Source organism: Scyliorhinus torazame, chromosome 24, assembly GCF_047496885.1.
Source record: "Scyliorhinus torazame isolate Kashiwa2021f chromosome 24, sScyTor2.1, whole genome shotgun sequence".
NCBI classification, from domain to species: domain Eukaryota; kingdom Metazoa; phylum Chordata; class Chondrichthyes; order Carcharhiniformes; family Scyliorhinidae; genus Scyliorhinus; species Scyliorhinus torazame.
In genome coordinates, this window is record NC_092730.1 from 37,698,899 (window position 1) to 37,841,353 (window position 142,455).

The window sequence follows — 142,455 nt, forward strand, 5'->3', positions numbered from 1 at the left end:
TCTTTAGAATAATTCATGCTTTTGACAGCATCCAATGCTATCCTAGTTCCAATTCTTCTATTGCCCAGCTATCTGCCGCCTGTTGTAGTTTAGTGCTGTTAGTCTCCCTCTAACTAAAATCAACTACCAAAGTCCAGCATTTGTTCCTTGTCAGTTGGCATCTGTTATCTCAAGCCATGTCAAATTATTTTTCATACATACATAACAATTCTTAATAAGATGCACGACATTTCTTTTTAATAACTATCATAATGCCTCAAGGGAACTTCGTTTAATACATTGGTTGTAAATTTCCCACCGCAACATCAAGCTCAAACAAACAAAAATGTCTTAATACTATTGTCTCGTAAACTGTGGGGGTTCCTCGTCAGTCGCTGCTGTCTGTCGCGGCCCTTAAAAAATCCATCATGTAGTACACGTCCCGTGGAGAACTCAGATCATCCATCAGCTGGTGTCCAGGCCACATGTCCTGTCAGAGATGTGGGACCGAAGGTTTCACTGCTCAGTAATCATTTGATACTTCGGTTTATTCCGAACTCGAAAAGATTTCTTCCTGGCTTTGGCATTTACGTTCCTCAAATATGTAACCAATTGTATCATTTTTCTCTCTTTCCGTTGAGCAATTTTATTTCAACATTTGCAACATAGGTTTTGACATAATTTAAAATTTCCCAATTTCCACAGCACTGCTGCGGCAATTACCCCTCCCGCAATTGATAGAAACAAGTACCAATTGTTTTGAACAAAGGCTAACATAGTCCAAAACCATTTAAATGGACTTGCTATAATTTTAATTGCTGTTTTAAATGTTTCTTTAATTTTTAAGCCCACGTCTATGAAATCGTTTCCCAAATTATTCCTACTTGTGGTTTTGTTTTGCAACGCATTACTTATCTTAACTTGCCCTTTCTCGGGGTCCCCGTTAGTATCATTAGTTTTCCCGAATACTGTCTAAAAATCTTTAACAGATCTGATAATTTTAGTACGTATTCCAGGCTGCTTGTAAGTGCTCCCAACATTCTACTGAACATTTTGTTACTGACACTGTTGCTTGATTCTAACATACTGCTGTTGAGCCCTATCTCCTGGATGTCTTGGAAATTAATGATTTCTTCTGTTATATTTAAACATTTGCTTATTCTTATTTTTATTCTGTGTTTTATCTGATTGAAGCTAGTATCTATTTTTCCATGTCCCATTACTTCACCTGATTTCCCTAATGCAATTAGAATACTAATATTCCGAAACTAATCACGGCAATCCCCATTAACATTGTTGCCCCCATTTTAAGCAATCTAGCTTACTCCTAGTCCTAGCTTCTTCCATTCCTTCTTTGAACCTGATCCTTATTTCCCTCTTGATTGTAGTCCTATTTCTCCTTCCAAACAAATCTGTCTGTATCATTCTATCCATCTGAAAAATCAAACGAACAGGCCAAGGTTGGAGAGGGCCCTATTTGTTCATTTGTATCTTCTATTCTTGTTCGGATACTCCAGATGTGCCCTCTCCAGGACTTTCGGATGTCCTTTGCTACCATAAGTTTCTTTTTGGTTTTTTTGCTGGCTGGGTTTTTGATCATATATGTACATCATACAATTAAGGCCGGTTAAGCCTTCTCCTTATATCATTGCATCCCTGAGTGAGATTCGAAGAATCTCAAACTCCTCCTCTTTTGCTCGCTCACTGGTCCAATCTGGTTGAAACTTACCCTGATACATTTCGGATATTGCTACTGACTTAACTCCAATTTCTTTATTTCTGATTATGACAGGAGTTTTATGAAAGGTAAGTTCTGAACATGACATTTTAACTTCATCATCTGTCCTATCAATGCTGCTAACAGGTTCACTGTCATCCCCACTCTACTTCATCACATAATACTAGTGAGTGCAGTAATTCCCTGACACTCATAACCAAACATTCCTTTCCTCTAAAGCCTGTCCATTGTCTGGGGTTTTCAATTTATCCACAGAACTCCCTTCACTGTATCGGGAAAGTTTTGGTTCATATTTTTTCCAAATCCATAGCCCGGGTCAATCATTAATTTCGTACAACATTCCTTTTTTCCTTGTCCAACCGGTTTGGGGGGTATGGTCTGCCTACTGACATGGCACCATTGCGGTGATACAGTCTCTGAACACTGTTAGGCTAATTTTATGTCCCCGGGTCATCCCAACATCTTTTGAACTATATAATCCCTCACTAATTGGGACAATCAGTTTGTCACTTCTCCACAATCCTGCACATCCTTTCAGAATTACATCATCGTTAGCTAGGTTTTCTCTGCAGTAATGCCATTTTGTCATTATCATACCATCCCACATACAATCCTTGCTGATTACGTTTCTTCGTTCCTGCCGAAAGGTTGCCTATGGATTATCATAATCCCTTGGTTATTATTTAGCTGGGTCAGATGTTTTGGTTCTGATACAATTCTTTTTGCTCCAGACGCCATGCTTCTCTAATTCAACTATATGTTCACCCAAATTCTGAACGATCTTTTCTTTACCTTTTACCTGGTTTTAGTTGGTAGCTTCACCCAAACTGCCTCTGTGCTATCGATTGGTATTTAATATCGCAATTTTTCCTGCATCGAATTTTATTAAATATTTCCCTGCCATCAGATTCTCATTTCCTGATACTGAAAGTAATTCTCCTAATCTAACTTCTGGTCTAACATCTTTATTCCCTAAAGCTCCTTCTACCATGTATTTAACCTTCTAAACATAATTTTTCCTGCTCCTGACTATCTTTTGAGTCTTCGGGCACTAGGAATCTGCTGGAGCTGTGCCGTGTCAATTTCAACCGGTTAGTTTCAAAGTACTTTCCTGCACAGAGCTCTATCTGCTCCCGAGTAAAACTTCTTTTGTGTTTATGCTGTGACCAATTTAGTTCTGAACATACTGATTTACTACCTCATAATATTGGTCACATTTCTACCTGCCGTTTATAACTTCTAATTGATGTGAAACTCGGTTTTGCAAAATACAACATTTAAAAAACTTGAAACACCAAATGGAAATTCACAAATCCTTATTAAACACACACACACACTCATTTATCCACCGAGACCTTGGATGTCTATTCAATCGGGTTTTAGGTACTCTAACAAAAATTGAGACCCCTCCGTTCTGATAAGCCTCTCTTATCCAGGAGGTTTTTTTTGCCTATTTTAATCTCTTCCACTCTCGCCCCGTACTCTCGCCCCGTTGCAAGAGGATTACCCTAATTGCCATTTTCTGGACTTCTAAATTTCTGTTCCTGGTTGTCCCTTTCAGGTGCACTCCGACATTCAGGATATGCACCCTATCTGGGACCTAGCCAGGGGTACTGAGGCACGATCTTCTTGTTTTAGTTAAAGGTCGATTGATCTTGGTCTCTAAAGTTTTCTCGGCGTCCCTATTTCTCTCGGCTTTCCCTCACAATCTGCTTGACTCCAAGGAAGATTTATTTTTGTCCTCCTTCTACCAGTAATGGATGCAAGAATCCCAGTACCTTTACTAAGATGTCTTGCAGACTTTTACTCAGGGTCAGTATCTTCTAGTCTTCTGACGCTCGCACCCAACTGAGTTTTATGTGTCCGCCCCCCCCCCCCCCCCCCCCGATGCACAGAATATCCTTCCAAAAGTCAATCACACATGACTTCCGCATTAAACTCGGCAGGTAAAGTTCGCCTCACACATAGACTAGAAACTTCTAATATTCTAGCCTTCGTGCCGGTTAGAAACTTTTAATATTCTAACAATTATTTGGGAACTAGAAACGTCTAATATTCCATTCCCTTTTAGGTTAGAAACTTCTAATATTCAAACCTCCACCTGCTTAACTAGAAACTTCTAATATTCTAGCCTCGCTTTACCCAGAAACTTCTAATATTCTAGGCCTCCAAGTTGCGCGCCATGAAGTTAAAACCTCACCACTATTCTTAGAATTCCCCCTGTACCAGAAAAGGGTCAAGATATTCTAAATGATGAACAGGGATTCTCACTCCCTGACTCCTATGCAGACTTAGGTGGGCGCTATTCGGGTCAAACCAGTGTTTCATGTTATCCCACGGCATAACCCATGTCTTCAGAGAAGATTCTGTTTACTTTCCACTCAGGTGCTTCACTCACGGGTCCGGCTTTTCTAAGTAGAGTGAAGTAAACTTTCTAATAAACACTCTTTCAGGTTATCAATTTAAGTTAGTTTTAATTTCAAATTAAAAGATGTAATCACTGTTTTTACAGAAAAATAATAAGATCTTTTCTTTGCATCTTCCTGGTCAGTTGTTAGACCTTCAAGTCTGCCTTGACAATTTTCTCCTGTAACTTTTGGTTTTTTCCTGATGGATTCGCTGTTCTGCTCGGCTTCCGTGTTCAGTCCTACCCATGACCGAGGGCAGCTATGAGAGCTGGCTGCTGAATTATTAGGTATTATATAGCCCTTTGCGCAGCCTTAGTTTCTACATGGCATTTATTGAAATGTAACTGTTGCTTGCCGACTGTAGCTAATGCAAGCTCCCTGTCGTTGAACGAGCTGATTCTGCTTGGCATGTAATACTTTTGTTTGGCAGGTAATACATTTATTTTTTGCTTCGTCAGCAACTTTTCTGATATCTGTCTTTAGTGATGTTTTTTCTCAGTCTAAATACTGGATATGAACTCGTGTTCAACGAAGCAGTTCGCCTCGGCACTTGCACTGGTCAGCTGGTGTCAACGGCAGGTCGCCCCTTATATGTCGAACCTTATCTGGCTTGGACCTATACCCTATGACCTAATTATTTGCTAAAAGATTTTTAACATCAAAAATGTGTAAATTATGGGATTAACGTGCACCTCATGTGTTTCTTAGCTGGAAAGCAGTTGTCTCATAGTTAAGTGGCGTCAGCAGGGTTTCCCGCTTAACCTTCTCCCCCAATTTAAACCTAAGATCCTGGTTGTTCCTTTATTAATTGCTCAGTCAAATAATGCACTTCTCAGGAAGTGTGAAATACTGTTCCCGTTTATATAACTTAAGATTTTAAATTGATTGCATGTCTTTTTAAGTTTAAAAACAGGTTCAGTTGTCCATATCTGTGTTCTTTAACGGCTGCGAAGCTATCTGTATTTTAAACAAGCTGCGGCTGTTAACCCTTTGTGGGACCTTTCCCTTTCATTTAAAATCTCTGTCTTTTCCAGGTTCACATTCATGGTTCAAATGACATATTTTTTCATTATAACCTGTTCCACGAAGGTATTGAGAGACGAAGATCTGAGCGACGTGAAGTATCCAATAGGAGAGATGCATCCTGGCGACTGGAATCCCTCTCCACAGCTGCTTCCGGTGCTGCTTTCACAGCCGAGGAACCCCTCCAGTGTCCAAACAGGTGAAAGTTCATCCAGTCGAGGCGGCAGAAGAGTGTTCTGGGAGAAATCAACTTCGTGACCTCGACTGTACTGTGGTTAGCTGAAGAACAGGTGTGAAAGAGCGGATCAGACTGAAAGCAAAACTTTGATGCTAATAAAGAAAAAGGCCGATGTGCTGCTGACAAATAGCAACTTGTTTCCGTTTCGTGTGAGAATACGAATAGCAGAGAATGGTTTCAATCCATCGACCTCTAGGTTATAGGTACAGAACACTCCCGCTTGGCCACACGGCTCGGGACTCATTCAGTCTGTGGTCGGACTTGAGGCAAAGTTTGAAGAAATCTCTAACAGCGTGATCAATGTTCCCAGAGAGGCGAATCTGCCGCCCCGAACTTCATTTTATGAAGAAGATTCCAGTCACTCCCCACTTTCCCATCAGAACAACGTCACAGAAGAAATCACATCACCTTCCACAGAACAACCATTCCGCACGAAAGTAAATGATCTGAACGATGCTGACCAGTATCAGTGTGCTCAAACGTGTGTTCTTGTTGAAAGAAAAAAATGAGGAAGTGAATAATTGTGTGGCTACCGCAGTGCAGTAATGTTGTAGCTCCTGGTTTAAAGAGCAGAGTACGCAGCGGAAGCGTGCTGGGCCATTCGCCCGAGGTCGAGGAATCGAGGGTATTCTCTGCTATTTACATTCTCCCTCACACCAAAAGTAAACATAACACACGTTCCTGTTTGCTTTGCAGCAAATACCTATCAGAAACATTCTTGCAGTCTCATCCCGACATTAGTCCCAAGAATGAAAGAGACAGCATGGCACATTACAACATTGTAAAGCTCACACATAGGGAAACACAGAGAAAATGCTTTAAGGTCTCAGCAGATCTGACAGCATCTGGAGGGAGAGAAATGAGCTAAGGTTTCGTGTCCAGGTGACCCTTAGTCAAAGCTGCTCGGGAAACGTTATCCAGTAGTACCCCACTGAGGGGCAATATAGATATATAACGATATCCAGTAATAACTCACAGGGGGCCAATAAGGAAATAAAGCTTTATCGAGCAATGAATCACAATAGAAACCGAGTCCCCAACTTCCCCTCTTGGACGGATGTGAACAATCCAACATGCCAGACTATTTACAAGAGAAGACGAATTTTACCCTTCTCTTGGGATCAATATTAATTCCTCAACCAGAGTCACTGAAGCAGATTATCGAGTCATGAACTGGGCTTTTGCCGGTAGGGTCTTGCTGTGCATATTTAAGCTGGAATCTCATGTCTTGATACCAAAGCTTTTCCATTGAAAGGGAGGTATTGGATCTTCCTGAGGTTGAAAATCTTGCTGGAGAAATTTAATCTCGTGGAGGAAAAGATAACACCCGGAGTGGGATTCGAACCCACGCCTCCAGGAGAGACTGCGACCTGAACGCAGCGCCTTAGACCGCTCGGCCATCCTGATGCGTAGGCGCAGAAACGAAGATCCGTGCACAAATCGACTTAAAGTCTGTCTTCATCTTTATTACATTTCAAACAAGACATGCTTTCCCTACTTTTGAACCCCAGCCAGAGTCCTGCATCTGAGTGCCATCCTTGTCCAAACCGCTGGTGTTTAAGGAGCTTCTCATTGCTGCATTGAGCAGTTTGCTCTAATCAACAAGGTCCGATTTCCCGCTCTACCTGTTCCTCAGACGAAGGTATTGAAAGTCTAAGGTCTGAGGACGTGAAGTATCCAATTGGAGAGTTGCATTCTGGCGACTGCAATCTCTCTCCACAGCTGCTTCCGGTGCTCCTTTCACAGACAAGTAGCCGAAGAACCCCTCCAGTGTCCAATCAGGTGAACGTTCATCCAGTAGAGGCGGCAGAAGAGTGTTCTGGGAGAAATCAACTAGTCACCTCGACTGTACTGTGGTTAGCTGAAGAACAAGGAGCGGATCAGACAGAAAGCAAAACTTTGCTACTAATAATGAAGAAGGCAGGTGTGCTGCTGACAAATAGCGACTTGTTTCCGTTTGGTGTGAGTGAGAATATAAATAGGCTTGCAACTTGCTGGCGAGGCCGTCGCCGGTGATGATGACGTGGCGTGGACTCGCTGAACCAGGTTCAGGATCTCGAGCACGGAGCAGGGACGCTCTGTCAGACCCGACGATTTCAAACCACAGTATTGCCTTGATCGCCTTGTTGGACACCCCTAGTTGACAGGAACCACTGGCAGCTATGGCATTGCCATTGCAGTCAAGGAACTGGCAGGCCGGTGGAAGAATGCTTGGTCTGGCGCGCATGGTGTCGAGGCCGGATTTTGAGGTGAGGTTCGCTGATGCGCCGGTGTGAAGTTTGAATCGGATGCAAGCCTTGTCTCATTTCATTTCATTTCGTTTTCATTTCATTAATTGTGTGGACAGCACACCACTCGTCGATCCACACTGAGGATCGGGAGGCGTTTCGCGTTGTGGTGGAAGGCAGCGCATGTGTAGTTATGATGCCCACCCGGTATGGGGACCTGACGCACTCAGCATCAGGGTCTGTTGGGCTGTCGGGATCGGAATCTGGCATGCCTTGTTGTATTGAGCGGACACTTCTGCGCCGCAGCTGGGATCGCTGGCTGCTGAGCGGTGGAGCAGATCTGCAAAGGGCTGCATAGTGGCCAAGCTTGCCACACTGTAGAGACCGGCGTCCTTTTGCCGGACATTTCCGCTTTAATTCGGCCTCGTCGTCCACTCGGTCATGGCGCACATGCACAGGGACCCGGGAAAAGTGCACAAAGTGACCACTCTCCTCGATGCTCAGGCCCTGCATTTGAACAATGGCCTGCACCAGTTCCGCCTCGTGGGAGGCAGGTTTTGCAGTTTCTGCCGCCCTGATGTGGGAGTAACAATTCTTAGCATGCTCATGGACAACGCATGTCTCGATAGCAACTGAGAGGGTCAACTGTTTGACTTTCAGGAGCTGCTGCCGAAGGGAATTGGAGTGGACCCCGAAAACGATCTGATCCCGGATCATGGAATCTGCCATCGAGTCATAGTTTCATGACTGCGCTAGGATGCGGAGATGGGTCACGAAGGACTGAAAAGGATCATTCTTACCCTGAAGCCTCTGCTGGAAAAAGTACAATTCAAAGCTCACATTCACCTCAGTGTCGCAGTGGCTGTCAAACTTCAGCAGGACTGTTTTGAATTTTGTTTTGTCTTCGCCGGCAGCGAACGTAAGGGAGTTGTAGATGTGGATGACATGGTCCCCCACGGTGGAGACAAATAATGTGATCTTCCTGGCATCCGATGCTGCTTCGAGGTCGGAGGCCTCGATGTACAGGAGGAACTTTTGCTTGAAGATTTTCCAATTGGCGCCAAGGTTGCCGGAGATGCGGAGCTGCGGAGGAGGCTGGTGTTTTCCATTTCACCGGATGGCTGCTTCCTGGTCAATGCTGATTCACTCGAGGTAGGTCCGTCAAGATCAGTATCACTCTGGTACCATGATGTGTTAGGCAGGTAGGCTCGATGTGGACTGCACTCGATGCAGGGAAGCTAAAAACAGACGTCGAACACTGGAGAAAATCCAACACTGTTTTATTCAACGATAGAACTGATACACATATTCAGCTGTGGGTCGACACTATACTGAACTGACTGGAGACCTTGTAGTAGCCTGATCAGACTTACTAGCTACCGCATGGTGTTTGCACTTGCTAGCTCGTGTACTCCGACTGTCTCAGTGGCTGTGTCCAGAGAGAGCGGGAAACCTAGTGCCCTCTGGCTTTATAGTGGTAGTGTCCTGTTTGGTGATTGGCTGCACTGTGTTGTGCTTACTGGTCATCCTGTGTGTCCATCACTGACTGTCTGCATCTCATTAGATACATGAGTGGATATTATGACAGACTCCAAATCCAATGGTCTTTTTCCGCGGAGATTCTATCCCTTCTCACAGACAGACTGGGAGACTCGTCATCGCATGAAAGCAATAACTTCCTGGAGTGATTCCAGGTTGGGTTTATATCGCATAAATTGTCAATGAATGTCTTGTTAAACGTAGTTCAGTTAGCTGAGTGGCTGTGGCTTGGTACTTGCAATCAACTGGGGTTCCCCCGCACAGATTCGAAACCTACCTGCACTGTAGGCAGCACGGTAGCACAGTGGTTAGCACAGTTGTTTCACACCTCCAGGGAGCTGCCTGTGCGGAGTCTGCGCGTTCACCCGGTTTCTGCGTGGGTTTCCTCCGGGTGCCTCCGGTTACTTTCGGACGTTCGGTGCAGACTCACGAGGCCGAATGTCCTGCAGGGATTCTCTGGATAACAAATTAGAATCGTCAGAACTCCGACATTGACGGGATGTTTAAGGCGTCTGACTGATCTTCATCATGATGCGATCAAATGTTTGTATCTTTCAGACTTTCCGCGGTGTTTTATTTACAATGTGTAGAAACATGTTTAACATGGTGCTGAAGTGTTTCCCATCAGTCCATTCAGAACAATCCTTCAGCTGACATGATGGAAATGTAATTTGCTGACAGAAACTACATTTCCAACACTTCACATCTGGCTGCACATCTGGACCAATGCACAAAGACGACCTTCTTCCGTTAGTTATTGTGGATATTAAACATCCATGAGGTGGTTTGGTGATGTCAGGTCCTATGGCGAGTTGGCCGAGGGGTGATGGCGATGCGCTGCTAATCCATTGTGCTTTGCATCTGCGGGTGTGAATCCATCCTCGTCGATGATCCATTTCCTGCGTCTCCGCGTTGGGCCACTTATTGAGGGTGACCTGATGATTCATTCAGTGTATCCGGAACTAGGATGGAGTTTAGATTCGGAGTTCAACAGGCCTGAGGAGTGAATCTTCTTGCACCAATCTCTATACCGATATTCCTAATCCTCTGTCTGATAATCGATTTAAATCACGACACCAGCTTTGGGCAGGGGTTTGGCACCATGGAAACATGCGGCTTCAGAAGATCCAAAACAGACGCCAGCTTCATCTGGGGCACTGCTGGCAGATTTTGTCTTTCCAGGACCGGCCGCACAGCCGTGAAAACAAGTCCATCAGGTGACCTCATTACACTGTAAGACGGAGGAGCAGAAGTAGGCCATTCGGTCAATCGTGTCTGCTCCACCATTCAAAGAGATTATGACTGATCTGATATAATCCTCAAATCCACTTCCCCGCCACATCCCCATAATCCTTGTTTTCTTTACTGATTAAATCTTGAACATATTAACTGACCCACCCTCGACAATCCTATTCGCTTAGAAACGATATTTCCACAGATACACTATCTCCTTAGAGAAGAAATTACTCAGCATTTCTGTCTGAACTGGACGGTCCCTCACCCTGAGATTAATCCCTCAGGTCCCAGACTCTCCCACGTGGAGAAACAACCTCTCAGCATCCACCCTGTCAACCCCCCTGGAAAGCTATTAAATCTGTGAATTTGAATGGTGGGAATTATTCCCTGTCCCAAAGATTAGTTCAGGCCTCTGGATTCCCAATCCTGTGACATAATCTTTCATCCCTCTGAACAACAGTTGATTCGGCTCATTATTAAACATCTTGGGCCAGTGGGCCGATGAATGGCAGATGGAGTTTAATTTGGATAAATGTGAGGTGAGGCATTTTGGTGGCTCAAATCAGTGATTGACCTATTCAGTTAATGGTAGGGAGTTGGGGAGAATTACAGAACAAACAGATCGAGGAGAACAGGTTCACACATCCTTGAAGGTGATGTCGCAGGTGGACAGGGTGGTGAAGAAGGCATTCAGCATGCTAGATTTTAAGGTCAAAATATTGAATCCAAGAGTTGTGATGTCTTGTTCAAGTTGTACAAGACATGCTGGTAAGACCACACGGGAAATACTGTGTTCAATTGTGGTCACCCTATTTTCGGAAGGATATTGCTAAACTAGAAAGGGTGCAGAAGTGATTTACAAGGATGGTACCAGGACTTGATGGTGTGAGTGAAAAGTAGGGGCTGGATAGGCTGGGACTTTTTTTTCCTGGAGCGTAGGAGGCTTATGGGTGATGTCATAAAGGTCTATGAAATAAAGAGGAACATAAATAAGGTAATGAGGAGCATCTGAACGGGCTGCCAGAGGCAGTGGTAGTGGCGGGTATCATTTTGATTTTAAAAATCAGTTAGACAGTTACATGGGCAGGGTGGGTGTAGATGGATATGGGCCAAATGCGGGCAAGTGGGACTAGCTTAGTGATAGAAACTGGGCGGCATTGACAAGCTGGGACGAAGGGTGTTTCCATGCTGCCAACATCCACTACTCCTTGACTCTGTCTGTCTTCCTGATGATATTAGAATTTCCTCCACAGAATTGTATTGAACCGATTGATACATAATATTTTATTCTATATTTTATCCAAGTCAAACAGGTACTGTGGATTCATCAGGGGATAAACAAAATACTAGGACGAGAGCGAATTGAATGAACAATGTTCCCAAAAATTATATTCCAAAAAGAGCCCTGCAACGTTTGGATGGAAAGGTGAAACTTTGAGCGGAGGAAGAAAAACTCGGCTGATAGCAAGCTCCACCGGATTTCTATATCAAACGATGTCGGTGGGACTCGAGCTTCCAATCTTCTGATATCTTCATTTATGTTCACCGAAATCAGACGCCTTAGCCATTAGGCCACGCGACGACCGCATGGGACATACGAACCGATGTTTATCGCATGTGAATAAATACTGTGATTCTCTCTGTTTCCCTCGAAACCAGTACAATGCAGAAGGAGGCCATTCGGCCCATCGACTCTGACCCGGCCCTCCAATCCTGCACCCCACTCATGCTTTAATTTGGATCTAGACTGGGACGTTCGGTGCTGTTCCATGTAAAGCAAAAATGAACTTCGAGGATATTTCCAATGTAACTGTTTTTCTTCCGCAAACAATTGAATCAGTGAAATTGTGCGTTTCGGGAGCTGGGATTTTCGAGTCTCTCAAGGCTTCTCTCCAAATCCATTGGTCATTTTAAGGTAGATTCAACCGCTCCTCACATAAACACCGGGGCACCGTTCATCGCAGGAATGCAAGAACTTCCTGGAGTGATTCCAGGCCGATTTTATAGTGTTTAATGAATGACCTATTGAACTGGGCTGCGATGGTCGAGTGGTTAAGGTGTTGGACTTTCCCCGGCAGGTTCGAGCCCTGCTCCCAACGACTGTGACTGAAGAATTAATCGATTTTTAGTCAACGGTTTGACACAACGTTCGCTACTTAGCAAATTCTAATATCCTCAGGAAGAGGGTTAATGGTATTTTGGACATCAGCCCGGCTAGTTTAGTCGGTAGAGCATCATAGATTATCATAGAATTGCATCGAGTCTGTACCGGCTCTTGGAAAGAGCACCCTACCCAAGGTCAACACCTCCACCCTATTCCCATAACCCAGTAACCCCACCCAACACTAAGGGCAATTTTGGAGACTAAGGGCAATTTACCATGGCCAATCCACCTAACCTGCACATCTTTGGACTGTGGGCGGAAACCGGAGCACCCGGAGGAAACCCACGCACACACGGGGAGGATGTGCAAACTCTGCACAGACAGTGACCAAGCCGGAATCGAACCTGGGACCCTGGAGCTGTGAAGCAATTGTGCTAGCCACAATGGTACCGTGCTGCCCTCATGCATGGGACTCTTAATCCCAGGGTCGTGGGTTCCAGACCCACGTTGGGCGCTTCCATATTGTAATCTGAAAGTGTTGAGCTGAACGAACTGATTTGATAACAGGAACACAAGGTTATGTTCCTGGACTGGGAATCCAGAGGCCTGAACTAATCTTTCGTGACAAGATTTAATTAATCTGGAATTGAAATTTCATCTCAGTAATGGCGCAGGAAGGTTCTGCTGCAGACGGATCATATTTCCACAACTGGGAACACATTTACACAACAGGGAATGATTAGCACAACCACAGTGAAGAACTGTCACCGGCAGAGTCACGGTTCCAACAGAGAGAACAGTTACACAGCAGACAGCAGAGAGCTCAGTTACACAGCAGACAGCAGAGAGCTCAGTTACACAGCAGAGAGCACAGTTACACAGCAGGGAGCAGAGAGAACAGTTACACAGCAGAGAGCACAGTTACACAGCAGACAGCAGAGAGAACAGTTACACAGCAGAGAGCTCAGTTACACAGCAGAAAGCAGAGAGCACAGTTACACAGCAGAGAGCTCAGTTACACAGCAGAGAGCTCAGTTACACAGCAGAGAGCTCAGTTACACAGCAGAGAGCTCAGTTACACAGCAGGAAAACATTTAATTGCCTATCTTTGTGGAACAGAAAATCCCTTTTTGCTAAATAACCAGTTTTTCCATCTCAGTATCTTGCTGGTTTGCTCGGCACCTTTTCTGTGTGTCATTGTGTGTGTGTCCTGATAGTCTCTTCCTGCTTTACTGTGTGTCTTTCTCTGTCTGTCACAGCCGTGCTGATGTTCCGTGTTATTGTCCAGCCAAGGTGAGCTTCACAACACGTGGTTCTCGTTTAAGAAAAAAATAGTTATGTGGCTGCCGCAGAACAGCAATTGCGAACACGGCGGATCTCAAAAGCAGAGTGGCGCAGCGGAGGCGTGCTGGGCCCATAACCCAGGGGTCGATAGATCGAAACCATCCTCTGCTATTTATATTCTCAGTCGCCCCAAAATTAAACATGACGCTGTCACCCTGCGGCACATCCGCCTTTTCTTTTCAGTAGATTAGTATCAAAGTGTTGCATCCAGTGTGATCCGGACATTTGCCCAGGAATGAAGCAGACAGCATTACATCACTGTGAAGCTCAAAGTAACAAAATAGGGAAGCTCTTCAATTGACTCTCTCTGAGGAAAGCAGACAACATCTGCTGTGGTGTGTGAGTATTATTGGTGCCAATATCACATCTCCACTGACTGGAATGAGTTCTGTTTTATGAACACAGTCGTCATTTGGTAAAGATCGAACCGGGAGTTTTTCAGTGTTTTCAAATCCTTTAACAGCGAGAACGTGAAAAGTTTATATAATAACTTCCAGGAATACCCCACAGAGGGGTAATAAGCATATATAACAATATCCAATAATAAACCACTACAGAAACCGAGATCACAGTTTCGCCACTCGGACGGATGTGAACAATCCAACCAGACTATTTAGAACAAGCGAAGATTCCTGCCTCCAGCCACCTCACTTTCTCCAGCTCTCTTCCTCAGCTCGAAACACACGAAATCACGCAAACGCCTCCAATCAAATTATTATTGCGATGGCCGGGAATCGTACCCGGATCAACTGCTTGGGAGGCAGCGATGCTCACCAGTATCCCCCCATCACTTACTGCTGAATGTTGAGTCCTTTTGATGCTTTGCATTAGTTTGATAAATTGTTTCGTAAACAACGTCTTACTATGTTTATGTTATTTCACTCCAATTTAAAATGCTCCTGAATGAAAGTGTCCGTGTCGCACGGCTCCCGGTCAGCCAGGAGATGGCACCAGTCCACAATAAAAGTATTTATTTCTGATGTTCTGTGTGTCATTACATAGGACTCTTGCTCTGGCCTGAGACCTCACCTTGTCCTTGTGGCCTGATGCTGCCGTTTGCACCCTGGTTAAGTAATCATAGAATGCCTCCAGTGCAGAAGGAGACCATTCGGCCCATCCAGTCTGCACCGACTCTCGGAAAGAGCACCCCAACACGACCCAATAATCTCCGAACCGTTTGGATACATCAGGTGTCAGTCTCCTCTGGAGACCAGGGTTCAATCCCACTCCTGACATTGACATTGATTCTCAGCTGCGATAAAATGCCAGAGGTCCCGGGTTCAAAAATCTGGACGAGACCAAATGGTGTCACTGACTGAAATCGGGAGGAGGTTTGAGCTCCAGGGAAGTTATTGCAGTGAATATATCAGTGCAGAACACGTGAAGAAACGGACAGGGTATTTAAAGGTCGTTTGATCATGGTGTGGGATTCTGAATTTCTCCTCAAGTAAAAGCAGACGCACGCTTGTGCATCAGCGCAGCTGGCTGAATACATTGGTTATTTGTACCTGATAAACCTTTGATTTGACAAACGCCCTTGCAGGATGAGGTGGCCGAGTGGTTAAGGGGACGGATTGCTAATCTATTGTGCTCTGCATGCGTGGGTTCGAAACCCATCATTGTCGATTTTACATTCTGCTTTCTCCCAGTGAGACTCATTTTTCCAAAGTATCTGCAATCACTGATGTGACAATCCAGTCCAAGTTGTGAGGCCGGATTGCATCGAGTTGTGTTGGAAGAACGAGTCTTGAAAATTCAGTCTTGTTCCGATTGAGATGCATTGATCGGGTAGTGAGGTCGGAACCATTCTGTCTATTGGGTAGTGTCAAAGCCAAGCGACATTTCATTGTTCGAGAGAATGAGGAGTTCAGGGAATCAGGATATTTACCCGGCAAAAATCTGCTGGAGGATGGAATGACGGGATTCCAAAAATGTATTCAGAACCTTAATGTAGCGGCGGCAATGGAGCTTCACCAGAATGATACAGACATAGAAGGTTTCAATTACGAGGACAGCTGAGAATTATAGAATCATAGAATGGTTCCAGCACAGGGTGCGGCCATTCCGCCCACCGTGTCCATGTTAGTCGCCCAGAGCTGGAAAATCTTCGCAGACCTGGCAGCATCTGTGGAGCGGTAACCAGAGAATGGGAAGCAGGGTCAGACTGGACTGGAAACTGTAACTCTGTTTCTCTCTCCACAGATGCTGCCAGACCAGCCGAGTTATCCAACATTGTCTATTTCTGTTGCAGCATTTTATGAAGAATCTCCATAGCGGCCTTGCCTTTGTGCTCGGCGTTTCTATTTATTTATTTCGTTCTGTATTAGTTTAGAGTACCCAAATATTTTTTTTTCCAATTAAGGGCCAATTTTGCGTGGCCAATCCACATACCTTGCACATCTTTGGGTTGCGGGGCTGAAACCCACGCACACATGGGAAGAATGAGCAAACTCCAGATGGGCAGTGACCCAGGGCCGGGATGACGCTTCTATTTATAAAGACTGGTCCCGTATGGGCACTAAGGGCAATTTATCCAATCCACCCAATGCACGTCTTTGCACTGTGGGAGGAATCCGGAGCACCCGGAGGAAACCCACGCAGACACGGGCAGAAGGTGCAGACTCCGCACAGGCAGTGAATCGAACCTGGGAGCCTGGCGCTGTGAAGCCACAGTGCTAGCCACTTGTGCTAACGTGCTTTGTGCCCAGAGAAGTTATTGCAGCGAATATATCAGTGGAGAACAAGTAAAGAAATGAAAACGACATTTTTTAAAAACCGCACGCTTGTGCACCCAGGTAACTGGCTGAATGCAATGGTTGTATGCAACCCCGATAAACCTTTGATTTATTTGCTGAACAAGAATTTCCCCATCTCCGCCTTAAAAATAATCAATGTCCCAATTCCGCGGCCTTCTGAGGCAGAGTTCCAAAGTCGCGCAACTCTCTGAGAGGGAGAAATCTCCTCATCTCCGCCCGAAAAAGAGCGACATCCTTGTTTTTAACTGCCCAGTTGTTCTGGTGTTATCCACGAGCAGTGAGATTGAACCAACTGTTTGGACAGCACGGTAGCACAATGGTCAGCACAGTTGGTTCAATATTCTCAGACAATAATCTGGACGCGGCCAACTGGGAGGTAGAGTCCCATGTTCTACTGACTGAGCTATCCGAGTCTCCGCATGTTTAATTAAACTGCTCAAAAATATAAACTGAGCGGGTCAATCTGAAATATCCGCAAACATTTACCAGCATTGCGGCTTTGAACAGAGTCATTTCGGGAACATTCCCACAGAGAGAAATTCCTGGAACCAGCGGCAGAAAAACATGCTGAGCATGACGTGATTTGAACACGCAACCTTCTGATCTGGAGTCAGACGCGCTACCGTTGCGCCACAAGCCCAAGTGCGGATTTTTGCGGGTTTCTCCTCATAGATTTATGTTTTATTTATACCCAACTGTGCGAAAGAAACGCAAAGAAGTTCGATTGAGGGACATTAAAGGGCCCTGAAGTAAAGCAGCTGTACCACGTGGTTAAGGAGATGCACAATAATCCATTGTGCTCTGTACACGTGGCTTCAAATCCAATCCTGGTCTGTAACGTGTCTGTTGTGTCTCTGTTTGGTCTCCTCATGGGGGTTGTGGTGATCCACTGTAATAGGAGATGTAAGGTCGGGCCTGCACTACAGGTTCGCCGGTAGCTCCTGCCTGCTGGCTCCGCCCAGGGAGAACTGTATATATCTGCATGACCTCCAGTGCCCTGCCACTTCGCCAGCTGCAGCAGGAAGCCTTGCATCTGACTGTAATAAAGCCACAGTTGCACACAACTTCAGTCTTTGTGCAATTGATCGTGCATTAACTTATTACAGTCAGATTTCCCACAGAATGGATAGCCGAATTAACCCCGATCGCCTGCAGCTGGATCCTCACTCGCCCGATGGTAGGAAAGACTTTACTCACTGGCTACCATGTTTCGAGGCTTACATCAATGCAGCGGACCCCGTGCCGACGGAGGCTCAGAAGATAAACGTCCTGTACTCCAGACTGAGCTCCTGCATGTTCCCGTTGATCCAAGATGCCATGACTTACACAAAAGCACTGGAACTCTTCACGGAACACTACACACAGAAGGCAAACATGCTCTTCGCCAGGCATGTACTTGCCACCCGCTTGCAAATACCTGGTGAGTCCATCGAAGACTTCTGGCGGGCCCTAATTCCACTTGTCCGGGACTGTGACTGTCAGGCCGTCACGGCCGCTGAATACGCGAATCTCCTCATGTGCGATGCCTTCATGACGGGGATTGCGTTGGACCGCATCCAAGAATGATTGCTGGAAGGGGCCATGCTCGAACTTACGGAGATGAAAACCTTGGCGCTCTCCATGACGGTCGCATCCCGTAACGTACAATCGTACCTCTCCCGCCATGCTGCCCACGCTTCTACCCCTTCCTCCCCCTCCTGGACCCCGCCGACAACCTCCTTAGCCGGGGCCCTGCCTTTGCAATACGCCTGCACCGCACATCGATCCACGCACCCCGGAGGTCCCCGCTGCTACTTCTGTGGTCAGCAGAAGCACGCCCACCAACACTGCCCGACCCACATTGCAGTTTGTAAAGCCTGCAGTAAAAAGCGCCACTTCGCGGCTGTGTGCCAGCCCGGCGCAGTCGCTGCGATCGCGCCCGCTATCGCCCTCTCCCCATCGCCAGACGCACAATGGGAGCCGCCATCCTCTCCCGCATCCATGTGCAACCAATGGGCGCTGCCATCTTGTCCCGATGTGCACACCATTGGCGCCGCCATCTTGTTCCCCACAGGGTCCCCGGATATCTCGACATCGGAACCGCACCCGCTCGCCACCCGACGCATCCAATGGCTACCCGCAGCTCGCTTCGGTGATGCTGGACCAATCTTGCCTGCACAACCTGGCCACCGTGTCGACGACAGTTAAAATCAACGGCCACGCGACCTCGTGCCTGATGGACTCCGGGAGCACCAAAAGCTTTGTTCACCCAGATACGGTAAGACGCTGCTCCCTCGCATTCCAGCCGGCCAATCAAAGGATCTCCCTAGCCTCCAGATCCCACTTTGTCCCAATCCGAGGCTTCTATACAGTCACCCTCACGGTCCATTGTGTAGAATTTAGTAACTTCTGCCTCTATGTCCTTCCTAATCTCTGCGCTGCACTCATGTTGGGCCTGGACTTCCAGTGCAACCTCCAGAGCCTCACCCTCAAATTCGGCGGGCCCTTACACCCCCTTATCATTTGCGGCCTCGCGACCCTCAAGTATCCCCCCTCCGTTTTTGCAAATCTAACTGCAGATTGCAAGCCCGTTGCCACTAAGAGCAGACGGTAAAGCACCCAGGACAAGACCTTCATCAGGTCCGAAGTCCAGCGGCTGCTTAAGGAGGGTATTATCGAGGCCAGCAACAGCCCCTGGAGAGCCCCAGTGGTAGTGGTTAAAACTGGGGAGAAACACAGGATGGTCGTGGACTACAGCCAGACCATCAATCGGTACATGCAGATCGACGCGTACACCCTCCCACGCATATCTGATATGGTCAATCAGATTGCGCAGTACCGGGGCTTCTCAACAATTGACCTGAAATCCGCCTACCACCAGCTCCCCATCTGGAAGTCGGACCGGCCATACACTGCCCTCGAGGGAGACAGTCGCCTCGACCACTTCCTTAGTGTCCCTTTCGGTGTCACAAATGTGATCTCGGTCTTCCAAAAAGAGATGGACCGAGTGGTCGACCAGTATGGTTTGCGGGCCACCTTTCCGTACTTAGATAATGTCACCATCTGCGGCCATGACCAGCAGGACCACGATGCCAACCTCGATAAATTCCTCCGCACTGCCACCCTTCTGAACCTGACCTACAACAAAGAGAAGTGTGTGTTCAACACGACCCGGTTAGCCATTCTCGGCTATGTAGTCCAAAATGGTCTTCTCGGGCCCGACCCCGAGCGCATGCGCCCCCTCATGGAACTTCCCCTCCCCCACTGCCCCCAGGCCCTCAAACGCTGCCAGGGGTTCTTTTCCTACCACGCTCAGTGGGTCCCAAACTATGCGGACAAGGCCCGCCCACTCATTCAGTCCATCCAATTCCCCGTTGCGGCCGAGACACAACATGCTTTCATCCGCATCAGAGCAGACATCGCCAAGGCTTGGATGCACGCAGTGGATGAGTCACTGCTTTTCCAAGTAGAAAGCGACGCACCCTTCATGCCTCTGAAATTCGACACTCATCCGTCGAGAAGGAGGCTCAAGCTATCGTTGAAGCTGTTTGAAGCGGCATTGGAGGCATTAACTGGCTGGTAAGAGATTCACTCTCCTTACGGACCAACGGTCGGTAGCCTTCATGTTCAATAACACACAGCGGGGCAAGATCAAAAATGATAAAATCTTGCGGTGGAGAATCGAGCTCTCCACCTATAATTACGAGATCTTGTATCGCCCCGGTAAACTCAACGAGCCTCCAGACGCCCTCTCCCGAGGTACATGTGCCAGCGCACAAGTGGACCAACTCTGGGCCCTACACAACAGCCTTTGTCACCCGGAGGTCACCCGATTGTACCATCTGGTCAAAGCTCGTAATCTGCCCTACTCCGTCGAGGAAGTAAGGACAGTCACCAGGGTCTGCCAGGTCAGTGCGGAGTGCAAGCCGCACTTCTACCGGCCAGACCGTGCACGCCTGGTGAAGGCTTCCCACTCCTTTGAACGCCTCAGGGTGGATTTCAAAGGGCCCCTCCCCTCCACCGACCATAACACCATATTCTCAGTGTGGTCGATGAGTACGCCAGATTCCCCTTCACCATCCCATGCCCCGATATGACGTCTGTCACCGTCATCAAGGCCCTCAGCACCATCTTCGCTCTGTTCGGTTTCCCTGCCGACATCCACAGTGACAGGGGATCCTCATTCATGAGCGATGAGCTGCGTCAGGGCCTGCTCAGCAGGGGTATAGCCTCTGGTAGGACGACCAGCTACAACCCCCGGGGAAATGGGCAAGTAGAATGGGAGAACGGGACAGTTTGGAGGGCCGTCCTGCTGGCCCTATGGTCCAGGAACCTCCCAGCCTCTCGCTGGCAGGAGGTCCTCTTTGACGCTCCGCACTCCATCCGGTCACTATTGTGCACAACCACTAGTAACACACCCCATGAACGTGTTTTTATCTTCCCCAAGAAGTCCACATCCGGTGTGTCGCACCCTACTTGGCTCGCTGCTCCAGGACCGGTCCTTCTCCGTAGGCACCTCCGACTCCACAAGGACGACCCCTTGGTAGACAGGGTTCACCTGCTTCACGCCAACCCTCAATATGCCGACGTTGAGTTTCCCGACGGCCGCCAAGATACTGTCTCACTCAGGGACCTGGCACCATCAAGTTCCACCCCAACACCCCCGCCCCCCATCAATGCGCCTCCCCACCCCCCCACCTCCCACCACGCCGCCAATATTGACCCACCAGACCCCCTCACCTTTTCCGCACAAGAGGACGAAGAGGACTTCTGCACGCTCCCGGTGTTCCCCGATGACTGGTCAGCATCAGCACCGCCACCACCGCCATCGGCGCCACCTCCACCTCCGCCAGCACCGACTTCGTCGCCACCATTACGCCGATCCCAACGAAGCACCAAAGCACCGGACCGGCTGAACCTTTGATGGACTCCGGACCGTCAACATGGACTTTCTTTCCCTACCACTGTACATAATTCCACTAATTGTATATACTTTCATGTCACCCCCGCCAGACTCATTTTTAACAGAGGGTGAATGTGGTGATCCACTGTAATAGGAGATGTAAGGTAGGGCCTGCACTACAGGTTCGCCGGTAGCTCCTGCCGGCTGGCTCCGCCCAGTGAGAACTGTATAAATATGCATGCCGTCCAGTGCCCTGCCATTTCGCCAGCTGCATCAGGAGGCCTCGCACCTGACTGTAATAAAGCCACTGTTGTCCACAACTTTAGTATTTGTGCAATTGATCGTCCATCAAAGGTGAAGTAAAAATGCTGTTATTTTTAGCTTTTGTTTGAGGGCTGGCGCGGGGGGGGGGGGGGGGGGGGACAGTCGAACATTGTCCACATTGAAAACACGTTAAAAAACGATAAGTACTTAATGCATTCCCCGCTGTATTTGCGTATAAATTCAGAGTGAGAAACTTTCTCTTCCTCAGTTTGAAACTCAGCAAGAGGCGCAAAAATTCCCAATTTATTATTGCGATGGCCGGGAATCTAACCCGGGTCAACTGCTAGGAAGGCAGCTATGCTCACCACTATACCACCATCGCTCACTGATTGGAGACGTGTCCTTTTGGTTCTTTAGATCAGTTTGATTAACTGTTTCGTATCAAGTACTTACTTTGCGTAAGTTATTTCACTCCAATTTAAAATGCTCCTGAATGAAAGTGTCCGTGTCGCACGGCTCCCGTTCAGCCAGGAGATGGCACCAGTCCACAATAAATGTACATTCTATGTGTCATTACATAGGACACTTACTCTGGCCTGAGACCTTAACTCGTCCCTGTGTCCTGATGCTGCCATTTTCACCCTATTTCAGTAATCATAGAATGCCTCCAGTGCAGAAGGAGGCCATTCGGCCCATAGAACCGGTACCGACCCTCGGAAAGAGCACCAGATTTCGGCCGAAACGCACCTAACCTTTCGAATACGTCAGGATGGCCGAGCGCAGGTCGCAGTCTCCTCTGGAGGTCAGGGCTCGAATCCCACTCCTGAAATTGACTTTTCCTCCGCGAGGCACCATCCAAACCTGGAACCCCTCCCTAACAGCGCTGTGTGTGTACATACACCATATGGACTTGCAGCGGTTCCAGAATCCCCTCACCGCCCATTCTCACGGTCAATTAATGATAGATTATAAATGTTTGGCCGAATCAGCGACAATCACAGCCAGAGAGACCTGCAATAACCCTCAGGGCAGGAAAGGCAACTCATTGTCCTTTGACCCAAAAGCAAAATACTGTGGATGCTGCAAATCTGAAACAAAGACAGAAAATGCTGGAAATATTCAGTTGATCCGGCAGCATCTGTGGAGAGAGAAACAGGTCGTTCCAATGAAAGGTCAGGTTGTGAAATGTTAACTATTTCTCTTTTCACAGATACTACAGATCCGTACCGTATTTCCAGCATTCCCTTGTGATTAGCTGAACATCCTCAGACTCTGTAGCTTCGTCCGGTAAAGTGTTTGTTCACTGAAGAAAAATCTGGACTCAAATCCCAGCCCAGCCTTATTCCGTTTGACCACCTGTGCGATTGAGAACTTCCTCCACAACAGGGGGAAATGTGTTGGATTTCTAGTCGGAAAATATGCCTTTTGCAGGGTTAAATTCAGTAGAATATCTACAGAGATTGTAACGCAGGGACTGATTTCAGCTGCCATCATTCAGTTGTTAAATCTTTCCACTAGAAATCCACTGGATTTTCCCCTTTGACTTGAGTCCTACTCCCAGAGGATCAGTTCAGTATTTTCAGTAATATTATATTTTGAATTCTATGTCCAGAGAATTGTGACGCTGAAATTGCTCACACTTCTCTCCATTGTTATCTACTCTGCAGGTGTCGACTGCACCATCTAATGGAGACATGCTCACAGGGCTGTGAGAGAGGCTTTCTTTCAGGCATGAGACCTCTTTTGCTCCATCAACAGCAACCGGATGTACGCAGAGGAACTCGGAATAGGGAGCCCCTCTTCCCAGGATGGACTTAATCAGGGACAAGGTGTTGTTTGAAGAGAGAATCAAAGGTCTGAAGAATTGGTCTGAGATTCCTGGCGTTTTGTGAAGAGACCAAGGTGGTGGAGCAATGTGACAATAGCAGGATACGAGTTTGGGATATTATCCAGTCTGTGCTGGGGGGCTGCGGGAAGGACGTTGTCTTGTCTGCCCACCCAAGCTGAATGTTGGGATTGAGCTGGTGTTCAGATTCCGAGAGGAGGGTGAAATCCTTTCACTGAGTTTCAAGCTCACAGTCCGGTTGAGTGTCTTGAGTTACAGGAAGATACAGACGGGATGGTCAAATGGGCAGAAAAGTGGCTGATGGAATTTAACGCTGAAAAATTAGATGTGATCCATTTGGTAGGGGGTTTTCACAGTAACTTCATTGTAGTGTTAATATAAGCCTATTTGTGACAATAAAGAATATTATATTATTATTATTATTGGATTAATGTGAATGGCCTGACACTGGGAAGTCCTGAGGAACAAACGGACCTTGGAGTGTTTGTCCAGAGATCTCTGAAGGCAGAAGGGCAGGTTAATAGGGTGGTGGAAAAGACATTTGAGATACTTGTCTTTATCATTCGGGGCATGGATTACAAAAGCAGAGAGGTCATGGTGGAGTTGTATAGAATGTTGGGGAGGTCACAGCTGGAGTACGGTGTGCAATTCTGGTCACCACATTCTAGGAAATATGTGACTGCACTGGATGGGGTGCAGAGGTGATTCAGCACGATGTTGCTTGGGATGGAGCATTTAGGATATGAAGAGAGGTGGATAGGCTTGTTTTCTCTCTCTCGCGGGAACAGAGATGATTGAGGGGTGATCTCATCGAGGTGTACAAGATTATGTTAGATATAGACAGGGCGGATAGGGAGCACCTGTTCCCCTCAGTCACAAGGGGACACTGTATTATTCTGTGATTCTGTTACAGATCAGATCTTGGAGGTATCGCTGCTGTATTCCCAGGAGGCGGTGGTGTGATCCGGAGAGCAAAAGCTTCCGTCGAGGACGGGGTTCTCAATAAGAACAAACTGGAGGTGTGGGATGTTAGAATCTGCTCAGCACTGATTCATTTTTATTCATTGTTGTGTCCTAGAATAAACACGTGGATTGTAGCGGTCCATTAAAAACAAAAATAGAATTCGGAAGTTTAGGACAGTAACTTCACCATGTCCACGTTACATCACTCAGCATCCTCAGCTGCATCACATCTGGTCCACGTTTCCACAGCAGAGAGCAGTTTCACAGCAGAGAGTACATTTCCACTGGAGAGATCGCAGTTTCTCAGCAGAGCGCACAGTTCACGGCAGAGAACACAGTCCCACAGCAGAGAACACAGTAACACAGCAGAGAGCACAGTTTCACAGCAGAGAACACAGTCCCACAGCAGAGAACACAGTAACACAGCAGAGAGCACAGTTTCACAGCAGATAACACAGTAACACAGCAGAGAGCACATTTCCACAGGAGAGGTCGCCGTTCCCCAGCAGAGCACTGTTCACAGCAGAGATCATATTCCACAGCAGAGAGCAGTTACACAGTAGAGATCTCGGTTCCACAGTAGAAATCACAGTTCAGCGGGAGAGAATATACTTAAATATCGGAAAGCAGTTTAATTAACATCAGGGAAGACCTTTCAATAACAGAGTGAAGATGCAGATAACACAGTTACACAAGAGGAAAGAGGGGAGATTTTAGAACAAAGAACAAAGACAAAGAAAAGTACAGCAGAGGAACAGGCCCTTCGGCCCTCCAAGCCTGTGCCGACCATGCTGTCCATCTGAGCTAAAATCTTCTAGTCTTCCTGGGTCCGTATCCCTATATTCCCATCCTATTCATGTATTTGTCAAGATGCCCTTAAATGTCACTATCGCCCCTGCTTCCACCACCTCATCTGGCAGCGAGTTCCAGGCACCCACTACCCTCTGTGTAAAAAACCTGCCTCGTACATCTCCTGTAAACCTTGCCCCTCACACCTTAAACCTATGCCCCCCAGTAATTGACCCCTCTACGCTAGGAAAAAGCCTCTGACTATCCACTCTGTCTATGCCACTCATAATTTTGTAGACCTCTTTCAGGTCACCCCTCAACCTCCGTCGTTCCAGTGAGAACAAACCAAATATATTTAACTGCTCCTCATAGCTAATGCCCTCCATACCAGGCAACATCCTGGCAACTTTCTTCTTCTGCACCCTCTCTAAAGCCTCCGCATCCTTCTGGTAGTGTGGCAACCAGAATTGAACACTATACTCCAAGTGTGGCCTAACTAAGGTCCTATACAGCTGCAACATGACTTGCCAATTCTTATAGTCAATGCCCCGGCCAATGAAGGCAAGCATGCCGTATGCCTTCTTGACTACCTTCTCCACCTGTGTTGCCCCTTTCAATGACCTGTGGATTAAACTCCATCTGCCATCTCTCCACCCAAGTCTCCAAACAATCTAAATCCTGCTGTATCCTCTGACAGTCCTCATCGCTATCCGCAATTCCACCAACCTTTTTGTCGTCTGCAAACTTACTAATCAGACCCGTTACATTTTCTTCCAAATCATTTATATATGCGACGAACAGCAAAGGTCCCAGCACCGAACCCTGCGGAACACCACTAGTCACACCGCTCCAATTAGAAAAGCACCCTTCCATTGCTACTCTCTGCCTTCTATGACCTAGCCAGGTCTGTATCCATCTTGCCAGCTCACCCCTGATCCCATGTGACTTCACCTTTTGTACCAGTCTGCCATGAGGGACCTTGTCAAATGCTTTACTGAAGTCCATATAGACAACATCCACTGCCCTCCCTGCATCAATCATCTTCCAAAAACTCTATCAAGTTAGCGCGACATGACCTCCCCCTCACAAAACCGTGCTGCCTCTCTCTAATACGTCCATTTGCTTCCAAATGGGAGTAGATCCTGTCTCGAAGAATTCTCTCCAGTAATTTCCCGACCACTGACGTAAGGCTCACCGGCGCGTAGGTACCTGCATTATCCTTGCTCCCATTCTTAAACAAAGGAACAACATTGGCTATTCTCCAGTCCTCCGGGGCGTCACCTGAAGACAGAGAACACTGGAACTTAATGGGAACACTTTCTATATATGATCAGTCAGTCGAAGCTTGTGTGTTATCTTGTGTAAGGTGACAGTGTCCAGCTGCTGCGTGTGTTCAATTGTTGGTGAGTTACACAGTGGAATTGTGCCGCCAGGGTGCGCTGTCGAGCACATGTGGTCCTGATGAACAACACTGCCGAAGTGAGGAATTGTGTCGCTTCAACGCACTAATAACAATAAGAGCAGAGTGGCGCAGCGGAAGCGTGCTGGGCCCATAACCCAGAGGTCGATGGATCGAAACCATTCTCTGCTAGTTGTTTTTTTTTATACTTTCCGTTACAGTAAAAAGAAACATTTAGCTTCTCGCCACAAGTATATCTGACATTTCTTTCCAGGAAACGGGTTTTTACTCGGCTGGAAGGGGGTTCCAGCAAACACTTAATTTGTGCAACCAATGTCTGAAATGGCATTTACTCCCACAGGGACACACGCTGTAAATGCTGCAAACACACACAGGCTTTCCATGATTGCAGAATGTTCAGCACCATTCACAACTCCTCTGTTAATGAAACAGTCCATGTCCAAAGGCAGCAATCCTGGACAATGTCCAGGCTTGGGCTGAAACGTTCCAAGCAAAGACCATCTCTAATAAGTGAGAATCTAACCATCGCCCCTTGACATTCACCGGAATTCCCATCACTGAAACCCCACTGCCAACATCTGACTGATTGTCATTGGGCAGAAACTGAACTGTTCATATAAATACTGTGGCTAGAAGGCAAGCCAAAGACTCGGACTCCTGTGGCGAGGCACTCACTCCCTGACTCCCCAAACCCTGTCGACACAGCATAAATCAGGAATGTATTGGAATAATTTCCATTTCCTTTAATAGTTGCAATTTCAACAACACTGAATAGGTTTGACACCATCTAGGACAAGGCATCCTGCTTGATCGGCACCCCATCCATAAACACTCACTCGCTCCAGCACTGATGCAGAGTGGCAGCGTGTATACCAGCTACAGGATTCACTGCAGGAAGTCACCAAGGCTCCTTTGGCAACACCTTCCAAACCCACATCCACCACCATCTAGAGTGAACAAAGAACAAAGAAATGTACAGCACAGGAACAGGCCCTTCGGCCCTCCAAGCCCGTGCCGACCATGCTGCCCGACTAAACTACAATCGTCTACACTGTCCGGATCCCTCTATTCCCATCCTATTCATGTATTTGTCAAGATGCCCTTAAATATCACTATCATCCCTGCTTCCACCACCTCCCCTGGTAGCGAGTTCCAGGCACCCACTACCCTCTGCGTAAAACACTTGCCTCGGACATCTACTCTAAACCTTGCCGCTCTCACCATAAACCTATGCCCCCTAGTAATTGACCCCTCGACCCTGGGGAAAAGCCTCTGACTATCCACTCTGTCTATGCCCCTCATAATTTTTTAGACTTCTATCAGGTCTCCCCTCAACCTCCTTCGTTCCAGTGAGAACAAACCGAGTTTATTCAACCGCTCCTCATAGCTAATGCCCTCCATACCAGGCAACATTCTGGTAAATCTCTTCTGCACCCTCTCTGAAGCCTCCACATCCTTCTGGTAGTGTGGCGACCAGAATTGAACATTATGCTCCAAGTGTGGCCTAACTAAGGTTCTATACAGCTGCAACATGACTTGCCAATTCTTATACTCAAAGCCCCGGCCAATGAAGGCAAACATGCCGTATGCCTTCTTGACTACCTTCTCCATCTGTGGTGCCCCTTTCAATGACCTGTGGACCTGTACTCCTAGATCTCTTTGACTTTCAATACACTTGAGTGTTCTACCATTCACTGTATATTCCCTACCTGCATTAGACCTTCCAAAATGCATTACCTCACATTTGTCCGGATTAAACTCCATCTGCCATCACTCCGCCCAAGTCTCCAAACAATCTAAACCCTGCTGTATCCTCTGACAGTCCTCATCGCTATCCGCAATTCCACCAACCTTTGTGTCGTCTGCAAACTTACTAATCAGACCAGTTACATGTTCCTCCAAATCATTTATATATACTACAAGGGCGGCCAACACATAGCGACACCGCGACCTGGAGGCTCTACTCCAGCCACTCACCATCCTGTATTAAAACTATATCTCTGTTACTTCACTGTAGCTGGATTAATTTTATTTCTCTGATGTAATGTATCTGTCTCTGTGTATATCTCCGTCTGTACATGCGTGTTTCTATATATGTGTGTGTATCTGAGAATATGTGTGAATGTTTATGTGCCTGTGTCTGTATACCTGTGTTTGTGGGTGTGTACAACTGTGTGTGTATAATGCGTGTGACTCTGTGTACTGTGTGTGTACACGTGTATATACCTGTGTGTGTATGTTTGTGTATCTGTGTGTGTGCAACTCTGTGTATAATGTGTGTGGGCCTGTACACTGTGTGTATACGTGTGATTGTATGTCATTATTGTTTCCTCTCTGAGAGTCTTTTAACCATTTCTAAATCTCTCAGAGGTACAATTGTTGAGTCTGATTGCTTTTTGTGATTGCTATTTATGAGTGAGTACAGTGTCTTTCAGCATCTTACTCTGAACAACCGTTTGAGAATAATCCTGAATCTGTCATGCTCCAGGACTCAGTGTCATGATGGATCTTAGTCTGAACACGTGTTTGAGGATTATCCTGTACCTGTCAGGCTCTGTGACTCAGTGGGAGGATGCGGTTCAGGATGTGACCTTTCAATCTCTGGGACAGTTTATAAGTTTGCATTCATTCCACGTAAATTTCCAGCACAGAAAGAAACCATTGCTGTGGGAGGTTTGAAGCAAACAATGTGTGATAGTTTTGGACCAGCATTTAATATCAGAACACAATTGTGAAAGATAATGTAACCTTCAACCTGATACTGGATTGCTCTGGAAGTTTAACTCAGGCTGTACACATTGATTTGATCTGTGAGACTCAGTCTGATTCTGAGTCAGAATTTTGACATGAATGTAAAATGGACCACAGTCTGGAATTGCTGCAGTATCTTCCATCCGGAACAGAGTGAGTGAGGATTTTGCAATAGTTTGCAAGTTACAGCTCAGTTCATAGTCAGCGAAATTATATTGCATCTTTTATTTTCATAAATTAGGTGAGTTTTAAACGAGAATCAGAGTTTGTATCTTTGTCGCTTTCAGCATATCTCAATCTGAGAATGCACCTGATATTTGTGTTTGCAGCTAATGTATTTGTGAGGACACAGTCTGAGGATTAGTACAGCCACCCCTGATGTGAGTGGTGTGGCTGGTATTTCACTCGAATCTCAGAGTACATTATTCCGGTTAATTGTGTAATTCTAAACCGGAATCCATGTGTCAGTTGTCTCTGATGTTGATTATTTCACTAAGCTGCTCCATTGATACAGTGATGATGAGAATGGGTGAGAATTTGCACTGGGATTTATGGGGCCTCCTGTCAGTGGAACTGAGTTAGGGTGACATGGACACAGCGTCTGTCTCTCCTGCTGTTTGATTGATGGGTTGAAAATGTGTCTCTGGAACTGTTTCTGCTGCCTGAGACTGTGGAACTGACGATCTGTCTGTGTCTCTTTGCTCTGTCAGTGACAATGTACGGATTGTGTGTGGGAAGGAGCTGGCGACACTCTTCCCTGTAACTTGTGTGGAGGAAACATCACATTTATTCATCTTCAGAATATTCTGGTTTTTGTCTGTGGAAACAAATTATATTTTAAAACTCAAGTACAGTCAACAATTAACCAATCACAGGCCAGGGAGAAGAATGTGGAGGTTTTGATTGGCTGACATTTTCAAATTCTAAACTCCCGCCAATTTCAGTGCAGGAAAATCCCAAATAACGGAACGGCTCCATGTTCAGGAAACTATTTGAATCTCACACTTGGTGATCTGTTTATTGATTTTTCCATCCCAGAATCCGGGCGCTATTTTCGGAACAGTTTTAATTTGTCAATCTCTTATCTGTAACCGGCGGTAATAAGACCCCGTTCAGCAATTTAAAACGGAGCAAATCTCAGCTCACTGCAAAAGCAGAAACAGAGATTACCAACCAACTCCTTCACACAGGCTTCACAGGGACAGAGGGAAAGGGCTGATTTCTGAGCCTCTCCTGAAAGCGGCCGGGAATGTTACACTGGGAAGTGTGGAGAGAATCCCCGACTCTATCCAGCCGGTGGAACAGGCAGCTTTGTGTCCGGAGAATAGGGAGGGCCGGGGAGAGGCAGATCTTAAAGCGCTGCAATGGACTCAGGTCCTGTGTGTGCTCAAATCTCGATGATTCCGTCCCTGGGAAAACTGCGGAATAAACAGATCAGCGCGAAAATAACCTCTTCATTCCCGCCTTTACTGTGTCCCGAGAGCGGGAAACACATCACCCGAGAGAAAAAATAGTAATTTCCTTATGAGTTTAACTCACCAGTTGTTAAACTCTGAATATAGTTATCATTAAATTGAAATAATTCCCTCCTGAAATTGTGTTTCTCCTCATTGTCCGTCACAAATGCCAGACTGCGTTTAAAATCGGCTCTCAATTCAGTTTGATTCTCTTCTGTGTGAAAGTGTCTGTGACGGGCGGGTATGAAGCCACATTCACAACATTCTGGAACGGGACAAATCTCTCTCCTCCACAAAGAGATTTCTCATCAAGTCAATGCGGGAAAAGATGGTGCAGCTTTTTCACAGAGATTGTGGGTGGCTCTTAAAAGAGCCGTTGTGTTTGGGGTGGTTTTCAGTCCATTGTGGAGTTTTACTTGGAGCTGGTGTACTTGGTCACCGCCTTTGTCCCTTCCGACACGGCGTGCTTGGCCAGTTCCCCGGGCAGCAGCAGGCGCACGGCGGTCTGGATCTCCCGGGAGCTGATGGTTCTGCGCTTGTTGTAATGGGCCAGGCGGGAAGCCTCACCCGCGATGCGCTCGAAAATATCGCTGACGAACGAATTCATGATGCTCATGGCCTTGGAGGAGATGCCGGTGTCGGGGTGAACCTGCTTCATCACTTTGTAGATGTAGATGGAGTAACTCTCCTTCCTCGACCTTCGCCGCTTCTTGCCGCCCTTTACTGCCGGTTTCTTAATGACTTTCTTGGCTCCCTTCTTGGAAGCTGGTTTCGATGTTGGTTTCTTCTCGTCAGCCATCTTCAATTTCACCCAGAAATAAAGCAAACCCCTTCCGAGCGCTGATTAAATAGACAGAGCCTCACATCTATGCTAATGAGGAATGGGGAAAGGAATGATTGTGATTGGACATTGTGAGAATGAGGACAGCCAGTTATGTTCTGTTCATTTGATTGGATATAACAACAGTCCAATCGGATTTAGGATTTTCCACCAATCAGAAACCAGCTTACTACAAACAGGAAATACATTTCAGAAAGAATGTCTCCAGTCCCAGTTTGTCAGTGTGTAAAGATCCACCGGGGAAAGTGACCTGGCTGTCGGTGAGAGGGACCCTTCACCACAGAGGGACTTACAACACCAGGTTAAAGTCCAACAGGTTTGTTTCGATGTCACTAGCTGCACCTTCCTCAGGTGAATGTAGAGGTATGTTCCAGAAACATATATATAGACAAATTCAAAGATGCCAGACAATGCCTGGAATGTGAGCATTAGCAGATGATCCCGTACCAGCCTCCCCGAACAGGCGCCGGAATGTGGCGACTAGGGGTTTTTCACAATAACTTCATTGAAGCCTACTTGCGACAATAAGCGATTTTCATTTCATTTTTTTTCATTTCATTAAATCTTTACAGGTCGAGAGATGGGGTAACCCCAGGTTAAAGAGGTGTGAATTGTGTCAAGTGAATTGTGACACAATTCAAACCCTTTAACCTGGGCTTACCCCATCTCTGGATCTGTAAAGATTGTCTGGCATCTTTGAATCTGTCTGTATATATGTTTCTGGAACATACCTGATTATGTATGTAATATTATTCATGTACAGGGGGGGGGGGGGAGGGGGATATGGAGGGTTGTTTTTCTGGACTGTGTTTTGTACTTTACCCTGGTGGGTTTCTTTTTCATTTTGTTATTGATATTTTATGAAAACCTTCAATAAAAATGTTTTAAAATAAAATAAAATAATTGTGGGAGGGTTCATGATGATGTGATTAGGCAAGAATTAGGAAGCATAAGATGGGAACAGAAACTGTCAGGGAAAAGCACAAATGAAAAGTGGAGCTTGGTCAAGGAACAAATACTGCGTGTCCTTGATAGGTATGTCCCTGTCTGGCAGGGAGCAAATGGCCGTGAGAGGGGACCATGGTTCACAAAAGAGGTTGAATGTCTTGTCAAGAGGAAAAAGGAAGCGTATGTAAGGATGAGAAAACAAGGTTCAGTAGGGTTGCTTGAGGGTTAGAAGGTAGCAAGGAACTAGCTTAAAAAAGAGCTTAGGAGAGCTAGGAGGGGGCATGAGAAGTCCTTGGCGGGTCGGATCAAGGAAAACGCCAAGGCTTTTTACTCTTATGTGAGAAATAAAAGAATGACCAGGGTGAGGTTAGGGCCGGTCAAGGACAGTAGTGGAAATTTCTGTGTGGCATCAGAAGAGACAGGAGAGGCGTTGAATGAATACTTTTCTTCAGTATTCACCGAAGAGAGGGGCTATGCTATTTGTGATTTTAATAAATGACTTGGAGGAGGGGGCTGAAGGGTGGGTCAGTAAATTTGCTGATGACACCAAGATTGGTGGAGTAGTGGATGAGGTGGAGGGCTGTTGTAGGCTGCAAAGAGACATTGATATGATGCAGAGCTCGGCCGAAAAATGGCAGATGGAGTTTAACCCCTGCTAAGTGCGAGGTGATTCATTTTGGTCGGACAAATTTGAATGCGGATTACAGGGTCAACGGCAGGGTTCTGAGGAATGTGGAGGAACAGAGAGATCTTGGGGTTCATGTCCACAGATCTCTGAAGGTTGCCACTCAAGTGGACAGAGCCGTGAAAAAGACCGAAAGTGTGTTAGTTTTTATTAACAGGGGGCTTGAGTTTAAGAGCCGTTGGGTTATGCTGCAACTGTACAGGACCCTGATGAGACCACATTTAGAGTATTGTGTGCAGTTCTGGTCACCTCATTATAGGAAGGATGTGGAAGCATTGGAAAGGGTGCAGAGGAGATTTACCAGGATACTGCCTGGATTGGAGGGTAGGTCTTATGAGGAAACGTTGGTGGATCTAGAGCTTTTCTCATAGGAGCGAAGGAGGATGAGAGGCGACTTAATCGAGGTTGAAAGATGATGAGGGGGATAGATAGAGCGGACGTTCAGAGACTATTTCCTCGGGTGGATGTAGCTGTTACAAGGGGGCATAACTATAAGGTTTGGGGTGGGAGATATAGGAGGGATATCCGAGGTAGGTTCTTTACTCAGAGAGTGGTTAGAGTGTGGAATGGACTGCGTGCTGTGATAGTGGAGTCGGACATTTAGGAACTTTCAAGCGGTTATTGGATAGGCACATGGAGCACACCAGAATGACAGGCAGTGGGATAGCTTGATCTTGGTTTCGGACAAAGCCTGGCACAACATCGAGGGCCGAAGGGCCTGTTCTGTGCTGTACTGTTCTATGTTCTAACAACACCAGGTTCAAGTCCCACAGGTGGTGCTTCGAAACAAACCTTTTGGACTTTAACCTGGTGTTGTAAGACTTCTTACTGTGCTCACCCTAGTCCAACGGTGGCATCTCCACATCATCTCTGTGATATATAACATATTTTACTGCTCAGTAACAGGTATTGGAGAGTGTGCGAGTGTGTGTTTTATCCTCACTCTCTGTCTATCATATACAACATACTTTGCTGCTCACTGATCAGTTGCTGGAGTGTGTGAGTATGTGAGAGTGGCGAGAGTGTGTTTTACCCTCACTGTCCCCCTGAGACATACAATGCATATTTAACTGCTTACTGCTCAGTGACTGGTGTGTGTGAGAGATAGTGTCTGTATGAGAGTGTGAAGTTGTGATTTGCCCTCATTGTTTCTCGGTGATATATGATACTTACTGGTGTGTGTGAGAGTGTGTGTGAGATCTCTCAGTCATGTCTAACATTGTAATATTCTGTTACCTGTGTGTGTGTGAGCGAGAGAGTGTGAGCAGAAGTGTGTGTGTGGGTATCAGTTTTCTCCTCACTGTCTCTGTGGTATATAATGCATATATTAGTGTCTGCTGCTCAGTCATTGATATGTTTCAGACTGGGTGTGCATGAGAGAGAGCGGGTGTGCATGAGAGAGAGAGCGGGTGTGCATGAGAGAGAGAGCGGGTGTGCATGAGGAGAGCGGGTGTGCGTGAGAGAGAGCGGGTGTGCGTGAGAGAGAGCGGGTGTGCGTGAGAGAGAGCGGGTGTGCGTGAGAGAGAGAGCGGGTGTGTGAGAGAGAGCGGGTGTGTGAGAGAGAGAGCGGGTGTGTGAGAGAGAGAGCGGTTGTGCGTGAGAGAGAGTGGGTGTGCGTGAGAGAGAGTGGTTGTGCGTGAGAGAGAGTGGTTGTGCGTGAGAGAGAGTGGTTGTGCGTGAGAGAGAGTGGGTGTGCGTGAGAGAGAGCGGGTGTGCGAGAGAGAGAGCAGGTGTGCGTGAGAGAGAGCGGGTGTGCGTGAGAGAGAGCGGGTGTGCGTGAGAGAGAGCAGGTGTGCGTGAGAGAGAGCGTGTGGCCGTGAGAGAGAGCGGGGGTGTGTGAGAGAGAGCGGGTGTGCGTGAGAGAGAGCGGGTGTGCGTGAGAGAGAGCGGGTGTGCGTGAGAGAGAGCGGGTGAGCGAGCGAGTGAGCCTATGTGTATTTAACCCTCATTGTCTCTCTTTGATATAGAACACATATTTTGCTGTTGCTGCTCAGTTACTGGGGTGTGTGGTGAGAATGTGTTTGACCATCACTGTCTCTGTGATATATGATGCATATTTTACTGCTCCCTGCTCAGTTACTGTTGTGAGAGTGTGTGAATATGAGAGTGTGTGAGTATGAGAGTATGTGAATATGAGAGTGCGTGTGAGAGAATGTGTCACTGTGTGTTTGGGAGTGTCTGAGTGGGAGAAATAGTCTGTGTGAGTGTGTGTGTGTTTTACCTTCATTGTCTCGGTGATAAAAAACACATATTTTACTGCTCAGTTACTGATGTGCGAATGTGTGTTTTACCCCCACTGTCCCTCTGCGATATAAAACGCATATTTAACTGCTTACTGCTCAGTGACTGGTGTGTATGTGTGTGTGTGAGAGAGAGTCTGCGAAAGAAGCAGCAAGAGTGAGAGAGAGAGAGCGTGAATGTGTGGGAGAGTTAGTGTTTGCAAGAGAAATAGAGTGAGAGTGTGTTTTACCGGCACTGTCTCTCCGCGATAGATAATGCATATTTTTCCGCTCAGTTACTGGTGTGAGTGTGTGAATGAGATAGCGTATGAGTGTGTGAGAGACAGAATGTGTGTGAGAGAAGTAAATATGAGTTATATAGCATAAAGAGTCAGTGAGGGAAAAGACACACTCTCACTCTCAACACTCACTATCTCTCACACACACAGACCTGTAACTGAGCAGGAAGCACAAGACTATTCATTATATATCACAGAGAGACAGTGAGGTTACTACACGCACTCATGGATAGATAGTCCCAAAAGATGTGCTGTTAGGTAATTTGGACATTCTGAATTCTCCCTCCGTGTACCCAAACAGGTGCCAGAATGTGGCGACTAGGGGATTTTCACAGGAACTTCATTGCCGTGTTAATGGAAGCCTACTTGTGACAATAAAGATTATTAGAAGATAGAGTCATATTAACCTCAATGTCTCTCTGCAATATATAATGAATATTTTACTGCTTACTGTTCAGTTACTGGTGTGTGGGTGTGTGAGCGAGAGTGTGTGAGTATATTAGTGACTGTGTGTGTGTTTATTCTTACTGTTCAGTTGCTGGCGTGTGAGAGAGAGTGTGTGCGAGTTTTATCCTTAATGTCTCTCGATGATATATATATCACATATTTTAATACTTACTGCTCAGTTACTGGTGTGTGAGAGTGAATGGGTGTGTGTGAGAGAGAGTGAGAGAGAGGAGAGAGAGACAGAGTTGATATTTAATGATTATTGTGCCACTGTTGCTGGTGAGTGAGAGTGTGTGAGTGAAAGTGTGAGTTTTATGCTCAGTGTTTCTATGAAATAAAACATATCTTACTGCTCAGTTATTGTTGTGTTAATGTGTTAGACATATTTAACTGCTTACCACCGGTATGTGTGTGAGTGAGAGTGACTGAGTGTGTGTGAAAGAGAGTCTGTGCGTGTGTATGAGAGAGGGAGCATCTGTGTGTGAGAGATAGCGTGTGTGTGACAGTGTGCGAGTGTGTGTTTTTCTGTGATTATATAACAAATATTTTACAGCTTACTGCTCAATTAATGTGTGTGTGTGGGAGAGCATGAGTGAGATAGTGTGTGTGAGATGGAGGGAGTGTGGGTGAGATTTTTATCCTCACTGTCTCTCTATGATATAGACACATATTTTACAGCGTACTGCTCAGTTAATGGTGTGTGTGAGTGCCAGTGTCTGTGTGAGAGAGATTGAGTGTAAGTTTTATCCTCACCGTCTCTGTGATGTATTACACATATTGTACTGCTTATGGCTCAATTCCTGGTGTGAGAGAGTGTGTGTGAGAGGGTGAGTCTGTGAGTATGTGTGAGGGATGGTGAATGTGTGTGAGAGCAACAGGGTGAAAAGTGGATGTGCTGCTGATGGGCAGCAGGGTGGCACAGTGGTTAGCACTGCTGCCTCACAGCACCAGAGGCTGGGTTTGATTCTGACCTCAGGCGCCTGTCTGTGCGGAGTTTGGGTTTCCTCCGGGTGCTCCAGTTTCCTCCCACAGTCCAAAGATGTGCAGGTTAGGTTGGTTCAATAGGCTAAACTGTCCCTCGGTAGGGTTACAACGAGATCGTGGGAGATTGGTCTTCGGGTAGCCTGCTCATTCAAAAGGTCAATGCAGACTCGATGGGTTGAATGGCCTCCTTCTGCACTGTAGGGTTTCTATGAGAGAGAGTGTTTTACCCCCTCCCCCCCGCCCCCCCCATCTCCTTTGATACACTTCGTCCTGAGTGCTAAATCTATCTGTTTCTTAAAAAGGGCAGCACGGTAGCATTGTGGATAGCACAATTGCTTCACAGCTCCAGGGTCTCAGGTTCGATTCCGGCTTGGGTCACTGTCTGTGCGGAGTCTGCACATCCTCCCCGTATGTGCGTGGGTTTTCTCCGGGTGCTCCGGTTTCCTCCCAAAATCCAAAAATGTGCAGGTTAGGTGGATTGGCCATGATAAATTGCCCTTAGTGTCCAAAATTTCCCTTAGTGTTGGGTGGGGTTACTGGGTTATGGGGATAGGGTGGAGGTGTGGGATTTAGTAGGATGCTCTTTCCAAGAGCCGGTACAGACTCGATGGGCTGAATGGCCTCCTTCTGCACTGTAAATTCAATGATTAAAAAGAAAAAGACCCTCACTGATTCTCTCTGATTTATAACAAATATTTTACTGCTTACAGCACACACACACACTCTCTCCCTCTCACACACACACACACACTCCAGTCACTGAGCAGTAATCAATTAAATATGCAATATATACCACAGAGATACAGCGAGGGTAAAACATGCACTCACTCTCTCACTCACACTCACTCAGTCACACAGCAGTAACTGAGCAGTAAGCTGTAAAATGTGTTATACATCATAGAGAGACAGTGAGGGTAAAGCACACACGCTCACATATTTTACAGCTTACTGCAAAGTTACTGCTGTGTGACTGAGTGAGAGTGTGAGTGAGAGAGTGAGTGCATGTTTTACCCTCACTGTATCTCTGTGGTATATATTGCATATTTAATTGATTACTGCTCAGTGACTGGTGTGTGTGTGAGAGAGGGAGAATGTGTGTGTGAGAGAGAGAGTGTGAGTGAGTGTGTATTAACCTCACAGTCTCTGTGATATACAATTAATATATTCTTGATTACTGCTCAGTTATTGATTTGTGAGTGTGTGGGAGAGACAGTGCATGGATGTGTGTGAGTGTATGAGAGACAGAGTGTGAGTGAGTGTGTATAAACCTCTCTGTTTCTGTGTGCGATATATGACATATTTTACTGCTTAATGCTCAGTTATTGGTGTGTGTGTGTTTCACCCTCAGACTCCCTGTGATATTCACTGCATATATAGTGCTTCCTGCTGAGTTACTTGTGAGTGAGCATGTGCATGAGAAAACGCGAGTGTGTGTTTTACCCTCACTGTCTATTTATGATATATGGCATATTTTACTGCTTCTTGCTCAGTTGTTGGTGTCTGAATGTGTGAGTGTGTATTCCACGGTAGCTGTCTGTCTTTGTTATAGGTCAAGTGTTAGGGGGAAACTTAATTTGACTCACTAACACTCTATCTCTGTGCTTGCATTTGTAGCTGTCTGTCTCTGTTATGGGATTCTGGGTTTAATCTCTATCTGTAATATTATTTACAGATACACGAGAGGACAGGTAATCTCAGTCTGTCCACCTCTCTGATGTGCAAGATTTTACTGTTTTTTCTGTACTTGTCAATATCTGTTTTGTGAGTTAAGGGTGAACATTCTGTTCAGTATTCATCCTCCATTATTACTTTTAGTGATAACATTGATATGTTAAATGATCTATTTCCATGTCTGTTTCATGAGAATGACACTGTACCATTATATCTGAGATTGTGTGAGATATTTGGATGGGAATTTTATATTTTGTTTTGGGAGGTATCTCGGTAGAAGTTTATGATTATTTCGGCACTTTTCAATAAGCTGTACTATCCGACCTTTTACTTGTACCAAAGGTTCACAACTTGTGAGATGAAAGGATGGCCTGACAATTTGATAAGTGTCCCTTTGGAGAACAATGTAAATGCATCATTTTTCTGTTAATGCCTTATTCAAGTGCTTTGCTTCTGATATATTTTAAACTAAGAAAGTTTTTAAAAAAGTGCCAATGGATACTTGCACATTGATTGCTGAATCTATAGCCTAATTAATACTATACTGATTACTTTACAGATGAAACGCTGTTGTCAAAAGTTGATCCAACATTCCATGAGAGAGTAGGGGTGAATTGTGGAAAATTATGCCACCTGTCCTCTCGTGTATCTGTAAATAATATTTACATTTTCTCCAGAAGTCCAGATTTACTTGAATTTCTTCAATTGGATAATGAGGACTGTTGGATTGGACATGTTCATCTGGGACTTGAGGTCTCTGCGAATCTGACTGCTTCTGCTCTGTGACGGTGGAGCTGTCTGTGTCTCTGCAATGTTGGATTAATATTGTACTTACAGTCAGTTAGAAGGAGACAGCTGCACATTCATGTTGCTGAGGAATCATCATCATCATCTTGGAACTCATCTTTTCATCTGTTGAACGAGGAAGAAGAAAAAAAAATTCTTGTAAGTTAGGGTCAGATGAGGCCAATGATAGATCAATCTATTCTTTCAACTGATAATCAGTAAAATAAAGAAAATACTCTCCAAATCCTAACCCAGAATCAGACAAATAAGCCAGGCCCAGAAAAAGCTCTCCCTCCCCCCCCCCCCCCGTTCACTCCAAGTCCCGGAACAAGATCGTACTCCGCTGCGCCTCTTGCAAAACAGCGCCCGATTTTCCCTGAACACCCCCCGAGTCAGTAATGATCTCTGAGCCTCTTTGCTCACACTCCCAGATGGATGTGCTGCTGCAATGAGAACGCTGTTTCCTCGCTGACCTGGGCCCTGACATTGACATTTCACTCAGTTTCAACAAAGCGATTCCACTCACTGACCAAATGGAGTGTGCGGGAGAGGGGCTGCGCATGCGCTCTAAATATCTGAATGACGACAGGCAAGCGGTTACGCCGGGCATGCGCAGATCCCCCAGCAATTCCGCGTTGAGAATCAATTCCCCATTTCACTGTCATCGCATAGAGAGCAAAACATCCTCGAGAGCCCGTGTTGGGGGGACTGTGTGTGTGGCTGCAAATGGCCCTGCGCCCTCGGGCTCAACCAATCACCTTTGTAGCTGTCTGTTTGTCCCAATGTGAGGTTCAATTTGCAGTCATTGCCTGCAGCTTGTTTGTTATTACACTGCCACTCAGCCCCTCAAACTCACACTTTCTGCAAACTACCATTTCACTGACTGACTTCATTTTTCATAGAAGCACACAATTTATTTTCAAAAATATACTTCATTTATAAAATCCCTTGAAATAAACATGGCCAAACATTTCAAATTGTCATCACAATAACATCGTTTCGTACAATAATATTTACATTTTCTCCAGAGGTCCAGATTTACTTGAATTTCTTCAGTTGGATAATGAGGACATTACACACATTTCAATATTTACATTACAATTCTTCTCAAAATATTTACATCAGTCATGTTCCACCCTGTAAAGCTTCAATAATTTTAAACATTTAGTGTTAATCACACATACGAGGTGGATTTTACACAGTTACCAGCCCCTCTTTAGTGTTACTCACACAGACCCGGGGTTTTACCCGGTTACCAGCCTCTTGGTGTACATTTGCTGCAAAAACGTACACAGTGGCCTTTCCACATCACAGTGGCCTTTCTCCATTGAGCCTTGGTGCCGGGTACCCCAAGCTTGAGTGCGTCCCTCAGCACGTAGTCCTGGACTTTGGAATGTGCCAGACTGCAACACTCAGTCGAGGCCAATTCTTTACCCTGGAAGATCAACAGGTTACGGGCAGACCAAAGAGAGTCTTTCACCGTGTTTATGATCCTCCAGCAGCAGTTGATGTTTGTCTCAGTGTGTCCCCCTGGGAATAGCCCGTAGAGCACAGAATCCTGTGTCACAGAGCTGCTCGGGCTGAACCTGGACAAATCCCACTGCATCTCTTAAACTAAGAACAATACAGCACAGGAGCAGGACCTTCGGCCGTCCAAACCTGTACCGGTCATGATACCAAACTTTGCCAAAACCCTCAGCACTTCCTTGTGCCGTATCCCTCTCTCCCCATCCGATCCATGTGTTTGTCAAGATGATTTTTGACCGCCATAATGTAGCTGCTTCCACAACCTCCCCTGGCAACGCGGTCCATGCTCTCCCCACTGTCTGCGTAAAAAACCTGCCTCGCACATCCTCTGTAAACTTTACCCTGTGCACCTTAAATCTATGCCCCCTGGTGACTGGCCCCTCCACCCTGGGAAAGATTGCCTGCCCATTCACTCTGTCCATGCCGCTCATAATTTTGTCGGCCTTTATCAGATCACACCTCCGTCTTTCTAATGAAAACAATCCGAGTCTATTCAGCCTCTCCATAAAGCTCACTTTCCAGACCAGGCAACAGCCTGATAAACATCCTCTGCATCCTCTCCAAAGCCTGCACAGCCTTCTGGTAAGGTGGCGACCAGAATTGTGCACAATATTCCAAGTGCGTCCTTACCAAGGTTCTGTACAGCTGGAGCATAACTTGCCAGTTTTTATACTTAATGCCCCGTCCAATGAAAGCTGGCATTCCGTCTGCTTTGTTGACAACCTTGTCCACTTCCGTTGCCGCCTTCAAAGATCTGTGGACCTGCATGCCCAGATCTCTCCGACTTTCTGTATTCCTAAGAATTTTGCCATTTACGGTATATTTCCCCTCTATGTTAAACCTACCAAAATGCATTACCTCCCGTTTGTCCAGATTAAACTCCATTTGCCATTTCTCTGCCCAAGTCTCCATCCTATGTATGTCCTGCTGTATCCTCTGACAATCCTCAACACTCTCTGCCACTCCCACCAACCTTGGTGTCATCCATGAACTTTCACTCTCCAGACCTTATTTGGAAAGGCACATTCCACATGGAGGCGAGTGACCATTTCACGCCCCCCCCTCCCCCAGCCACTTCGAGGGCAGCGTGTGGCGGCATTGAGACTTCGGGAGTGCAGGAAGGATCTGCCGGGAGAGTCCTGCTCACCACCAGCCAAGCTGGGGCTTGGTGCTTGTTTGAAAGTTCTGGTGATGAGATGATCTGCCAGATGCCTCTGAGAGTCCGCTCAGGGGAACCATCTGACATGATCCACCATCTCTTTTTCCCGAAGGGCCTCGAGGACATTACGTGCAGACCACTGCTTGATCGCCTTGTGGTCAAAGGTGTTTTCCTGAACAAATGTTTCCATGAGGGACAGGTGTTACGATATGGTCCAACTACCAGAGCATCCTGCGGCAATGAGGCCAGACCCATCGTTCGTAACACCGGGGACAGGTAGAACCTCAGTACATAGTGACACTTGGTGTTTGTGTACTGGGGATCCACGCACAGCTTGATGTAGCCACACACAAAGGTGGACATCAGGGGGAGGCCAGCCTTGTGTATGTTTCTCCCTCCATTATCCAGAGATTTGTACATGCTGTCCCTTCTGTTTGTATATGGGTCCCTGTGATCTCCAGATGAACTTGATGGTGGCTCGGGTGACTGCTGCGCACAGGACTGGGGAATGGGCCAGACCTGCGCCACGTCCAGCAACACCGAGATCCTTCCCATATAATTACGACAGTGCAGGAGGCCATTCAGTCCATCGAGTCCACAGCGACTCTCTGAAAGAGCAAACCTACCCAGGCCCACTGCCTCGCAACTCCACCTAACACACACACGGAGACACAAAGGGCTAATTTAGCATGGCAAATCCACCGAACCTGCGTATCTTTGACTGTGGGAGGAAACCCACACAGACACACAATGTCAGGGTCAGAGTGAACCAGGGTCCCTGGCGCTGTGAGGCAGCAGTGCTGACCACTGTGCAGCCCATCATGTTGCAGTTTGTACGTGTTGTTCAGCGCGCTCTTTTCACTTCTGTTTGGAATATAAAATGTGGGTTGGAGCAGGCAGGAGGAGGAGCTGGATGATCAAAGACATTTCACTGCTCTGTCTGTCACTCAGTCTGCTCCCCGCCTCTCTCTCTCAGCCAGGTCGGGGCGGGCTGTATAATAAAGGAAAGAGCAGCAGCTCGTCTCTCATTCGGCAGCGATTTGACTGAACAAGCATCATGTCTGGCAGAGGGAAAGGAGGCAAAGGACTGGGCAAAGGCGGAGCAAAGCGGCACCGCAAAGTGCTTCGTGATAACATCCAGGGCATCACCAAACCAGCAATCCGCCGCCTGGCTCGCCGTGGCGGCGTCAAGCGCATCTCGGGTTTGATCTATGAGGAGACTCGCGGGGTGCTGAAGGTTTTCCTGGAGAATGTGATCAGGGACGCGGTCACCTACACTGAACATGCCAAGCGCAAGACCGTCACCGCCATGGATGTGGTTTACGCTCTCAAACGCCAGGGCCGCACTCTCTATGGATTCGGCGGCTGAGGAGATCCATTTGACAATTTAACAAAACCCAAAGGCTCTTTTAAGAGCCGCCCAAATCCTCACATTGAGAGCACTGACCTGAGAATGGCAGCAGCAATAATGTACCGAGCTGGTTTACGAGTAAGGAGGCAAAATAGACCAATATTTCCTCTCGTTGATCTCTCTTTTCACATTACAAGGCGACATGAATCTGCTGGAGAGTCTGAATCACAAAAGCTTTCTCCGAAGTCAGACCTGTAACCGCACGTAGTGAACACTGACATTGTAATGGGAGCGGGAATGAATTCTGAAACCCCGCAGACCCATTGCCCATAAATGGTCAGTTTAGGAAAGCCTGCCGGCTAAAAACTGCCGTCCCCCGGTAAATACCAACAATACAGGGGAAGCTCATTCTAGCCGGAAGCCTCTGGGAAATTCTCACAAACACGGCACGAAGCGGATCGAGAACAGGTCACCCTTTTTCAGATAAAGTGAGTGGCTCTGAAAAGAGCCTTTGGGTTATTAGATTAAAGAATGGTCGCTTCACTTCTTGCCGGCGCCAGCGCTGCTTTTCTTGGGCAGCAGCACGGCCTGGATATTAGGCAGCACCCCGCCCTGAGCGATGGTCACCCCTCCCAGCAGCTTGTTGAGCTCCTCGTCGTTGCGGACGGCCAGCTGCAGGTGCCTGGGGATGATGCGGGTCTTCTTGTTGTCCCGGGCCGCGTTGCCGGCCAGCTCGAGGATTTCAGCGGTCAGATACTCGAGCACAGCAGCCAGATAGACCGGGGCTCCGGCCCCCACACGCTGGGCATAGTTGCCCTTTCTCAGGTGCCTGTGAACACGGCCCACCGGGAACTGCAGTCCAGCCCGGGAGGAGCGAGACTTGGCCTTGGCCCGAGCTTTACCGCCGGTCTTTCCTCTTCCAGACATTGTCCCAATCTCACAAACACTTTCACACAGAATGAGGAAACCCGCCCACATTCACTTCTCTTATAGCTTCAGGAGGAATGGCGGTGCACACATTGCTGATTGGTTATCTGAACAACATTGTGCAGCCTGGCACAAACTGACCAATCAGATGTCTGTTTGAAGCACCAATCAGGAGACTCCACGGTGCTGAGGGCGGAAAGTTTGGGCGCCAAATGTTCAGATTCCAACCGAATATTTATTTCAAAGCTTAAAAGAGCGCGAAAAGATAAAAGATAAAATTGAACAGGGACCGTAAAACATGTGAATAAATCATTTGAGTTTTGAGTATAAGATTGTTGGATTTTCTCTCTTTCCCGAGTCTAGTTTCCCTTTATCGGTCAGTTTCTGATTTCGGGTTTTCTCTCTAACAGAACAAACCCAAAATAAATTAAAGCAAAATAATGCGGATGCCGCAAATGTGAATTAATGAGAAAATGCTGGATAAACTCAGCATATCTGGGAGAATCTGTGGAGAGAAACGTTTAAGATCTGTAGAAGGGACGTTTAGATCCGAAACGTTAACTGTCGCCACAGGTTTAATCCGGCTGCTGTTTAAAACGCTTTCAGCCGTCGGCAGTGTCTATTTTATAGCCATCTGCAAACTATAACATTTGTTCCCATTGTAGACTGCTCCCGCTTCCTCAGTGTTAAAAGTGGAGTAAATGTGGATGCTGCAAATGTGAATTGAAGAGAAATGCTGTATAAACTCAGCATGTCTGGGAGAATCTGTGGAAAAGTTTCGGATTTATAAAAGGGGCATTTATTCCGAAACTGTCTCCACAGATTTTTACAATCTGGAGTCCAATCGAGTTTAATCTGGCTGCTGTTTAAAACGCTCTCAGCCGCAGACAGAATGTCTAATTCATAGCCAACTACAAACTTTATTTTAAAAATTCCATATTGTAGACTACTTCAGTGTTAAAAGTGGAGTGAGCAATTTGGAGCTCGTGTCAGTATTGAAATGGACTTTTCCCACAACACTGGTGTGCTCTCAATAAACTGATCGATTATTGAGGAAGCCTGAAATGGAAAGGGAGGTTTTTGGAAACCTGAACACAAATTGAAAGGGAGGTTTTGGAGTTCTATTGTCTCTCCAAATCTAGCGACAGGGACCGAATATGACCAAGTCAGAAACCAAAGACACAGGGACACCGAGCAGTCACTAAATGATGAGACTTATTTTCAAGGCACGAAGATCGACCGGGCGATAACTGGACATCACCCAGGATGTTATGTTCCAGTGAAACCCTATTTGAACCAATTTGGCTATTCATAGTCTAATAATAATTTAAAAACGATGGTTTGGCAGCTTTCCAGAAATTGTGGGTGGCTCTTAAAAGAGCCGTTGGGTTTTGATGAGTTTGAGGACAGTTTTACTTGGAGCTGGTGTACTTGGTCACCGCCTTTGTCCCTTCCGACACGGCGTGCTTGGCCAGTTCCCCGGGCAGCAGCAGGCGCACGGCGGTCTGGATCTCCCGGGAGCTGATGGTGCTGCGCTTGTTGTAATGGGCCAGGCGGGAAGCCTCACCCGCGATGCGCTCGAAAATATCGTTGACGAAGGAGTTCATGATGCTCATGGCCTTGGAGGAGATGCCGGTGTCGGGGTGAACCTGCTTCATCACTTTGTAGATGTAGATGGAGTAACTCTCCTTCCTCGACTTTCGCCGCTTCTTGCCGCCCTTTACTGCCGGTTTCTTAATGACTTTCTTGGCTCCCTTCTTGGAAGCTGGTTTCGATGTTGGTTTCTTCTCGTCAGCCATCGTCAATATCACCCAGAAATAAAGCAAACCCCTTCCGAGCGCTGATTAAATAGACAGAGCCTCACATCTATGCTAATGAGGAATGGGGGAAGGAATGATTGTGATTGGACATTGTGAGAATGAGGACAGCCAGTTATGTTCCGTTTATTTCACTGGATAAAAAAACAGACCAATCAGAATTAGGATTTTGCACCAATCATAAACCTCAAATTACAATCATATTACAAACAGGAAATACATTTCAGAAAGAATGTCTCCAGTCCCAGTTTGTCAGTGTGTAAAGATCCACCGGGAAAAGTACCTGGCTGTCGGTGAGAGGGACCCTTCAGCACAGAGAGACTGTGGGATTCCTTCAGGAACTGTGAGTGCCTTGTAATATGTGAGTGTGTGGGATTTACTCACTCTCTGATACAGTGTGGGATATACACACTCTCTGATACACTGTGTGAGTGTGGGATTTACTCACTCTCTGATAGAGTGTGTGTGTGTGGGATTTACTCACTCTGATACAGTGTGTGAGAGTGGGATTTACGCACTCTCTGATACAGTGTGTGTGTGTGGGATTTACTCACTCTCTGATACAGTGTGTGAGTGTGGGATTTACTCACTCTCTGATACAGTGTGTGTGTGTGGGATTTACTCACTCTGATACAGTGTGTGAGAGTGGGATTTACGCACTCTCTGATACAGTGTGTGTGTGTGGGATTTACTCACTCTCTGATACAGTGTGTGAGTGTGGGATTTACTCACTCTCTGATACAGTGTGAGAGTGTGGGATTTACTCACTCTCTGATACAGTGTGTGAGTGTGGGATTTATCACTCTCTGATACAGTGTGGGATTTACTCACTCTCTGATACACTGTGTGAGTGTGGGATTTACTCACTCTCTGATGCAGTGTGTGTTGGATTTACTCACTCTCTGATACAGTGTGTGAGTGTGGGATTTACTCACTCTCTGATACAGTGTGTGTGTTGGATTTACTCACTCTCTGATACAGTGTGTGAGTGTGGGATTTACTCACTCTCTGATACAGTGTGAGTATGGGATTTACTCACTGTCTGATATAATGTGTGAGTGTGGGATTTATTCACTCTGATACAGTGTGCGAGTGTGGGATTTACTCACTCTCTGATACAGTGTGTGCGGGATTTACTCACTCTCTGATACAGTGTGTGTGTGGGATTTACTCACTCTCAGATACAGTGTGTGCGGGATTTACTCACACTCTGATACAGTGCGTGAGTGTGGGATTTACTCACTCTCTGATACAGTGTGAGAGTGTGGGATTTACTCACTCTCTGATACAGTGTGTGAGTGTGGGATTTACTCACTCTCTGATACAGTGTGTGAGTGTGGGATTTACTCACTCTCTGATACAGTGTGTGAGTGTGGAATTTACTCACTCTCTGATACAGTGTGTGTGTGGGATTTACTCACTCTCTGATACAGTGTGAGTGTGAGTATTACTCTAGCTAAGGCCTAACCAATGTTTTATACAGTTCCAGCATAACCTGCCTTTTCTTAAACTCTGTGCCTCAGCGAATAGAGACAAGGATATCATAGGCCCGGGGTTTTCAAGCTCAGGGTCGTGACCTGTGGGTGGATCTCAGGAAGGTTTCAGGAGGGTGGTAGTTATCCAGATCGCGGAAGGAATGGCCAATGGTCACGACTAGTGTTTACAAATGCCAACCATGATGGACGTTTGAGATTGTCGGCCATTCCGCGCATGCGTCTCTTATCAAGCAGTGCGCAGGCCTGGAGCCCAGCAAGTTGGACTGGCTCCTCCTGATGTCAGTGCGCTGTCCCGGGCCAGTTTTGTTCAGCAAATTCTGGAGTCCTCCCACCGGAGGTGGCGCCAGCGAGCAGGTCACACGCCCCGTACGCTGACATCACGTGTTCTGGGCGCGAGTGAGATTCCTCCATTTTGCAGCTGCCAGCAGTGCTGGAGTGAACTCCAGGGCCTCTGGTGAACAACCCATGAAGAAGCTGAAAACAGGAACAAAGCAGCACAATGATGAGTATTTGAGGGGTGGGTTTATAAATTGTGCCACTGCAATCAGGAGTCAAATTTCATGGGTGTTACATGCAGGGAATTACTGGCAAATGAAAGATTAAACGTCAAATTGTCAAAGACATTTGAAGAGTAAGCAGGGCGAGTTCCAGGACAAACCTCTGTAATTTTTTCAACGGATGCAGTGAGATCTTCAATCATCAGCTGGAGTCATTATCAGAAATGTAACATTGAATAACAAAGCAAGTGAGATCGTGGGGACCAAGCAGGCTCACCTGTCACATTAAAGGCGAGTGGAAATGGTGGGTGTGTGTGAGAGAGAGTGGGTGTGTGTGAGAGAGAGTGGGTGTGTGTGAGAGAGAGTGGTTGTGTGTGAGAGAGTGGTTGTGTGTGAGAGAGAGTGTGTGTGTGTGAGAGAGAGTGGGTGTGTGTGAGAGAGAGTGGGTGTGTGTGAGAGAGAGTGGGTGTGTGCGAGAGAGAGTGGGTGTGTGCGAGAGAGAGTGGGTGTGTGCGAGTGAGAGTGGTTGTGTGTGAGAGAGAGTGGGTGTGTGTGAGAGAGAGTGGGTGTGTGTGAGAGAGAGTGGGTGTGTGTGAGAGAGAGTGGGTGTGTGTGAGAGAGAGTGGGTGTGTGTGAGAGAGAGTGGGTCTGTGAGAGAGAGAGTGGGTGTCTGTGTGTGAGAAAGAGTGGGTGCGTGTGAAAGAGAATGGGTGTGTGAGAGAGAGAGAGAGTGGGTGTGTGAGAGAGAGTTGGTGTGTGAGAGAGTGGGTGCGTGTGAGAGAGTGGGTGCGTGTGAGAGAGAGTGGGTGCGTGTGAGAGAGAGTGGGTGCGTGTGAGAGAGAGTGGGTGTGTGTGAGAGAGTGTGGGTGTGTGTGAGAGAGAGTGTGTGTGTGTGAGAGAGAGTGGATGTGTGTGTGAGTGTGTTTGTGAGAGAGTGGGTGTGTGTGAGAGTGCATGTGTGCAAGAGAGAGTGGGTGTGTGTGAGAGAGTGGGTGTGTGTGAGAGAGTGGGTGTGTGTGTGAGAGAGTGGGTGTGTGTGAGAGAGAGTGGGTGTGTGAGAGAGAGAGTGGGTGTGTGAGAGAGAGAGTGGGTGTGTGAGAGAGAGAGTGGGTGTGTGAGAGAGAGAGTGGGTGTGTGAGAGAGAGAGTGGGTGTGTGTGAGAGAGTGGGTGCGTGTGAGAGAGAGTGGGTGCGTGTGAGAGAGAGTGGGTGCATGTGAGAGAGTGTGTGTGTGTGTGTGAGAGAGAGTCGGTGTGTGTGAGAGAGTGGGTGTGTGAGAGAGTGGGTGTGTGTGAGAGAGAGTGGGTGTGTGAGAGAGTGGGTGTGTGTGAGAGAGAGTGGGTGGATGTGTGTGTGAGTGAGAGAGTTGGTGTGTGAGAGAGAGAGAGAGTGGATGTGTGTGTGAGTGTGTTTGTGAGAGAGTGGGTGTGTGTGAGAGTGCGTTTGTGAGAGAGAGAGTGGGTGTGTGAGAGAGTGCGTGTGTGAGCGAGTGAGCCTCTGTATTTTACATCGTCACTCTTTGATATGTAACACACATTTTACTCTTGCTGCTCTGTTACTGGGGTGTGTGTGTGTGTGAGAGAGAGAGAGTGTGTTTTACCATCACGGTCTCTGTGATATATGATGCATATTTTACTGTGTACTGCTCAGTTACTGTTGTGTCAAAGAGTGTGTGAATATCAAAGTTTGTGAATATGTGAGTGTGTGTGAGGAAGTGTGTGCGAGGGAATGTGTCACTATGTCTGCAAGAGTGTACGAGTGTGAGAAATAGTCTGCGTGAGTGTGTGTGTGTTTTACCTTCATTGTCTCTGTGATATTTCACACATATTTTACTGCTCAGTTACTGGTGTGCGAGTGTGTTTATCCTCACTATCTGGCTATCATATATAATATATTTTACTGCTTACTGCTCAGTTACTTAAGTGTGAGAGTGGCGAGAGTGTGTTTTACCCTCACTGTCCCTCTGCGATATATAACACATATTGAACTGCTTACTGCTCAGTGACTGGTGTGTCCATGTGTGAGGCAGTCTGAGAGAGAGGGACTAGAAGTGTGAGAGAGTGAGTGTGTGTGAGTGTGTGTGAGAGTTAGTGTTTGCCAGAGAAATAGTGAGTGTGTGTCACACTGTCTCTCATTGTCCCTCTGTGAAAGATAAAGCATAATTTACCACTCAGTTACTGGTGTGTGTGTGTGAATGAGAGAGTGTATGAGTGTGTGTGAGAGAGAATGTGTGAGAGAGAGTGAAATACGAGTTATATAGCACAGAGACAGTGAGGGTAAACACACTCACACTCTCTCTCACACACCAGTAACTGAGCAATAAGCAGTAGAATATTCAATATATATCACAGAGAGATAGTGGTTACTATCACAGAGGTTACTACACACACTCATAGGTCGATTGTCCCGAAAGACGAGCTGTTAGGTAATTTGGACATTCTGAATTCTCCCTCCCTGTACCTAAACAGGCGCCAGAATGTGGCGACTTGGGGCTTTTCACAGAAACTTCATTGCAGTGTTAATGTAAGCCTACTTGTGACAATAAAGATTATTATAAGATAGAGTCATATCTGTGTGTATGTGTTAACCTCACTGTCTCTCTGTGATATATAATGAATATTTTACTGCTTACTGCTGTGTGGGTGTGTGAGTGAGACAGTGTGTTTGGGAGTGTGTGTGTGAGTGAGGCAGTGTGTTTGGGAGTGTGTGTGTGAGTGAGACAGTGTGTTTGGGAGTGTGTGTGTGAGTGAGACAGTGTGTTTGGGAGTGTGTGTGTGAGTGAGACAGTGTGTTTGGGAGTGTGTGTGTGAGTGAGTCAGTGTGTTTGGGAGTGATACAGTGTGTGTGTGAGTGAGACAGTGTGTTTGGGAGTGTGTTTGTGAGTGAGACAGTGTGTTTGGGAGTGTGTGTGTGAGTGAGACAGTGTGTTTGGGAGTGTGTGTGTTTGGGAGTGAGACAGTGTGTTTGGGAGTGTGTGTGTGAGTGAGACAGTGTGTTTGGGAGTGTGTTTGTGAGTGAGACAGTGTGTTTGGGAGTGTGTGTGGGAGTGAGCCAGTGTGTTTGGGAGTGTGTGTGTGAGTGAGACAGTGTGTTTGGGAGTGTGTGTGTGAGTGAGACAGTGTGTTTGGGAGTGTGTGTGTGAGTGAGACAGTGTGTTTGGGAGTGTGTGTGTGTGCGAGTGAGACAGTGTGTTTGGGAGTGTGTTTGGGAGTGAGACAGTGTTTTTGGGGTGAGACAGTGTGTTTGGGAGTGTGTGTGTGAGTGAGACAGTGTGTGTATGAGTGAGACAGTGTGTTTGGGAGTGTGTGTGTGAGTGAGACAGTGTGTTTGGGAGTGTGTTTGGGAGTGAGACAGTGTGTTTGGGAGTGTGTGTGGGAGTGAGCCAGTGTGTGTGGGAGTGTGTGTGTGAGTGAGCCAGTGTGTTTGGGAGTGTGTGTGTGAGTGAGACAGTGTGTTTGGGAGTGTGTGTGTGAGTGAGACGGTGTGTTTGGGAGTGTGTGTGTGAGTGAGACAGTGTGTTTGGGAGTGTGTGTGTGTGTGAGTGAGACAGTGTCTTTGGGAGTGTGTGTGTGAGTGAGACCGTGTGTTTGGGAGTGTTTGTGTGAGTGAGACAGTGTGTTTGGGAGTGTGTGTGTGAGTGAGACAGTGTGTTTGGGAGTGAGACAGTGTGTTTGGGAGTGTGTGTGGGAGTGAGCCAGTGTGTTTGGGAGTGTGTGTGTGAGTGAGACAGTGTGTTTGGGAGTGTGTTTGTGAGTGAGACAGTGTTTGGGAGTGTGTGTGTGAGTGAGACAGTGTTTGGGAGTGTGTGTGTGAGTGAGGCAGTGTGTTTGGGAGTGTGTGTGTGAGTGAGACAGTGTGTTTGGGAGTGTGTGTGTGAGTGAGACAGTGTGTTTGGGAGTGTGTGTGTGAGTGAGACAGTGTTTGGGAGTGTGTTTGGGAGTGAGACAGTGTGTTTAGCAGTGTGTGTGTGAGTGAGACAGTGTGTTTGGGAGTGTGTGTGTGAGTGAGACAGTGTGTTTGGGAGTGTGTGTGTGAGTGAGACTGTGTTTGGGAGTGTGTGTGTGAGTGAGACAGTGTTTGGGAGTGTGTTTGGGAGTGAGACAGTGTGTTTAGCAGTGTGTGTGTGGGTGAGACAGTGTGTTTGGGAGTGTGTGTGTGAGTGAGACAGTGTGTTTGGGAGTGTGTGTGTGAGTGAGACAGTGTGTTTGGGAGTGTGTGTGTGAGTGAGACAGTGTGTTTGGGAGTGTGTGTGTGAGTGAGACAGTGTGTTTGGGGTGAGACAGTGTGTTTGGGAGTGTGTGTGTGAGTGAGACAGTGTGTGTGTGAGTGAGACAGTGTGTGTGTGAGTGAGACAGTGTGTTTGGGAGTGTGTGTGTGAGTGAGACAGTGTGTGTGTGAGTGAGACAGTGTGTTTGGGAGTGTGTTTGTGAGTGAGACAGTATGTTTGGGAGTGTGTGTGTGAGTGAGACAGTGTGTTTGGGAGTGTGTGTGTGAGTGAGACAGTGTGTTTGGGAGTGTGTGTGTGAGTGAGACAGTGTGTTTGGGAGTGTGTGTGTGAGTGAGACAGTGTGTTTGGGAGTGTGTGTGTGAGTGAGACAGTGTTTGGCAGTGTGTGTGTGAGTGAGACAGTGTGTTTGGGAGTGTGTGTGTGAGTGAGACAGTGTGTTTGGGAGTGTGTGTGTGAGTGAGACAGTGTGTTTGGGAGTGTGTGTGTGAGTGAGACAGTGTGTTTGGGAGTGTGTGTGTGAGTGAGACAGTGTGTTTGGGAGTGTGTGTGTGAGTGAGACAGTGTGTTTGGGAGTGTGTGTGGGAGTGAGCCAGTGTGTTTGGGAGTGTGTGTGTGGGAGTGAGCCAGTGTGTTTGGGAGTGTGTGTGTGAGTGAGACAGTGTGTTTGGGAGTGTGTGTGTGTGTGAGTGAGACAGTGTGTTTGGGAGTGTGTATGTGAGTGAGACAGTGTGTTTGGGAGTGTGTGTGAGTGAGACAGTGTGTTTGGGAGTGTGTGTGTGAGTATATGAGTGAGTGTGTGTGTGTTTATTGTCGCTGTCTCTCTGTGATGTATAACAGCTTTTACTGCTTCCTGCTCAGGTACTGGTGAGTGAGAGTGTGTAAGTGAGAGAATGTGAGTTTTACCCTCACTATGTATCTGTGATATATAACACATATTTTACTCTTACAGGTGTGTGTGTGTTTTACCCTCACTATGTATCTGTGATATATAACACATATTTTACTCTTACAGGTGTGCGTGTGTGTTTTAACCTCACTGTCTCTCTTTGATATATAACACATATTTTACTCTTACAGGTGTGTGTGTATTTTACCCTCACTATGTATCTGTGATATATAACACATAGAACATAGAACATAGAACAATACAGCGCAGTACAGGCCCTTCGGCCCACGATGTTGCACCGAAACAAAAGCTATCTAACCTACACTATGCCATTATCATCCATATGTTTATCCAATAAACGTTTAAATGCCATCAATGTTGGCGAGTTCACCACTGTAGCAGTTAGGGCATTCCACGGCCTCACAACTCTTTGCGTAAAGAACCTACCTCTGACCTCTGTCCTATATCTATTACCCCTCAGTTTAAAGTTATGTCCCCTCGTGCCAGCCATATCCATCCGCGGGAGAAGGCTCTCACTGTCCACCCTATCCAACCCCCTGATCATTTTGTATGCCTCTATTAAGTCTCCTCTTAACCTTCTTCTCTCCAACGAAAACAACCTCAAGTCCGTCAGCCTTTCCTCATAAGATTTTCCCTCCATACCAGGCAACATCCTGGTAAATCTCCTCTGCACCCGCTCCAAAGCCTCCACGTCCTTCCTATAATGCGGTGACCAGAACTGTACGCAATACTCCAAATGCGGCCGTACCAGAGTTCTGTACAGCTGCAACATGACCTCCCGACTCCGGAACTCAATCCCTCTACCAATAAAGGCCAACACTCCATAGGCCTTCTTCACAACCCTATCAACCTGGGTGGCAACTTTCAGGGATCTATGTACATGGACACCTAGATCCCTCTGCTCATCCACACTTTCAAGAACTTTACCATTAGCCAAATATTCCGCATTCCTGTTATTCCTTCCAAAGTGAATCACCTCACACTTCTCTACATTAAACTCCATTTGCCACCTCTCAGCCCAGCTCTGCAGCTTATCTATATCCCTCTGTAACCTGCTACATCCTTCCACACTATCGACAACACCACCGACTTTAGTATCGTCTGCAAATTTACTCACCCACCCTTCTGCGCCTTCCTCGAGGTCATTGATAAAAATGACAAACAGCAACGGCCCCAGAACAGATCCTTGTGGTACTCCACTTGTGACTGTACTCCATTCTGAACATTTCCCATCAACCACCACCCTCTGTCTTCTTTCAGCTAGCCAATTTCTGATCCACATCTCTAAATCACCCTCAATCCCCAGCCTCCGTATTTTTTGCAATAGCCTACCGTGAAGAACCTTATCAAACGTTTGCTGAAATCCATATACACCACAGCAACTGCTCTACCCTTGTCTACCTGTTCAGTCACATATTTTACTCTTACAGGTGTGTGTTTTACCTCACTATGTATCTGTGATATATAACACATATTTTAATCTTACAGGTCTGTGTGTGTGTTTTACCCTCACTATGTATCTGTGATATATAACACATATTTTACTCTTACAGGTGTGTGTGTGTGTTTTACCCTCACTATGTATCTGTGATATATAACACATATTTTACTCTTACAGGTGTGTGTGTTTTACCCTCACTATGTATCTGTGATATATAACACATATTTTACTCTTACAGGTGTGTGTGTGTTTTACCCTCGCTATGTATCTGTGATATATAACACAGATTTTACTCTTACAGGTGTGTGTGTGAGTTTTACCCTCACTATGTATCTGTGATATATAACACATATTTTACTCTTACAGTGTGTGTGAGTTTTACCCTCACTATGTATCTGTGATATATAACACATATTTTACTCTTACAGGTGTGTGTGTGTGTTTTACCCTCACTATGTATTTGTGATATATAACACATAATTTACTCTTACTGGTGTGTGTGTGTTTTACCCTCACTATGTATCTGTTATATATAACACATATTTTACTATTGCAGGTGTGTGTGAGTTTTACCCTCACTATGTATCTGTGATATATAAAACTTATTTAACTCTTACAGGTGTGTGTGTGTTTTACCCTCACTATGTATCTGTGATATATAACACATATTTTACTCTTACAGGTGTGTGTGTGTTTTACCCTCACTATGTATCTGTGATATATAACACATATTTTACTCTTACAGGTGTGTGTGTGATTTACCCGCACTATGTATCTGTGATATATAACACATATTTTACTCGTACAGGTCTGTGTGTGTGTTTTACCCTCACTATGTATCTGTGATATATAACACATATTTTACTCTTACAGGTGTGTGTGTGTTTTACCCTTACTATGTATCTGTGATATATAACACATATTTTCCTCTTACAGGTGTGTGTGTGTGAGTTTTACCCTCACTATGTATTTGTGATATATAACACATAATTTACACTTACAGGTGTTTGTGAGTTTTACCCTCACTATGTATCTGTGATATATAAAACTTATTTAACTGCTTACTGCTCAGTGACTGGTATGTGTGTGAGTGAGAGTGACTGAGTGTGTGTGAGAGAGAGTCTGTGAGTGTGTGTGAGAGGGAACATCTGTGTGTGAGAGAGAGTGTAAGTGTGTGTGACAGTTGTGCGAGTGTGTTTATCTGGGTCTTGAGGTCAATGTGAGTCTGACTGCTTCTGTTCTCTGTGACGGTGGAGATGATGATGTGTCTGTGTCTCTGCAATGTTGGATTAATATTGTACTTACTGTCAGTAAGAAGGAGACGGCGACACATACATTTTGCTGAGGAATCATCATCTTGTTCTTGGAACTCATCTCTTCATCTGTTGAACTAGGGGGAAGAAAGCATATCTCTTGTAAATCAGGGTCAAATGAGGCCAATGATAAATCAATCTATTCTTTCAACTGATAATCACAGAATTTACAGTGCAGAAGGAGGCCATTTGGTCCATCGGGTCCATCTTTGTAAAGAGCATCTCACGCCTCCACCCTAACCCAGTAATCCATGCCTCCACCCTAACCCAGAAATCCATGCCTCCACCCTAACCCAGTAACCCATGCCTCCACCCTAACCCAGTAACCCCACCTAACCTTTTTGGACACTAAGTGCAATTTATTCGGGCCAATCCACCTAACCTGCACATCTTAGGACTGTGGGAGGAAACCGGAGCACCCGGAGGAAACCCACGCAGATACGGGGAGAGCGTGCAGACTCCGCAGATAGCAACACAAGCCTGGAAATTGAACCTGGTACCATAGAGCAGCGAATCAGCCGTGCTAACCACTATGCTACCTTGCTGCCCCCAATCAGTAAAAGAAAGAAAATACTCTCCAAATCCTAACCCAGAATCAGACAAATAAGCCAGGCCCAGAAAGAGCTCTCCCTTCCCCCTGCTCACTCCAAGTCCCGGAACAAGATCGTGCTCCGCTAAGCCTCTTGCAAACAGCCCCCGATTCTCCCTGAACTCCCCCCGAGTCAGTAATGATCTCTGAGCCTCTTTGCTCACACTCCCAGATGGAGGTGCTGCTGCAATGAGAACGCTGTTTCCTCGCTGACCTGGGCCCTGACATTGACATTTAACTCAGTTTCAACAAAGCGATTCCACTCACTGACCAAATGGAGTGTGTGGGGGAGGGGCTGCGCATGCGCTCCCAATCTCAGAATGATGTGGAGATGCCGGCGTTGGACTGGGGTGAGCACAGTAAGAAGTCTGACAACACCAGGTTAAAGTCCAACAGGTTTGTTTCGATGTCACTAGCTTTCAGAGCACTGCTCCTTCTTCAGGTGAATGAAGAGGTATGTTCCAGAAATATATATATAGAGACAGATTCAAAGATGCCAGACAATGCTTTGAATGTGACCATTAGCAGGTGATTAAATCTTTACAGATCCAGAGATGGGGTAACCCCAGGTTAAGGAGGTGTGAATTGTCTCAAACCAGGACAGTTGGTAGGATTTCGCAGGCCAGATGTTTGGGGATGAATGTAATGCGACATGAATCCCAGGTATTACATTCATCCCCCACCACCTGGCCTGCAAAATCCTACCAACAGTCCTGGCTTGACACAATTCACACCTCCTTAACCTGGGGTTACCCCATCTCTGGATCTGTAAAGATTTAATCACCTGCTAATGCTCGCATTCGAAGCATTGTCTGGCATCTTTGAATCTGTCTATATATATGTTTCTGGAACATACCTCTTCATTCACCTGAGGAAGGAGCAGCGCTCCGAAAGTTAGTGACATCGAAACAAACCTGTTGGACTTTAACCTGGTGTTGTAAGACTTCGTACTGTGCTCACCCCAGTCCAACGCCGGCATCTCCACATCGCGACTAGCAGGGGCGGGGTTACACCGGGCATGCGCACATCCCCGCAGCAATCCCGCATTGAGAATCAATGGGAACATTCCCCATTTCATAGTCATCACATGTGGACCAAAACCCTTGTTGGGGGACTGTGTGTGTGGCTGCAAATGGCCCTGCGCCCTCGGGCTCAACCAATCACCTTTTGTAGCTGTGTGCTTGTCCCAATGAGAGATTCAATTTGCAGTCATTGCCTGCAGCTTGTTTGTTATTACACTGTCACTCAGCCCCTCAAACTCACACTTTCTGCAAACTACCTTTCCACTGATTTACTTCATTTTCCACTGAACCATAGAATTACCACATTGCAGAAGGAGGCAATCTGGCCCATCGAGTCTGCACTGACACTCAGAAAGAGCAGCCCACCTAGGACCACTCCCCACCCGACCACCATAAATCTGTATCCCTACGTAATCTACACACCCTTGGATACAAAGCGGTAATTCAGCATCGCCAATCCATCTAACCTGCACATCTTTGGCTTGTGGGAGAAAAACAGAGCACCCGGAGGAAATCTACACAGACACAGGCAGAATATGCAAACTCCACACAGACAGTCACCCAACGCTGGAATTGAACCAGGATCCCTGGCACAGTGAGGCAGCAGTGAAACCAATGTTCCCCTTCCAAATGTATTCACTCCCCTGGTTCACTCGCTCTCCAGGTTCACTCACTCTCCAGGTTCACTCACTCCCCTGGTTCACTCACTCCCCCGGTTCACTCACTCCCCCGGTTCACTCACTCCCCCGGTTCACTCACTCTCCTGGTTCACTCACTCCCCCGGTACACTCACTCCCCCGGTTCACTCACTCCCCTGGTTCACTCACTCCCCCGGTTCACTCACTCCCCCGGTTCACTCACTCCCCCGGTTCACTCACTCTCCCGGTTCACTCACTCCCCCGGTACACTCACTCCCCCGGTTCACTCACTCCCCCGGTTCACTCACTCCCCCGGTGCACTCACTCCCCCGGTTCACTCACTCCCCCGGTTCACTCACTCCCCCGGTTCAATCACTTCCCCGGTTCACTCACTCCCCCGGTTCACTCACTCCCCCGGTTCACTCACTCCCCCGGTTCACTCACGGCCCCGGTTCACTCACTCTCCTGGTTCACTCACCCTCCTGGTTCACTCACCCCCCTGGTTCACTCACCCCCCTGGTTCACTCACCCCCCTGGTTCACTCACCCCCCTGGTTCACTCACTCCCCCGGTTCACTCACTGCCCCGGTTCACTCTCTCTCCTGGTTCACTCACTCTCCTGGTTCACTCACCCCCCTGGTTCACTCACCCCCCTGGTTCACTCACCCCCCTGGTTCACTCACCCCCCTGGTTCACTCACCCCCCTGGTTCACTCACTCCCCTAGTTCACTCACTCCCCTGATTCACTCACTCTCCTGGTTCACTCACTCCCCTGGTTCACTCACTCTCCTGGTTCACTCACTCCCCTGGTTCACTCACTCTCCTGGTTCACTCACTCCGCTGGTTCACTCACTCCCCTGGTTCACTCACTCTCCTGGTTCACTCACTCTCCTGGTTCACTCACTCTCCTGGTTCACTCACTCCCCTGGTTCACTCACTCCCCTGGTTCACTCACTCCCCTGGTTCACTCACTCTCCTGGTTCACTCACTCTCCTGGTTCACTCACTCTCCTGCTTCACTCACTCTCCTGGTTCACTCACTCTCCTGCTGCACTCACTCTCCCGGTTTACTCACTCTCCTGGTTCACTCACTCCCCTGGTTCACTCAGTCCCCTGGTTCATTCACTCACCTGGTTCACTCCCCTGGTTTACTCGCTCTCTTGGTTTACTCGCTCTCCTGGTTTACTCGCTCTCCTGGTTTACTCGCTCCCCTGGTTCACTCACTCTCCTGGTTCACTCACTCTCCTGGTTCACTCACTCCCCTGGTTCACTCACTCCCCTGGTTCACTCACTCCCCTGGTTCACTCACTCCCCTGGTTCACTCACTCCCCTGGATAATGAACTCTCCTGGTTCACTCGCTCTCCTGGTTTACTCGCTCCCCTGGTTTACTCGCTCCCCTGGTTTACTCGCTCCCCTGGTTTACTCGCTCCCCTGGTTTACTCGCTCCCCTGGTTCACTCACTCTCCTGGTTCACTCACTCCCCTGGTTTACTCACTCCCCTGGATAATTAACTCTCCTGGTTCACTCGCTCTCCTGGTTCACTCGCTCTCCTGGTTTACTCGCTCCCCTGGTTTACTCACTCCGCTGGTTTACTCACTCCCCTGGTTTACTCACTCCCCTGGTTTACTCACTCCCCTGGATAATTAACTCTCCTGGTTCACTCACTCCCCTGGTTTACTCACTCCCCTGGTTTACTCACTCCCCTGGATAATTAACTCTCCTGGTTTACTCACTCCGCTGGTTTACTCACTCCGCTGGTTTACTCACTCCCGTGGTTTACTCACTCCCCTGGTTTACTCGCTCTCCTGGTTTACTCGCTCCCCTGGTTTACTCACTCCGCTGGTTTACTCGCTCCCCTTGTTTACTTGCTCCCCTGGTTTACTCACTCCCCTGGTTTACTCACTCCCCTGGTCCACTCACTCTCCTGGTCCACTCACTCTCCTGGTCCACTCACTCTCCTGGTTCACTCACTCTCCTGGTTCACTCACTCTCCTGGTTCACTCACTCCCCTGTTTCACTCACACCCCTGTTTCACTCACTCTCCTGGTTTACTCACTCCCCTGGTTTACTCACTCTCCTGGTCCACTCACTCTCCTGGTCCACTCACTCTCCTGGTTCACTCACTCTCCTGGTTCACTCACTCTCCTGGTTCACTCACTCTCCTGGTTTACTCACTCCCCTGGTTTACTCACTCCCCTGGTTTACTCACTCCCCTGGTTCACTCACTCCCCTGTTTTACTCACTCCCCTGTTTTACTCACTCTCCTGGTTTGCTCACTCTCCTGGCTCACTCACTCTCCTGGTTTACTCACTCTCCTGGTTTACTCACTCCCCGGGTTCACTCACTCTCCTGGTTCACTCACTCTCCTGGTTCACTCACTCTCCTGGTTCACTCACTCTCCTGGTTCACTCACTCTCCTGGTTTACTCACTCCCCGGGTTCACTCACTCTCCTGGTTCACTCACTCTCCTGGTTCACTCACTCTCCTGGTTCACTCACTCTCCTGCTTCACTCACTCTCCTGCTTCACTCACTCTCCTGGTTCACTCACTCTCCTGCTGCACTCACTCTCCTGGTTCACTCACTCTCCTGGTTCACTCACTCCCCTGGTTCACTCACTCTCCTGGTTCACTCACTCTCCTGGTTCACTCACTCCCCTGGTTCACTCACTCCCCTGGTTTACTCACTCTCCTGATTCACTCACTCTCCTGGTTCACTCACTCTCCTGCTGCACTCACTCTCCCGGTTTACTCACTCTCCTGGTTCACTCACTCCCCTGGTTCACTCAGTCCCCTGGTTCATTCACTCCCCTGGTTCACTCCCCTGGTTTACTCGCTCTCCTGGTTTACTCGCTCTCCTGGTTTACTCGCTCTCCTGGTTTACTCGCTCCCCTGGTTCACTCACTCTCCTGGTTCACTCACTCTCCTGGTTCACTCACTCCCCTGGTTTACTCACTCCCCTGGTTCACTCACTCCCCTGGTTCACTCACTCCCCTGTTTTACTCACTCTCCTGGTTTGCTCACTCTCCTGGTTTACTCACTCCCCGGGTTCACTCACTCTCCTGGTTCACTCACTCTCCTGGTTCACTCACTCTCCTGGTTCACTCACTCTCCTGGTTTACTCACTCCCCGGGTTCACTCACTCTCCTGGTTCACTCACTCTCCTGGTTCACTCACTCTCCTGCTTCACTCACTCTCCTGCTTCACTCACTCTCCTGCTTCACTCACTCTCCTGCTGCACTCACTCTCCTGCTGCACTCACTCTCCTGGTTCACTCACTCTCCTGGTTCACTCACTCTCCTGGTTCACTCACTCCCCTGGTTCACTCACTCCCCTGGTTCACTCACTCTCCTGGTTCACTCACTCCCCTGGTTCACTCACTCTCCTGGTCCACTCACTCCCCTGGTTCTCTCACTCCCCTGGTTCACTCACTCCCCTGGTTCACTCACACCCCTGGTCCACTCACTCTCCTGGTCCACTCACTCCCCTGGTTCACTCACTCCCCTGGTTCACTCACTCCCCTGGTTTACTCACTCTCCTGATTCACTCACTCTCCTGGTTCACTCACTCTCCTGCTGCACTCACTCTCCCGGTTTACTCACTCTCCTGGTTCACTCACTCCCCTGGTTCACTCACTCCCCTGGTTCACTCACTCCCCTGGTTCATTCACTCCCCTGGTTCACTCCCCTGGTTTACTCGCTCTCCTGGTTTACTCACTCTCCTGGTTTACTCGCTCCCCTGGTTCACTCACTCTCCTGGTTCACTCACTCTCCTGGTTCACTCACTCCCCTGGTTCACTCACTCCCCTGGTTCACTCACTCCCCTGGTTCACTCACTCCCCTGGTTCACTCACTCCCCTGGTTCACTCACTCCCCTGGTTCACTCACTCCCCTGGTTCACTCACTCCCCTGGATAATGAACTCTCCTGGCTCACTCGCTCTCCTGGTTTACTCGCTCCCCTGGTTTACTCACTCCCCTGGTTTACTCGCTCCCCTGGTTCACTCACTCTCCTGGTTCACTGACTCCCCTGGTTTACTCACTCCCCTGGATAATTAACTCTCCTGGTTCACTCGCTCTCCTGGTTCACTCGCTCTCCTGGTTTACTCGCTCCCCTGGTTTACTCACTCCGCTGGTTTACTCACTCCCCTGGTTTACTCACTCCCCTGGTTTACTCACTCCCCTGGTTTACTCACTCCCCTGGTTTACTCACTCCCCTGGTTTACTCACTCCCCTGGATAATTAACTCTCCTGGTTCACTCGCTCTCCTGGTTTACTCACTCCGCTGGTTTACTCACTCCCCTGGTTTACTCACTCCCCTGGTTTACTCACTCTCCTGGTTTACTCACTCCCCTGGTTTACTCACTCCCCTGGTCCACTCACTCCCCTGGTCCACTCACTCTCCTGGTCCACTCACTCTCCTGGTTTACTCACTCTCCTGGTTCACTCACTCTCCTGGTTCACTCACTCCCCTGTTTCACTCACACCCCTGTTTCACTCACTCTCCTGGTTCACTCACTCCCCTGGTTTACTCACTCCCCTGGTTTACTCACTCCCCTGGTTTACTCACTCCCCTGGTTTACTCACTCCCCTGGTTCACTCACTCCCCTGTTTTACTCACTCCCCTGTTTTACTCACTCCCCTGTTTTATTCACTCTCCTGGTTTGCTCACTCTCCTGGCTCGCTCACTCTCCTGGTTTACTCACTCCCCGGGTTCACTCACTCCCCTGGTTCACTCACTCTCCTGGTTCACTCACCCTCCTGGTTCACTCACTCTCCTGCTTCACTCACTCTCCTGCTTCACTCACTCTCCTGCTTCACTCACTCTCCTGGTTCACTCACTCTCCTGGTTCACTCACTCTCCTGGTTCACTCACTCCCCTGGTTCACTCACTCCCCTGGTTTACTCACTCTCCTGATTCACTCACTCTCCTGGTTCACTCACTCCTCTGGATAATTCACTCTCCTGGTTCACTCACTCCCCTGGTTTACTCACTCCCCTGGTTTACTCTCTCCCCTGGTTTACTCACTCTCCTGGTTCACTCACTCCCCTGGTTTACTCACTCCCCTGTTTTACTCACTCTCCTGGTTCACTCACTCCCCTGGTTTACTCACTCTCCTGGTTCGCTCACTCTCCTGGTTTGCTCACTCTCCTGGTTCACTCACTCTCCTGTTTCACTCACTCTCCTGGTTTACTCACTCCCCTGGTCCACTCACTCTCCTGGTCCACTCACTCTCCTGGTTCACTCACTCTCCTGGTTCACTCACTCTCCTGGTTCACTCACTCCCCTGTTTCACTCACACACCTGTTTCACTCACACCCCTGTTTCACTCACTCTCCTGGTTCACTCACTCCCCTGGTTTACTCACTCCCCTGGTTTACTCACTCCCCTGGTTTACTCACTCCCCTGGTTTACTCACTCCCCTGGTTCACTCACTCCCCTGTTTTACTCACTCCCCTGTTTTACTCACTCCCCTGTTTTGCTCACTCTCCTGGTTTGCTCACTCTCCTGGCTCGCTCACTCTCCTGGTTTACTCACTCCCCGGGTTCACTCACTCTCCTGGTTCACTCACTCTCCTGGTTCACTCACTCTCCTGGTTCACTCACTCTCCTGCTTCACTCACTCTCCTGCTTCACTCACTCTCCTGCTTCACTCACTCTCCTGCTTCACTCACTCTCCTGCTTCACTCACTCTCCTGCTTCACTCACTCTCCTGCTTCACTCACTCTCCTGCTTCACTCACTCTCCTGCTTCACTCACTCTCCTGGTTCACTCACTCTCCTGGTTCACTCACTCCCCTGGTTCACTCACTCCCCTGGTTCACTCACTCCCCTGGTTCACTCACTCTCCTGGTTCACTCACTCCCCTGGTTCACTCACTCTCCTGGTCCACTCACTCCCCTGGTCCTCTCACTCCCCTGGTTCACTCACTCTCCTGGTCCACTCACTCTCCTGGTTCACTCACTCCCCTGGTTCACTCACTCTCCTGGTTCTCTCACTCTCCCGGTTCACTCACTCACCTGGTTCACTCACTCTCCTGGTTCAATCACTCCCCTGGTTCAATCACTCTCCTGGTTCACTCACTCTCCTGGTTCACTCACTCCCCTGGTTCACTCACTCTCCTGGTGCACTCACTCTCCTGGTTCACTCCCCTGGTTCACTCACTCCCCTGGTTCACTCACTCCCCTGGTTTACTCACTCTCCTGATTCACTCACTCTCCTGGTTCACTCACTCCTCTGGATAATTCACTCTCCTGGTTCACTCACTCCCCTGGTTTACTCTCTCCCCTGGTTTACTCACTCTCCTGGTTCACTCACCCCCCTGGTTTACTCACTCCCCTGTTTTACTCACTCTCCTGGTTCACTCACTCCCCTGGTTTACTCACTCTCCTGGTTCACTCACTCTCCTGGTTTGCTCACTCTCCTGGTTCACTCACTCTTCTGTTTCACTCACTCTCCTGGTTTGCTCACTCTCCTGGTTCACGGCAGTTTTCCCAAGCACCATCTTTTACACACTCGCCCGATTTATACGCAGCCTCGAATTGCACATTATTTGGTTACAACCCCCCTCCCCCGGTTTGCACACTGCCCTGTTTACACACTCCCCTGTATTACACACTCCCCTGTATTACACACTCCCCTGATTTACACACTGCCCTAATTACACATTCCCCTGGTTTCCACACTCTTGTGGTTTAACTCTCCTCTGGTTTCACAGACTCGTCTGATTTAAACAATCCACTGGTTTTACACCCCCCTGATTTACACACTCTCCTGATTTACACACTCTCCTGATTTACACACTCTATGAGTTTGGATACAGCGAAGATGTTACACACACCCTGGTTTACACTCCCCTGATTTACACACACTACGGGTTTGGATACAGCGAAGATGTTACACACACCCTGGTTTCCACACTCCCCTGATTTACACACACTACGGGTTTGGATACAGCGAAGATGTTACACACACCCTGGTTTCCACACTCCCCTGATTTACACACACTACGGGTTTGGATACAGCGAAGATGTTACACACCACCCTGGTTTCCACACTCCCCTGGTTTGCCGCTCCCCAGATTTCACACACTCAACTGGTTTAAACCATCCACTGGTTTTGCACACTTCTTGCTTTACACAGTGTATACCCCATTGGATCCATACACTCCCCTGTGTGCGTACACTTCCCTGGCTGACACACTACCTGCTTTATCTACTCATTTGTTATGTGTGGCTTTCCACACTCACCTTGTTTTGCACATTCACCTACTTTTGTGCACACAGGTTTACACACTATTTGATATGCCCACACTCCACACTCACACTAATTTTACACACTCCTGGATTTAAACGCCACTGATTTATACATGCCCACATTGTGTTTTCCTTCTTTGTCACAATCCACTCAAACACACCCCTGATTTTACAGCCTCCAGGTTTACAGACATCGATATTGCACAATCACCTCATTTTCCACACTCCCCTCATTAACACACTTACACCCCTGGCTTTACTCTCTCCTCTGGTTGTACCAAATTCCCAGCTTTACACATTCCCAGTTTACATAATTCCATTATATTATGATAGTTTTGATTGAATTCCACTCTTTCCGTTAGAAAATGAAGCACATCTGACTCAATATTTCAATACCAAATGTATCAAGGTATCTCCTTGTGTTGGTGTGGGACATATTGTACTGGGGGAAATAGTAAAAGCTTCCTTATTGAGCTCCCATGCTCAACACAATCTCTGAACAAATCTAATACTCTTGTCAAAGAATTCAGCTCCAGTTGTAAACTTCTCCAGTCTCCACTTGAATAACTGACATCCTGTTCTGAGCAGCATACTGCACTTTCTCTGCAACAGGCACCATGACATATTGTCAAAGCTGGATTTTAAAATTCTTATTCAGTTTGTCTAATATAGAAGTCTGCACGTTTACCAATCATACTTCTTATAATGTGTGTCATTGCTTAGGTCTCTTCTTGAAGCATGAGACCTGGTCCTGATGTCTGAAGCTACCTTTTTCATTCTGCTTAAGTTATGAATGTTCTTATCTGTAACATCTGGGCTACATCAATGACATTAGTATGAACTTCATCAAGCACCGAGAGTGTCTATGGCACAGTGATGGAGCTGGATTGTGCTGGGGGGTTTTGAATAATAGAAAACTGATTTGCTTTTGTGTCAGGTTGAGAATATATTTAATGTTTATGACTCCAGTTCACAAATTTTAAGAAGTTTTCATGATAAATAATTGAGCATGAATGTTAAGTTCCAAACAAGATGAAAACGGTTGTCCATTATCTTTCATCAGCCTCTGTGTCCATGTTCCATGTGTTCCGGATCTTCGCTTTACTTTATTTCCCTTCAGATTAAACATACACGCATCGATTAGGAGCTGCAGACTTATGCACTCTCTATCTCTCTGTGTCTCTCTCTCTTTGTCTCCCTGTGTGTCCCTCTCTCTGTCTCTCCCCCTGTCTCTCTCTCTCTGTCTCTCACTCTGTCTCTCTCTCCTTCCCTTTCTGTCTCTGTCTAAGTGTCTCAATGTCTCTCTCCTTCAATATGATTATCTCACTCCCTCTCTTCCGCTCTACATCTCTGTGTTATGTGCCACTCGTTCCATTGTTCTCTCTCTCTCTGTTTCTCTCTAGTTTCCTTTATGTGTCTCTGTCCTCAATATCTGTCTACTTCAATATGAGTATCTCACTCCCTCTCTCCCGCTCCACATTGCTGCGTTACTATGTCGCTCGCTCTATTTTTCTCTGTCTCTCATTTTCAATCTATCATTCGGTGTGTTGTGGACACAGTGATAACACGTGTAACACTGGCCCTCACTGTCAATACTGGACACAGTGATAACACGTGTAACACTGACCCTCACTGTGAACACTGGACATGGTGATAACACATGTAACACTGGCTCTCACTGTGAACACTGGACGCAGTGATAACACGTGTAACACTGGCCCTCACTATGATCACTGGACACAATGATAACATGTGTAACACTGGCCCTCACTGTGAACACTGGACACAGTGATAACACATGTAACACTGACCCTCGCTGTGAACACTGGACACAGTGATAACACGTGTAACACTGGCACTCGCTGTGAACACTGGACACAGTGATAACACGTGTAACACTGGCCCTCACTGTGAACACTGGACACAGTGATAACACGTGTAACACTGGCCCTCACTGTGAACACTGGACACAGTGATAACACGTGTAACACTGGCCCTCATTGTGAACACTGGACACAGTGATAACACCTGTAACACTGGCCCTCACTGTGAACACAGCTGCCGTGTTGTGGGTGAAACGGTCACTGTCCCTCCTCCACACAGGAAGTCCTGGTCTATCAGATCATCTTTATTTTTAAAATTTGCTGTTTGGATCAGAATGGTCAGAATCTGTGTCACTGTGAAAATCTCCACTCTCAGAGGGGGTGGGATTATTCGTTAACTGGGGGTCCCTGCTTGTTGAGTTTGCGGTTCAGTGTTACCGGCAGTGCAGGAGGATCACATCAAGCAGGAAAATCTCCACTGAGAGAGAGGAGATCAATTGTATTTTCACCTTCAAGGGAGGTTTGTCATCAATGAATTTAGATTTTAAAATATGACTGGCTGCTGCCGGGTATTTCGGTAAACAGAAAATAGGGAGCAGAAAATTTAGAGAGTTGAACAGTAATTAAGACACGGATTGGGAACAAGTGTTCTGGAGAAGTGGGTGTAGATAGCCTGGGTCACATTGTGATCCAAAAAGACGAGGTGCTGGGTGTCTTAAAAAATATTAAGGTAGGTAAGTCCCCAGGGCCTGATGGGATCTACCCCAGAATACTGAAGGAGGCTGGAGAGGAAATTGCTGAGGCCTTGACAGAAATCTTTGGATCCTCGCTCTCTTCAGGGGATGTCCCGGAGGACTTGAGAATAGACAATGTTGTTCCTCTGTTTAAGAAGGGTAGCAAGGATAATCCCAGGAACTACAGGCCGGTGAGCCTTACTTCAGTGGTAGGGAAATTACTGGAGAGAATTCTTCGAGACAGGATCTACTCCCATTTGGAAGCAAATGGACGTATTAGAGAGAGGCAGCACGGTTTTGTGAATGGAAGGTCGTGTCTCACTAACTTGATAGAGTTTTTCGAGGAGGTCACTAAGATGATTGATGCAGGTAGGGCAGTAGATGTTGTCTATATGGACTTCAGTAAGGCCTTTGACAAGGTCCCTCATGGTAGACTAGTACAAAAGGTGAAGTCACACGGGATCAGGGGTGAGCTGGCAAGGTGGATACAGAACTGGCTAGGCCATAGAAGGCAGAGGGTAGCAATGGAGGGATGCTTTTCTAATTGGAGGGCTGTGACCAGTGGTGTTCCACAGGGATCAGTGCTGGGACCTTTGCTCTTTGTAGTATATATAAATGATTTGGAGGAAAATGTAACTGGTCTGATTAGTAAGTTTGCAGACGACACAAACGTTGGTGGAATTGCGGATAGCGATGAGGACTGTCGGAGGATACAGCAGGATTTAGATTGTCTGGAGACTTGGGCGGAGAGATGGCAGATGGAGTTTAATCCGGACAAATGTGAGGTAATGCATTTTGGAAGGTCTAATGCAGGTAGGGAATATACAGTGAATGGTAGAACCCTCAAGAGTATTGAAAGTCAAAGAGATCTAGGAGTACAGGTCCACAGGTCATTGAAAGGGGCAACACAGGTGGAGAAGGTAGTCAAGAAGGCATACGGCATGCTTGCCTTCATTGGCCGGGGCATTGAGTATAAGAATTGGCAAGTCATGTTGCAGCTGTATAGAACCTTAGTTAGGCCACACTTGGAGTATAGTGTTCAATTCTGGTCGCCACACTACCAGAAGGATGTGGAGGCTTTAGAGAGGGTGCAGAAGAGATTTACCAGAATGTTGCCTGGTATGGAGGGCATTAGCTATGGGGAACGATTGAATAAACTCGGTTTGTTTTCACTGGAACGAAGGAGGTTGAGGGGAGACCTGATAGAGGTATACAAAATTATGAGGGGCATAGACAGAGTGGATAGTCAGAGGCTTTTCCCCAGGGTAGAGGGGTTAATTACTAGGGGGCATAGGTTTAAGGTGAGAGGGGCAAGGTTTAGAGTAGATGTACGAGGCAAGTGTTTTTACACAGAGCACAGTGGGTGCCTGAAACTCGCTACCGGATGAGGTAGTGGAAGCAGGGACGATAGGGACATTTAAGGGGCATCTTGACAAATATATGAATAGGATGGGAATAGAAGGATACGGACCCAGGAAGTGTAGAAGATTGTAGTTTAGTCAGGCAGCATGGTCGGCACGGGCTTGGAGGGCCGAAGGGCCTGTTCCTGTGCTGTACATTTCTTTGTTTGTTGAGAAGAGGGAGAATTCTGCCCTGGGAAATGTCATTTCCAAACCTTGTGTGTGGATGTGAATATTGTGGAAGAGAGAGTGTGTGAAAGGGGCGGGCCAAACAGGAGAAACCAACTGTGTTTGTGTGTCCGCTCTGACCAGGAGATCTCCCAATCCCTCTGGGACTAAATGGAAATATTTTTCATTCCAACAATCCCCCTGTTCCCCTCCTACTTTTCCAAGTTGGATTTCAGGGCAGTTTCGATGCTGCTTTCCAGATTTCTGTGGAAAGGTTGGGAAAATGAGGGCGATCGGGTGAGAGAGCGCGAACAGTGCATCAGTAAAACGGGTTTAAATGCAAAATGGAGCCTTCAAATCGCGTGAAACCTTTTCTACAGCAAACATGAGAGTGTGAGAGACAGGAAGGAATTATCCTGGGACACTGTGGAGCTGGAATTTGAGTGGAATTGGAGAGTTTGGGACGAGAGATAAACACAGACAGGCAGCAGCAGCCTGGAGCTGAGAGCAGGTTGTCTCCGCCCCGTCCGCTCGCTGCCTTTAAGTTGCTCAGTGCCGCCACCAGAGGCTTCATTTCTCACCCACATTGACGGAGAGATTTTGTGCAGAGTCTCGGACATGAGCGATAGTGCAGCCGCCGAAACGGCTCCTCCAGCCGCCCCAGTCAAGGCTGTCAAGAAGCAGAAGGCGGTTCCCCGGAAGAAACAAGAAGGTCCCGGGCTGGGCGAGCTGATCCTCCAGATTGTGGCGGAAAGCGGCGATCGCAAGGGGGCTTCCTTACAGGCCATAAAGAAGGCGCTGCGGAGCAAAGGGGTCGATGTGGATAAACGGGGGGCCCAGATCAAGCAAAGTGTCAGGAGGAGTGTGGACAACGGCAGCTTGGCTCAGGTCAAGGGCACGGGCGCCTCCGGCTCCTTCAAGATCGTTAAGAAGACAACCGGGCGGAAAGTGAGAAAGACCGGAGCAGGCGAGAAACCTTCAGTGAAGAAAACAGCAGCCAAGAAATCTCTCAAAAAACCAGCAGCCAAGAAATCTCCCAAGAAACCAGCAGCCAAGAAATCTCCCAAGAAACCAGCAGCCAAGAAATCTCCCAAGAAACCAGCAGCCAATAAATCTCCCAAGAAACCAGCAGCCAAGAAGGCGGCAACTCCCCAAAAGAGCGCGAAGAAAGCAGCCCCGAAGAAAAAGTCACTTGTGAAAAAGACCACGGGCAGAATAAATCCGACCCAATCGAGGGCCAAGCCCAAAGTGAAATCAGCAACGGCTAAGAAACCAGCAAAGAAGTGAAAGAAGGCGAGCAAATTGTAAACCTCTGAACCCAAAGGCTCTTCTCAGAGCCACCCACATCTCTCAGGAAAGAGCTGATCCCCCGACCAATGAATCGCTGTCCCGGTGCTGGGAGCAGATTTCAGATAGAAATGTCAATCCAGTATTGCCGCTCACTCGCTGACATGCTCTGCACCGGGCCTCTCCCCCCACTCTGCACTAAAACACAGGGATGTTGCTGCCTCTTCCTAAACGGGGATGTGTCCGGGGGAACAGTCACAGTTTGTGTTAGTTTCATTATTCACAGATTCAGGGGAGAGTCTGTAAAAGAGGTAACAGGGCGGAGAAATCCCGCCTCACAACATAAACACTTTATATCAGCTGGAAGGGATGTTAGTAAAATTCCCAACCCGTCTGGGAGAGGAGTTCTGGGGATGGAATCGGAGCTGGAGTTGAAATAGGAGCAGATAGTTCGGCTGGTTCTAGAAAGGAGTGAACTGAGGCGGGAATATTACTGACAAGTCTGCATTTAATAGATCCGCGTTTCTAACAAGCTGCTATCTGATGTTGCAGTTTGTACGTGTTGTTCAGCGCCCTCTTTTCACTTCTGTTTGGAATATAAAATGTGGGTTGGAGCAGGCAGGAGGAGGAGCTGGATGATCAAAGACATTTCACTGCTCTGTCTGTCACTCAGTCCGCTCCCCGCCTCTCTCCCTGACTCAGTCAGGTCGGGGCGGACTGGATAATAAAGGAATGTAAGGACTTGGTTTCACGCGTCATAAATGAGATACCACGATTTTGTTAAAGTTTGTACTGTTATAACAGGAACTCCTTTCCTATCATTGATTTCTCTTTTCACATTATAAGGCGACATTGATGTGCTGTACAGTCTGAAACAAAACCTTTCTCCAAAGTCAAACCTGTAACCGCACATAGTGAACACTGACATTGTAACGACAGCGGGAATGAATACCTGCACAGTTTTATGCATCGAATGTGACAAAAAAGGGACCAGGAATCATCGAGAAGTTTTTTATGTTTCCAATTTGCGATTGATTTTCTCAAATATCCGTTACTTGTCCCTGTGAAATTGTACCTGCTGGATTTTATTAATCTACTTTCGGACATGAATGTTCAGCGTCAGAATTTGATCAGAAGCTCGGTTTACATAACTGATCTGTAAACACCGCCTCCTCCATCCATCTCCCCCAGAACAGTCGCTGAACGAATCAGCCAATTTTCCCTTTAATATCTATCGCTCTTTGCATTGAAAGAACCGATATCGCTGATCAGATAAAGATGAGACAGAATTGCGCCCCTCAATAGGAGCTTTATCCCAGTCTGTTGTAGAACAATCAGGGAGTGAATCTGAATTTAATCCGGGTGCTCAGGCAGTGGGTCGAATCTGAGACAAAAATGGGACCAGGAATCATTGAGAAGTTTTTGATATTTACAACTTGAGATTGAGTTTTTCAGTTTTCTCAAATATCCGTTCCTGGTCCCTGTGAAATTGGCGGGCTTTTTGAAACTGATGGGGTGTCAGTTGCAGGTCCACCAATCAGGGCCCTGATATCCTTGCCGCTCATCGCTCTTTTCAAACTTGTCCACGGGATCGGGCTGCATCCAATGAGGAGAAGTGGGCGGTCACTATAATGTCTTAAATAGGCAGCGAGAGAGCGGCGCCAGCATTCTCAGCGTGTGCGTTTCCCCCAGTTTCACATCATGGCCAGGACCAAGCAGACAGCGCGCAAATCGACCGGAGGTAAAGCTCCTCGCAAACAGCTGGCTACCAAAGCGGCCCGCAAGAGCGCTCCAGCCACGGGCGGAGTGAAGAAGCCCCATCGCTACAGACCCGGCACTGTGGCTCTGAGGGAGATCCGCCGCTACCAGAAATCCACCGAGCTGCTGATCCGCAAACTGCCCTTCCAGCGCCTGGTGCGAGAGATCGCTCAGGACTTCAAGACAGACCTGCGCTTCCAGAGCTCCGCCGTCATGGCCCTGCAGGAGGCCAGCGAGGCTTACCTGGTGGGGCTCTTTGAGGACACCAACCTGTGCGCCATCCACGCCAAGCGAGTCACCATCATGCCCAAAGACATCCAGCTGGCCCGCCGCATCCGCGGGGAACGCGCCTAAAGCCCGGATTCAGCACCAACAACAACAAAGGCTCTTTTAAGAGCCACCAAGTCTGTCAGGAAAAGAGCTTCAACACCCTATTCCCTCAGTTGAGATGCGGTGATTTAGAATATTATCATCGGCAGTATCTCTGCATTCGGAAGCTTTAGTGACAGAATTAAGCGAATGGACAACAGGTCGCCCTTGTCCGGAGGGAGTGGGTGGCTCTGAAAGAGCCTTTGGGTTGTTGGATTCTTCCCGGTCCCAGCGCTGGTTCAGAGCCGCTCAATCGACAAATAAAAGCTGCGACCTCCTGTTAGTGATTCCAATGCCTCCAAGTTACAATTAACGCTTCATTGCAATGGAGTTTCTCTCGTCTCTCATGGCTCCGAGTAAGAAACGACTCACATACATTAACCCAGATAGTTATTGCAGAAACATCTCCACATTAAGTAGCAGAGCAGAATCTGAGTGACACAAAACAATTTGCTCTTTTTCTGATAAAGTGAGTGGCTCTGAAAAGAGCCTTTGTGTTATTAGATTAAAGAATGGTCGCTTCACTTCTTGCCGGCGGCAGCGCTGCTTTTCTTGGGCAGCAGCACGGCCTGGATATTAGGCAGCACCCCCACATTCACTTCGCTTCAGGAGGAGTGGCGGTGCACACATTGCTGATTGGCTATCTGAACAACATTGTGCAGCCTGCCACAAACTGACCAATCAGATGTCTGTTTGAAGCACCAATCAGGAGACTCCACGGTGCTGAGGGCGGAAAGTTTGGGCGCCAAATGTTCAGATTCCAACCGAATATTTATTTCAAAGCTTAAAAGAGCGCGAAAAGATAAAACAGAGAAAATTGAATTGGGACCGTAAAAACGAGACTAAATCACTGAGTATAAGATTGTTGGATTCTCTGTCCGTAATCTACAGTTTCCCTTTATCTGTCAGTTTCTGATTTCGGGTTTTCTCTCTAACAGAACAAACCCAAAATGAATTAAAGCAACATAATGCGGATGCTGCAAATGTGAATTGAAGAGAAATGCTGGATAAACTCAGCATGTCTGGGAGAATCTGTGGAAATGTTTCGGATTTATAAAAGGGGCATTTAATCCGAAACTGTCTCCACAGATTTTTACAATCTGGAGTCCAATCGAGTTTAATCTGGCTGCTGTTTAAAACGCTCTCAGCCGCAGACAGAATGTCTAATTTACAGCCAACTACAAACCTTATTAAAAATATTCCATATTGTAGACTACTTCAGTGTTAAAAGTGGAGTGAGCAATTTGGAGCTCGTGTCAGTATTGAAATGGAATTTCACCACAACACTGGTGTGCTCTCAATAAACTGATCGATTATTGAGGAAGCCTGAAAGAGAAAGGGAGGTTTTTGGAAACCTGAACACAAATTGAAAGGGAGGTTTTGAAGTTCTATTGTCTCCAAATTTAGCGACAGGGACCGAATATGACCAAGTCAGAAACCAAAGACACACAGGGACACCGAGCAGTCACTAAATGAGGAGACTTATTTTCAAGGCACGAAGATCGACCGGGCGATAACTGGACATCACCCAGGATGTTATGTTCCAGTGAAACACTATTTGAACCGATTTGGCTATTCATAATCTAATAAGAATTTAAAAACGATGGTTTGGCTGCTTTCCAGAAATTGTGGGTGGCTCTTAAAAGAGCCGTTGGGTTTTGATGAGTTTGAGAACAGTTTTACTTGGAGCTGGTGTACTTGGTCACTGCCTTTGTCCCTTCCGACACGGCGTGCTTGGCTAGTTCCCCGGGCAGCAGCAGGCGCATGGCGGTCTGGACCTCCCGGGAGCTGATGGTGCTGCGCTTGTTGTAATGGGCCAGGCGGGAAGCCTCACCCGCGATGCGCTCGAAAATATCGTTGACGAAGGAGTTCATGATGCTCATGGCCTTGGAGGAGATGCCGGTGTCGGGGTGAACCTGCTTCATCACTTTGTTGATGTAGATGGAGTAACTCTCCTTCCTGGCTCGTCTCCTCTTCTTGTTGCCCTTCACTGGTACCTTCTTCTGGGTTTTCTTCGCGCCCTTCTTGGGAGCTGGAGCTTTCTTGTCTTCAACCATGGTCAGAGCAAACTGCAGACACACAATAACTGAGAACTGCCACACACCTGCTCTTTTCCAGAATAACTCACATTAGCTATGAGGAGCGGTTGAGTAAACTCGGTTTGTTCTCACTGGAACGACAGAGGTTGGGGGCGACCTGAGAGGTCTACAAAATTATGAGGGGCATGGACAGAATGGATACTCAGAGGCTTTTCCCCAGGGTAGAGGGGACAATTATGAGGGGGCATCGGTTTAAGGTGCAATGGTCAAGGTTTAGAGGAGATGTACGAGGCAAGTTTTTTACACAGAGGGTAGTGGGTGCCTGGAACGCGCTACCGGAGGAGGTGGTGGAAGTAGGGACGATAATGACATTTAAGAGGCATATGGACAAATACATGAATAGGAAGGGAATAGAGGGATACGGACCCAGCAAGTGTAGATTTTAGATTAGACGGGCATCATGGTCGGCACGGGCTTGGAGGGCCGAAGGGCCTGTTCCTGTGCTGTGCTTTTCTTTGATTGAAACTCACTTACCGATGTTAATGAATGATGGGTGAGAGACCAAGTCACCATTGGTGAATTTAGAATGCTGTGACGTTTATTTGCATCTGTTTGGTTGGTTCAGGTAACCAATTGCAGCATCTGCCCCCCCTCCCATCCACAAACTCTGGCCAGTCAGATTCCCCTCATTGACACATTGCTCTGACTCTGGGCCTCCCTCTGCCGGCCGCAGCACATTCTCTCTGCTGGTAATAACATGTCGCTCTCCAGGGACTGTCCCGGGTGCCGGCTATACCGCGCATGCGTGCCCACTCAGCCCGATCAGGCAGTGCGCAGGCGCGGAACACGGCGGGCCGGACCGCCACCTCCTGACGTCACCGGGCTGTCCTAGGGCAGCTTCTTTGAAGCAACAGCAGGTTGAAGCGGCGCCAGAGAGCAGATCCTCCATTTTGTAGCTGGCAGCTGTGAAGAATTGAAAATGGACGGTTTTGTAATAAGGAAGAGAGGGTCAGAGACACAAACAGGCCCGGATCACACATCTAAATCTGTGGGAGAGAGTCGCTAAGGAGAGTCCACAGCAACACAAAGCAGAGCTGGGGTGAGCTCCACGGCCTCTGCTCAACAACCCATTAAGAAGCTGGAAACAGGAACACAGCAGAATAAAGGTGATATTTGAAGGCATGTCTTTATAAATTGTGCCAATGCAAATCAGGATCTCCTCTGGCTGATTTGTTTGCTGATGAAACGTGGAAGCTCTCTATGTCTTACCTTGCAGACATCTTTTCAATTCTAAACACACTGAACCGCAAATTGTCAGGGAAGGAGGATGATTGCTTTTGGCGCTGTGAAGAATTTGAAGCTTTCCAAAAGTAATTGAACGTTAGGCAACTGCGCGTAGAAAGCCAAACCTACTACATGTTCCCCACACTGCAATGACATCTCGAAGAAAACGGTTAGGAAGGGAACTGTCGATAGACTGGCTGCACTGAACAACAGTTTATATCGCTATTTTCCAGAGGAGAAGTTTCAGATTTTGAGAGAGAATTGGTTGGTGAAAACTCCCTTTGAGTTCGAGACCCCAGACTCAATTTACTGATTTATAGCTGACTCCAAATGTACAAACTGAGTTTCTGCACCTTACCTGTGACAGCACATTAAAAATACGGCACAACTCCATGAGGTTTTCAGAGTTCCAGCGTAGCGTCTCCGAGGAGTACCCAGTACGGAGTAAAACAAGCATTCTTTTGCTATTACACATCACAAGGATCTACATGTTCAAGGTTGGATTTTTCATCCTCAAAAGGATGAAGACAGCACAAAGGAACCAGCTGAACTCTGCACCTGATACACGCACTGCCCTCACCTCTAAACCTGATTGGAGTGAGATCATAAGGACCAAGCAAGTTCACCTACTGGATTAAAGGTAAGAGAACATAGTGGGTCACGGAGGTCAGCTGGTGTGGGTCCCAAAGGCTGGCCAGCATGGGTCCCAAAGGATGGCCGGTTGGTTAAAATGGGTCGCAGGTAAAAACAGTTTAAAAGAACTGCTCTGTAAAATACTGCTGATTCAGTTCATCCATTTTCCCTTCATTTACCAGGACTAACTGATGTTTATTAATCCCGCCCTTCATCCGGAAGTAGAATCCAGAATGTTTGATTTACAACTGGGGCTCATTTGAACATTGCTGCAAATGTTTTTGGATAAAATGTTAGAAGAGCAGTGACAACAACATTGAGAAAAACCTGACTGAAATAAAACCCTGCTGTGGGTTTATGGGCCACCTGTCTGTTTACAATCCATATGTATGGATTCATCTGTAATACACATTTTTTGTTTATTACACTGTTCCATAATGCTCAGATTCTGGCGGAGAATGATTTATTTTAACTCCAGCATTTTGCCCGTGTATTCTGCGTGGCTTTAAAATGAATATGATAGTTGTACACATCTGGCAGCTCCTAATCGATGTGTGTAAGTTTACTATGAAAACTTCTTGGAATACATGAACTGGAGTCGCAGGTATTAAAGATATTCTCAATGTATTACAGCTGGAATGTATTTTTCAATTATACAAAAAATGTCAGCAAAATCCAGCTCCATCAGTGTGCCATAGACAGTATCGGTGCTTTATGAAGTTCATACTAATGTCATTGATGTAGTACATATGTTACAGATAAGAACATTCATACCTTAAGCAGAATGGAAAAGGCAGTTTCAGACATCAGGACGAGACCAGGTCTCATGCAACAAGAGACCTGAGCAATGACATATTATAAGAATTATTATTGGTAAACATGCAGTAACGGAAGAAGAAACTGAAGAAGAATTTTAAAATCCAGGTTTGGCAGTATGTCATGGTGCACCTGACAGAGAAAGTGCTGCAAGCTGCTCAGAACTGGATGTCAACTATTCAAGTGGGGACTGGAGAAGCTTTCAACTGGAGCAGAGTTCATAGATTTCATAACATTTACAGAGCAGAAGGTGGCCATTCGGCCCATCGAGTCTGCAATGGCCCTTGGAAAGAGCAAACTAATAATAATAATAATTGCTTATTGTCACAAGTCGACTCCAATTAAGTTACTGAAAAACCCCTCGTAGCCACATTTCGGCGCCTGTTCGGGGAGGCCGGTACGGGAATTGAACCCACGCTGCTGGCCTTGTTCTGCATTACAAGCCAGCTGTTTAGCTCACTGTGCTAAACCAGCCCCACAACTACCGAAGCTCACACCTCAACCCTCACCCCGGAAACTTTCCCTAACCTTTTTTGGACACTAAGGACCATTTAGCATAGCCAATCCACAGAACCTGCGCATCTTTGGACTGGGAGGAAACCGGAGCACCCAGATGAAACATGGGGAGAACGTGTGACTCAGTTGACTGTGTAAACCAGGGGAGTGTTCAAATCAAATTCAATTACAAATTGGAAACCAGGGGAGTGACTACATCAGTGGTGTGGGTAAACCAGGGAGTGTGGAAATCAGGGAAGTGTTTCAAACCAGCGGACTGTCCAAGACCAGACAATTGTCCAAAGCCACTGAAATGTATCAACCAGCGGACTGTGTGAGCCAGGATAGTGTATAAACCAAATTCAATTTCAAATTGGAAAGGGGTGAAAATGAAGTCAATCAATGAAATGTTTTGCTGCTGGAGGAGAGAGTGGGACCACCTGGGGCCTGTTGCTGCCCCCTCCCGGGGTGAACGCCCTGACCTCTGTCCTCCCACCCCTCTGCCTGAGGTAGGACCACCTGGGGCCTGGTGCTATTCCCCCTCCCGGGGTGAAGTGGGAGTGGGACCGCCGGGGGCTGCTGTGAAGATGAAGGACTTTGTCTTGGGCCCCCACAGGGCTGAAGAGCGCTGTCCGCGCACTTCTTTCACCCCCTGTGGCGGGTGTGGCAGTTGCCACTTTGCTTTAGGCCCCTCCGGGTCTGAAGAGCGCTGCCCGTTTACAGTGACTATCTGCTGTTGCCCTGCAGCACCTTCCCCTGTGGCACCTGCTGTTGTTGTGCCACGTCCTTCCCCCAGCACTCTGATTTCAGTTACATGGCTGTGCCGTACCAAGTGTGGGCATGGTCAGTACCCCAGGGGCATCCTCCACTCTGCCGGGGGCAGGGCGGCCAAGAACCTATGCGGGGGCAACAGCCTCTCGACCCTCGGCAGCCCCCTCGCCCTTCCGCCTACTAACGCGGCAACTTGGGGTCAAATGTTATGCCCACCCCACCATGACCATCGAGGCATTAACTCGTGCGATGGCCGAGGTCATCGGCCTCTTGGCCATCGTAGCCGCCTCTAGGATGTACGGCAAAGCCGTGTTTTTCCTGCGGGCCGAGCAGGCGGTCCACCGTGTCCTGGAAAGGGGCTCACAGTGGGTGGGACACACATGGCCGTGGACCCGCTGGAGGCCATCGCCAAACGTGTCTCCTCCTCCCCCATCTCAACCTCCTGGGGGAGGTCAGGTCCGGGGTGGCGCCGCTGACACTCGGCCTCGGGACCCTTCCCTCCGTCATGTATACTCGGAGCGTCAGGCTTTTGCCCGCCTGACCCGGGAGGAGGTCACGCTGGGAGGTTTTGTGGTTCCCCACCAAGGGAAGGATCATAAAGTGATCTGGTCTGCGGTGCCATGCCTGAAGAGGGCTGGGGCATATTCGCCGGAACTGCCCCACCCTAACGGCCGCTGCCAACACCATCTCCAGGTCGGCCGTGGCTGGCACTGCCCCCCTCTCCTCTACCACCTCTTCGTCTGCCCAGCAGCCGGCCCCTGACAACACCGCGGCTGCTGGCGGGGGAGAGGGAGACTCCACTAGACCAGAGGCAGCCTAAAAAGGCCAAACGGAAGACGGCGTGACGGTCAGACCGAATCCATCCACACCTTGGCCCCATCACGAGTACTGACCCCATGCCCGTCCAGGGGCCTGCGGCAGCCACCAGAGTCCCTATATCTTCGGGTCGTGGGCGGGCGACGGCGAGGAAGGCTCCCCGCTCACAAGGCCCAAGCAGATGATGCCAAGGAGCCCAGGATCCAACCCGGAGCTGTTCCCGGGGTCTTTCCGGGTCTCTCCGAGGGCCCGGCATCGGCGGCGGGGTCAGTGTCGCCACGGAGGGGCGGGAGGGGGAGCCTGCGAGGAACCCGCCTGAGGGTGATCCTGGGGGTGGGATCGATTCGGACCAGGGGGAGCAGCGACAGGCTGTTCTGTTCCTCGGGGGGCTCCTGAGGGAGTGGAGGGGGCGACAACCCTCTAGTCCCTCTGAGCAGAGTTATGGGTGATTGGTGAAGGATACACGCTACAACTGACTTGGAGGTAACCATAGCCAGACTCAACATCCACGGCAGCAGGGATGCGCATCACCGTTTCCAGTGCTTCTCTGTCCTCCGGGACGCATAGTACGGGGTGTGCTTCCTGCAAGAAACCCACGCCATTCCGGGGGACAAAGCTAAGTGGACCCTGGAGTGGCAAGGGGGAGTCTTCATGAGTCACTTGGCCCCACGTTCGGGCGGGGTGGCTATCTTGCTGGCTCCACATTTTCAGCCAGAGAGCTGGAGGGTCAAGGAGCCAGTGCCAGGCCGTCTGTTGCATTTAACGGTCCTCGACGGGGACGTGGTGCATCACTTTGTGAATGTCTACGCTCCCTGGCCGGGCCACAGCAAACGGCTTTCGTTGACAAAGTGTCCACTCTTCTTGGCACCATCCCTGTGGGCGAGTGCATCATCCTTGGAGGGGATTTCAATTGCACCCTCCAGGACAAGGACCGTGGTAGAGTCCAGTGCAGCACGCAGGCGGTGGTGAAGTTAAGGGACCTGGTCAGGTCCTTCGACTTGGTTGGCGCCTGGAGAACTCTCCATCCTGAATCGCAGTTGGACACATTTGTGGGCCCTCAATTGGGAGCGTCCAGAATCGACCGTCTTTACATTTCTAGGATGTACTTGCCCAGCGTTCAGACGGCCTCTGTGGAGCAGGTGCCGTGCTCGGATGACCACCTGGTGTGGGCGGGGCTCGGCCAGCTCCGCGCTCAGGCACGGTCCGCGTACTGGCACTTTAACAACCTGCTGCTGGAGGACAAGCGGTTCCTGGACTGGATTCGCCTTTTCTGGGCCGGCTGGAGAAAGAAGCGGGGTGCCTTCCCCTCCTTGAGGCTATGGTGGGACGTGGGCAAGACTCATGCCCGCGCCTTCTGTCAGAGGTACACAAAGCGGTCGACGGCGGGGCGGAAATCCACGATCGCCAACTTGGCTGAAGATGTCTTCGATCTAGAGTCACGTCTCGCTCAGCACGATGAGGACCCGGCCCTGGGGCTGCTGTACAGAGAGAAGGCGGGCGTGCTGCGGGACCTGCAACTTGTCGGGTCCCACGGCGCATATGTGAGGTCGCGGATCAGTTTCCTGACAGACATGGACCGTGGCTCTCCCTTCTACTCGCTGGATCGTCTCGGATCCGGAGGGGGTCAGGACCCTAATCAGGGACTTTTATTCTGACCTCTATACTCCGGATCCGTGCAGCGAGGACGCTTGCAGAGTGATAAGGGAGGACCTGCCGCAGGTCGGCCCGGAGCAAGTCAGGAGGCTCGACCAAACCGTCAATCATCAAGACCGGCGCCCTCGACAGCTTGTCAAGGGGCAAGACCCCAGGGCTGGATGGGCTGACCGTGGAGATCTTCAGTGCGTGCTGGGACGTCCTGGGGAGTGACTACGCGGGGTCCTGGGGAATGTATCGTGACCGGGGAGATGCCCCTTCCGTGGTGCAGGGCCGTTATGGCGACCGGTCTCCCTCCTCAGCACGGACTACAAAATATTTGCCAAGGTCATGTCTTTGCGCCGTGGCCCTGTGCTGGACCACATGATCCACCCTGACAGTCCCACACGGTCCCGGACCGCACCATTTACCATGATCCACCCTGACAGTCCCACACCGTCCCGGACCGCACCATTTACCATGATCCACCCTGACAGTCCCACACTGTCCCAGACAGCACCATTTACCATGATCCACACTGACAGTCCCACACCGTCCCGGACCGCACCATTTACCATGATCCACCCTGACAGTCCCACACCGTCCTGGACCGCACCATTTACCATAATAACCATCTGTGGATGTGTGACCTGTATAAGAAGGGCGGGCTGCATCTAAACCGGAGAGGCATAAATATCCTGGCCGCGAGATTTGCTAGTGTCACATGGGAGGGTTTAAACTAGTATGGCAGGGGGGTGGGCACGGGAGCAATAGGTCAGAAGGTGAGAGCATTGAGGGAGAACTAGGGAATAGGGACAGTGTGGCTCTGAGGCAGAGCAGACGGGGAGAAGTTGCTGAACACAGCGGGTCTGGTGGCCTGAAGTGCATATGTTTTAATGCAAGGAGCATTACGGGTAAGGCAGATGAACTTAGAGCTTGGATTACTACTTGGAACTATGATGTTGTTGCCATTACAGAGACCTGGTTGAGGGAAGGGCAGGATTGGCAGCTAAACGTTCCAGGATTTAGATGTTTCAGGCGGGATAGAGGGGGATGTAAAAGGGGAGGCGGAGTTGCGCTACTTGTTCAGGAGAGTATCACAGCTATACAGCGAGAGGACACCTCAGAGGGCAGTGAGGCTATATGGGTAGAGATCAGGAATAAGAAGGGTGCAGTCACAATGTTGGGGGTATACTACAGGCCTCCCAACAGCCAGCGGGAGATAGAGGAGCAGATAGGTAGACAGATTTTGGAAAAGAGTAAAAACAACAGGGTTGTGGTGATGGGAGACTTCAACTTCCCCAATATTGACTGGGACTCACTTAGTGCCAGGGGCTTAGACGGGGCGGAGTTTGTAAGGAGCATCCAGGAGGGCTTCTTAAAACAATATGTAAACAGTCCAACTAGGGAAGGGGCGGTACTGGACCTGGTATTGGGGAATGAGCCCGGCCAGGTGGTAGATGTTTCAGTAGGGGAGCATTTCGGTAACAGTGACCACAATTCAGTAAGTTTTAAAGTACTGGTGGACAAAGATAAGAGTGGTCCGAGGATGAATGTGCTAAATTGGGGGTAGGCTAATTATAACAATATTAGGCGGGAACTGAAGAACATAGATTGGGGGCGGATGTTTGAGGGCAAATCAACATCTGACATGTGGGAGGCTTTCAAGTGTTAGTTGAAAGGAATCCAGGACAGGCATGTTCCTGTGAGGAAGAAAGATAAATACGGCAATTTTCGGGAACCTTGGATGACGAGTGATATTGTAGGCCTCGTCAAAAAGAAAAAGGAGGCATTTGTCAGGGCTAAAAGGCTGGGAACAGACGAAGCCTGTGTGGCATATAAGGAAAGTAGGAAGGAACTTAAGCAAGGAGTCAGGAGGGCTAGAAGGGGTCATGAAAAGTCATTGGCAAATAGGGTTAAGGAAAATCCCAAGGCTTTTTACACTTACATAAAAAGCAAGAGGGTAGCCAGGGAAAGGGTTGGCCCACTGAAGGATAGGCAAGGGAATCTATGTGTGGAGCCAGAGGAAATGGGCGAGGTACTAAATGAATACTTTGCATCAGTATTCACCAAAGAGAAGGAATTGGTAGATGTTGAGTCTGGAGAAGGGGGTGTAGATAGCCTGGGTCACATTGTGATCCAAAAAGACGAGGTGTTGGGTGTCTTAAAAAATATTAAGGTAGATAAGTCCCCAGGGCCGGATGGGATCTACCCCAGAATACTGAAGGAGGCTGGAGAGGAAATTGCTGAGGCCTTGACAGAAAACTTTGGATCCTCGCTGTCTTCAGGGGATGTCCCGGAGGACTGGAGAATAGCCAATGTTGTTCCTCTGTTTAAGAAGGGTGGCAGGGATAATCCCGGGAACTACAGGCCGGTGAGCCTTACTTCAGTGGTAGGGAAATTACTGGAGAGAATTCTTCGAGACAGGATCTACTCCCATTTGGAAGCAAATGGACGTATTAGTGAGAGGCAGCACGGTTTTGTGAAGGGGAGGTCGTGTCTCACTAACTTGATAGAGTTTTTCGAGGAGGTCACTAAGATGATTGATGCAGGTAGGGCAGTAGATGTTGTCTATATGGACTTCAGTAAGGCCTTTGACAAGGTCCCTCATGGTAGACTAGTACAAAAGGTGAAGTCACACGGGATCAGGGGTGAGCTGGCAAGGTGGATACAGAACTGGCTAGGCCATAGAAGGCAGAGGGTAGCAATGGAGGGATGCTTTTCTAATTGGAGGGCTGTGACCAGTGGTGTTCCACAGGGATCAGTGCTGGGACCTTTGCTCTTTGTCGTATATATAAATGATTTGGAGGAAAATGTAACTGGTCTGATTAGTAAGTTTGCAGACGACACAAAGGTTGGTGGAATTGCGGATAGCGATGAGGACTGTCTGAGGATACAGCAGGATTTAGATTGTCTGGAGACTTGGGCGGAGAGATGGCAGATGGAGTTTAACCTGGACAAATGTGAGGTAATGCATTTTGGAAGGGCTAATGCAGGTAGGGAATATACAGTGAATGGTAGAACCCTCAAGAGTATTGAAAGTCAAAGAGATCTAGGAGTACAGGTCCACAGATCACTGAAAGGGGCTACACAGGTGGAGAAGGTAGTCAAGAAGGCATACGGCATGCTTGCCTTCATTGGCCGGGGCATTGAGTATAAGAATTGGCAAGTCATGTTGCAGCTGTATAGAACCTTAGTTAGGCCACACTTGGAGTATAGTGTTCAATTCTGGTCGCCACACTACCAGAAGGATGTGGAGGCTTTAGAGAGGGTGCAGAAGAGATTTACCAGAATGTTGCCTGGTATGGAGGGCATAAGCTATGAGGAGCGATTGAATAAACTCGGTTTGTTCTCACTGGAACGAAGGAGGTTGAGGGGCGACCTGATAGAGGTCTACAAAATTATGAGTGGCACAGACAGAGTGGATAGTCAGAGGCTTTTCCCCAGGGTAGAGGGGTCAATTACTAGGGGGCATAGGTTTAAGGTGAGAGGGGCAAAGTTTAGAGTAGATGTACGAGGCAAGTTTTTTATGCAGAGGGTAGTGGGTGCCTGGAACTCACTACCGGAGGAGGTAGTGGAGGCAGGGACGATAGGGACATTTAAGGGGCATCTTGACAAATATATGAATAGGATGGGAATAGAAGGATACGGACCCAGGAAGTGTAGAAGATTGTAGTTTAGTCGGGCAGTATGGTCGGCACGGGCTTGGAGGGCCGAAGGGCCTGTTCCTGTGCTGTACATTTCTTTGTCTTTGTATTTACCATAATATCCATCTGGTCCGGGACATCCATCATTCCCAGACGACTGGGATGTTGAGCGCCTTCCGGTCTCTTGACCAGGAGAGGGCGTTCGACAGGGTGGGGCACGAATATTTGCTCGGGCCTCTGCAAGCCTTCGGGTTCAGGACGCACTTTGTCGCCCGGATCCGATTACTGTACACTGCCTCGGAGTGTCTGATTAAGGTTAACCTGTCCCTGACGGCGCCCCTTCGCTTTGGGAGAGGAGTGCGTCAGGGCTGACCAACTTTATTCTCTCTGCGTGGAGCCTTTCCTGCGCCTCCTGCGGAGGAGGTTGTCGGGGCTGGTTCTGTGCGAGCCGGGCATGGCGGTTGTAGCCATCTGGGATGGCCACTTCCAGAATACAAAATGGACTCTCGCAAAGAATATAGGGAACTGTGGACAATGCTAGAAAACAAGCAGGCACAGAGCCTGAATGGATATTTGGGAAACAGCTCCCAGACGGAATAGAAACTATGGGTCGATTAGCATATTGATGGCCCATCTCCGGGAAACAAAGGAATGACACTCAGGTCACCGATACTATTGCAGGCATCCCGGCGCCAGTTCCCCAACCGAAAAGCACAAACAAAGCAAGGCCAACGGCCACCTGAGACACGCCCAGCCATCAGGGCACCCACCCCTTTATTGGTCAAGATCGATAACAGTGATCGAGAAGCGGCCCAATTAATTGGGACCAAGTTTAAGGCCCACCTAAAAGCGCGCAAAGCCCCTCCAAGGATAAGAAGGAACCCCCAGGAGAGATTCACTCTCTTGGACTTGGCTCTCAAAGCACAGAGACCCATCCACCAGCATCACCAGAAGCAAGTAAGTTCAAGGTCAATGCTCGCGACCAGACGGACGACCTTCGCTGTTCTCCTGTGTATCTTCAAACCCAACAGCCTCAGATCCAAACAACGGCCATTGTTCCTCTGACAAAGTGGGCACCTGAAGTTAAGTACAGGCGTTAGCGTTAGAGATAGTTTAGTTTGTAGTACTGTTGTGCATGAGTAGATCTGGCTGTGTGTGTAAATATATAGTATTGACTTTGAACTAACTAACTTGTGTATTGGCTCTTTGATCAGTATTCGGGATTGAACCTTGTGGTGGTATCGAGAGATACCTGGCGACTCTAAAGTAAACATAATTAGGATTAAGGAAGGCGACCATATTGACTGCCGTATTGATTTTCCAAGTGATTTTTCACAGTGCTCAGCAAAGGTTTATACCAACAAAAAGGAAGGACGGTAAAAAGAGGGACAATCGACCGTGGATATCTAAGGAAATAAGGGAGAGTATCAAATTGAAGGAAAAAACATACAAAGTAGCAAAGATCAGTGGGAGACTAGAGGACTGGGAAATCTTTAGGGGGCAACAGAAAGCTACTAAAAAAGCTATAAAGAAGAGTAAGATAGATTATGAGAGTAAACATGCTCAGAATATAAAAACAGATAGTAAAAGTTTCTACAAATACAAGGAAAGCGGGTTCTCCGGTTTCCTTGGGGCAGCACGGTAGCATGGTGGTTAGCACAATTGCTTCACAGCTCCAGGGTCCCAGGTTCGATTCCGGCTTGGGTCACCGTCTGTGCGGAGTTTGCACGTTCTCCCCGTGTGTGCGTGGGTTTCATCCGGGTTCTCCGGTTTCCTCCCACAGTCCAAAGATGTGCGGGTTAGGTGGATTGGCCATGCTAAATTGCCCATAGTGTCCAAAATTGCCCGTAGGGTGGGGTTACTGGGTTATGGGGATTAGGTGGGGCTACTGGGTTATGGGGATAGGGTGGAGGTTTGGACCTTCGGTAGGGTGCTCTTTCCAAGAGCCGGTGCAGACTCGATGGGCCGAATGGCCTCCTTCTGCACTGTAAATTCTATGTCTATGTAAAACAAAAAAGAGTGGCTAAGGTAAATATTGGTCCTTTAGAGGATGAGAAGGGAGATTTAATAATGGGAGATGAGGAAATGGCTGAGGAACTGAACAGGTTTTTTGGGTCGGTCTTCACAGTGGAAGACACAAATAACATGCCAGTGACTGATGGAAATGAGGCTATGACAGGTGAGGACCTTGAGAGGATTGATATCACCAAGTAGGTAGTGATGGGCAAGCTAATGGGGCTAAATGTAGACAAGTCTCCTGGCCCTGATGGAATGCATCCCAGAGTGCTAAAAGAGATGGCTAGGGAAATTGCAAATGCACTAGTGATAATTTACCAAAATTCACTAGACTCTGGGGTGGTCCCGGCGGATTGGAAATGAGCAAACGTGACACCACTGTTTAAAAAAGGAGGTAGGCAGAAAGTGGGTAATTATAGGCCAGTGAGCTTAACTTCGGTAGTAGGGAAGATGCTGGAATCTATCATCAAGGAAGAAATAGCGAGGCTTCTGGATGGAAATTGTCCCATTGGACAGACGCAGCATGGGTTCATAAAGGGCAGGTCGTGCCTAACTAATTTAGTGGAATTTTTTGAGGACATTAACAGTGCGGTAGATAACGGGGAGCCAATGGATGTGGTATATCTGGATTTCCAGAAAGCCTTTGACAAGGTGCCACACAAAAGGTTGTTGCATAAGATAAAGATGCATGGCATTAAGGGGAAAGTAGGAGCATGGATAGAGGATTGGCTAATTAATAGAAAGCAAAGAGTGGGGATTAATGGGTGTTTCTCTGGTTGGCAATCAGTAGCCAGTGGTGTCCCTCAGGGATCAGTGTTGGGCCCACAACTGTTCACAATTTACATAGATGATTTGGAGTTGGGGACCAAGGGCAATGTGTCCAAGTTTGCAGACGACACTAAGATAAGTGGTAAAGCAAAAAGTGCAGAGGATACTGGAAGTCTGCAGAGGGATTTGGACAGGCTAAGTGAATGGGCTAGGGTCTGGCAGATGGAATACAATGTTGACAAATGTGAGGTTATCCATTTTGGTAAGAATAACGGCAAAAGGGATTATTATTTAAATGATAAAATATTAAAACATGCTGCTGTGCAGAGAGACCTGGGTGTGCTCGTGCATGAGTCGCAGAAAGTTGGTTTTCAGGTGCAACAGGTGATTAAGAAGGCAAATGGAATTTTGTCCTTCATTGCTAGAGGGATGGAGTTTAAGACTAGGGAGGTTATGCTGCAATTGTATAAGGTGTTAGTGAGGCCACACCTGGAGTATTGTGTTCAGTTTTGGTCTCCTTACTTGAGAAAGGACGTATTGGCACTGGAGGGTGTGCAGAGGAGATTCACTAGGTTAATCCCAGAGCTGAAGGGGTTGGATTATGAGGAGAGGTTGAGTAGACTGGGACTGTACTCGTTGGAATTTAGAAGGATGAGGGGGGATCTTATAGAAACATATAAGATTATGAAGGGAATCGATAGGATAGATGCGGGCAGGTTGTTTCCACTGGCGGGTGAAAGCAGAACTAGGGGGCATAGCCTCAAAATAAGGGGAAGTAGATTTAGGACTGAGTTTAGGAGGAACTTCACCCAAAGGGTTGTGAATCTATGGAATTCCTTGTCCAGTGAAGCAGTAGAGGCTCCTTCATTAAATGTTTTTAAGATAAAGATAGATGGTTTTTTGAAGAATAAAGGGATTAAGGGTTATGGTGTTCGGGCCGGAAAGTGGAGCTGAGTCCACAAAAGATCAGCCATGATCTCATTGAATGGTGGAGCAGGCTCGAGGGGCCAGATGGCCTACTCCTGCTCCTAGTTCTTATGTTCTTATATTTATAACCAGATAAACAGAGCAACACGGTGGTCCTTTCGGCTTACGCTGATGATGTGCTGCTCATGTTCATTGACCCCGGTGACCTGCGGAGGATGCGAGAGTGCCAGGCTGTGTACTCCGCCGCATCTTCTGCTGGGATCAACCGGGCTAAATGTTCCGAACTCCTGGTCGGTCCATGGCAGATGGACCCCCTCCCAGAGGAGCTCAGGCCCTTCAGCTGAAGCCGGACCAACATCCTCTACTTGGACCAACATCCTCGACTTGAGAGTCTATCTTTGCCCGGCAGAGGAAGCCTGGCCGGCGAACTGGCAGGAGTTGGCGACCAAGGTCACCGCTCGCCTGGGACGCTGGACAGGACTGCTCCGAGTGATGTCCTACAGGGGTCGAGTTCTCATCATAAACCAGCTGATAGCCTCCATGTTGTGGTACTGGCTGGTCACTTTGACCCCTCCCCTGACGTTGTCACAGGCATCCAGAGAACTCTGATTCGGTTCTTCTGGGACAATGGATTGCACTGGGTCGCTGCGGAGGTCTGCAGTCTCCCGCTTGCGGAGGGCGGTCAGGCGCTGGTGTGCCTTCGCATCCAGATCACGACTTTACGCCTTCAGACTCTGCAGCGATACCTGGACGTTGAGCATCCTCCACGATGGTGTGCCCGGGCGAAGTATTTCTTCCCCCAGGTGCACGGCCTGAACTACGATGTGCAGCTCCTGTTCGTTGACCAGCAAGGTCTTCAGAATTCTTTGTTGATGCTGCCTGTCTTGTACCAGGATCTTCTCAAAGTCAGGAACAGGGTCCCCACGTGCCACAGCTCTTCGCTGTCAGGAGTAGTGGCTCTCGTAAGGGAGCCCCTGCTCAGGAATCCGCACCTCCGCCAATATCCATTCCGGTGGCTGGCGGAGCGGAGGGCTGTGGATACCGGGGTGACCAGGATCGGGGACATGCAGGGTGGCTGAGGAGTGGACTGGATGACGCCCTACGAGCTCGCCGAGCGCGGTGCTGTGTCCATCCAGCACGCGGCCAAGCCCATCCGAGGCCTCAAAACGGTCGTGCTCGGCCCCTTGGACTCGAGACGGCGCAGTTGTGCGGTGGCATCCCGTCTGAGCGGACCCCTGCTGAGACGGAATTCCATGTTGGTCTCAGGCCCCGGAACCTCCTCCGGCCGCCGGTACCCCACAACCCCAGCCGCCACACGGAAACACCCCCCGTGCCTTTTCGTACCGCGCAGATGGGTTTCCTGTGCGGTCTGCTCCCAACTGGGACAACGTAAAATTCATGAAAAAGACCATGGCAGAAATATCCTACATAGCGACGCACCGACTGATCATGGTGGGGGGTGGGGGGGCTTTAACTGTGTCCAGGACCCAAGGACAGACAGGTCAAACCCCAGAGCAGGGAAGACCTTGAACATGGAGAAGGAACCCGGTCGCTTCATGGGGCAGAAGAGGGTGGTGGACACATGGAGGATCACCCACCCAGGGGAGAAGGAGTTCTCCTTCTTCTCCTCAGTCCACAACGTATACTCGAGGATTGACTTCTTTGTGGTTGGAAAATCGGTGCTCCCAGGGCTGGTCAAGGCAGAGTACTCCGCAATCGTAATCTCCGATCACGCTCCACAGTACATGGAAGTGAGGTTGGGGACGGGCACTACCCAATGCCCCATATGGACATTGGACACTGCCCTATTGGCCGACAAGGACTTCAGTGAGAGGGTTTCACAGGCCACAGCGGAGTATACGACAAACAAGATTGGGAGAACTCTCATCCTCCACGTTCTGGGAGACGCTGAAGGCCGTGATTAGAGGGGAAATTGGGCAGAACGGTGGCGCAGTGGGTTAGCACTGCGGCCTCACTGCGCCGAGGCACCAGGTTTGATCTCGGTCACTGTGTGTGGAGTTTGCACATTCTATCCGTGTTTGTGTGGGCTTCGCCCCCACAACTCAAAGATGTGCAAGTTAGGTGGATTGGCCACGCTAAATTGCCCCTTAATTGGAAAAAAAAATAAAAAATTAATTGGGTACTCTAAATTTAAAAAAGAAAATTGGGAAATTATTGCCTTTAAAGCGCAAAGGGAGAGAGAGGAGAGAGCGGCTAGGCCTCAACAGCAGAGCTCTTGGCGGAAAGGAAAAAGCTACAAATGGACTTTGACCTGCTCTCCACGAGGAAAGCAGTGCACCAACTCCGCCAGGCATGGGGACGCCTACAAAAAAACAGGGACAAAGGCAGCCGCCTGTTGGCACACCAGCTGAGAAAGCAGGCAGCCACCAGAGTGATCGCGCAAATTAGGGACAACAGAGGCACACTAGAAACAGACCCAAACAAGGTTAACAAGACCTTCGAGGACTTTGACTGGCGACTGTACACCTCAGAGCCCCCAACAGGGGGCTCAGGGATGAAACAGTTCCTTGATAGACTAGACATGCCAGTCGTGGGGGAGGACAGAAAATGGGGCCTGGGAGCACCACTAGAACTGGGAGAGATCATGGAGAGTATAAGCTCCATGCAGGCAGGTTCCGGGCGGACTTCTACGAAACATTTGTGACAGCACTGGCCCCACACCTGAGGAAGATGTTCACAGACTCGCTGGCAAGGGGCAGACTGCCACCTATACTAGCACAAGCCTCAATCTCGCTAATACCTAAGAAAGACCCGACTGAATACGTTTCATACAGACCCATTTTGCTACGAAAAGTAGACTCCAAAATATTGGCCAAGATCCTAGCCAAAAGAGTGGAAGACTGCGTACCAGAGGTGGTCGCAGAGGATCAAACGGGCTTTGTCAGAGGTAGACAGCTAACATCGAACATCAGGCACCTGCTGAACGTGATCATGATCCCATCTGGGGTCAGAGCACCTGAGGTGATCGTTTCCCTGGATGCAGAAAAGGCCTTCGACAGAGTCAAGTGGAAGTACCTTATAGAGGTGCTGGAGCAGTTTGGGCTCGGATCAGGGTTCACCTCCTGGGTGGAGCTCCTGTACAATGCTCCAATGGCGAAGCAACACCAGCTCCACAAGGGCACCAGGCAGGGATGCCCGCTGTTACAGCTGCTGTTCGTTCCAGCGATCGAATAATAAGCGATCGCTCACAGAACAGCAAAGAACTGGAGAGGGATCCGAAGAGGAGGCAGAGAGCATAGAGTCTCACTCTTTGCAGATGGCCTGCTCCTCTACATCTCGGTCCCACAAAGCAGCATGAAAGGAATCATTGCGCTCCTGAAAGAGATTGGTGCCGTCTCGGCCGATTAAACACAATATGAGCAAATGTGAGATTTTCCCGGTGAACCCGCAAGAGGGAGGGGCAGCACTGGTGGGACTGTCGTTTAAACAATCCCAACACAAATTCCACTACCTGGGGATCCTAATCGCTCATCACTGGATGGGGATCCACAAATGGAACATGACCAGTCTGGCAGAGGAAGTCAAAAAGGACCTGCAGAGATGGAACACACTCCCACTCTCCCTGTTGGGGAGAGTACAGACAATCAAAATGAACGTACTGCCCAGGTACCTCTTCCTATTCAGATTGATCCCAATCTATATCCCCAAGGCCTTTTTTAACTCACTGGACAAGTTAATCATGGCGTTTGTATAGGGGGAAAAGAATGCTAGGATCACAAAGAAGGTCCAACAGAAACCAAAATCCAGGGGAGTGCTAGCCCTCCCAAACCTTCAATTCTAACACTGGGCAGCGAAAGCGGCATCTTTTACCAAGATGGCGCCGTAGCGAGGCAACTCTCTGCGAGCTATCCCAAACAGATCCACTTTTTACTTAACTTATACTCGGTCCAATCTTGGAAAAATTAATTCTAAAACTAACATTATTACTATCCTCTCTCTTTTATCTTCTCTTGCAGGCTTGAACATCCTCCGAAGCCCTTGGAGACCTTTTGACCCGACCCGACCTGACCTCCGCGACCTGGAAGAAGATCGGGCCCAAACCGGAAGTGAAGCCCCGACCTCGATTTGGAGCCGACCCGGACCTCGGAGCTCCAAACCCGGCCTAACTACCGACGCCAGCCCCCGGATCGCCTTGCCCAGTCCCCGGAGCTCCCGACCCCCGACGGCAAGACCCGGCCCAACGCGACCCCCAGAGACCCGCCCAGCGACCCGACCCTGAGAGGCCCGCCCAACAACCCGACCTACCTGGTGATGGAAGAAAGAAAAATCCATGTGGAGGCCCGAACGGGCCCACTTCAAGATCCTACCGCAGCAGCACCCAGGGAGGGAACAGACCATGGGACCCAGCCCAACCTGCCTCAGGAAACCCCTGCCCACTACCCAGGACTCCCGAAACGGCGGAGACCCCGTGCGAGGACCCAAAAGTGCTGCAAGGTATTCCCGTGCCCGCAGAAGGCCGGGACCCATCCGGATCGCAAACGTGCCCCCCTTGCAACCCCTCTACCTCAACCAGTGCCCGGGACCCTGCCAGACGCGACCCCAGTTACGTAAACAGCGCCCTTGTCCCCGCCAGCGCCCTGGACCCCGCCAGACACGACCACCTACCTTCCACAAGAACTGACATCTGCCATCGGATCCCAGGATCATCCAGCAGCAGCCGCCAACCGAGGAAGCGAGGGAAATGCGGAGGTCTGCAGGTTAGACTGAAGCAACGTGGTTTCAAGACCCCTCTCCCCAGCATAGTCCTGGCAAACGTCCAAGCGATCGAAAACAAGCTGGATGAACTTAACACCAGACTTACCTCTCAGAGGGAAGTAAGAGACTGCTGTGTGCTCTGTTTCACAGAGACATGGCTCACCCCTGCCTCACCGGACTGTGCCATACAACCTGAAGGCTTCTCAATTCACCGGGTGGACCGCACGGCATCATCAGGCAAAGCGAAGGGTGGAGGGGTTTGCCTCCTCATCAATTCCTCCTGGTGCTTGGATGTGACGACTCTGGCGACCCACTGCTCCCAGACCTGGAATACCTGACCGTGAAGTGCCGCCCATATTATCTTCCACGTGAGTTCACTTCAGCCATTATCACAGCGGTCTACATCCCACCCCAGGCAGTAGTGAGGAAGGCGATGGACGAACTATACACAGTAATAAACAACTACGAAACAGAACACCCAGAGGCCTTGTTCATCATGGCTGGAGACTTCAACAAGGCCAACCTCAAGAGTGTACTGCCAAAATTTCACCAGCACATCTCCTGTCCCACCAGAGGCGACAACACTCTTGACCACTGCTACTCAAAAATCAAGGGTGCCTACCGTTCCATCCCCCGACCGCACTTTGGGAAATCAGACCATAGGACGGTGCTCCTTCTCCCGGCATACAAGCAGAAACTCAAGCGGGAGAATCCAGCTAAGAAGGTTGTGCAGTGCTGGTCCGAGGAGACAGAAGAGCTCTTAGAGACAGTGGACTGGTCCATATTTAAGAACTCAGCGCCCAACTTAAATGAGTGTGCCACCACCGTCACAGACTTCATCAGCAAATGTGTGGACGACTGCATGCCAAAGAAAGCAGTACGTGCGTTCCCCAGCCGGAAACCATGGCTCAATCGCGAGACTGACTCCCTACTGAAGGACAGATCTGAGGCGTTCAAGGTAGACGACCCTGACCTATACAAGAAATCCAGGTACGAGCTCCGCAAAGCCATCCGGAATGCCAAGAGAGAAGATCAAACCAAGCTAGAGTCAGACAGACTCTCGGCGGCTGTGGCAAGGACTAAACAATATAACGGGCTACAAAGCGAAGCCGAACAGTATCTCTGGCAGCAGCGCACCCCTCCCCGATGAACTTAATGCATTCTATGCTCGGTTCGAGCAGGTAACCAACAATCCGCTGGCGAGTGCCCCCAGCAGCCCATAATTCACCCATATCCACCATCACAGCTTCCGAAGTCAGATTGGCCTTCCTGAAAGTGAACCCTCGGAAGGTGACGGGCCCAGACGGGATCCCTGGTCGTGCACTCAGAGCCTGCATGGAGCAGCTGACAGAGGTATTCACGGACATCTTTAACCTGTCCCTACTCCACTCCGAGGTCCCCACCTGCTTCAAGAAGACCACCATCATACCGGTACCAAAGAAGAACCAGGCAACGTGCCTCAATGACTACCGACCAGTGGCCCTGACTTCAGTCGTAATGAAGTGCTTCGAGAGGTTGATCATGAAGCGCATCACCTCCAGACTCCCAGAACGCCTTTATCCACTGCAATTCGCATACCGCTGCAACCGGTCCACATCAGACACCATTTCCCTGGCCCTACACTCATCCCTAGAGCATCTCAAAAACAAGGACTCCTACATTAGACTCCTATTTATTGACTACAGCTCCGCCTTCAACACCATAATCCCAGCCAAGCTCATATCAAAGCTCCAAAACCTAGGACTTGGCTCCCCACTCTGCAACTGGATTCTCGATTTTCTGACCAACAGACCACAATCAGTAAGAATGAACAACAACACCTCCTCCACAATAGTCCTCAACACCGGCGCCCCACAAGGCTGCGTACTTAGCACCCTACTCTACTCCCTGTAAACACACGACTGCGTGGTAAAACTTGGTTCCAACTCCATCTACAAGTTTGCTGATGAAACGACCATAGTGGGCCGGATCTCGAATAACGACGAGTCCTAATACAGGAGGGAGATAGTGAACCTAGTGGAGTGGTGTAGCGACAACAAACTCTCCCTCAATGCCAGCAAAACTAAAGAGCTGGTAATTGACTTCAGGAAGCAAAGTACTGTACACACCCCTGTCAGCATCAACGGGGCCGAGGTGGAGATGGTTAGCAGTTTCAAATTCCTAGGGGTGCACATCTGCAGAAATCTGTCCTGGTCCACCCACGTCGACACTACCACCAAGAAAGCACAACAGCCCCTATACTTCCTCAGGAAACTAAGGAAATTCGGCATGTCCACATTGACTCTTACCAACTTTTACAGATGCACCATAGAAAGCATCCTATCAGGCTGCATCACAGCCTGGTATGGCAACTGCTCGGCCCAGGACCGCAAGAAACTTCAGAGAGTCGTGAACACCGCCCAGTCCATCACATGAACCTGCCTCCCATCCATTGACTCCATCTAAACCTCCCGCTGCCTGGGGAAAGCGGGCAGTATAATCAAAGATCCCTCCCACCCGGCTTACTCATTCTTCCAACTTCTTCCATCGGGCAGGAGATACAGAAGTCTGAGAACACGCACAAACAGACTCAAAAACAGCTTCTTCCCCACTGTCACCAGACTGCTAAATGACCCTCTTATGGACTGACCTCATTAACACTACACCCTGTATGCTTCATAAGATGCCAGTGCTTATGTAGTTACATTGTATATGTTGTGTTGCCCAATTATGTATTTTCTTTTATTCCCTTTTCTTCTCATGTACTTAATGATCTGTTGAGCTGCTCGCAGAAAAATACTTTTCACTGTACCTCGGTACACGTGACAATAAACAAATCCAATCCAATCCAAGAGAGATGGGATGGACAAAGGAGGCAGAAGCCAAGTGGATGCACGCAGAGGAGACCCCCTGAAGGGGACCTCCCCCGGGCCCTCACCAAGGCGGCTCTCCCAAGAAACACTCCAGCAGCCCAGTGGTGATAGCCACCTCCAGACGTGGAACCAACTACGGCAGCAATTCGGACTGACCAAAATATCCGACAAAGCCCCCATCTGCAATAACCACAGGTACACACCAGCACTCACCGACGCCACCTTCAAAAGGTGGAGACAGGATGTGGGGGACATTGACAATCAGGGACCTATACACTGACGGGCGGGTCACAACACTGGAAGAACTGACGCAGCGATTCCAACCAGCTAAAGGCAACAAACTCAGATACCTGCAGCGACAAAACTTCCTCAAGGAAGGAGACAAGGACATAACCACGACCACCATGACAGACACTATTGGAAGAGCTGCTGGGCGCAGACATCCTAGGCAGAGGGAACTGTAGTGACATGTACGAACAACTGCTAGAGAGGGCCGACACCGAACTGGACACGACAAGGAGGAAATGGGAAGACGACTTGGGGTTCGAAATAGGGTGGGGATTCTGGAACGACGCACTGCACAGGGTCAACTCTCCCTCCGAGGCTCAACCTAACGCAGCTAAAAGTGGTACACAGAGCCCACTTGACCAGAACCCGAATGATCACGTTCTTCCCAGAGGTGGGGGATAGATGTGAAACCTGCCAAGGAGGCCTGGCCAACCACGCCAACATGTTCTGGTCTTGCCCAGACTTGGTGGGTACTGGACAGCCTTCTTCGAGGCAATGTCCAAAGTGTTAGGGATGAGAGTGAAGACATGCCCGAAAGTGGCAGTCTCTGGGGTATCAGACCAGCCAGATCTCTTCATGGGGAGGAGGGCGGATGCCTTTACCTCTCTGATCGGCCGCCGTAGAATTTTGCTCGGCTGGCGATCAGCAGCACCACCTAAAACTGCAGACTGGCTTCCCGGCCGATCGGAATTTCTCCAAATGGAGAATATCAAATTCACCATCCTTGGTCGGAAGAACGCTTCCACAAAACATGGGAGCCATTCACCCGACTGCTCCGAGACCGGTTTGTGGCCAACACATGAATAAATAGCGAGTAGCCCGGGAGAAATAGCCAGGACGAGACAGAAAGAGGAAACCGAGGGAGGACCGGGGTGGAGGGGAAGGTGATGTAACAAAAGCCAGCCAGCAAGAAAGAATGGGGGCAGCAGTGAAGGGGGGAAAAGGGACAAAAAGGGGTAGCCAGAAGGGGGAAGAGAAGGAAACTAAAACGGGCGAGGGGGGGGGGGGGGGGGGGGGTGTGCAGAGCACAGGGGAAGACGACAGGAGGAGCAACCACAGCACGGTGAGAGAACGCAAAGAAAACTGGGAAGGGGAAACGAACAATTGCCCAGTTAGATGATTAGTGAAAAGGAAAGAAGAGAGGGGAGGAAAGACCCCTCCCGTCTGGGTATATTTCCTGGAGCCTGTGTTTTGTTTTGTCAAGTATATAGCTGTATCCACAACCTGGACAAAACTGTATTTTAAATCAATTATTTTTTAAAAGGAGACCATCGGGGCGGGGTGTCAGGGAGAGGGGAGCTGGGCAGGGGAGGGGGGGGGAGAGGGGAGTTGGGCGGGGGGGGGTCAGGGAGAGGGGAGCTGGGCGGGGTTGGTAGCCTGGGGGGGAGCGGGGTCAGGGAGAGGGGAGCTTGGCGGGGGGAGGGGAGCTGGGCCGGGGGGGGGCGTTAGGGAGAGGGGAGCTGGACGGAGGGGGGGGGGGGGGTCAGGGAGAGGGAAGTTGGGCGGGGGGGGGGGGGGGGGTTAGGGAGAGGGGAGCTGGACGGGGGGGTCAGGGAGAGGGGAGTTGGGCGGGGGTGTCAGGGAGAGGGGAGCTGGGCGGGGTTGGTAGCCTGGGGGGGAGCGGGGTCAGGGAGAGGGGAGCTTGGCGGGGGGAGGGGAGCTGGGCCGGGGGGGGGCGTTAGGGAGAGGGGAGCTGGACGGAGGGGGGGGGGGGGTCAGGGAGAGGGAAGTTGGGCGGGGGGGGGGGGGGGGGTTAGGGAGAGGGGAGCTGGACGGGGGGGTCAGGGAGAGGGGAGTTGGGCGGGGGTGTCAGGGAGAGGGGAGCTGGGCGGGGGGGTCAGGGAGAGGGGAGCTGGGCGGGGGTGTCAGGGAGAGGGGAGCTGGGCGGGGGGGTCAGGGAGAGGGGAGCTGGGCGGGGTGTCAGGGAGAGGGGAGCTGGGGGGGGGGGTGAGGAGAGAGGGGAGCTGGGCTGGGGGTGTCAGGGAGAGGGGAGCTGGGCGGGGGGGGGAGAGGGGAGTTGGGCGGGGGGGGTCAGGGAGAGGGGAGCTGGGCGGGGGGGGGGGTAGCCTGGGGGGGAGCGGGGTCAGGGAGAGGGGAGCTTGGCGGGGGGAGGGGAGCTGGGCCGGGGGGGGGGCGTTAGGGAGAGGGGAGCTGGACGGAGGGGGGGGGGGGGTCAGGGAGAGGGAAGTTGGGCGGGGGGGGGGGGGGGGTTAGGGAGAGGGGAGCTGGACGGGGGGGTCAGGGAGAGGGGAGTTGGGCGGGGGTGTCAGGGAGAGGGGAGCTGGGCGGGGGGGTCAGGGAGAGGGGAGCTGGGCGGGGGGGTCAGGGAGAGGGGAGCTGGGCGGGGGTGTCAGGGAGAGGGGAGCTGGGCGGGGGGGTCAGGGAGAGGGGAGCTGGGCGGGGTGTCAGGGAGAGGGGAGCTGGGGGGGGGTGAGGAGAGAGGGGAGCTGGGCTGGGGGTGTCAGGGAGAGGGGAGCTGGGCGGGGGGGGGTCAGGGAGAGGGGAGCTGGGCGGGGGGGGTCAGGGAGAGGGGAGCTGGGGGGGTGGGGAGGGTCAGGGAGAGGGGAGTTGGGCGGGGGGGGTCAGGGAGAGGGGAGCTGGGCGGGGGGGGGGGTAGCCTGGGGGGGAGCGGGGTCAGGGAGAGGGGAGCTTGGCGGGGGGAGGGGAGCTGGGCCGGGGGGGGGGCGTTAGGGAGAGGGGAGCTGGACGGAGGGGGGGGGGGGGTCAGGGAGAGGGGAGTTGGGCGGGGGGGGGGTTAGGGAGAGTGGAGCTGGACGGAGGAGGTCAGGGAGAGGGGAGTTGGGCGGGGGGGGTTAGGGAGAGGGGAGCTGGATGGGGGGGGGTGGGGGGGTCAGGGGGAGGGGAGCTGTGGGGGGGGAGCTGGGCGGGGGGGGTCAGGGAGAGGGGATCAGGGTGGGGGGGGTCAGGGAGAGGGGAGCTGGGCAGGGGGTCAGGGAGAGGGGAGCTGGGTGGGGGGGGGAGGGTCAGAGAGAGGGGAGCTGGGCGGGGGGGGTCAGGGAGAGGGAGCTGGGCGGGGGGGTCAGGGAGAGGGGAGCTGGGCGGGGGGGGGGAACAGGGAGAGGGGTGCTGGGTGGGGGGGGTCAGGGAAAGGGGAGCTGGGCCGGGGGGGGGCGGGTGGGGTCAGGGAGAGGGGTGCTGGGTGGGGGGGGGTCAGGGAGAGGGGAGCTGGGCCGGGGGGGGGCGGGTGGGGTCAGGGAGAGGGGAGCTGCGCGGGTGTGGGGGGGGGCATCAGGGAGAGGGGAGCTGGGCGGGGGTCAGGGGGAGGCGAGCTGGGTGGGGGGGTCAGGGAGAGGGGAGCTGGACGGGGGGGGGGGGTCAGGGAGAGGGGAGCTGGGTGGGGGGGTCAGGGAGAGGGGAGATGGACGGGGGGGGGGTCAGGGAGAGGGGAGCTGGGCGGGGGGGGGGGGGGGGTCAGTGGGAGGCGAGCTGGGTGGGTGGGGAATAGGGAGGATTGTTTGCTGAGCCAGATGGCGACAGACTGTTATTAGAGAAAGCGAAGAAGAAGCCTTTGTTTCTGGACAATAAATGAAAACGAACGGCAATTTTTTTTGTTTTTTGAAATGTGAAAACAGAGGGATGTGCGCAACAAGAAAGTGTGGAAACCAGTGGAGCTTCTAAACGATTGGAAGTGGTTCAAGCAGGGGAGTGCATAAATCAAATGAAAATCGCTTATTGTCGCAAGTAGGCTTCAAATGCAGTTACTGTGAAAAGCCCCTAGTCGCCACATTCCGGCGCCTGTTCGGGGAGGCTGGTACGGGTATCGAACCGTGCTGCTGGCCTGCCTTGGTCTGCTTTAAAAACCAGCGATTTAGCCCAGTGTGCTAAACCAGCCCAGCTAATACACCCTTTATACCCTAAAGCAGGGGATGTATGAAGCAGGGGAGTGTGTAAAGCCGGAGAGTGCGTAAAGCCGGGGAGTGCGTGAAGCCGGGCAGTGCGTAAAGCCGGGGAGTGCGTAAAGCAGGGGAGTGCGTAAAGCCGGGGAGTGCGTAAAGCAGGGGAGTGCGTAAAGCAGACGAGTGCGTAAAGCCGGGGAGTGCGTAAAGCAGGGGAGTGTGTAAAGCCGGGGAGTGCGTAAAGCCGGGGAGTGCGTAAAGCCGGGGAGTGCGTAAAGCAGGGGAGTGCGTAAAGCAGGGGAGTGCGTAAAGCAGACGAGTGCGTAAAGCCGGGGAGTGCGTAAAGCCGGGGAGTGCGTAAAGCAGGGGAGTGCGTAAAGCAGGGGAGTGCGTAAAGCAGGGGAGTGCGTAAAGCAGGGGAGTGCGTAAAGCAGGGGAGTGCGTAAAGCAGGGGAGTGCGTAAAGCAGGGGAGTGCGTAAAGCAGGGGAGTGCGTAAAGCAGGGGAGTGCGTAAAGCAGGGGAGTGCGTAAAGCAGGGGAGTGCGTAAAGCAGGGGAGTGCGTAAAGCAGGGGAGTGCGTAAAGCAGGGGAGTGCGTAAAGCAGGGGAGTGCGTAAAGCAGGGGAGTGCGTAAAGCAGGGGAGTGTGTAAAGCAGGGGAGTGCGTAAAGCAGGGGAGTGTGTAAAACAGGGGAGTGTATAAAGCAGGGGAGTGCATAGAGCAGGGGGATGTATAGAGCAGGGGGATATACCAAGCCGGGGGGGGGTGTGTGGAGGGGGTGGGTTGTGGAGGGTGGGGGGAAGGGGGGGGGAGTATGGGAGGGGAGGGGCTGTGGGGGTGTGGGGGAGGGGGGTGGAGGGGGTGTGTGTGGAGGGGGGGTGGAGGGTGTGTGTGGAGGGGGTGTGGAGGGGGGGGTGTGGAGGGGGTGTGGGGGGGTTTGAGGGGGGGTGTGTGGAGGGGGGATGTGTGTGGAGGGGGAGTATTGAGGGGGGGTGGAGGGGGTGTGGGGGTGTGTGGTTGGGGGGGTTGGGGGTGTGTGGTTGGGGGGGTTGTGGGTGTGTGGGGGGTGGGGTGGGGTGTGTGTGGAGGGGGGCGTGTAAAGCAAGGGTGTGTATGAAGCAGGGGGGTGTATGAAGCAGGGGGGGTGTATAAAGCAGGGGGGGTGTATAAAGCAGGGGGGGCGTATAAAGCAGGGGGTGTGTATAAAGCAGGGGGGTGTATAAAGCAGGGGGGTGTATAAAGCAGGGGGGTGTATAAGGCAGGGGGATGAAAGGAGGGGGGTGCATAAAGCAGGGGAGTGTATAAAGCAGGGGGGTGTATAAAGCAGGGGGGGTGTATAAAGCAGGGGGGGTGTATAAAGCAGGGGGGTGTATAATGCAGGGGGGTGTATAAAGCAGGGGGGTGTATAAAGCAGGGGGGTGTATAAAGCAGGGGGGTGTATAAAGCAGTGGGGTGTATAAAGCAGGGGGATGAAAGGAGGGTGGGTGCATAAAGCAGGGGAGTGTATAAAGCAGGGGGGTGTATCAAGCAGGGGGATGTATCAAGCAGGCGAGTGTGTCAAGCTGGGCGAGTGCGTCAAGCAGGGGGATGTATCAAGCAGGGGGATTTATAAAGCAGGGGTGTGTGTGAAGCAGGAGAGTGTATAAAGCAGGGGAGTGTATGAAGCAGGGGGGGTGTAAAGCACAGGGGTGTATGAAGCCGGGGAGTGGAAAAGCAGGGGGATGTCTAAAGCAGGGTGGTGTATAAAGCAGGGGGTGTTTAAAGCAGGGGGATGTATAAAGCAGGGGGTGTATAAAGCAGGGGAGTGTATAAAGCAGGGGAGTGTATAAAGCAGGGGAGTGTATAAAGCAGGGGAGTGTATAAAGCAGGGGAGTGTATAAAGCAGGGGAGTGTATCAAGCAGGGGGTTGTATCAAGCAGGGGGTTGTATCAAGCAGGGGGTTGTATCAAGCAGGGGGTTGTATCAAGCAGGGGGTTGTATCAAGCAGGGGGTTATATCAAGCAGGGGGTTGTATCAAGCAGGGGGTTGTATCAAGCAGGGGGTGTATCAAGCAAGGGAGTGTATAAAGCAAGGGAGTGTATAAAGCAAGGGAGTGTATAAAGCAGGGGAGTGTATAAAGCAGGGGAGTGTATAAAGCAGGGGAGTGTATAAAGCAGGGGAGTGTATAAAGCAGGGGGGTGTATGAAGCAGGGGAGTGTATAAAGCCGGGGAGTGTATCAAGCAGGGGGATGTAAACCAGGGGATTGTGTAAATCAGGGGATTGCTTCACAGTGCCAGGTTCCAAGGTTTGATTCCCGCTTGGGTCGCTGCCTGTGCAGAGTCCGCACGTTTTCCCTGTGTCTGTGTGGGTTTAGTCCGGATGCTCCGGGTTCCTCCCACAAGTCCCGAAAGACATGCTTGTTATGTGAATTGGACATTCCCCCAATATCTTGTTTTCTGACTTGTCTCAGTAGAAACTTACGAATAATTCTGTATTTTTAAATCAGCTGTACTATCTGACTTTTTACTTGCACCAAGGTTCACAACTTGAGGTTAAAGTGTTTCTGATACATTTTAATCCAACAAAGTTACAAAAAAGTGCAAATGGATACTTACACATTGCTGAATCTGTACCTAATTAATTCTATACTGATTACTTTACGAAAAGCTATTATCACAACAAGTTGATCCAACGTTCCATGATATGGCGGGGGGGTGAATTGTGGAAAATTACCCCACCTGCCCTCTCGTGTATCACTGTTGGATTGGACATGTTTATCTGGGACTTGAGGTCAATGTGAGTGTGACTGCTTCTTTTCTCTGTGACGGTGGAGATGATGTTGTGTCTGTGTCTCTGCAATGTTGGATTAATATTGTACTTACTGTCAGTTAGAAGGAGACGGCAGCACATACATTTTGCTGAGGAATCATCATCTTGTTCTTGGAACTCATTTCTTCATCTGTTGAACTAGGGGGAAGAAAGCATATCTCTTGTAAATCAGGGTCAGATGAGGCCAATGATAGATCAGTCTATTCTTTCAACTGATAATCACAGAATTTATAGTGCAAAAGGAGGCCATTCGGTCCATCGAGCCCATCTTTGTAAAGAGCGTTCCACGCCTCCACCCTTACCCAGTAACCCCACCTAACCATGTGAAATGAAATGAAAATCGCTTCTTGTCACAAGTCGGCTTCAAATGAAGTTACTGTGAAAAGCCCCAAGTCGCCACATTCACGTTGCTGAGGAATCATCATCTTGGAACTCATCTCTTCATCTGTTGGACTGGGCGGAAGTTAACATTTCTCTTGTAAATCAGGGTCAGATGGGGCCAATGATAGATCAATCTATTCTTTCAATTGATAATCAGTAAAAGAAAGAAAATACTCTCCAAATCCTAACCCAGAATCAGACAATAAGCCAGGCCCAGAAAGAGCTCTCCCTCCCCCCCGCTCACTCCAAGTCCCGGAACAAGATCGTGCTCCGCTGCGCCTCTTGCAAACAGTGCCCGATTCTCCCTGAACTCCCCCCCGAGTCAGTAATGATCTCTGAGCCTCTTTGCTCACACTCCCAGATGGATGTGCTGCTGCAATGAGAACGCTGTTCCTGGGCTGGAGGGGCTGCACATGCGCTCTCACCCTCAGTGACGACAGGCAGGGGGCGGGGTTACGCCGGGCGTGCGCAGATCCCCGCAGCAATTCCGCATTGAGAATCAAGGGGAATATTCCCCATTTCACTGTCATCACATATAGAGCAAAACCTCCTATAGGGCCCGTGTTGGGGGCACTGTGTGTGGGGGGTTTTATCGGGTTTAACAACTGTCATAATATTTTTGTGTTGGTTTTTTTTCTTGTGTTTTCTTCCCTTGTGAGTGATGACCTGCTGCATTTATCTCCACGCAGCAGGATTAAAACCCTGCATCCACCGACTATTCTGGAGTGATGCACGGCGTGACAACGAAAGTAAAAATACAAAAATTAACTGAGGGACAAAAGCAAACCGGGGGGTGCTCCAAAAAGAAAGCAACTGGAGCAGAGCCCAAAAAGGAATCAGAAAGGAAACGGAAACGGAACAAAACACGTTAAATTAAAGTGTGAAAATCAGGGTTGATGAGGCAGTCCAACCCCGACGGCGGCCACCGAGCACGGAAGGCCTCAAGTATGCTCGTGGTCACCACAAGCTCCCACTCCAGGGACACCCGGCCGCGAACGAGGCTGCGGAGGAGGGGCAGACAGTCAGGCCGGACGACCCCCTCGGTCGCCCGCTGCCTGGACCTATTAATGGCAAGTGTGGCCAGGCCCAGGAGCAGGTTCACAAGGAGGTCCTCCGCCTTCCCCGCTTCCCCACCTTCCCACACCAGATGTCCATAGATCAGGAGCGTGGGGCTTAAGTGCAAAGAAAACCTCAACAAGAATATCGTCAAAAAAAATAAAAAAGGAGTGCAGCCAAAGAGAGACAACAAACACATGCTCCACAGACTCCACCAGGCCGCAAAAGTGGCAGGTTTCTGGGGAGGCCGTGTGGTGATTTAACCGATGGTTGCACGACACTGCCTTGTGCAGCACCCTCCATCCCAGGTCCCCAAGTCTTATAGGGAGGACGCCTCCGTAGAGGGACCTCCAGTTGGGACCTCCGCTGCCGGACTGCAGCAAGGCACGCCAAGCCATGTCCGGATGGCGGGCGAGGGCAAGGAGGTGGAAGGTGTGCAGCAGCAGGCCGTACAGGAAACACATCTGCGCGGTACGAAAAGGCACGAGGGGTGTCTACATGAAGCGACTGGGGTTGTGGGGTACCGGCGCCCGGAAGGGGTTCCGGGTCCTGGGACCAACGTGGCATTCCATCCGAGCAGGGGTCCGCTCAGACGGGATGCCACCGCACAACTGCGCCGTCTCGAGTCCTAGGGGCCGAGCACGACCATTTTGAGGCCTCGGATGGCTTTGGCCGCGTGCTGGATGGACACAGCACCGCGCTCGGTGAGCTCGTAGGGCGTCATCAGGTGGACTCCTCTGCCACCCTGCATGTCCCCGATCCTGGCCACCCCGACATCCACAGCCCTCCGCTCCGCCAGCCACCGGAATGGATATTGGCTGAGGTGCGGATTCCTGAGCAGCAGCTCCCTTACGAGAGCCACTACTCCTGACAGCGGAGAGCTGTGGCACGTGGGGACCCTGATCCAGACTTTGAGATGGTCCTGGTACAAGACGGGCAGCGCCAACAAAGAATTCTGAAGACCTTGCTGGTCAACGTCATAGTTCAGGCTGTGCACCTGGCAGAAGAAATATGTCGCCTGTTCCTGACTTTGAGAAGATCCTGGTACAAGACAGGCAGCGTCAACAAAGAATTCTGAAGACCTTGCTGGTCAACGAACAGGACCTGCACATCGTAGTTCAGGCCGTGCACCTGGGGGAAGAAATACTTCGCCCGGACACACCATCGTGGAGGAGGCTCAACGTCCAGGTATCGCTGCAGAGTCTGAAGGCGTAAAGTCGTGATCTGGATGCGAAGGCACACCAGCGCCTGACCGCCCTCCGCAAGCGGGAGACTCAAGACCTCCTCAGCGACCCAGTGCAATCCATTGTCCCAGAAGAACCGAATCAGAGTTCTCTGGATGCCTGTGACAAAGTCAGGGGGAGGGGTCAAAGTGACCAGCTGGTACCACAACATGGAGGCTATCAGCTGGTTTATGATGAGAACTCGACCCCTGTAGGACATCACTCGGAGCAGTCCTGTCCAGCGTCCCAGGCGAGCGGTGACCTTGGTCGCCAACTCCTGTCAGTTCGCCGGCCAGGCTTCCTCTGCCGGGCAAAGATAGACTCCCAAGTCGAGGATGTTGGTCCAAGTAGATGTTGGACCGGCGCCAGCTGAAGGCCTGAGCTCCTCTGGGAGGGGGTCCATCTGCCATGGACCGACCAGGAGTCCGGAACATTTTAGCCCGGTTGGTCCCAGCAGAAGATCCGGCGGAGTACACAGCCTGGCACTCTCGCATCCTCCGCAGGTCACCGGGGTCAATGAACATGAGCAGCACATCATCAGCCTAAGCCAAAACGACCACCGCCATGCCCAGCTCACTCAGAAACAGCCCCGACAACCTCCTCCGCAGGAGGCGCAGGAAAGGCTCCACGCAGAGAGAATAAAGTTGGCCGGGCAAGGGGCAGCCCTGACGCACACCTCTCCCAAAGTGAAGGGGCGCCGTCAGGGACAGGTTAACCTTAATCAGACACTCCGAGGCAGCGTACAGTAATCGGATCCAGTAGACAAAGTGCGCCCTGAACCAGAAGGCTCGCAGAGTCCCGAGCAAATACTCGTGCCCCACCCTGTCGAACGCCCTCTCCTGGTCAAGAGACCGGAAGGCGCTCAACATCCCAGTCGTCTGGGAATGATGGATGTCCCGGACCAGATGGATATTATGGTAAATGGTGCGGTCCAGGATGGTGTGGGACTGTCAGGGTGGATCATGGTAAAGGGTGCGTTGTGGGACTGTCAGGGTGGATCATGGTAAATGGTGCGGTCCGGGACGGTGTGGGACTGTCAGGGTGGATCATGGTAAATGGTGCGGTCCGGGACGATGTGGGACTGTCAGGGTGGATCATGGTAAATGGTGCGTTGTGGGACTGTCAGGGTGGATCATGGTAAATGGTGCGGTCCGGGACGGTGTGGGACTGTCAGGGTGGATCATGGTAAATGGTGCGGTCGGGGACGGTGTGGGACTGTCAGGGTGGATCATGGTAAATGGTGCGGTCCGGGACGGTGTAGGACTGTCGGGGTGGATCATGGTAAATGGTGCGGTCCGGGACGGTGTAGGACTGTCGGGGTGGATCATGTGGTCCAGCACAGGGCCAAGGTGCAAAGACATGACCTTGGCAATTATTTTGTAGTCCGTGCTGAGGAGGGAGACCGGTCGCCATTATGGCCCTGCACCACGAAAGGGGCATCTCCCCGGTCACGATACATTCCCCAGGACCCCACGTAGTCGCTCCCCAGGACGTCCCAGCACGCACTGAAGATCTCCACGGTCAGCCCATCCAGCCCTGGGGTCTTGCTGTCGAGGGCGCCCTTCTTGATGATTGACGGTTTGGTCGAGACCCCGACGCCCTCCGGGCCGACCTGCGGCAGGTCCTCCCACAGAACTCTGCAAGCGTCCTCGCTGCACGGATCTGCAGTAAAGAGGTCAGAATAAAAGTCCCTAATTGGGGTCCTGACCCCCTCCGGATCCGAGACGAGGGACCGTCGTCGGCCGACTGGCCCTGCATCCTCTTTCCAGCGAGTAGAAGGGGGAGCCACGGTCCATGTCTGTCAGGAAACGGATCCGTGACCTCACATACGCGCCGTGGGACCCGACAAGTTGCAGGTCCCGCAGCACGCCCGTCTTCTCCCTGTACAGCAGCCCCAGGGTGGGTCCTCATCCGGCTGAGCGAGACGTGACTCCAGATGGAAGACTTCTTCAGCCAATTTGGCGATCGTGGATTTCCGCCCTGGCATCGACCGCTTCGTGTCCCTCTGACAGAAGGCGCGGATATGAGTCTTGCCCAAGTCCCACCATAGCCTCAAGGAGGGGAAGCCACCCTGCTTCTTTCTCCAGCCGGCCCAGAAATAACAAAGCGATTCCAGGAACCACTTGTCCTCCAGCAGCAGGTTGTTAAAGTGCCAGTACGCGGACCGTGCCTGAGCGCGGAGCTGGCTGAGCCCCGCCCACACCAGGTGGTCATCCGAGCACAGCACCTGCTCCACAGAGGCCGTCTGAACGCTGGGCAAGTACGTCCTAGACATGTAAAGACGGTCGATTCTGGACGCTCCCAACAGAGGGCCCACAAATGTGTCCACCTGAGATTCAGGATGGAGAGTTCTCCAGGCGCCAACCAAGTCGAAGGACCTGACCAGGTCCCTTAACTTCATCACCGCCTGCGTGCTGCACTGGACTCTACCACGGTCCTTGTCCTGGAGGGTGCAATTGAAATCCCCTCCAAGGATGATGCACTCGCCCACAGGAATGGTGCCAAGAAGAGTGGACACTTTGTCAAAGAAAGTCGTTTGCTGCGGCCCGGCCAGGGAGCGTATACATTCACAAAGTGACGCACCACGTCCCCGTCGAGGACCGTTAAATGCAACAGACGGCCTGGCACTGGCTCCTTGACCCTCAAGATCTCTGGCTGAAAATGGGAAATCATCAAGATAGCCACCCCGCCCGAACGTGGGGCCAAGTGGCTCATGAAGACACCCCCTTGCCACTCCAGGGTCCACTTAGCTTTGTCCCCCGGAATGGCGTGGGTTTCTTGCAGGAAGCACACCCCGTACTTTGCGTCCCAGGGGACAGAGAAGCACTGGAAACGGTGATGCGCGTCCCTGCTGCTGTGGATGTTGAGGCTGGCTATGGTTACCTCCAAGTCAGTTGTAGCGTGTGTCCTTCACCAATCACCCATAACTCTGCTCAGAGGGAGTAGAGGGTTGTTGCCCCCTCCACTCCCTCAGGAGCCCCGCGAGGAACAGAACAGATTGGCACTGCTCCCCCTGGTCCGAGTCGATCCCACCCCCAGGATCATCCTCAGGCGGGTTCCTCGCAGGCTCCCCCCCCCCCTCGATTCAGAGTCCGTGGCGACACCGACCCCGCCGTCGATGCCGGGCCCTCGGAGAGACCCGGAAAGACCCCCGGGAACAGCTCCGGGATGGATCCTGTGCTCCTTCGCATCGTCTGCTTGGGCCTTGTGAGCGGGGAGCCTTCCTCCCCATCGCCCGCCCACGACCCGAAGATATAGGGGCTCCGGTGGCTGCCGCTGGCCCCCAGCGATGAACAAAAGGTATTCGGGGAGTAAAACTGCACCGGGCAGAACAAGCATTTGGGGGGTCACGTCTCCGCCCGCGCCCAGGCCTCCCTGCTCGGGGGACGACGGCAGCTCGGTCACATCAGCGGCTGCTTTGGCCTTCTTTTTAACGGGGCTGGGCATCAGGGTGATGGAAATAAACACAGGAGATACCAAACCCCGCTCGCCTGGGGAGGGGGGTAGCGAGATCCACCACCACCTCCAACCCAGGCCACTGGCGCTTGCGGTGGGCAAGCTGGTGTTGCTGCGGGGCCACCACTGCTGGAGGGCCCTCGGCAGCAACCCCCCCCCACCCTCTGCAATGCCCCCCCCCCCTCCGCATCGCCGAGCCCCTGGGACTGTGGTGGGGCCGGAACAGCATCCAGCTCGGGACTGTACACAGGGTCCCCACCGCCCTCCGGAGCCGGTGTGTTGGTCTCTCCAGGCCCCTCATGTTGTTGCGAGGTGGCGGCGGCATCGCAAGGTGAGGCTGCGGCCTCTGTGTTGGTTGGGACGGGCACGGGGTCAGTACTCGTGATGGGGCCAAGGTGTGCTGGGCAGACAGAGGTGGTGGAGGAGAGGGGGGCTGTGCCAGCCATGGCCGGCCTGGAGATGGTGTTGGCAGTGGCCGTTAGGGTGGGGCAGTTCCGGCGAATATATGCCCCAGCCCACTTCAGGCATGGCACCGCATGCCATCCGCAGACCAGATCACTTTATGGTCCTTCCCTTGGTGGGGAACCACAAATCCTCCCTCCATGACCTCCTCCCGGGTCAGGCAGACAAAACCCTGACGCCGGAAGGAGTATTCATGACTGAGGGAAGTGTCCCGCAGGCCGAGTGTCAGCGGCGCCACCCCGGACCTGACCTCCCTCAGGAAGTTGAGATGGGGAGGAGGAGCTCGGTGGGGAGGTAGAGCGGGACGTTTGAAGGAACGACACATTCGGCGGTGGCCTCCAATGGGTCCACCACCACGTGTGTCCCACCCACTGTGAGCCCCCTTTCCAGGACACGGTAGACCGCCTGCTCGGCTCGCAGGAAAAACACGGCCTTACCGTACATCCTAGAAGCGGCTACGATGGCCAAAGGGCTGATGACCCCGGCCATCGCACGAGTGCACACCTTGATGGCCATGGTTGGGTGGGCATAACATTTGACCCCAAGTTGCTGCGTTAGGAGGCGGAAGGGCGAGGAGGCTGTCTTCCCCGCATAGTGACTTGTCCACCGTGCCCCCGGCAGAGTGGAGGATGCCCCTGGGTTACTGGCCCTGGTATGGCATGGCCTTGTAACTGAGATCAGGGTACATGGGGAAGGACATGGCCCCACAACAGCAGGTGCCACAAGGGAAGGAGTTGCAGGGCAACAGCAGATAGTCACTGTAAGCGGGGCAGCGTTCTTCAGCCCTGGAGGGGCCGAAATCAATGTCCCAAGCTGCCCCACACCCGCCACAGGGGGTGGGAATGGTGGGCGGTCGGCCCTGTTCAGCCCTGTGGGGGCCCGAAACAAAGTCCTTTTCTTAACAGCAGCCGCAAGCGGTCCCACTCGCACCTCAGGCAGAGGGGCGGGAGGACCAAAGGCAGGGTCTTCACCCCGGGAGGGGAAACAGCACCAGGCCCCATGTGGTCCCACCTCAGGCAGAGGGGTGGGAGGACAGAGGTCAGGGCCTTCACCCCGGGAGGGAGCAGCAACAGGCCCCAGGTAGTCTCACTCCCACCTCCAGTAGCAAAGCAGCAGCTCCACTCCCGCAAGACTGAGACCCTGTGTGTGTGTGGGTGCAAGTGGCCCTGCGCCCTCGGGTTCAACCAATCACCTTTGTAGCTGTGTGTTTGTCCCAATGAGATATTCAATTTGCAGTCATTGCCTGCAGCTTGTTTGTTATTACACTGTCACTTAGCCCCTGAAACTCTCACTTTCTGCAAACTACCATTTCACTGACTGACTTCATTTTCACTCCTTTCCAATTTGAAATTGAATATGATTTGAACACTCCCCTGGTTTACACAGTCAACTGAGTCACACGTTCTCCCCATGTTTCCTCTGGGTGCTCCGGTTTCCTCCCAGTCCAAAGATGTGCAGGTTATGTGGATTGGCTGTGCTAAATTGTCTTTAGTGCCCAAAAAAGGTTAGGGAAGGGTTGGAGGTGTGGGGATAGGGTTCAGGTGTGAGCTTAGGTAGTTGGGGAGGGTTGGTTTAGCACAGTGGGCTAAACAGCTGGCTTGTAATGCAGAACACGGCCAGCGGCGTGGGTTCAATTCCCGTGCCGGCCTCCCCGAACAGGCGCCAGAATGTGGCGACTGGGGCTTTTCACAATAACTTCATTGAAGCCTACTTGTGACAATCTATTATTATTAATATGCTCTTTCCAAGGGCCGTTGGAGACTTGATGGGCCGAGTGGCCACTGTAGACTCGATGAAATCTATGAACTCAGCTCCAGTGGAAAGCTTCTCCAGTCTCCACTTGAATTGTTGACAAACAGTTCGGAGCAGTTTGCAGCACTTTCTCTGTAATGAGCACCATGACATACTGCCAAACCTGGATTTTAAAATTCTTCTTCAGTAACTGCATGTTTACCAATAATAATTCTAACAATGTATCAGTGCTCAGGTCTCTTCTTGTAGCATGAGACCTGGTCTTGTCCTGATGTCTGAAACTGCCTTTCCATTCTGCTTCAGTTATAAATGTTCTTATCTGTAACATATGTACTACATCAATGACATTAGATCAGTTAGTCCTGGTAAATGAAGGAAAAGTGGATGAACTGAATCAGCAGAATTTTACAGAGCAGTACTTTTAAACTGTTTTTACCTGCAACCCATTTTAACCAACCGGCTATCCCTTGGGACCCATGCTGGCCAGCCTTTGGGACCCACACCTCCGTGACCCACTATGTTCTCTTACCTTTAATCCAGTAGGTGAACTTGCTTGGTCCTTATGATCTCACTCCAATCAGGTGCAGAGCTCAGCTGGTTCCTGTGTGCTGTCTTCATCCTTTTGAGGATGAAAAATCCAACCTTGAACATGTAGATCCCTGTGATGTGTAATAGCAAAAGAATGCTTATTTTACTCCGTACTGGATACTCCTCCTAGACGCTATGCCAGAATTCTGAAAACCTCATGGAGTTGTGCCTTATTTTTAATGTGCTGTCACAGGTAAGGTGCAGAAGCTCAGTTTGTACATTTGGAGTCAGCTATAAATCAGTAAATTGAGTCTGGGGTCTCGAACTCAAAGGGAGTTTTCACCAACTAATTCTCTCTCAAAATCTGAAACTTCTCCTCTGGAAAATAGCGATAAAAACTGTTGTTCAGTGCAGCCAGTCTATCAACAGTTCCCTTCCTAACCGTTTTCTTCGAGATGTCATTGCAGTGTGGGGAACATGTAGTAGGTTTGGCTTTCTACGCGCAGTTGCCTAACGTTCAATTACTTTTGGAAAGCATCAAATTCTTCACAGCGCCAAAAGCAATCATCCTCCTTCCCTGACAATTTGCGGTTCAGTGTGTTTAGAATTGAAAAGATGTCTGCAAGGTAAGACATAGAGAGCTTTCACGTTTCATCAGCAAACAAATCAGCCAGAGGGGATCCTGATTTGCATTGGCACAATTTATAAAGACATACCTTCAAATATCACCTTTATTCTGCTGTGTTCCTGTTTCCAGCTTCTTCTTAATGGGTTGTTGAGCAGAGGCCGTGGAGCTCACCCCAGCTCTGCTTTGTGTTGCTGTGGACTCTCCTTAGCGACTCTCTCCCACAGATTTAGATGTGTGATCCGGGCCTGTTTGTGTCTCTGACCCTCTCTCCCTTATTACAAAACCGTCCATTTTCAATTCTTCACAGCTGCCGGCTACAAAATGGAGGATCTGCTCTCTGGCGCCGCTTCAACCTGCTGTTGCTTCAAAGAAGCTGCCCTTGGACAGCCCGGTGACGTCAGGAGGAGGCGGTCCGGCCCGCTGTGTACCCGCGCCTGCGCACTGCCTGATCGGGCTGAGTGGGCACGCATGCGCGGTATAGCCGGCACCCGGGACAGCCCCTGGAGAGTGACGTGTTATTACCAGCAGAGAGAATGTGCTGCTGCCGGCAGAGGGAGGCCCAGAGTCAGAGCAATGTGTCAATTAGGGGAATCTGACTGGCCACAGAAGTTTGTGGATGGGCGGGGCAGTTGCTCTAATTGGGTACCTGAAACAACCAATCAGATGCTCATAAATGTCTGAGCATTCTAAATTCACCAATGGTGACTTGGTCTCTCACCCATCCTTCATTAACATAGTTCACTGAGTTAGTCGAGAAAAGAACAGTTGTGTGGCAGTTCTCAGTTATTGTGTGTCTGCAGTTTGCTCTGACCATGGCTGAGGACAAGAAAGCTCCAGCTCCCAAGAAGGGCGCTAAGAAAACCCAGAAGAAGGTGCCAGTGAAGGGCAACAAGAAGAGGAGACGAGCCAGGAAGGAGAGTTACTCCATCTACATCTACAAAGTGATGAAGCAGGTTCACCCCGACACCGGTATCTCCTCCAAGGCCATGAGCATCATGAACTCCTTCGTCAACGATATTTTCGAGCGCATCGCGGGTGAGGCTTCCCGCCTGGCCCATTACAACAAGCGCAGCACCATCAGCTCCCGGGAGATCCAGACCGCCGTGCGCCTGCTGCTGCCCGGGGAACTGGCCAAGCACGCCGTGTCGGAAGGGACAAAGGCGGTGACCAAGTACACCAGCTCCAAGTAAAACTGTTCTCAAACTCATCAAAACCCAACGGCTCTTTTAAGAGCCACCCACAATTTCTGCAAAGCAGCCAAACTATCATATTTTCAATTATCAGTTTAAGAATAGCCAAATCCGTTCAAATAGCGTTTCACTGGAACATAACATCCTTCGTGCCTTGATAATAAAGTCCCATCATTTCGTGACTGCTCGGTGACGCTGTGTGTCTTTGGTTTCTGACTTGGTCATATTCAGTCCCTGTCGCTAGATTTGGAGAGACAATAGAACTCCAAAACCTCCCTTTCAATTTGTGTTCAGGTTCCGAAAAACCTCCCTTTCCATTTATGTTCAGGTTTACTCAATAATCGATCAGTTTATTGAGAGCACACCAGTGGTGTGGGAAAACTCCATTTCAATACTGACACGAGCTCCAAATTGCTCGCTCCACTTTTAACACTGAGGAAGCAGTATACAATATGGAAACAAATTATAAAATTTTCACTTGGCCGTATATTTGACATTCTGTCGGCGACTGAGAGCGTTTTAAACAGCAGCCAGATTAAACCCGACTGGACTGCAAATTGTAAAAATATTTGAAGACAGTTTCGGATCTAAATCCACGTTCTGCAGATTCAAAACGTTTACAAAGATGCCCCCGGACATGCTGAGTTTATCCAGCACGTTCTCCTTAATTCACATTTACAGCAACGCATTATTTTGCTTTAATTTATTTTGGGTTTGTTGTCAGTTACAGCGAAAGCACGAAATCAGAAACTGACAGATGAAGAGAAACTGTGGACTAGGGATAGAGAGAGAATCCAACATTCTTACACTCAATATTCATAGATTTATTCACATTTTTTACGGTCCCTATTCAATTTTCTCTTTTTTAAATCTTTTCGCGCTCTTTTAAGTTTTGAAATCAATCTACGGTTGGAATCTGAACATTTGGCGCCCAAACTTTTCGACCTCAGTACCCGGGATCCCCCTGATTGGTGCTTCAAACAGATATCTGATTGGTCACGTTGAAGCAGACTCCGCAATGTTGTTCAGATAACCAATCAGCAATGTGTGCACCGCCATTCCTCCTGAAGCTATAAGAGAAGTGAATGTGGGCGGGTTTCCTCATTCTGTGTGAAAGTGTTTGTGAGATTGGGACAATGTCTGGAAGAGGAAAGACCGGCGGTAAAGCTCGGGCCAAGGCCAAGTCTCGCTCCTCCCGGGCTGGACTGCAGTTCCCGGTGGGGCGTGTTCACAGGCACCTGAGAAAGGGCAACTATGCCCAGCGTGTGGGGGCCGGAGCCCCGGTCTATCTGGCTGCTGTGCTCGAGTATCTGACCGCTGAAATCCTCGAGCTGGCCGGCAACGCGGCCCGGGACAACAAGAAGACCCGCATCATCCCCAGGCACCTGCAGCTGGCCGTCCGCAATGACGAGGAGCTCAACAAGCTGCTGGGAGGGGTGACCATCGCTCAGGGCGGGGTGCTGCCTAATATCCAGGCCGTGCTGCTGCCCAAGAAAAGCAGCGCTGGCGCCGGCAAGAAGTGAAGCGACCATTTTTTAATCTAATAACCCAAAGGCTCTTTTCAGAGCCACTCACTTGATCTGAAAAAGAGCGAATTATTTTTTGACACGAGATTCTGCTCTGCTACTTAATATGAAAATATTTAACGCTTTATGGTATCAATCCGTAGCGCGTTCCAATAATATTGAAATAAGGAAGCCTGCGATCTAATCTATCCTGTAGAGTTTCTGCAATGGCTATCTAAGTGGGTTGCTATGTGACTCGTTTCTTACTCAGGACCGGGAATAATCTAATCCGGGCTGGTTTAACACAGGGCTGGTTTTTAAAGCAGACGAAAGGCCAGCAGGACGGTTCAATTCCCTTCCAGCGTACCCGAACATGCGGCGGAATGTGGTCTTTTCACAGTAACTTTATTTCAAGCCTACTAGTGACAATAAGCGATGTTCGTTTCATAAATTCATTCCATGCTATTAATTCTGGTATGTGATTTCAATAAAGCTTCATAAAGCCTATGCTTATATTCGAAATCACGTCAAATGAGTATTGGGTGGTGAAGCTCCCTTCCTGACAGACTTGGTGGCTCTTAAAAGAGCCTTTGTTGCTGTTGGTGCTGAAACCGAGTTTTAGGCGCGTTCCCCGCGGATGCGGCGGGCCAGCTGGATGTCTTTGGGCATGATGGTGACTCGCTTGGCGTGGATGGCGCACAGGTTGGTGTCCTCAAAGAGCCCCACCAGGTAAGCCTCGCTGGCCTCCTGTAGGGCCATGACGGCGGAGCTCTGGAAGCGCAGGTCTGTCTTGAAGTCCTGAGCGATCTCTCGCACCAGGCGCTGGAAGGGCAGTTTGCGGATCAGCAGCTCGGTGGATTTCTGGTAGCGGCGGATCTCCCTCAGAGCCACAGTGCCGGGTCTGTAGCGATGGGGCTTCTTCACTCCGCCCGTGGCTGGAGCGCTCTTGCGGGCCGCTTTGGTAGCCAGCTGTTTGCGAGGAGCTTTGCCTCCGGTCGATTTGCGCGCTGTCTGCTTGGTCCTGGCCATGTTGTGAAACTGGGTGAAACGCACACGCTGAGAATGCTGGCGCCGCTCTCTCGCTGCCTATTTAAGACATTATAGTGACCGCCCACTTCTCCTCATTGGATGCAGCCCGATCCCGTGGACAAGTTTGAAAAGAGCGATGAGCGGCAAGGATATCAGCGCCCTGATTGGTGGACCTGCAACTGACAAACCATCAATTTCAAAAAGCCCGCCAATTTCACAGGGACAAGGAACGGATATTTGAGAAAACTGACAAACTCAATCTCAAGTTATAAATATCAAAAACTTCTCAATGATTCCTGGTCCCATTTTTGTCTCAGATTCGACCCACTGCCTGAGCACCCGGATTAAATTCAGATTCACTCCCTGATTGTTCTACAACAGACTGGGATAAAGCTCCTATTGAGGGGCGGAATTCTGTCTCATTTTTATCTGATCAGCGATATCGGTTCTTTCAATGCAAAGAGCGATAGGTATCAAAGGGAAAATTGGCTGATTCGTTCAGCGACTGTTCTGGGGGAGATGGAAGGAGGAGGCGGTGTTTACAGATCAGTTATGTAAATAGTGTCTCTGATCAATGTCAGTGTTCATTGTGCGCGGTTACAGGTTTGACCTCGGAGAATGGTTTCGTGTTTCAGACTGTACAACTATGTCGCCGAATTATAGAATTTATACTGCAGACCATTCGGCCCATCGAAACTGCACCGGCTCTTCAAAAGAGTGAAAACAGAAATCAATGCTCGGAAAGGATTTCCTGCTCTAACGGCACCCGTTTTAACAGGAAATCGAGGTTTCCAAGCTATGAGTCGCTAAACCAGCTCGATGAGTTATGCTGCTGCCATTCTAAGGTCAGTGGTCTCATTGTGAGGATTTGGGCGGCTCTTAAAAGAGCCTTTGGATTTTGTTATATTGTCAAATTGACTTTCTCAGCCGCCGAATCCATAGAGAGTGCGGCCCTGGCGTTTAAGAGCGTAAACCACATCCATGGCGGTGACGGTCTTGCGCTTGGCGTGTTCAGTGTAGGTGACCGCATCCCTGATCACATTCTCCAGGAAAACCTTCAGCACCCCGCGAGTCTCCTCATAGATCAAACCCGAGATGCGCTTGACGCCGCCACGGCGAGCCACTGCGGCGGATTGCTGGTTTGGTGATGCCTTGGATGTTATCACGAAGCACTTTGCGGTGCCGCTTTGCTCCGCCTTTACCCAGTCCTTTGCCTCCTTTCCCTCTGCCAGACATGATGATTGTTCAGTCAAATCGCTGCCGAATGTGAGACGAGTTGCTGCTCTTTCCTTTATTATACAGCCCGCCCCGACCTGACTGAGAGAGAGAGGCGGGGAGCAGACTGAGTGACAGACAGAGCAGTGAAATGTCTTTGATCATCCAGCTCCGCCTCCTGCCTGCTCCAACCCACATTTTATATTCCAAACAGAAGTGAAAAGAGCGCGCTGAACAACACGTACAAACTGCAACATCAGATAGCAGCTAGTTAGAATCGCAGATCTATTAAATCCAGACTTGTCAGTAATATTCCCGCCTCAGTTCACTCCTTTCTAGAACCAGCCCAACTATCTGCTCCTATTTCAACCCCAGCTCCTATTCCATCCCCACACAACTCCTCTCCCAGACGGGTTGGGGATTTTACTAACATCCCTTCCAGCTGATATAAAGTGTTTAAGTTATGAGGTGGGATTTCTTCGCCATGTAACTCTTTTACAGACTCTCCCCTGAATCTGTGAATAATGAAACTAACACAAACTGTGACTGTTGCCCCGGACACATCCCGGTTAGAAGAGGCAGCAACATCCCTGTGTTTTAGTGCAGAGTGGGGGGAGAGGCCCGGTGCAGAGCATGTCAGCGAGTGAGCGGCAATACTGGATTGACATTTCTGTCTGAAATCTGCTCCCAGCACCGGGACAGCGATTCATTGGTCGGGGGGTCAGCTCTTTCCGGAGAGATGTGGGTGGCTCTGATAAGAGCCTTTGGGTTCAGGTTTACAATTTGCTCGCCTTCTTTCACTTCTTTGCTGGTTTCTTAGCCTTTACTGATTTGACTTTGGGCTTGGCCCTCGATTGGGTCGGATTTTTTACGCCCGTGGTCTTTTTCACAGGAGACCTTTTCTTCGGGGCTGCTTTCTTCGCGCCCTTTTTGGGAGTTGCCGCCTTCTTGGCTGCTGGTTTCTTGGGAGATTTCTTGGCTGCTGGTTTCTTGGGAGATTTCTTGGCTGCTGGTTTCTTGGGAGATTTCTTGGCTGCTGGTTTCTTCACTGAAGCTTTCGTGGCTGATGTTTTCTTGGGAGATTTCTTGGCTGCTGTTTTCTTAACTGAAGGTTTCTTGCCTGCTCCGGTCTGTCCCACTTTCCCCCCGGTTGTCTTCTTAACGATCTTGAAAGAGCCGGAGGCGCCCGTGCCCTTGACCTGAGCCAAGCTGCCGTTGTCCACACTCCTCCTGACACTTTGCTTGATCTGGGCCCCCCGTTTATCCACATCGACCCCTTTGCTCCGCAGCGCCTTCTTTATGGCCTGTAAGGAAATCCCCTTGCGATCGCCGCTTTCCGCCACAATCTGGAGGATCAGCTCGCCCAGTCCGGGACCTTCTTGTTTCTTCCGGGGAACCGCCTTCTGCTTCTTGACAGCCTTGACTGGGGCGGCGGCTGGAGGAGCCGTTTCGGCGGCTGCACTATCGCTCATGTCCGAGACTCTGCACAAAATCTCTCCGTCAATGTGGGTGAGAAATGAAGCCTCTGGTGGCGGCACTGAGCAACTTAAAGGCAGCGAGCGGACGGGGCGGAGACAACCTGCTCTCAGCTCCAGGCTGCTGCTGCCTCTCTGTGTTTTTCTCTCGTCCCAAACTCTCCAATTCCACTCAAATTCCAGCTCCACAGTGTCCCAGGATAATTCCTTCCTGTCTCTCACACTCTCATGTTTGCTGTAGAAAAGGTTTCACGCGATTTGAAGACTCCATTTTGCATTTAAACCCGTTTTACTGATGCACTGTTCGCGCTCTCTCACCCGATCGCTCTCATTTTCCCAACCTTTCCACAGAAATCTGGAAAGCAGCATCGAAACTGCCCTGAAATCCAACATGGAAAAGTAGGAGGGGAACAGGGGGATTGTTGGAATGAAAAATATTTCCATTCAGTCCCAGAGGGATTGGGAGATCTCCTGGTCAGAGCGGACACACAAACACAGTTGGTTTCTCCTGTTTGGCCCGCCCCTTTCACACACTCTCTCTTCCACAATATTCACATCCACACACAAGGTCTGGAAATGACATTTCCCAGGGCAGAATTCTCCCTCTTCTCAGCACTTGTTCCCAATCCGTGTCTTAATTATAGATTTTCATCTCACTGATCAATTCTCTGAGTTTTCTGTTTACCTAAATACCCGGCAGCAGCCAGTCATATTTTTAAATCTAAATTCATTGATGACCCACCTTTCGTGAAGGTGAAAATACAATTTATCTCCTCTCTATCAGTGGAGATTTTCCTGTTTGATGTGATCCTCCTGCACTGCCCGGTAACACTGAACCCCAAACTCAACAAGCAGGGACACCCAGTTAAAGAATAATCCCACCCCCTCTGAGAGTGGAGATTTTCACAGTGACACACAGATTCTGACCATTCTGATCCCAATAGCAAATTTAAAAAATAAAGATGGACTCACAGAGCCGGACTATGTGTGGAGGAGGGGCAGTGACCGTCTCACCCACAACACGGCAGCTGTGTTCACAGTGAGGGCCAGTGTTACACGTGTTATCACTGTGTCCAGTGTTCACAGTGAGTGCCAGTGTTACACGTGTTATCACTGTGTCCAGTGTTCACAGTGAGTGCCAGTGTTACACGTGTTATCACTGTGTCCAGTGTTCACAGTGAGGACCAGTGTTCGACGTGTTATCACTGTGTCCAGTGTTCACAGTGAGGGCCAGTGTTACACATGTTATCACTGTGTCCACAACACTCCTGATGACATATTGAAAATGAGAGAGAAAGACAAGAAAAATAGAGAGTGTGACAGAGAAACAAGGATAAGGATGAACTCATAGAGCTGGACTTTGTGTGTGGAGGGGAGGCACTTCCACAATCCGGGCACCTGGAAATCAGAGGAATGTTTACAACCAGGGGAGTTTCCATCCAGGAGAGTGTTTAAAATTAGTGAGTGTAAACCAGGAGAGTGTGCAAAACCATGAGAATGTGCACACTAAAAATTATGTAAACCTGAGAGTTTGTAAACCAGAGAGTGTGTAAACCAGGGCAGTGTGTACAACAGGGGAATGTATAAAGCAGGGAGTGTATTCATCAGAAGATTGTGTGAATCATGAGAATGGTGATACCAGAGAAGTGTGTCAATCGAAAGGAGAACAAAGAAAAGTACAGCACAGTAACAGGCCCTTCGGCCCTCCAAGCCCGTGCCAACCATGCTGCCCGACTAAACTACAACCTTCAACACTTCCTGGGTCCGTATACCTCTATTCCCATCCTATTCATGTATTTGTCAAGATGCCCCTTAAATGTCACTATCGTCCCTGCTTCCACCACGTCCTCCGACAGCGAGTTCCAGGCACCCACTGTGCTGTGTAAAAAAACTTGCCTCGTACATCTACTCTAAACTTTGCCCCTCGCACCTTAAACCTATGCCCTCTAGTAATGGACCCCTCTACCCTGGGAAAAAGCCTCTGACTATGCCCCTCATAATTTTATAGACCTCTAACAGGTCGCCCCTCAACTTCCGTCGTTCCAGTGAGAACAAACCGAGTTTATTCAACCGCTCCTCATTGCAAGTGTCCTCCATACCAGGCACCATCCTGGTAAATCTCTACTGCACCCTCTCTAAAGCCTCCACATACTTCTGGTAGTGTGGCGACCAGAATTGAACACTGAACTCCAAGTGTGGCCTAAGGTTCTATACAGTTGCAACATGACTTACCAATTCTTGTACTCAATGCCCCGGCCAATGAAGGCAAGCATGCCGTATGCCTTCTTGACAACTCTCCACCTGTGTTGCCCCTTTCAATGACCTGTGGACCTGTACTGCTGGATCTCTTTGACTTTCAATACTCTTGAGGGTTCTACCATTCACTGTATATTCCCTACCTGCAATAGACCTTCCAAAATGCATTACCTCACATTTGTCTGGATTAAACTCCAACTGTCATCTCTCCGCCCAAGTCTCCAAACGATCTAACTCCTTCTGTATCCTCTGACAGTCCTCATCACTATCTGCAATTCCACCAACCATTGTGTCATCTGCAAACTTACTAATCAGACCAGTTACATTTTCCTCCAAATCATTTATATATACGATGAACAGCAAAGGTTCCAGCACAGATCCTTGTGGAAGACCACTAGTCACAGTCCTCCAATTAGAAAAGCACCCTTCCATTGCTACTCTCTCCCTTCTATGACCTTGCCAGTTCTGTATCCACCTTGCCAGCTCACCCCTGATCCCGTGTGACTTCAACTTTTGTGTCAGTCTTCCAGGAGAGACCTTGTCAAAGGCCTTACTGAAGTCCATATAGACAACATTCACTGCTCTACCTGCATCAATCATCTTTGTGAACTCTTCGAAAAACTCTATCAAGTTAGTGAGACATGACCTCCCCTTCACAAAACCATGCTGCCTCTCACTAATATGTCCATTTCGATATTGAGTAAACCAGGGGGGTGAGTAAATCACGAGAGTGAGTAAACCAGGAGAGTGAGTAAACCAGGAGATTGAGTAAATCACGAGAGTGAGTAAACCAGGAGAGAGAGTGAACCAGAGGAGTGAGTGAATCAGGGGAGTGAGTGAACCACGAGAGTGAGTGAACCAGGAGAGTGAGTGAACCAGGAGAGTGAGTGAACCAGGGGAGTGAGTAAACCAGGAGAGTGAGTAAACCAGGAGAGTGAGTAAACCAGGGCAGTGGTTGAACCAGGGGAGTGAGTGAATCAGGGGAGTGAGTAAACCAGGAGAGTGAGTAAACCAGGAGAGTGAGTAAACCAGGAGAGTGAGTGAACCAGAGGAGCGAGTAAACCAGGGGAGTGAGTGAATCAGGGGAGTGAGTAAACCAGGAGAGTGAGTAAACCAGGGCAGTGGTTGAACCAGGGGAGTGAGTAAACAAGGGCAGTGAGTAAACCAGGAGAGTGAGTAAACCTGGAGAGTGAGTGAACCAGGGGAGTGAGTAAACCAGGAGAATGAGTAAACCAGGAGAGTGAGTGAACCAGGGGAGTGAGTAAACCAGGAGAGTGAGTGAGTGAACCAGGGGAGTGAGTGAACCTGGAGAGTGAGTGAACCAGGGGAGTGAGTAAACCAGGATGCGAGTAAACCAGGATGCGAGTAATCCAGGGGAGTGAGTGAACCAGGAGAGTGAGTGAACCAGGGGAGTGAGTGAACCAGGGGAGTGAGTGAACCAGGAGAGTGAGTGAACCAGGAGAGTGAGTGAACCAGGAGAGTGAGTGAACCAGGGGAGTGAGTGAACAGGGGAGTGAGTGAGTGAACCAGCGGAGTGAGCAAACCAGGAGAGTGAGTAAACCAGGAGAGTGAGTGAACCAGGAGAGGGAGTGAACCAGGAGAGTGAGTGAACCAGGAGAGTGAGTGAACCAGGAGAGTGAGTGAACAAGGAGAGTGAGTGAGTGAACCAGCGGAGTGAGCAAACCAGGAGAGTGAGTGAACCAGGGGAGTGAGCAAACCAGGAGAGTGAGTGAACCAGGAGAGTGAGTGAACCAGGAGAGTGAGTGAACCAGGAGAGTGAGTGAACCAGGAGAGTGAGTGAACCAGGAGAGTGAGTGAACCAGGAGAGTGAGTGAGTGAACCAGGAGAGTGAGTGAAGCAGCAGAGTGAGCAAACCAGGGGAGCGAATAAACCAGGAGAGTGAGTAAACCTGGGGAGTGAGTGAACCAGGAGAGTGAGTGAACCAGGAGAGTGAGTGAACCAGGAGAGTGAGTGAACCAGGAGAGTGAGTGAACCAGGGGAGCGAGTGAACCAGGGGAGCGAGTGAACCAGGAGGGTGAGTAAACCAGGGTTTTGAGTGAACCAGGGGAGTGAGTGAACCAGGAGAGTGAGTGAACCAGGAGAGTGAGTGAACCAGGGGCGCGAGTAAACCAGGAGAGTGAGTGAACCAGCAGAGCGAGTGAGTAAACCAGGAGAGTGAGTAAACCAGGGGAGTGAGTAAACCAGTAGAGTGAGTGAACCAGGGGAGTGAGTGAACGACGAGAGCGAGTGAACCAGGGGAGTGAGTGAACCAGGAGAGTGAGTGAACCAGGGGAGTGAGTGAACCAGGGGAGTGAGTGAACCAGGGGAGTGAGTGAACCAGGGGAGTGAGTGAACCAGGCGAGTGAGTGAACCAGGGGAGTGAGTGAACCAGGGGAGTGAGTGAACCAGGGGAGTGAGTGAACCAGGGGAGTGAGTGAACCAGGAGAGTGAGTGAACAATGAGAGTGAGTGAACCAGGAGAGTGAGTGAACCAGGAGAGTGAGCGAACCAGGAGAGTGAGTGAATCAGGGGAGTGAGTGAACCTGGGGAGTGAGTTAACCAGGAGAGTTAGTGAACCAGGAGAGTGAGTGAACCAGGAGAGTGAGTGAGTGAACCAGGGGAGTGAGTGAACCAGGTGAGTGAGTGAACCAGGGGAGTAAGTGAACCAGGAGAGTGAGTGAACCAGGAGAGTGAGTGAGTGAACCAGGGGAGTGAGTGAACCAGGTGAGTGAGTGAACCAGGAGAGTGAGTGAACCAGGAGAGTGAGTGAACCAGGAGAGTGAGTGAACCAGGGGAGTGAGTGAACCAGGGGAGTGAGTGAACCAGCGGAGTGAGTGAACCAGGGGAGTGAGTGAACCAGGAGAGTGAGTGAGTGAACCAGCGGAGTGAGCAAACCAGGAGAGTGAGTGAACCAGGAGAGCGAGTGAACCAGGAGAGCGAGTGAACCAGGGGAGCGAGTGAACCAGGAGAGTGAGTGAACCAGGAGAGTGAGTGAACCAGGAGAGTGAGTGAACCAGGAGAGTGAGTGAACCAGGGGAGCGAGTGAACCAGGGGAGCGAGTGAACCAGGAGGGTGAGTAAACCAGGGGAGTGAGTGAACCAGGGGAGTGAGTGAACCAGGAGAGTGAGTGAACCAGGGGCGCGAGTAAACAAGGAGAGTGAGTGAACCAGCAGAGCGAGTGAGTAAACCAGGAGAGTGAGTAAACCAGGGGAGTGTGTAAACCAGGAGAGTGAGTGAACCAGGGGAGTGAGTAAACGACGAGAGCGAGTGAACCAGGGGAGTGAGTGAACCAGGGGAGTGAGTGAACCAGGGGAGTGAGTGAACCAGGGGAGTGAGTGAACCAGGGGAGTGAGTGAACCAGGGGAGTGAGTGAACCAGGGGAGTGAGTGAACCAGGGGAGTGAGTGAACCAGGAGAGTGAGTGAACCAGGAGAGTAAGTGAACCAGGAGAGTGAGCGAACCAGGAGAGTGAGTGAATCAGGGGAGTGAGTGAACCAGGAGAGTGAGTGAACCAGGAGAGTGAGTGAGTGAACCAGGGGAGTGAGTGAACCAGGTGAGTGAGTGAACCAGGAGAGTGAGTGAACTAGGAGAGTGAGTGAACCAGGAGAGTGAGTGAACCAGGAGAGTGAGTGAACCAGGAGAGTGAGTGAACCAGGGGAGTGAGTGAACCAGGGGAGTGAGTGAACCAGGGGAGTGAGTGAACCAGGGGAGTGAGTGAACCAGGAGAGTGAGTGAACCAGGAGAGTGAATGAGTGAACCAGCGGAGTGAGCAAACCAGGAGAGTGAGTGAACCAGGAGAGCGAGTGAACCAGGAGAGCGAGTGAACCAGGGGAGTGAGTGAACCAGGAGAGTGAGTGAACCAGGAGAGTGAGTGAACCAGGAGAGTGAGTGAACCAGGAGAGTGAGTGAGTGAACCAGGGGAGTGAGTGAACCAGGTGAGTGAGTGAACCAGGAGAGTGAGTGAACCAGGAGAGTGAGTGAACCAGGGGAGTGAGTGAACCAGGGGAGTGAGTGAACCAGGGGAGTGAGTGAACCAGGAGAGTGAGTGAACCAGGAGAGTGAGTGAGTGAACCAGCGGAATGAGCAAACCAGGAGAGCGAGTGAACCAGAAGAGCGAGTGAACCAGGAGAGCGAGTGAACCAGGACAGCGAGTGAACCAGGAGAGTGAGTGAACCAGGAGAGTGAGTGAACCAGGAGAGTGAGTGAACCAGGAGAGTGAGCAAACCAGGGGAGCGAATAAACCAGGAGAGTGAGTAAACCTGGGGAGTGAGTGAACCAGGAGAGTGAGCGAACCAGGAGAGTGAGTGAACCAGGGGAGCGAGTGAACCAGGAGGGTGAGTGAACCAGGGGCGCGAGTAAACCAGGACAGTGAGTGAACCAGCAGAGCGAGTGAGTAAACCAGGAGAGTGAGTAAACCAGGGGAGTGAGTAAACCAGGAGAGTGAGTGTACCAGGGGAGTGAGTAAACCACGAGAGCGAGTGAACCAGGGGAGTGAGTGAACCAGGAGAGTGAGTGAACCAGGGGAATGAGTGAACCAGGGGAGTGAGTGAACCAGGGGAGTGAGTGAACCAGGGGAGTGAGTGAACCAGGAGAGTGAGTGAACCAGGGGAGTGAGTGAACCAGGGGAGTGAGTGAATCAGGGGAGTGAGTGAACCAGGGGAGTGAGTGAACCAGGAGAGTGAGTGAACCAGGGGAGTGAATGAACCAGGGGAGTGAGTGAATCAGGAGAGTGAGTGAACCAGGAGAGTGAGTGAACCTGGGGAGCGAGTGAACCAGGAGAATGAGTGAACCAGGAGAGTGAGTAAATCAGGGGAGTGAGTGAACCAGGAGAGTGAATGAACCAGGAGAGTGAATGAACCAGGGGAGTGAGTGAACCAGGGGAGTCAGTGAACCAGGAGAGTGAGTGATCCAGGAGAGTGAGTGAACCCGGGGAATTAGTAAACCCGGGGAGTGAGTAAACCAGGGGAGTGAGTAAACCAGGGGAGTGAGTGAACCAGGAGAGTGAGTGAACCAGGGGAGTGAGTGAACCAGGAGAGTGAGTGAACCATTGGAATGAGTGAACCAGGGGAGTGAGTGAACCAGGAGAGTGAGTAAACCAGGAGAGTGAGTAAACCAGGGGAGTGAGTATATCAGGGGAGAGAGTGAACCGGGAGAGTGAGTGAACCGGGAGAGTGAGTGAACCGGGAGAGTGAGTAAATCAGGTGAGTGAGTGAACCGGGAGAGTGAGTGAAGTGGGAGAGTGAGTGAACCAGGGGAGTGAGTGAAACAGGAGCTTGAGTGAACAAGGGGAGTGAGTGAACCAGGGGAGTGAGTGAACCAGGGGAGTGAGTGAACCAGGGGAGTGAGTGAACCAGGGGAGTGAGTGAACCAGGAGAGTGAGTGAACCAGGAGAGTGAGTGAACCAGGAGAGTGAGCGAACCAGGAGAGTGAGTCAATCAGGGGAGTGAGTGAACCTGGGGAGTGAGTTAACCAGGAGAGTTAGTGAACCAGGAGAGTGAGTGAACCAGGAGAGTGAGTGAGTGAACCAGGGGAGTGAGTGAACCAGGTGAGTGAGTGAACCAGGAGAGTGAGTGAACCAGGAGAGTGAGTGAGTGAACCAGGGGAGTGAGTGAACCAGGGGAGTGAGTGAACCAGGTGAGTGAGTGAACCAGGAGAGTGAGTGAACCAGGAGAGTGAGTGAACCAGGAGAGTGAGTGAACCAGGAGAGTGAGTGAACCAGGGGAGTGAGTGAACCAGGGGACTGAGTGAACCAGGGGAGTGAGTGAACCAGGAGAGTGAGTGAGTGAACCAGCGGAGTGAGCAAACCAGGAGAGTGAGTGAACCAGGAGAGCGAGTGAACCAGGAGAGCGAGTGAACCAGGGGAGTGAGTGAACCAGGAGAGTGAGTGAACCAGGAGAGTGAGTGAGTGAACCAGGGGAGTGAGTGAACCAGGTGAGTGAGTGAACCAGGAGAGTGAGTGAACCAGGAGAGTGAGTGAACCAGGGGAGTGAGTGAACCAGGGGAGTGAGTGAACCAGGGGAGTGAGTGAACCAGGAGAGTGAGTGAACCAGGAGAGTGAGTGAACCAGGAGAGTGAGTGAACCAGGACAGTGAGTGAACCAGGAGAGTGAGTGAACCAGGAGAGTGAGTGAACCAGGAGAGTGAGTGAACCAGGAGAGTGAGCAAACCAGGGGAGCGAATAAACCAGGAGAGTGAGTAAACCTGGGGAGTGAGTGAACCAGGAGAGTGAGCGAACCAGGAGAGTGAGTGAACCAGGGGAGCGAGTGGACCAGGAGGGTGAGTGAACCAGGGGCGCGAGTAAACCAGGAGAGTGAGTGAACCAGCAGAGCGAGTGAGTAAACCAGGAGAGTGAGTGAACCAGGGGAGTGAGTAAACCAGGAGAGTGAGTGTACCAGGGGAGTGAGTAAACCACGAGAGCGAGTGAACCAGGGGAGTGAGTGAACCAGGAGAGTGAGTGAACCAGGGGAGTGAGTGAACCAGGGGAGTGAGTGAACCAGGGGAGTGAGTGAACTAGGAGAGTGAGTGAACCAGGGGAGTGAGTGAACCAGGGGAGTGAGTGAATCAGGGGAGTGAGTGAACCAGGGGAGTGAGTGAACCAGGGGAGTGAGTGAACCAGGGGAGTGAGTGAACCAGGGGAGTGAATGAACCAGGGGAGTGAGTGAATCAGGAGAGTGAGTGAACCAGGAGAGTGAGTGAACCTGGGCAGCGAGTGAACCAGGAGAATGAGTGAACCAGGAGAGTGAGTAAATCAGGGGAGTGAGTGAACCAGGAGAGTGAATGAACCAGGAGAGTGAATGAACCAGGGGAGTGAGTGAACCAGGGGAGTCAGTGAACCAGGAGAGTGAGTGATCCAGGAGAGTGAGTGAACCCGGGGAATTAGTAAACCCGGGGAGTGAGTAAACCAGGGGAGTGAGTAAACCAGGGGAGTGAGTGAACCAGGAGAGTGAGTGAACCAGGGGAGTGAGTGAACCAGGAGAGTGAGTGAACCATTGGAATGAGTGAACCAGGGGAGTGAGTGAACCAGGAGAGTGAGTAAACCAGGAGAGTGAGTAAACCAGGGGAGTGAGTATATCAGGGGAGAGAGTGAACCGGGAGAGTGAGTGAACCGGGAGAGTGAGTGAACCGGGAGAGTGAGTAAATCAGGTGAGTGAGTGAACCGGGAGAGTGAGTGAAGTGGGAGAGTGAGTGAACCAGGGGAGTGAGTGAAACAGGAGATTGAGTGAACAAGGGGAGTGAGTGAACCAGGAGAGTGAGTGAACCAGGAGAGTGAGTGAACCAGGGGAGTGAGTGAACCAGGGGAGTGAGTGAACCAGGGGAGTGAGTGAACCAGGAGAATGAGTGAACCAGGGGAGTGAGTGAACCGGGAGAGTGAGTGAACCGGGGGAGTGAGTGAACCGGGGGAGTGAGTGAACCGGGGGAGTGAGTGAACCGGGGGAGTGAGTGAACCGGGAGAGTGAGTGAACCGGGAGAGTTAGTGAACCAGGGGAGTGAGTAAACCAGGAGAGTGAGTGAACCAGGGGAGTGAGTGAACCAGGAGAGTGAGTGAATCAGGAGAGTGAGTGAACCAGGGGAGTGAGTGAACCAGGGGAGTGAGTGAACCAGGAGAATGAGTGAACCAGGGGAGTGAGTGAACCAGGGGAGTGAGTGAACCAGGGGAGTGAGTGAACCAGGGGAGTGAGTGAACCGGGAGAGTGAGTGAACCGGGAGAGTGAGTGAACCGGGAGAGTGAGTGAACCAGGAGAGTGAATGAACCAGGGGAGTGAGTGAACCAGGGGAGTCAGTGAACCAGGAGAGTGAGTGATCCAGGAGAGTGAGTGAACCCGGGGAATTAGTAAACCCGGGGAGTGAGTAAACCAGGGGAGTGAGTAAACCAGGGGAGTGAGTGAACCAGGAGAGTGAGTGAACCAGGGGAGTGAGTGAACCAGGAGAGTGAGTGAACCATTGGAATGAGTGAACCAGGGGAGTGAGTGAACCAGGAGAGTGAGTAAACCAGGAGAGTGAGTAAACCAGGGGAGTGAGTATATCAGGGGAGAGAGTGAACCGGGAGAGTGAGTGAACCGGGAGAGTGAGTGAACCGGGAGAGTGAGTAAATCAGGTGAGTGAGTGAACCGGGAGAGTGAGTGAAGTGGGAGAGTGAGTGAACCAGGGGAGTGAGTGAAACAGGAGCTTGAGTGAACAAGGGGAGTGAGTGAACCAGGGGAGTGAGTGAACCAGGGGAGTGAGTGAACCAGGGGAGTGAGTGAACCAGGGGAGTGAGTGAACCAGGAGAGTGAGTGAACCAGGAGAGTGAGTGAACCAGGAGAGTGAGCGAACCAGGAGAGTGAGTCAATCAGGGGAGTGAGTGAACCTGGGGAGTGAGTTAACCAGGAGAGTTAGTGAACCAGGAGAGTGAGTGAACCAGGAGAGTGAGTGAGTGAACCAGGGGAGTGAGTGAACCAGGTGAGTGAGTGAACCAGGAGAGTGAGTGAACCAGGAGAGTGAGTGAGTGAACCAGGGGAGTGAGTGAACCAGGGGAGTGAGTGAACCAGGTGAGTGAGTGAACCAGGAGAGTGAGTGAACCAGGAGAGTGAGTGAACCAGGAGAGTGAGTGAACCAGGAGAGTGAGTGAACCAGGAGAGTGAGTGAACCAGGGGAGTGAGTGAACCAGGGGACTGAGTGAACCAGGGGAGTGAGTGAACCAGGAGAGTGAGTGAGTGAACCAGCGGAGTGAGCAAACCAGGAGAGTGAGTGAACCAGGAGAGCGAGTGAACCAGGAGAGCGAGTGAACCAGGGGAGTGAGTGAACCAGGAGAGTGAGTGAACCAGGAGAGTGAGTGAGTGAACCAGGGGAGTGAGTGAACCAGGTGAGTGAGTGAACCAGGAGAGTGAGTGAACCAGGAGAGTGAGTGAACCAGGGGAGTGAGTGAACCAGGGGAGTGAGTGAACCAGGGGAGTGAGTGAACCAGGAGAGTGAGTGAACCAGGAGAGTGAGTGAACCAGGAGAGTGAGTGAACCAGGACAGTGAGTGAACCAGGAGAGTGAGTGAACCAGGAGAGTGAGTGAACCAGGAGAGTGAGTGAACCAGGAGAGTGAGCAAACCAGGGGAGCGAATAAACCAGGAGAGTGAGTAAACCTGGGGAGTGAGTGAACCAGGAGAGTGAGCGAACCAGGAGAGTGAGTGAACCAGGGGAGCGAGTGGACCAGGAGGGTGAGTGAACCAGGGGCGCGAGTAAACCAGGAGAGTGAGTGAACCAGCAGAGCGAGTGAGTAAACCAGGAGAGTGAGTGAACCAGGGGAGTGAGTAAACCAGGAGAGTGAGTGTACCAGGGGAGTGAGTAAACCACGAGAGCGAGTGAACCAGGGGAGTGAGTGAACCAGGAGAGTGAGTGAACCAGGGGAGTGAGTGAACCAGGGGAGTGAGTGAACCAGGGGAGTGAGTGAACTAGGAGAGTGAGTGAACCAGGGGAGTGAGTGAACCAGGGGAGTGAGTGAATCAGGGGAGTGAGTGAACCAGGGGAGTGAGTGAACCAGGGGAGTGAGTGAACCAGGGGAGTGAGTGAACCAGGGGAGTGAATGAACCAGGGGAGTGAGTGAATCAGGAGAGTGAGTGAACCAGGAGAGTGAGTGAACCTGGGCAGCGAGTGAACCAGGAGAATGAGTGAACCAGGAGAGTGAGTAAATCAGGGGAGTGAGTGAACCAGGAGAGTGAATGAACCAGGAGAGTGAATGAACCAGGGGAGTGAGTGAACCAGGGGAGTCAGTGAACCAGGAGAGTGAGTGATCCAGGAGAGTGAGTGAACCCGGGGAATTAGTAAACCCGGGGAGTGAGTAAACCAGGGGAGTGAGTAAACCAGGGGAGTGAGTGAACCAGGAGAGTGAGTGAACCAGGGGAGTGAGTGAACCAGGAGAGTGAGTGAACCATTGGAATGAGTGAACCAGGGGAGTGAGTGAACCAGGAGAGTGAGTAAACCAGGAGAGTGAGTAAACCAGGGGAGTGAGTATATCAGGGGAGAGAGTGAACCGGGAGAGTGAGTGAACCGGGAGAGTGAGTGAACCGGGAGAGTGAGTAAATCAGGTGAGTGAGTGAACCGGGAGAGTGAGTGAAGTGGGAGAGTGAGTGAACCAGGGGAGTGAGTGAAACAGGAGATTGAGTGAACAAGGGGAGTGAGTGAACCAGGAGAGTGAGTGAACCAGGAGAGTGAGTGAACCAGGGGAGTGAGTGAACCAGGGGAGTGAGTGAACCAGGGGAGTGAGTGAACCAGGAGAATGAGTGAACCAGGGGAGTGAGTGAACCGGGAGAGTGAGTGAACCGGGGGAGTGAGTGAACCGGGGGAGTGAGTGAACCGGGGGAGTGAGTGAACCGGGGGAGTGAGTGAACCGGGAGAGTGAGTGAACCGGGAGAGTTAGTGAACCAGGGGAGTGAGTAAACCAGGAGAGTGAGTGAACCAGGGGAGTGAGTGAACCAGGAGAGTGAGTGAATCAGGAGAGTGAGTGAACCAGGGGAGTGAGTGAACCAGGGGAGTGAGTGAACCAGGAGAATGAGTGAACCAGGGGAGTGAGTGAACCAGGGGAGTGAGTGAACCAGGGGAGTGAGTGAACCAGGGGAGTGAGTGAACCGGGAGAGTGAGTGAACCGGGAGAGTGAGTGAACCGGGAGAGTGAGTGAACCAGGGGAGTGAGTAAACCAGGAGAGTGAGTAAACCAGGGGAGTGAGTAAACCAGGAGAGTGAGTGAATCAGGAGAGTGAGTGAACGAGGAGAGTGAGTAAATTAGGGGAGTGAGTGAACCGCGAGAGTGAGTAAATCAGGGGAGTGAGTAAATCAGGGGAGTGAGTAAACAGGGAGAGTGAGTGAACCGGGAGAGTGAGTGAACCGGGAGAGTGAGTGAACCAGGGGAGTGAGTAAACCAGGAGAGTGAGTAAACCAGGGGAGTGAGTGAACCAGGAGAGTGAGTGAATCAGGAGAGTGAGTGAACGAGGAGAGTGAGTAAATTAGGGGAGTGAGTGAACCGCGAGAGTGAGTAAATCAGGGGAGTGAGTAAATCAGGGGAGTGAGTGAACAGGGAGAGTGAGTGAACCAGGAGAGTGAGTGAACAAGGGGAGTGAGTGAACCGGGGGAGTGAGTGAACCGGGGGAGTAAGTGAAGTGGGGGTGTGAGTGAACCGGGGGAGTGAGTGAACCGGGGGAGTGAGTGAAGCCGGGGAGTGAGTGAAGCCGGGGAGTGAGTGAACCGGGGGAGTGAGTGAACCCGGGGGAGCGAGGGGACCGGGGGAGCGAGGGGACCGGGGGAGCGAGTGAACCGAGGGAGCGAGTGAACCGGAGTAAACCAGGGGAGTGAGTGAACCAGGAGAGTGAGTGAACCAGGGGAGTGAGTGAACCAGGGGAGTGAGTGAACCGGGAGAGTGAGTGAACCGGGGGAGTGAGTGAACCGGGGGAGTGAGTGAACCGGGGGAGTGAGTAAACCGGGGGAGTGAGTAAACCAGGAGAATGAGTGAACCAGGGGAGTGAGTGAACCGGGGGAGTGAGTGAACCGGGGGAGTGAGTGAACCGGGGGAGTGAGTGAACCGGGGGAGTGAGTGAACCGGGAGAGTGAGTGAACCGGGAGAGTGAGTAAACCGGGAGAGTGAGTGAACCAGGGGAGTGAGTGAACCAGGAGAGTGAGTGAATCAGGAGAGTGAGTGAACCAGGGGAGTGAGTGAACCAGGGGAGTGAGTGAACCAGGAGAATGAGTGAACCAGGGGAGTGAGTGAACCAGGGGAGTGAGTGAACCGGGGGAGTGAGTGAACCGGGAGAGTGAGTGAACCGGGAGAGTGAGTGAACCGGGAGAGTGAGTGAACGGGGAGAGTGAGTGAACCGGGAGAGTGAGTGAACCAGGGGAGTGAGTAAACCAGGAGAGTGAGTAAACCAGGAGAGTGAGTAAACCAGGGGAGTGAGTAAACCAGGAGAGTGAGTGAATCAGGAGAGTGAGTGAACGAGGAGAGTGAGTAAATTAGGGGAGTGAGTGAACCGCGAGAGTGAGTAAATCAGGGGAGTGAGTAAATCAGGGGAGTGAGTGAACAGGGAGAGTGAGTGAACCGGGAGAGTGAGTGAACCGGGAGAGTGAGTGAACCAGGGGAGTGAGTAAACCAGGAGAGTGAGTAAACCAGGGGAGTGAGTGAACCAGGAGAGTGAGTGAATCAGGAGAGTGAGTGAACGAGGAGAGTGAGTGAACGAGGAGAGTGAGTAAATTAGGGGAGTGAGTGAACCGCGAGAGTGAGTAAATCAGGGGAGTGAGTAAATCAGGGGAGTGAGTGAACAGGGAGAGTGAGTGAACAGGGAGAGTGAGTGAACAAGGGGAGTGAGTGAACCGGGGGAGTGAGTGAACCGGGGGAGTGAGTGAAGCGGGGGTGTGAGTGAACCGGGGGAGTGAGTGAACCGGGGGAGTGAGTGAAGCCGGGGAGTGAGTGAAGCCGGGGAGTGAGTGAACCGGGGGAGTGAGTGAACCCGGGGAAGCGAGGGGACCGGGGGAGCGAGGGGACCGGGGGAGCGAGTGAACCGAGGGAGCGAGTGAACCGGAGTAAACCAGGGGAGTGAGTGAACCAGGAGAGTGAGTGAACCAGGGGAGTGAGTGAACCAGGAGAGTGAGTGAACCAGGGGAGTGAGTGAACCAGGGGAGTGAGTGAACCGGGAGAGTGAGTGAACCGGGAGAGTGAGTGAACCGGGGGAGTGAGTGAACCGGGGGAAGTGAGTGAACCGGGGGAAGTGAGTGAACCGGGGGAGTGAGTAAACCGGGGGAGTGAGTAAACCGGGAGAGTGAGTAAACCGGGAGAGTGAGTAAACCGGGAGAGTGAGTAAACCGGGAGAGTGAGTGAATCGGGGGAGTGAGTGAACCTGGGAAGTGAATAAACCAGGTGAGTGTGTAAACCACAACAGTGAGTAAACCAGGTGAGTGTGTAAACCAGGGGAGTGAGTAAGCCCGGAGGTGGAACAGTGATTTCCACTGCTGCCTCACTGTGGCAGGGACCCGCGTTGAGTGACTGCCTGTCTCGCGTTTGCATGTTCTCCCCGTGTGTGTGGATGGGTTACCTCCGGGTGCTCCGATTTCTTCCCACAGGCCATAGATGTGCAGGTTTGGTGGGTCGGCAATGCTGAATTCCCGCTGTGTCCAGGGGTGTGTCGGTTCAGTGGGGTTACGGGTTTATGGGGATAAGGCGGCGAGTGGGCGGAGCTGGGGTGCTCTTTCAGAGGGTCGCTGCAGACTCGATGGGCCGAATTGCCTCCTTCACAGTGTAGTAATGCTGTGGTTCAGTGAAATGGTAGTTTGCAGAAAGTGTGAGTTTGAGGGGCTGAGTGACAGAGTAATAACAAACAAGCTGCAGGCAATGACTGCAAATTGAATCTCTCATTGGGACAAACACACAGCTACAAAGGTGATTGGTTGAGCCCGAGGGCGCAGGGCCACTTGCAGCCACACACACAGTCCCCCCAACACGGGCTCTAGAGGAGGTTTTGCTCCACATGTGATGACAGTGAAATGGGGAATACTCCCATTGATTCTCAATGCGGAATTGCTGCGGGGATCTGCGCATGCCCGGTGAACCACGCCCCAGAGACGTCACTCTGAGATTAAGCGCATGCGCAGCCGCTCCCCTAGACATTCTCCATTTGGTCAGTGAGTGGAATCGCTTTGTTGAAGCTGAGGGAAATGTCAATGTCAGGGCCCAGGTCAGCGAGGAAACAGCGTTCTCATTGCAGCAGCACCTCCATCTGGGAGTGTGAGCAAAGAGGCTCAGAGATCATTACTGACTCGGGGGGAGTTCAGGGAGAATCGGGCGCTGTTTGCAAGAGGCGCAGCGGAGCACGATCTTGTTCCGGGACTTGGAATGAGCGGGGGGGGGGGAAGGGAGAGCTCTTTTTGGGCCTGGCTTATTTGTCTGATTCTGGGATAGGATTCGTGGAGTATTTTCTTTCTTTTACTGATTATCAGTTGAAAGAATAGATTGATCTATCATTGGCCTCATCTGACCCTAACTTACATGAAATTTGTTTTCTTCTTCCTAGTTCAACAGATGAAAAGAGGAGTTCCAAGATGATTATGATGACTCCTCAGCAACGTGAATGTGCAGCCGTCTCCTTCTAACTGACTGTAAGTACAATATTAATGCAACATTGCAGAGACACAGACACATCAGCTCCACCGTCACAGAGCAGAAGCAGTCAGATTCGCAGAGACCTCAAGTCCCAGATAAACATGTCCAATCCAACAGTCCTCATTATCCAATTGAAGAAATTCAAGTAAATCTGGACTTCTGGAGAAAATGTAAATATTATTTACAGATACACGAGAGGACAGGTGGCATAATTTTTCACAATTCACCCCTACTCTCTCAAGTAATGTTGGATCAACTTTTGACAACAGCGTTTCATCTGTAAAGTAATCAGTATAGTATTAATTAGGCTATAGATTCAGCAATCAATGTGCAAGTATCCACTGGCAGTTTTTTGTAACTTTCTTAGTTTAAAATATATCAGAAGCAAAACACTTGAATAAGGCATTAACAGAAAAATGATACATTGAAATAGTTCTCCAAAGGGACACTTATCAAATTGTAAGGCCATCCTTCATTCTCACAAGTTGTGAACCTTTGATACAAGTGGAAGGTCGGATAGTACAGCTTATTGAAAAGGGCCAAATTAATCATAAACTTCTACCGAGACACCTCGCAAAACAAAATATTAAATTCCAATCCAAATATCTCACACAATCTCAGATATAATGGTACAGTGTCATTCTCATGAACCAGACATGGAAATAGATCATTTAACATATCAATGTTATCACTAAAAGTAATAATGGAGGATCAATACTGAACAGAATGTTCACCCTTAACTCACAAAACAGATATTGACAAGTACAGAAAATACAGTAAAATCTTGCACATCAGAGAGGTGGACAGACTGAGATTACCTGTCCTCTCATGTATCTGTAAATAATATTACAGACGGAGATTAAACCCAGAATCCCATAACAGAGACAGACAGCTACAAATGCAAGCACAGAGAGAGGAGTTAGAGAATCAAATTAATTTTTCCCCTCACACTTATAACAGAGACAGACAGCTACCGTGGAAAACACACTCTCACACATTCAGACACCAACAACTGAGCAAGAAGCAGTAAAATATGCCATATATCATAAATAGACAGTGAGGGTAAAACACACACTCACGTTTTCTCATGCACATGCTCACTGACAAGTAACTCAGCAGGAAGCACTATATATGCAGTATATATCACAGGGACTCTCACACCATTAACTGAGCATTAAGCAGTAAAATATGTCATATATCGCACACATAAACAGAGAGGTTTATACACACTCACTCACACTCTGTCTCTCACACACTCTCACACACCCACGCACTGTCTCTCCCACACACTCACAAATCAATAACTGAGCAGTAATCAAGAATATATTAATTGTATATCACAGAGAGACTGTGAGGTTAATACACACTCACTCACACACTCTCTCTCACACACACACACACTCTCCCTCTGATACACACACCAGTCACTGAGCAGTAATCAATTAAATATGTGATATATACCACAGAGATAAAGTGAGGGTAAAACATGCACTCACTCTCTCACTCACACTCTCTCACTCAGTCAGACAGCAGTAACTGAGCAGTAAGCTGTAAAATATGTGTTATGCATCATGGACAGTGAGGGTAAAGCGCACACACTCACATATTTTAACTCTCACACACACACACTCACGCTCTCTCTCTCACACTCTTGTTCCTTCTCTCACAGACTCTCTCTCACACACACACACATACACACCAGTCATTGAGCAGTAAGCAGTTAAATATGCGTTTTATATCGCAGAGGGACAGTGGGGGTAAAACACACATTCGCACACCAGTAACTGAGCAGTAAAATATGTGTTTTTTATCACCGAGACAATGAAGGTAAAACACACACACTCACGCAGACTATTTCTCACACTCAGACACTCCCAAACACACAGTGGCACATTCTCTCACACACACACTCTCATATTCACATACTCTCATATTCACACACTCTCACAACAGTAACTGAGCAGTGAGCAGTAAAATATGCATCATATATCACAGAGACAGTGATGGTCAAATAGATTCTCACTCTCATTCACACACACTCACCACACACCCCAGTAACTGAGCAGCAACAGCAAAATATGTGTTATATATCAAAGAGAGACAATGAGGGTTAAATACACATAGGCTCACTCGCTCGCACACCCACTCTCTCTCACGCTCGCCCACTCTCTCTCACGCTCGCCCACTCTCTCTCACGCACACCCACACTCTCTCACGCACACCCACACTCTCATGCGTGCCCACTCTCTCTCACGCACACCCGCTCTCTCACGCACACCCGCTCTCTCTCGCGCACACCCGCTCTCTCTCGCGCACACCCGCTCTCTCTCGCGCACACCCGCTCTCTCTCGCGCACACCCGCTCTCTCTCGCGCACACCCGCTCTCTCTCGCGCACACCCGCTCTCTCTCGCGCACACCCGCTCTCTCTCGCGCACACCCGCTCTCTCTCGCGCACACCCGCTCTCTCTCGCGCACACCCGCTCTCTCTCGCGCACGCCCGCTCTCTCTCGCGCACGCCCGCTCTCTCTCGCGCACGCCCGCTCTCTCTCGCGCACGCCCGCTCTCTCTCGCGCACGCCCGCTCTCTCTCGCGCACGCCCGCTCTCTCTCGCGCACGCCCGCTCTCTCTCGCGCACGCCCGCTCTCTCTCGCGCACGCCCGCTCTCTCTCGCGCACGCACGCCCACTCTCTCTCACACACGCACGCCCACTCTCTCTCACACACGCACGCCCACTCTCTCTCACATACGCAAGCCCACTCCCCTCTTGCACACACACCAACTCTCTCTCACGCACACCCACTCTCAAACATATCAGTAACTGAGCAGCATAAACTAATATATGCCTTATGTATCACAGAGACAATGAGGAGAAAAATTCTTGGAAGTGCAGGGTCGGATTAGGACAAGTCAGCATGGATTTAGTAAGGGGAGGTCGTGCCTCGCAAACCTGTTAGAGTTCTTTGAAGAGATAACAAATAGGTTAGACCAAGGAGAGCCAATGGATGTTATCTATCTTGACTTCCAAAAGGCCTTAGATAAGGTGCCTCACGGGAGACTGCTGAGTAAAATAAAGGCCCATGGTATTCGAGGCAGGGTACTAACATGGATTGACGATTGGCTGTCAGGCAGAAGGCAGAGAGTTGAGATAAAAGTTTCTTTTTCGGAATGGCAACCCGTGACGAGTGGTGTCCCGCAGGGTTCAGTGTTGGGGCCACAGCTGTTTTCTTTATATATTAACGATCTAGATGACGGGACTGGGGGCATTCTGGCTAAGTTTGCCGATGATACAAAGATAGGTGGAGGGGAGGTAGTATGGAGGAGGTGGGGAGGCTGCAGAAAGATTTAGACAGTTTAGGAGAGTGGTCCAAGAAATGGCTGATGAAATTCAATGTGGCAAGTGCGAGGTCTTGCACTTTGGAAAAAAGAATAGAGGCATGGACTATTTTCTAAACGGTGACAAAATTCATAATGCTGAAGTGCAAAGGGACTTGGGAGTCCTGGTCCAGGATTCGCTAAAGGTAAACTTGCAGGTTGAGTCCGTAATTAAGAAAGCAAATGCAATGTTGTCATTCATGCAAATGCAATGTCGTCTTTTAAAATCTTTCCTACTTCAAGACTGCGACAAAAACAACTTTACACCTTGGTTTCGATAAAACTAACTTTGTCTTTATTGACCAAAGTCTGCATGCAGATGGCTACAGGTTAGAGAGAGAGAGAGCTGTTAAGGTAAACCTGCTCATTCTTTCTCAAGCTCGCAAAGACATGGAGAAAACGTTCAATATTTATACAAAAGCTGTATCATTTTACAAAAACAGACCTTGTTCAAAAATGTCAATACAGTCATAACTTCTGATCAAACATGTTGTCATGGAAAGACCCTGACTCGGCTTATTTGCAGTATTTTGTCTTTAGAGGGTTTAAGACGTGGTCCTATTTTGTTTTTACCTCTGCCCTCATGATGCCTTGACGCAGATGAACCTAGGACATGAGGAGGTTGTGTTATTAGGACATTCCTAGATCGTGGCTTTGTTATCAGGTTTTAATAAGGTCAGGCACTATTTTCCCTCTTCTGGCCTTGTATGATACAATTATGTGGATTCTTAGCTTTGTCTAGTTTGTCAGGGTCTGATCTTGGCACTTAGCTGACACAGCTGTCCTACACTTGGTTACATGAATTGGCTATTTTTCCCATCATGCTATTGCTGAGTTTGTACACTTTAACATTAAGAGGCTTGGAATATAAAAGCAGGGATGTACTTCTGAAGCTTTATAAAGCATTAGTTAGGCCCCATTTAGAATACTGTGAGCAATTTTGGGCCCCACACCTCAGGAAGGACATACTGGCGCTGGAGCGGGTCCAGCGGAGATTCACACGGATGATCCCAGGAATGGTAGGCCTAACATACGATGAACGTCTGAGGATCCTGGGATTATATTCATTGGAGTTTAGGAGGTTGAGGGGAGATCTAATAGAAACTTACAAGATAATGAATGGCTTAGATAGGGTGGATGTAGGGAAGTTGTTTCCATTAGCAGGGGAGACTAGGACCCGGGGGCACAGCCTTAGAATAAAAGGGAGTGCTGTACATTTCTTTGTTCTTTGAAGTGTAGAAGATTGTAGTTTAGTCGGGCAGTATGGTCGGCACGGGCTTGGAGGGCCGAAGGGCCTATTCCTGTGCTGTACATTTCTTTGTTCTTTGTTCTTTGTTCTTTGGAGTCACTTTAGAACAGAGGTGAGGAGAAATTTCTTCAGTCAGAGAGTGGTGGGTCTGTGGAATTCATTGCCACAGAGGGCGGTGGAGGCCGGGACGTTGAGTGTCTTTAAGACGGAAGTTGATCAATTCTTGATTTCTCGAGGAATTAAGGGCTAAGGAGAGAGAGCGGGTAAATGGAGTTGAAATCAGCCATGATTGAATGGTGGAGTGGACTCGATGGGCCGAATGGCCTTACTTCCGCTCCTATGTCTTATGGTCTTATGATCTTAAAACTGACACCCACACACACTCTTCTGCTCACACTCTCTCTCTCACACACACACACCGTTAACTGAATATTACAAGGTTTTAGACATCACTGAGAATCTCACACACACTCTCTCACTCACGCACACACTCATAAACCATTAACTGAGCAGTAAGCAGTAAAATATATGTTATGTACCAGAGAGTGACAGTGAGGATAAAGCACCCACTCATACACACACACTCTCTCACACACACCAGTGAGCATCATATATCACGGAGAAACAATGAGGGCAAATCACACCTTCACACTCTCCATACAGGCACTATCTCTCACACACACTCATGCTCTCTCACACACCAGTCACTGAGCAGTAAGCAGTTAAATATGCATTGTATGTCTCAGGGGGATAGTGAGGGTAAAACACACTCTGGCCACTCTCACATACTCACACACTCCAGCAACTGAGCAGTGAGCAGCAAAATATGTTGTATATGATAGACAGACAGTCAGGGTAAAACACACACTCGCACACTCTCCAACACCTGTTACTAAGCAGTAAAATATGTTATATATCACAGCGATGATGTGGAGATGCTGCCGTTGGACTACGGTGAGCACAGTAAGAAGTCTTACAACACCAGGTTAAAGTCCAAAAGGTTTGTTTCGAAGCACCACCTGTGGGACTTGAACCTGGTGTTGTTAGAACATAGAACAGTACAGCACAGAACAGGCCCTTCGGCCCTCGATGCTGTGCCGGGCTTTGTCCGAAACCAAGATCAAACTATCCCACTCCCTGTCATTCTGGTGTGCTCCATGTGCCTATCCAATAACCGCTTGAAAGTTCCTAAATGTCCGACTCCACTATCACAGCAGGCAGTCCATTCCACACTCTAACCACTCTCTGAGTAAAGAAACTACCTCGGACATCCCTCCTATATCTCCCACCCCAAACCTTATAGTTATGCCCCCTTGTAACAGCTACATCCTCCCGAGGAAATATTCTCAGAACGTCCGCTCTATCTATCCCCCTCATCATCTTAAACCTCTATTAAGTCGCCTCTCATCCTCCTTCACTCCTATGAGAAAAGCTCTAGATCCATCAACCTTTCCTCATAAGACCTACCCTCCAATCCAGGCAGTATCCTGGTAAATCTCCTCTGCACCCTTTCCAATACTTCCACATCCTTCCTATAATAAGGTGACCAGAACTGCATACAATACTCCAAATGTGGTCTCATCAGGGTCGTGTAAATTGCAGCATAACCCCACGGCTCTTAAACACAAGCCCCTGTTAATAAACACTAACACGCTATAGATCTTCTTC

General features: G+C 49.9%; 6 protein-coding genes, 2 long non-coding RNA genes and 4 other non-coding genes across 17 annotated transcripts in view; 3 read left to right on the forward strand and 9 right to left on the reverse strand.

Annotated features, from left to right (window-relative positions):
* Positions 1-6,710: 6,710 nt before the first annotated feature.
* trnal-cag (transfer RNA leucine (anticodon CAG)) lies at positions 6,711-6,801 on the reverse strand. The gene has a single exon. It is a non-coding gene; the product is annotated as a tRNA-Leu (tRNA).
* Positions 6,802-17,161: 10,360 nt separating this feature from the next.
* Positions 17,162-17,233, reverse strand: trnaw-cca (transfer RNA tryptophan (anticodon CCA)). Its single transcript has one exon. It is a non-coding gene; the product is annotated as a tRNA-Trp (tRNA).
* Positions 17,234-22,049: 4,816 nt separating this feature from the next.
* Positions 22,050-22,121, reverse strand: trnag-ucc (transfer RNA glycine (anticodon UCC)). Its single transcript has one exon. It is a non-coding gene; the product is annotated as a tRNA-Gly (tRNA).
* Positions 22,122-24,605: 2,484 nt separating this feature from the next.
* LOC140400113 (uncharacterized) lies at positions 24,606-39,911 on the reverse strand. 2 transcript variants are annotated; one of them, XR_011938052.1, is made up of 2 exons: positions 39,895-39,911; positions 24,606-25,200 (listed from the first exon to the last, which is right to left on the reverse strand). It is a non-coding gene; the product is annotated as an uncharacterized lncRNA (long non-coding RNA). The 2 variants fall into 2 exon arrangements; XR_011938053.1 differs by lacking the exon at positions 39,895-39,911 and adding an exon at positions 26,547-26,814.
* On the forward strand, positions 26,857-26,928 carry trnam-cau (transfer RNA methionine (anticodon CAU)). The gene has a single exon. It is a non-coding gene; the product is annotated as a tRNA-Met (tRNA).
* LOC140400112 (histone H2B-like) lies at positions 30,269-31,905 on the reverse strand. The gene has a single exon (XM_072489589.1). The coding sequence runs from the start codon at positions 31,762-31,764 to the stop codon at positions 31,378-31,380; it is 387 nt and encodes a 128-aa protein (XP_072345690.1). The 5' UTR covers positions 31,765-31,905; the 3' UTR covers positions 30,269-31,377.
* Positions 39,912-46,221: 6,310 nt separating the features above from the next.
* On the reverse strand, positions 46,222-46,677 carry LOC140400011 (histone H2B-like). Its single transcript, XM_072489504.1, has one exon. The coding sequence runs from the start codon at positions 46,606-46,608 to the stop codon at positions 46,222-46,224; it is 387 nt and encodes a 128-aa protein (XP_072345605.1). The 5' UTR covers positions 46,609-46,677.
* Positions 46,678-46,732: 55 nt separating this feature from the next.
* On the reverse strand, positions 46,733-113,687 carry LOC140400012 (uncharacterized). 2 transcript variants are annotated; one of them, XR_011937964.1, is made up of 5 exons: positions 113,483-113,687; positions 112,768-112,897; positions 103,962-104,046; positions 56,500-56,584; positions 46,733-48,596 (listed from the first exon to the last, which is right to left on the reverse strand). It is a non-coding gene; the product is annotated as an uncharacterized lncRNA (long non-coding RNA). The 2 variants fall into 2 exon arrangements; XR_011937965.1 differs by having other exon boundaries at positions 46,734-48,596; positions 112,768-112,857.
* LOC140400114 (histone H2B 7) lies at positions 75,223-85,179 on the reverse strand. Its single transcript, XM_072489590.1, has 2 exons — positions 85,162-85,179; positions 75,223-75,585 (listed from the first exon to the last, which is right to left on the reverse strand). Exons 1-2 carry the CDS (start codon positions 85,177-85,179, stop codon positions 75,223-75,225), a joined length of 381 nt encoding a protein of 126 aa, XP_072345691.1.
* A 485-nt stretch (positions 113,688-114,172) lies between the features above and the next one.
* LOC140400115 (histone H2B 7-like) lies at positions 114,173-114,812 on the forward strand. The gene has a single exon (XM_072489591.1). It carries the CDS (start codon positions 114,207-114,209, stop codon positions 114,582-114,584), a length of 378 nt encoding a protein of 125 aa, XP_072345692.1. The 5' UTR covers positions 114,173-114,206; the 3' UTR covers positions 114,585-114,812.
* A 4,104-nt stretch (positions 114,813-118,916) lies between these two features.
* On the reverse strand, positions 118,917-119,834 carry LOC140400116 (histone H1-like). Its single transcript, XM_072489593.1, has one exon. It carries the CDS (start codon positions 119,803-119,805, stop codon positions 119,131-119,133), a length of 675 nt encoding a protein of 224 aa, XP_072345694.1. The 5' UTR covers positions 119,806-119,834; the 3' UTR covers positions 118,917-119,130.
* Positions 119,835-136,085: 16,251 nt separating this feature from the next.
* LOC140400013 (late histone H2B.2.1-like) overlaps positions 136,086-142,455 on the forward strand; it is a 44,831-nt gene continuing 38,461 nt past the window's right edge. For all 4 annotated transcript variants that reach the window (XR_011937966.1, XR_011937967.1, XR_011937968.1 and 1 more), the window contains exon 1: positions 136,086-136,161. The gene's annotated coding sequence lies outside the window, so the exon portion shown is untranslated. The remainder of the gene's footprint in view (positions 136,162-142,455) is intronic.

Coding starts and splice junctions, on each gene's coding strand:
- LOC140400011 (XM_072489504.1), bottom strand. CDS start 46,608: ATGGCTGACGAGAAGAAACCAACATCGAAACCAGCTTCCAAGAAGGGA.
- LOC140400115 (XM_072489591.1), top strand. CDS start 114,207: ATGGCTGAGGACAAGAAAGCTCCAGCTCCCAAGAAGGGCGCTAAGAAA.
- LOC140400116 (XM_072489593.1), bottom strand. CDS start 119,805: ATGAGCGATAGTGCAGCCGCCGAAACGGCTCCTCCAGCCGCCGCCCCA.
- LOC140400112 (XM_072489589.1), bottom strand. CDS start 31,764: ATGGCTGACGAGAAGAAACCAACATCGAAACCAGCTTCCAAGAAGGGA.